The sequence below is a fragment of the Anolis carolinensis genome, chromosome 3, assembly GCF_035594765.1.
Source record: "Anolis carolinensis isolate JA03-04 chromosome 3, rAnoCar3.1.pri, whole genome shotgun sequence".
Lineage (NCBI taxonomy): Eukaryota > Metazoa > Chordata > Lepidosauria > Squamata > Dactyloidae > Anolis > Anolis carolinensis.
Window position 1 is genome coordinate 81,873,778 of NC_085843.1, and position 144,179 is coordinate 82,017,956.

General features: G+C 39.7%; 3 protein-coding genes across 8 annotated transcripts; 1 reads left to right on the forward strand and 2 right to left on the reverse strand.

Moving 5' to 3' along the window:
- Nucleotides 1–20,831: 20,831 nt before the first annotated feature.
- Nucleotides 20,832–83,779, reverse strand: LOC100566358 (cystathionine beta-synthase-like protein). 4 transcript variants are annotated; one of them, XM_008107460.3, is made up of 18 exons: nucleotides 83,627–83,752; nucleotides 54,624–54,802; nucleotides 52,378–52,610; nucleotides 51,776–51,882; nucleotides 50,498–50,632; nucleotides 48,986–49,065; nucleotides 48,465–48,599; nucleotides 47,128–47,197; nucleotides 43,463–43,554; nucleotides 40,829–40,954; nucleotides 38,505–38,589; nucleotides 35,986–36,091; nucleotides 34,706–34,783; nucleotides 33,080–33,214; nucleotides 31,664–31,772; nucleotides 28,262–28,346; nucleotides 24,045–24,104; nucleotides 20,832–23,189 (listed from the first exon to the last, which is right to left on the reverse strand). In XM_008107460.3, exons 3-18 carry the CDS (start codon nucleotides 52,602–52,604, stop codon nucleotides 23,080–23,082), a joined length of 1,740 nt encoding a protein of 579 aa, XP_008105667.1. In that variant the 5' UTR covers nucleotides 52,605–52,610; nucleotides 54,624–54,802; nucleotides 83,627–83,752; the 3' UTR covers nucleotides 20,832–23,079. The 4 variants fall into 4 exon arrangements, with proteins under 4 accessions (XP_008105667.1, XP_008105666.1, XP_008105668.1 ...); XM_008107459.3 differs by lacking the exon at nucleotides 54,624–54,802 and having other exon boundaries at nucleotides 83,627–83,779; XM_008107461.3 differs by lacking the exons at nucleotides 54,624–54,802; nucleotides 83,627–83,752 and adding an exon at nucleotides 61,658–61,764.
- Nucleotides 83,780–88,289: 4,510 nt separating this feature from the next.
- On the reverse strand, nucleotides 88,290–106,175 carry u2af1 (U2 small nuclear RNA auxiliary factor 1). 3 transcript variants are annotated; one of them, XM_003218978.4, is made up of 8 exons: nucleotides 106,016–106,175; nucleotides 100,800–100,887; nucleotides 97,520–97,586; nucleotides 94,942–94,991; nucleotides 93,948–94,046; nucleotides 92,975–93,108; nucleotides 92,415–92,507; nucleotides 88,290–89,310 (listed from the first exon to the last, which is right to left on the reverse strand). In XM_003218978.4, exons 1-8 carry the CDS (start codon nucleotides 106,057–106,059, stop codon nucleotides 89,157–89,159), a joined length of 729 nt encoding a protein of 242 aa, XP_003219026.1. In that variant the 5' UTR covers nucleotides 106,060–106,175; the 3' UTR covers nucleotides 88,290–89,156. The 3 variants fall into 3 exon arrangements, with proteins under 3 accessions (XP_003219026.1, XP_003219027.1, XP_062831229.1); XM_003218979.4 differs by lacking the exon at nucleotides 97,520–97,586 and adding an exon at nucleotides 98,312–98,378; XM_062975159.1 differs by lacking the exons at nucleotides 100,800–100,887; nucleotides 106,016–106,175 and adding an exon at nucleotides 98,312–98,368.
- Nucleotides 106,176–106,338: 163 nt separating this feature from the next.
- cryaa (crystallin alpha A) lies at nucleotides 106,339–134,885 on the forward strand. Its single transcript, XM_003218974.4, has 4 exons — nucleotides 106,339–106,556; nucleotides 129,663–129,882; nucleotides 131,581–131,703; nucleotides 133,857–134,885. Exons 1-4 carry the CDS (start codon nucleotides 106,348–106,350, stop codon nucleotides 134,061–134,063), a joined length of 759 nt encoding a protein of 252 aa, XP_003219022.2. The 5' UTR covers nucleotides 106,339–106,347; the 3' UTR covers nucleotides 134,064–134,885.
- Nucleotides 134,886–144,179: the final 9,294 nt, after the last annotated feature.

Here is a 144,179-nt window from a genome sequence, read left to right on the forward strand (position 1 = left end):
GCCATATAATCCTGATTATCAAAGAAGATAATCCACATTATTTGCTTTTATATTAGTCTACACTTCTATACACTCCAGTTCAAGGCATATAATTTGAATTTTACATGGCAGTGTCGAAGAAGCCTCAGTCTCTGAGGAAGACAATGGAAAATCTCTATTCAACAATTCTTGCCAGGGCAACTCTGTGATAGGGTTGCCATATATTGGAAATGATTTGAAGCCACACAAGATAGATATAATGGTACAAATGCTGCTTTGCAATGGAAAATGTTTTCTAAGGCTCCTAGCAATTATGGCAGATGGAAGGGGAAAGAAAGAGGAGTTTGGATCATTGCTGGAAAAGGAACATTTTTCACTTTCATTGCTTGTGTGCTTGTAACTAAGGAAAAGGTAGAGACAAGGGTGTATGCATGCTACACAAGGTGGCCAGATGCATGTGGGGCAGGGGAGACAGGATTTTGAATAGTTATGGAGAAGAGGACATTTTAGCAGCTTGCATGATAAGCTAGACATCCTGAAATTCTCTCTTCCAATCAACAACTAAGGCCTCTTCCACACAGCTGAATAAAATCCCACATTTTCTGCTTTGAAACTGAAATATATGACAGCGTGGACTCAGATAACCCAGTTCAAAGCAGATATTGTGGGATTTTTCTGCCTTGATATTCTGGATTATATGGCTGTGTGGAAGGATCCTAAGAGTGAAGAAGTCCCATCTACCTTTTCCATACAGCCCCTAAGTCTATGCATTGTATGCAGGGTTTTATTCTTATTTCAAATTTTGTATTGTGTGTGTGTGTGTGTGTGTGTGTGTGTTTTTAATTTTGCAAATCTACCATTTGGGCAACATGTGATGGGACAGTTATCTAATTTTGATTCAGGCCAGCAATCTCATAGCAAATTCATCTACTATCTGAGTTGATTACCTTTTGACATATGGCTGCCATGTGGTTAATGATTGTATTCTTGTGAGGAACACAAAGTTAAACATATGGCAGGATATCTGTTTAGGAGAGAGTGACTGGGAGGTCTGCCTACCAAGGCAGAAAACCTTGGTGCTTAGCTCTTAAAATCCTTTGAATGCCCAAGTACCACCTTACTTGTTTATTTATTATTATTATTGTGGTGGTAAGTTAGGATTATCTCTTCTTTATAGCAACTTCTCAGCTTTAGTAGCAAAGTAGAAGACAAGAGCAAAAAATATGTTTTCTGTGCTATTCTCTGTGTTCACCTTCAGGTACTCATCATCATCATCTTGATGGATCATTTGGCAACCTTATATTAAAAAGCTGTAGAGATTATTTATTTAATAATTTTTTAAAAAATGTATACCCCGCCTTTCCCCACATAACAACAACAACAACAACAACAACTTTATTTTTGTACCCTGCCCATCTCCCCAAAGGGTTTCGGGGCAGCATACATAAGGATGAGCCCAATCAACATAGTTAAAATATAAACATACTAAGTACATAGACAATAGCATAAAACAGAATAAAACAACAACATTATAACAAAATATAAAGGCAACCATCGAACCAACCAATGAACCTGAAATAACAGCCAGTTCCTGGGCACGGGTGGGCGGACTTGTACAAGTCAATTTTGAGGATAGACGGGCCCAAAGTGGCTTACAGTAGATAAAAACATGCATAATAAAAGTTAAAACATATAAGACCAAATATTAGTAGTAACAACCCCTAAATACATTACATAGTCCAGGTTCTTCCTCAACTTTGTGAGTCCTGAGTTCAGTCAAAGGCTTCCTTTAAAAGGTTTTAAGGCTCCTCCTTAAACTTAACTCCAACAGTGGGCACTGCTCTAATTTCCCCAGGGAGAGCAATCCAAAGGAGGGGAGCCATTCCCAGAAAGGATGCTTCTCTGGAAATCTTTAATCTGAGCAAATCATGGAAGTTAGTCAAAACCAGCCTTTCACCACTAGATCTGAGAGTTCTCACTGGCAGGTATCGTGGGATCCACTGTTGCAAGTAGTCTAGGCCGATGTCATGAAAGGCAAAACCAGCACCTTGAATCAGGCCTAGAAACTAATTGGCAGCCAGTGAATCTGCTCCAGGAGCGAAGTAGTTTGTTCTCTTACATCCACTCCCATTAGCAGTCTGGCTGCAGATCTTTGAACAAATTGAAGTTTCCAAACCATTTTCAAAGCCAGCCCCATGCAGAGTGTAGTCCAGGTGGGATATAACCAAAGCGTGTACCACTGTAGCCAAGTCAGATTTTTCCAGGAACGGTCTCAATTGGCACATCAGTTTTAGTTGTGCAAAGGCAATCCAGGTGACCTCAGTCACCTGGGCTTCCAGGTTTAAGGAGGAATCCAGAATCAACCCCAAACTGTGGGCTGGGCTTTCAAGGGGCGTATACCCCATTCAGTTCAGATTGTAACCCTATTCCCGGATCCATATTATGTGAAACCAATAGTACGTTCATCCTATCTGGATTGAGTTTCAATTTGTTCACCCTCATCCAGCCCATTACTGCCTCCAGGCACTGGTTCAGGTACAGCACGGCTTCCTTGGCTTTATCAGGTGGAAACGAGTAGTAGAGTTGGGCATCATCTGTGTACAGGTGATACAAAACCCCCAAATTCCAGATGATCTGTTCCAGTGGTTTCATTGAGATGTTAAATAACATTGGAGAAAGTGATGAGCCCTGCGAGACCCCACAACCCAATGGCCATAGGGTCGAGCAGGACTTCCTCAACATCACCTTCTGACTATGATCCGAAAGAAAGGACCAGAACCACTGCAGAGCAGTGCCCCTCAGCCCCATCTCTTCGAGTCGCTCCAGAAGGATACTATGATGGATGGTACTGAAAGCCACTGAGAGGTCCAGGCGAACCAGATAGGTCACACTCCCTCTAGGACTCTAAGATCATCCAACAAGGTGACTAAAGCCGTTTCTGTACCATCCCCTGGCCTGAAGTCAGATTAAAATGGGTCTAGAAAATCAGCTTCATCCAGGAACCCTTGAAGTTGTTTGGCCACCACCTATTCCAAATTTTTGCTGATTTATGGCAAATTGGACACCAGTTTATAGTACTCAAGCATGGTTGGATTAAGGGAGTGCGTCCTATTCTGTGACTGGGGCCCGAAATCAATTGGGACAGCCCCATGGTTGTCATGGAGACTATGAAGTCCTGAGTTACCTGAAAGAGTGGATGTTGAAGTCTACTAGAATAAGCAGTCTGGGACTCCAACACCACCCCCAAGATCAATTTCAACAGCTCAGGTAGGGAGGTTGTTAGTCAACGAGGTGGCTGGTACACCAAAAAGATCTCTACTCTGTCCCAGCCTCCCACTCTGAGATAGACACATTCGAACCCCTCCAACTGGGGTAGGGGGATCCTGGTCGGGAGATGTTATTCCAACAGATCACCACAACCCCTCCTCTCTGCACCCCTCTCTTTTCCTGCTGCTGGGCCACAAAATCTGGAGGACAGAGCTGGGAGAGATTTGCCCCCCATTCTCATCCAGCTAAGTCTCAGCAATACAAGCCAGATCGATTTGGTCATCCACGATCAGATCTTGTTGACTGCCAGCTTCCTGGAAACCAATCTGGCGTTCACCAGCAACGAATGAAAGTTTGAGGGCAGGCTGGTAGGAAACTCCAGATTATGTGAGAGAGTGGGTCCGAGGGGTCTAATAACTGTAATGTCTCTGGCCTTCCTGGCCAATCTTATATTCATTGTTATAGATCCCCCTTCCTTGAATGGTGGGAATAAGGGTGATGGGAACATGCCTGGCACAGTCAGTCCTGCTGCCTGAGATGGGTGCCAGTGTCCTCCATTAAGTCACCTATTTGTAACAAAAAAAGGAGTTATTAATATCTCCATAAAATAATTCTGGGGACAGCATATCCCACGGTGATTTCTCTGCGTCCATCTGCAATGGCAGGAGATTTTGAAGGGTGTAAAGTCTCAGTTCTAACACACCCACAGAAGCTATTCAAATTACCCTCAAGGTCTTTGTCTGTATAACAGTACACATAGTTTTATAAGGTTATATAACTCTTATCTTTTTGCTATAGACCAAGTCCACATCGTAAAATAAAATATTCCACACCTAATGACTTGGGAGGAGGAAAGAAGATTATGTAGAAAAGAAATCAGTAGGTATTGCAATTGACAACATTGTTCCTTGCAGTGTTGGGTGGGTTCACAGCTGCCATTGGTATTGCAGGTGTCAGAAAACAAATTTTTGCCGACTTCCATGCATTCAGAGCAGAGGCAGAAATCATATGGCCCTCCAAATGTTGCAGAAATGCAACTATGAATAGGTTTAGCTGCCGTAGCAGAGGGAGAGGAACGCTGCACAATAACTGGAGTCATAGCGTAGGACAGAATGGTCAGTGAGTTGATTGCTGTCTGTTCTTGGGTTAGAGCCTGGAAGTAGCATATTACAGGTTGAGCATCCCTTATCTGGAATTCCAAAATCAAAATGCTCCAAAATTCAAAATTGTCTCAATGTTGCTTTTTGATGATTTAATGTATAGATTGTTTCATGCATAAAATTATTGAAAATGTTCTATAAAATTACCGTTGGATTATATCTATAAGATATATGATGTATATGGAACATGAATTTCATATTTAAACTCGTGTCCTGTCTCCAAGATATCACATTTTGTATGTATATGCAATGTAGGTATTCCAAAAACCAAAGGATTTAAAACTCCAAAACGCTTCTGGATGCTCAACCTGTATAAGTAAGAATTAATTAATATGGATATATATATATATATATATATACAGTAGAGTCTCACTTATCCAAGCTAAACGGGCTGACAGAAGCTTGGATAAGCGAATATCTTGGATAATAAGGAGGGATTAAGGAAAAGCCTATTAAACATCAAATTAGGTTATGATTTTACAAATTAAGCACCAAAACATCATGTTATACAACTAATTTGACAGAAAAAGTAGTTCAATATGCAGTAATGCTGTGTTGTAATTACTGTATTTACGAATTTAGCACCAAAATATCATGATATATTGAAAACATTGACTACAAAAATGGCTTGGATTATCTACAAAATTATTTCTGAGGGTTATTTATGAAAGTCATGCTGTGGACTGAAGTCCTCTATTTATCTACTAAACAAGTAGAGCAGAGAACATGCTGTGCTCAGCTTAGATATATTGTTCCATCTACATGAGGTGCAGTGAAAGAGGGCACACCGGTTTCTATGTGCTTCTTAGATGAACAACAAAAAGGACCATCTAGCCAAGTCTGCATTTTATTGATTTTCTTTTTCTTCTTCTTTCTTTTAAAACAGTCCAATTTAATCAATGAATGAATGAATGATGATGATGATGATGATGTGTGTGTGTGTGTGTGTGTGTGTATATATATATATAATCACGTTTATTTATACCCCACTTTTTCTCTCTACAAAGGAGACTTTATAACACCAGCATTGCAGCTGGACTTTCACTTGTGGTGATGGTCAACACTATAAGCATCCTTCTCCCTTCTCCCTATGATTCTCCTGTCCCTACATATTGATGAATAATACTCACAAATAGCTCCCAACCTCACATTTCCATCACACATATTAGTGTGATGTGTCCCTTCTGCTTCTATGCTGACAGTAAAGTTGCATCAGCAGGCGGGATTCTCCTTCATTTCCCCTTGCCCTTCCCAAGTGGTACATTTTCCTTTCCTATTTTATAACTATATTTGCCTTCTTTTACTTTTCAAAGTTGGAATTGTAATATGGCTCTAAGAATAAAAATACATTTTAAAGGAACAGTTGGTACTGTTGGATAGTGAGGTTATGATGGTACGTGTAGGTACAATCATGAGGCTATGAATTGCCAAATTGATGCACTTCCGCAATTCAAGAGATGTCATACTGAAGATATGAAGATATACTGAAGATATGAAGGTGTGTGTTTTATGAATGTCCGGTGTAAGTTAATAATTTTTAACTGTTTTATAGTGCATTGTACAATTTTTATATATGTGTTTTATTGTAAGCTGTCCTGAGTCCCCTGTTGGGTGAGAAGGGTGGGATATAAATATTGTAATAAATAAATAGATAAATAGATAAATAAATAAATAAATGTATCTGCTGTCAACAGAATAGGAAGTTCATGTCATAAAGTCCATAGATATATGTAATGGATTCAATGTGTCTACTCTAGTCAGGACTAAAAGATAATTTAGGTGAATGAGTAAGCTGTAGGCTTGCTCAAATAATTCAATTTCCCCGTTACTCGTTACTAATTCGTTACTTTTGTAACTTGTGAAGCAATATACGACCTTGATTGTCCACACGTCTGGATATCGCGGTTTCGAACCGCGACAGGCCGTTTTTCTTATTTCGCCGTTTTTTTTCGTTGGGAAAAAAAGGTTTTGCAAATCACCCAAACTTGTTTAAGTGCACTGGGGCAACCTAGCGTGTTCTTTCCACCTTGTGGCCAATCAGAGAGCACGTTTAACCCAGGGGAGGGGCTGGTAGTACGTCCTGAATGAAAAGAGCGTGCACGGGCGCCTCGTGGCTCATTTCGGGATCTGCAGAGAGAGGGTGGGTTGGGAGTGAGATTCCACAGGCAGGCAAGATTGCTGCGTCACAGCTTCCTTGGCTGAGCTAGAGCTACAGATTAGAAGACCAGGAGAAAAGGTTGGGTGGGTGAGGTGGGGTGGGAAAGTGTTGGGTGTTTCAGAATTTTTTTTCCCAAAGGGCCTGTGGCTTGGCGTTTGCCACCAGCCCTGCAATTTTTCTGCTGCGCCATATTGCCTGCTGCTGCGGGCGGGGTGGGCTTTCGTTTTTATTAGGAAACTTCTCTTTTTTTCAACGCTAGTGAGATTCCAGGCACTGCAGGCAGGCAAGATTGCTGCGTCACAGCTTCCTTGGCTGAGCTACAGATTATAAGACCGGGAGAAAAGGGTGGGTGGGTGAGGTGGGGTGGGAAACTGTTGGGTGTTTCTGCAGGGTGTTTTTCCAAAGGGCCTGTGGCCTTTTTCCCCCCACAAGCTTGGCGTTTGCCATTTGCCCACCAGCCCTGCAATTTTTCTGCTGCGCCGCGATATTGCCTGCTGGTGCGGGCGGGGTGGGCTTTTGTTTTTATTAGGAAACTTCTCTTTTTTTCAACGCTAGTAGCAAAGTCTGGCCAAAGGGTTGCACATCCCATTATCCTGCGTTGCATCCCACCTCCTTTGGGAAAAAAGGGAGCCTGTTTTTGCTTCCTGCTGCTGTGCTGCTGCTCTATAGGCCTTGCGGTCAGTGCCAGGGCAGCCACTCCAACAGTGATTCCATAGCGCAAAGTCTGGCCAAAGGGTTGCACATCCCATTATCCTGCGTTGCATCCCACCTCCTTTGGGAAAAAAGGGAGCCTGTTTTTGCTTCCTGCTGCTGTGCTGCTGCTCTATAGGCCTTGCGGTCAGTGCCAGGGCAGCCACTCCAACAGTGATTCCATAGCGCAAAGTCTGGCCAAAGGGTTGCACATCCCATTATCCTGCGTTGCATCCCACCTCCTTTGGGAAAAAGGGAGCCTGTTTTTGCTTCCTGCTGCTGTGCTGCTGCTCTATAGGCCTTGCGGTCAGTGCCAGGGCAGCCACTCCAACAGTGATTCCATAGCGCAAAGTCTGGCCAAAGGGTTGCACATCCCATTATCCTGCGTTGCATCCCACCTCCTTTGGGAAAAAAGGGAGCCTGTTTTTGCTTCCTGCTGCTGTGCTGCTGCTCTATAGGCCTTGCGGTCAGTGCCAGGGCAGCCACTCCAACAGTGATTCCATAGCGCAAAGTCTGGCCAAAGGGTTGCACATCCCATTATCCTGCGTTGCATCCCACCTCCTTTGGGAAAAAAGGGAGCCTGATTTTGGTTCCCCCTCTTTCCTTTCTTCTCAGCTGCTCAAGTAGGGCTTGCTGCAAATATCTTTCTCCTATATTAACCCTATCAAGGTCTGGAAAATACAGGTATCCCCTTTTTAACTTATAACAACAAGAACAACTGTAATAGAAGGGTTTGCGGCAGTTCGACCCAGAACACATTGCCAATCAAGAAACAACACATCTTTCCCCCCAGTAACACAATACCTTCCTCCCTTCTGTAACCTCAAAACACTCCCGTTATCATGAAGCGTTCAGCTGAACGCGGGTCTGGTGGAGCAAGTCCTGCTAGTGGTCAAGCAACAGCCCGGACACTGTGGGGGGCCAAAAAAGTTAGGGTGGGTCCCATCCGTCTGGAACACGGAACGATGGGTGTGGGTGGACTTGATGAAGAAGCTGGCTGTTCGACTGCTGAAAGTTCACAGCCCTCCACCCGGAGCCAGTTGTCGGTTGGAGCTGAGACAAGTGGACGATCAATGGAACATGCAGGTGTTGCCGTCCTGGAACTACAGGTGGTGGATAGTGAGGATCTTGATAACCCCACCCCTCCACCCGCTACTGACAGTGAGGAGGAGGTAGAGGAGGTAGTACCATCAAATCATAGACTTTCTCATGCTGCTGAAAGGGTGCCCACGACTCCTATCTCCCTGGGCGTTGGCACAGTGGCTGTGGGGAGGCCAAGGTCATATATTTGGGACCATTTCCATGTCCACACTCAGCGTGCCACTTTGGCAGTTTGTAGACACTGTGGGGCAAATATCAGCAGAGGCAGAGACCTGAGACATCTTGCGACCTCGGGGTTGAGCTCTCACATGAAGCGACACCATCCCTCGATATCGGTAGGAGGGGGAGCTGCAAGCCCTTGCAGTGGCAGCATTAGCACACAAAGTTCTCCTGGTGTAGATGGTGGAAGGCAGACACAGTCCACCTTTGAGGATTGGGGCATGCCTTTAGCCAGGAAGAGAACGGGGGAAACATTACTGTAAAGAAGTGTATGATTTTATTTTGTTTATAGATGACATGTGTATTTGATTTTGTTTATACAGCCAGGTTTGGCTAAGTTTAAAATGGTGAGTATTTCAGTTGACCATATGTATGGGGGGAAGGTAGCCATCTTAGAATGCTAGAACAGGTTACCATAGCAACAGGGGCGGAGCCAACCGCCGCTTGGAAAGGAAAAGGGGAATGTTTTAAAACCCAGCAGTCAGTGATTTCCATCCACAGCAAAGGAACTGATTCTCAGGTAGAGAATCAGGGTGACTCAAAAGAATTTGAGTCAGGCCTAAAATAAAAAGATTTATTTTAGGAGTCTGTGATTTTCCAGTCACAGTGGTGGATCTGATTCTTGTGTGGAGAATCAGACTGGCTTAAATAGAAAGATTTGAGTCAGATTTAGGTTAGACCAGACTAGGCAAGTTAGGTGATTTGTCTAGGGTCAGTTGTAGAGTCTGTGGATTAGAGAACATTAATCCCAGGGGATCCAGTAGGATCAGGGTTTAGTGTAATCCAGAGAAAGAAGTATTTTTGAAAGTTTAACTACCTTATAACCATTTGTAACCATTAAGCGAAGTGCCTTTAGCAAGTTATATGAAACCATCAAGCTCTGTACTTGCAATAAACTTGTTTTGATTTTATTCAAATCAAGCCTCTGTCATACTCTCATATTAAGTTAAGTAACATCAACACCTGAAGTGGAACAAATAGAGAAAGCTTATAAGAACCAGTACCATCTGCCTGACGTCTCCATTGGTGGCAGCAAAGAAGAAGATAATCAAACAAATAATTAATTAATATCATCTCTTATAAAACATCTTTATTAAGTGGTGGTATCTGTGTGTGTGCGCGTGTGGGATCAAAAGGGTTCCATCCCGGCCTCACATTCCTGTCAGACACCTCACCTCTGTACAATATTGGTGGCAAAGCTGAGGGATTCTAAAAGGGATTCCATTCCCTGTCACCTCAGCTCCTTACATAAATTGGTGGCAGCGGTGGGATTCAAAGGGGATTCCATCCTCTGCCACATCAGTTCTCTACAATTACCCACACCCAGCAGATAACCCAAAGTGTTGGAGAGATGATGGCCCTTGATCACCATCCCTTCCGCCTGGTTGAACAAGAAGGCTTCGTCCGCCTTATGAAACGCCTGTGCCCCCGCTACAAAATCCCCTCCCGTCACACCTTTTCCAGAAAAGTTATTCCCGGATTGTACGAGGGCTGCAAGGAACGCATTATCCAGATGTTGCGGAGCGCCATGGGAGGACACATCCATTTTACCTCTGATATTTGGTCAAGCTTGGGAGGAGGCCATTCCTACCTCTCTCTCACGGCACATTGGTGGGAGAAGGAAGGCAGTATGGATACATCCCATCGTTGGGCACTCCTCGCTTTGGAGGTAGTTGATCGTGATCACAAGGCAGAGACCATCTGCAGCTATCTGGGAAACATGATGGGGGAGTGGATGCGGTGCAGGCCGGAAGAAATGAGGAGGGGCTTCATGGTGACTGACGCTGGTAAAAATATGATCAAAGCGGTTGAAAGTGCAGGGTTTTTGAATGTCACCTGCATGGCCCACTTGCTTCACAATACCCTCAAGGAAGGTTTAAAGAGCCCGGAAGAGCAGCCGGCCAGCACCGCAAACATCGCCCTGCTGATCGAGCGCTGTAGAAAGATCGCGGGCTACTTCCACAGGAGCATCAAGGCAGCCCGGCAGCTGAGAGACAGGCAGAGCCTTGAAGGCCTCCCGCAGCACAAGCTGCTCGAGGACGTCTCTACCCGGTGGAATTCAACCTATAAGATGCTCGAACGCATGGTCGAGCAGCAGAAGGCGGTACACGGCATCTCCCTTACATTGGTTGCGCCTGTTAGCAAGCTTGTTCCAACCAAGCAAGAGTGGGACACCATCTCCCAGCTGGTAGACGTCCTAAAGCCATTCAAACATGCCACAGAGACCCTTTCGGAATCAAAAGCCCTTCTTAGCCAGGGAGTGCCCATGGTCTTGGGGCTAAGGAGGCACCTAGAAAGGCTTGGGGCCGGTCGAACACTGGACTCCCTGGCTGGACCGCTGACACCGCCGGTCCAGGAGGTGGTGAGGAGGTTGTCCTTTGCTGTACGGAAACGCCTAGAGCCACTTCTTTCCAGCAAGGTCCATATGCTGGCGGCCTTGTGTGATCCACGGCTAAAGTACAACGTCTGCCCAAAAGACTTTACCGTATGGAAGGCCCAACTAGTTAACCTTGTGAGGGAGGTCTTTGCTGCAAGGGTGGGGGAAACGGGCACAGTGGCCCCTCTACCGGAAATGCCTGCCACCCCCAGTACTAGCGCTAGTGGCGAGAGTGATAGTCCCGGGGAGCCGGCAGGGGGTTGCCGTAGGGTTACGGATCTCCAGCCGCGACCAGGAAACGCTTTCTTTGCAGAGACGGTGGCCATACTAGCCTGCTCGGAAGATTCCTCTTTGCTGGCTTCTGCGCAAAAGGTAGACTCGGTCAAATGCTCGGTCAACAGGTACTTTGAGGAGCCTCCTGAGATAATTTCTTGTGATCCATTGGCCTATTGGGCTTCACGTGATCACATGTGGCCGGATCTGTCGCACGTAGCCCACCAGTTTCTCAGCTGTCCGCCCACCAGCGTGCAGAGCGAAAGAGTCTTCAGCCTAGCGGGAGATGTAGTCACGCCCCACTGCAACTTGCTGGACCCTCAAACAGTTGAGAAACTGGTCTTCCTGAAGGCCAACCTTCCCGTGTTGAATTTTCCCGATTTGGATTTTGACACCGACGCCTCCTAGAACAACAGTTCTCCTCCTTTAAGCAGCTCTGCTTCTGATTAACTTTGGCTATTTCTGTTGGGGGGGGGGGGGGGTTGCCCCTTTGGCCTATGTTGTTCAACAACTCTCTCCTCTATCCTACTATGCTTTCCTTCCTCTCATCCCTTCTGTTCTCGTCTTTATCATCACACACCGTTGCCCACTTTCGTTTTTGGGTAAATCAATCTCTAGGGGCCGTTCCCTGAGGTTCCTATAGGTTTTGTCTCCCGTTATAATGATTCTGGATGGGAAGAAGGATATTCTGGGGGAACTTAGTCCATAAAAGCCAAGGTAGGAAATGCATCTGCTTTGGGTTCAGAACGAATTAAATTCAAATCTCTACCTTTTTTTTGGCAAAAAATATTTCGGGAATGAGCCAGGACTGTAAGGTCTTCTCCAGATCCTCGCAGTTCCTGTACAGAAAGAACATTGTTATAATCGATGTGGATCCTTCGGTAAGACATATTTGGTGAAGGAATACGGCATAGTCTCACTTTACAGAGATAACGGTCCATCAGAACCTTTGTGGCTGTGTCTTGCCGCATTAAGTAGTACACCTCGGCCTTGGCCACCACTTTTCTAAATTTTTCTCTTTCACTGTCCCATCGCCTTGAGCGGGTGTGGTCGACGCTGTGGCCGCGGGACGGCCGCCTTAGGGTCCCCTTGCCCTCTGGCCGCGCACGTGGACGGTGCCGTTTTCCCGTCAGGGCGTGTGCCTTTGCGGCTGCTAGTGACCTGTGGGTGCAGGTTCTGTGGCGTGTGAACTGCTTTTTGCTGGTTTGTTGGTAGTACGATAGAAGAGGGTGGAATCACACCGCAGAAAGCGGGACACCTCGGCCTTGGCCACCATTTCTCAAAATGGTTGTCTAGTGTCCCATCACCTTGAAAGGCTGTGTACTCGACGCTGTGGCCGCGGGACGGCCGCCTTAGGGTCCCCTCGCCCTCTGGCCGCGCACGCGGACGGTGCCGTTTGCCCGTCAGGGCGTGTGCCTTTGCGGCTGCTATTGATGTGTGGGCGCAGGTTCTGTGGCGTGGGAACTTCAGTTTGCTGGCTTGTTGGCAGGACGATAGAAGAGGGTGGAATCACACCGCAGAAAGCGGGACACCTCGGCCTTGGCCACTTCTCTAAATTGTCTTCTTTCACTGTCCCATCGCCTTGAAAGGCTGTGGTCTACGCTGTGGCTGCGGGACGACCGCCTTATGGTCCCCTCGCCCTCTGGCCGCGCATGCGGACGGTGCCGTTTGCCCGTCAGGGCGTGTGCCTTTGCGGCTGCTATTGATGTGTGGGCGCAGGTTCTGTGGCGTGGGAACTTCAGTTTGCTGGCTTGTTGGCAGGACGATAGAAGAGGGTGGAATCACACCACAGAAAGCGGGACACCTCGGCCTTGGCCACTTCTCTAAATTGTCTTTTTTCACTGTCCCATCGCCTTGAGCGGGTGTGGTAGACAGTATGTGATGCTAATCTTCCGCAGACTCATAAGTAGAGAAACAAACCACTCAGAAACTCTGTATTGCTATTAAAAACAATGAGTTATGTCTTCATGGTTTGTTTTGTCTCAACATTTGTGCTTTGTTTAAGTTCTTTGGTTTCATTTCTACTCCATAAAGACAATATCTTTCATTATTTTACTTCCTCAACTTTACTGAAACTGTATACCAACAGAAGTCATTTCCCTCTTTCCAGCTCATCTGCTAGAGAACTTTAATAACACCAGACACACACAAGTCTTCCCTCTAGTTCAACTCCATAGAAACATGAGCCTAACATCAGAGCCTTAAAACCTTCCTCTTCCAAAAATCCTTCGAGGACTGTGTGGTGGATCGTTGCCTATTGAAGAATTGGTTGCCAGGCCAAGAGTATTTCGCACTTTATTGATTTTTAACTGTCGAACTACCTCATCTCTGTGGAAGTATTCTGCCCTCGGACCAGAGCCGTGTTTTTACACCACTGTTTTTTAAGCAGGTAATGCTGTATGCTGACTGTGACAGCTGTTTTATTTTATGTGTTATTGATGCAACATTTTCTTATATATATTTTTTTTGGTTTTATTTCTGCCATTGTATTGTTGACAGGCATGCCCCATGGAAGCCGCTCAGAGTCCCTCCGGGAAGATGGGGCGGGGAATAAAAATAAAGATCTTACTGTTGTTATTATTATTATAATCATTATTGATGTGATGGTGGCCACGACTACCCTGCGGACTGCCAGCTTGCTTGTGTCCATCCGGTAGGGGTGCGGCCAAGGCCGCTGACGGTTTGCTGTCAGGGAGTGTGCCTTTGTGGCGGCTAGAGACTTTGGGGCTCTGGTCTGGTTGACACAGAAGTCTGGTTAGGAAACATGGTGGAATGGAGCCCACCCGGGGGATCTCAACAAGTTTTTCATCGTTTGATGCGAGTGTGGTCCCCAGGCAACTGGAAGGCTTGGATCTTGTTTGTGATCTGCCAGGGTAATGTGACAAACACCGTGGTATGAGAGAGACAATCAAGAAGGAAATTCCTGCTTCTTGGCAGAAATGGGCAGTGCAGGGTGAGATCTCATGGGTGGTGGGGTGTGGGCGTGGGGCCGGCCAACGGTGGCCGGCCCCCCTGGTCAGAGGGGCTTGGGCCCACATTTCACTAGCAGACGTGAAGAAAACACGCCCTTCCCCTTGGGTGGTGGGGTGTTGGCATGGGTAGAGGCTAAGGTCGCTAAAGCAGAAAACTTTGTGGGAGGGCCGGGCCGATCTCTCAGGGATGCAACTGTGGCCGGCTCAGGGTGGGGTCTTTGCTGCCTGCGGCTTTTTTCTTTCTTTTCTTTTTGCTGCCTCTCGGCCTACGTGGTCGAGTTTCCCACGATGCACCGCATCTCTCTTCTCTCGCAGCTGTCCTTCCGCACACGTTTGAGCTATTTTGCCCAGATCCTTCCTTTGGAGCGGGGTCCTCTGTTTTTTTCTCTCTCTTTCTCTCTAGGGGATGCATGCCGGCCAACTGTGGCCGGCTCAGGGTGGGGTCTTTGCTGCCTGCGGCTTTTTTCTTTCTTTTCTTTTTGCTGCCTCTCGGCCTACGTGGTCGAGTTTCCCACGATGCATCGCATCTCTCTTCTCTCGCAACTGTCCCTCCGCACATTTTTGGGCAATTTTGCCCAGATCCTTCCTTTGGGGTGGGGTCCTCTGTTTTTCTCTCTCTCTCTCTCTCTAGGGGATGCATGCCGGCCAACTGTGGCCGGCTCAGGGTGTGGTCTTTGCTGCCTGCGGCTTTTTTCTTTCTTTTCTTTTTACTGCCTCTCGGCCTACGTGGTCGAGTTTCCCACGATGCACCGCATCTCTCTTCTCTCGCAGCTGTCCCTCCACACATTTTTGGGCAATTTTGCCCAGATCCTTCCTTTGGGGCGGGGTCCTCTTTTTTTCTCTCTCTCTCTCTCTCTAGGGGATGCATGCCGGCCAACTGTGGCCGGCGCAGGGTGGGGTCTTTGCTGCTGAGATAGACATTGGGGTTCGGATCCCCACGGGGATTTTTTTCTTTCTGCTTTTTTCTCCATCTTGGCCATTGCGGTTCGGATCACCACGTTGATTTTTTCTTTCTTTTTGCTCCAATTTTTCCCACTCCCCCTGCCAGTGCTTTTAATGGATCCAAACCCTCATGTGTATCTCTGCAGCTAAGCCCCCGCCCTACTGCTTTAGGGAAAGGGTCAGGGGTGTGGGATCCATGCCCCCATGTCTATTTCCGCAGTTTAAGCCCATGCCCTGCTGCTTTGGGGAAAGGGGCGGGGGTGGGAGCCGGCCCACGGTGGCCGGCTCCCCAGGGGAGTGGGATCCAAGCCCCCATTTTGCCATCAGGCGATAAATCAAACCAACGTCGCACAAATCTTACATTTCTTGGGAGGGGGAGGGGCTTAACCACTGTGGTATAATGGCCTCCAATATGGATGCCTGGGGAAAGTCATTGCGCATTGTGGCAGGCAGCACAATGTGTCTCTTGGCCAATGGCCCCCAATGCCCTAACATTTTGACAGATTTACGGGCACTGAAACAATGTTACACAAGTAGAAGAAGGACTTTCACAGTGAAGGAACCCCTATTGAACAGGAAATAACAATTCAAAAGCAGGAACAGATTTTTTGCAATTGGTAAATACAGTTTTTTTATATGAACTATGAAATTGCGCTATAAATCTTAGGAAAGGGCAAACGCTCTGCAATTTAGCGAGCAAGCAGGGTGGATTGTGTTCTCCCACTGTACCAAATTTGATCAGTATAGCTGAAAAAATGAGTGCAGGAGAGCCCCCTAACTCCCCCCCCTCTTGGGCTGTTTTTGGGCCACTGACATGTGCATTAATTAACGAATTAATTTAGAAAATAATGAATTTTCATTAATTTCAAATTTTTGGGGGGGCGAAATTCGGAAATGACTTCAGAAACGAAACGCTACCCCCCTCTACTTTTGAAACGAGTTTAGAATCAATTTTTTCGTGGATCGCTCAAGCCTAGTAAGCTGTTGTTTCACTGAGATGGAAACTGCAATGTAGTTAGCAACCTATTTTCTAGAGAATTTAGGTAACTGAGTGAGCTTTGTTTCCATCTCAGTGAAACAACAACTCACTCATTAGCCTAAATTCTCTAGAAAACTGGTTGCTAGCTACATTGCAGTTTGATCATGAACTGCTTACCCCTGGAGATACAGCAGGAGAGAAATGAGCCGAAAGAAACTCAGGATGGACCCACATCTCTAAAATAATTCATCCTTGCCTCAATCCAAGTCAGGACACGTCATATTCCTCAAAATGAAAACACTTACTTTAAATGCCTGAGGTATATAATGTGATTTTTAAAGAAAAGGAACACTTTTTACTTTGTAGATTATATGAAAAAAAGGTTGTTGTTTTTTTTGCTAATCCCAAACAAGGATTGGGGTGCAGTTGAGTGATGATAATGGCTGGAGGTTGTAATCCTCTTCAGGTAAGCATAGTACCACAATTTTTAATGTTCAGTGTATGTATGCAGATATTCAAATATCCAAAGGTCTGACATTCTCTGCTCATCAGGTATGAATTATATTTGTTTTCATTTTTCCATATAATATGTATTGCAAATATATGAGGAATGGGGAAGAGTACAAGAGTGGATATAGAACATGGGTATTTTAAACATCTTTCACCTTCGTCTTCTTCCAGTATTATCTAATACAAAAAAGGTTTCTATGATAGATATTAAAAAGAAAAGAGAAAAAATAGCATTTCTTTTCTAATATAAAGCAGAATGATAGAAAAGTGGCTGTACAGTGTTTTGAAACAAAGGAGATAGAAAACTTGAGAAATGGAAAATAGAAAGCCCTAACTAATGCTTCTTACCCTGTCTCTGTTGCCTTCTTCATAATTAAAAAATCTATTATTTTTGTCATAAAATTTCTTATCTCTGGTAGATTAACTTTCCAGGATCCCTTGGATATCATTGAGAGTCCTGTTGTTCTTGTCAGTAACTTCTCTATTTTTCCTTTTCTGGTTATACTACTGTACTACTAATTTTCCCTTGATACTATAGAAAACCCATTTTGTTCATTTTCTATTCTTCTTTTAAATAGTTAATAAAAGGCTGCCATTCTTTTTAAAATTTGGAAGGATCTGGTGATTGTATAGGCCCAGTCAGTTTGTCCATTTCTGACAGATACATCAGTTTTGAAATCCATAAATTTCGAGTGGGAATTTCTTCTTGTTTCTATTAATAGTAAATAATGAAAAGCTCTTCCCTTGTTTGCTGGATTTAGTCCATTTGTTTTTAAGGAAAGTATCTTAAGGCTCATCTTTTTTGAGATAGTAGATGATCATCCAATTCTTCTTCATCATGTAGAGTGGCCTGTTCCTGTTGTTGAATGTCTTTCTTGCCTAGGGTCTATTGAGGTTGCCATCTCTTTTTGACTTCTTGGATGTTCTCTTTCTTCTTGGTCTTCTGATCTCTTTTCTGAATCTAGGTTTCATTTTTGAATTTTTCATTAAAAACCTGGGCCTTTGTGACTGATGTTAACCTTTGTCCTTCTGGTTTTTTTCATCTGAATCTAGTTTTTCTTCTTAAATTTATCTGTCAGGAAAAAGTAATCTCTTATTTTCTTTATTGTCTGAGATGGAAATTCTCTTAATACTGTGATCCTAGTATTTCCTATTTCAATTGGATATTTGCCGTAAGCTTGCAAAACTTCATTTCATTCGTTCTTTCTTGTAAACAACACAATTACATTTCTTGGAAGTTTCCTTATTACATGTTGAAATTAGATCCTAGAGGTCATTTTGATTTGAGTTGATTTGCTTTGGTCTACCAAGGATTTCAGCCACAAGTTCTATTATTGCCATATCAAGTTCCTGTACAGATTCCAGTATTCCTCTCAACCTAAATGGGTATTCTCTTTGTGAAGATTCTAATCTTTGGAGTTGGGTTGAATCTCTCAAAATCCATTTGCATCTTCTTTTGTGCTTCTTCAATTACGGTATCTTTATTTTCTGTTTTAGCTGTTTCAAAATACCACTCATTGTGTCTGCCATCTGTTGCATGTCTTTCTTCATCACATGTTCACCCTTATGTAATCTTCACCCTGTATAATTCTCTTGTCAGTCCTTATCTCACATTTTTCATTTCATCTATAATGATTCTTAACTTGGTCAAGATTTCCCTCATTAGACCTTCTTCTTGTGGAAGAGTTCCTCCCCTGAAAGCTTCTTTCTGGTCTTTCTGATCTTTGAATCTTGGTCTTGTTGACATTGCAGTCATTTCTGTAGTCAAGCTGTCTTTTAAAAAACAAAACGGATATATAATTTGTTAAGATTTGTTGTAGTCCCTCCTTCAGCCACTTTCACTTTTAGTATGCTGTTGCTTACAGCCCTTTCAGTTGTTTCTGTTTTCGGTATTTCAAGCTCTATGATTTTCTCTATAGTTTTATTTCTATGGTTCATCTCTATGGTTCATCCTTATGGTTGTTTTCTTACACCCTGTTTGGAATTAGTCCAGCGATTCCATGCAGTCCCAGAATGTTATGGCATACGAATTCTTAGATATGTTAAAACAATTTTAATTCCCACTGTTTATAGCATAATCTTTAACAAATTAATTCATTTTCACCCTTTGTAGTTGCCCTCACTAGATAGTTTCATCAGGCATATTTAGAAAAATTTTGAAGAATGGTTGAACTAATTGGATTTTTAAAGTCCTTTTTTATATCTCTACAATTTCCAATGGATGAAAAAATAATAGAGTTTACCTCTCAGAATTGGTTATTTTATCCCATACATTGTCAGAGTTTCTAAAGCCAACTTTATTGTCCTTGTTAAATTGTTCCTTTATTTATGCATACTTGTGTCCAACAATGGGGGCGTGGCTGGCAATGCAGCATTTTGGCGACGATGTGCAGCTGCAAGAAGGGGTGACCGGTTGGTTGAGGACGCAAGCGGCAGAGTTTTGTGGGGAAGGAGTTGCAAAGCTTATTCATCGCTATGATAAGTGCCTAGATTTGAATGGTGACTATGTTGAGAAGTAGTATTTGGGTGTGGTTTCAACTGCATTTGGTAAATGTTTTCTCCTATACTTTGTTCATTTTTAATTCCAAAACGTAATCTACTTTCTGGATAACCCTCGTATATAATATTTTAAGAAGAGAATCAAAGCTGCTTCTGTCCACATCTGTTTGCATAACATTGTTGCTGGGATACGCAATGTCTGCCCTCCTTTCTCCTTCTTTTTCACTGGCAGATGTGAAATTCTTTGAGTATTGAGGTGTTTGTGTCTCTTTTTTCTTTATAAAAAAGTATTTCTCAACACTAAATAGTTGATAAACCCCCAAGGACATTCCAGTGCTCAGCCAGCTCACTGAGACACTGCTCACAGCTCCATTCTCATCACTGGAAGTCATGAGTTACATTTATTGAACTAAATTTGGATTTAATCCCAGGTCCTAGTAAAGTCATCTTGAATCAGGTTGCACTTCTAAACTCCTTCAGTGCAAATAAATTAATGGGATATTTGAATATTGATAAGGTCTGAAATTCCCTGCTTGCTGGTTTCTGTGTTACATTTTATTATTGTTGTATTAAATGTTATTAAATAAAGTTATCCCTTCCTATTTGTGGGCAGTTACGGGCACAGGGACTAGTGCCCTACACCATTTTAACAGGGACTTAGATAATACTGAGAAGTCAGGCTTAAGTCAGTGGTCAAATTTTTGGTTGCTAGGAGGAAATCAGATTGGAGGGATGAACATGTCAGAAATTCTCCTTTGTACCAAGGTGACTTCAGGGAAGAGGAACTGTGAGGTTTTCAAGACCAATTTAAGCTTTGATTATTGGGGTCAAACTAGGGCAGGATGCTGTGTACTGGAGCTGAGATATTGCCCTTGTGTTGGTTCAGCCTGAGTGAAAGAATGTGGCAATACACAAGCAATAAAAATGAATAAGAAAAGGTCCAGTATAAATTGACCCTTCTCAACCTTTGATTCTCCAAATGTTTTGGACTTCCAGCTCTTATATCTCTGACTACTGTATTGTATTTTACTATGTTATTTAATTATTTTAACTGTTTTATTCTTATTTTATTGTATTATGATGTACTGGTAGTGATCCTACCAGTTGTGTAAGCCGCCCTGAGTCCCCTCGGGGAGAAGGGCGGGGTAGAAATATTGGAAATAAATACTGGTCATGCTGGCTGGGGTTTCTGGAAGTTGACATGATACCCAACTGAAGGGCCAAAGAAAATCAGTACCATAGTTCCCTTTCTAGTGGATGCATTTAATATCCAGCCAATTTCAGCTGCATTCTTGCAAGCACCTTTATGATCAGGCACACACACGTCTGCCAAGGAATGAAAAATATACAAAACCTGGACACATAAGTCCATATGTAGAAGCAGCATGAAAACAACCAAAACAAAGACTCATACAAATAATTTGATTCCCTTTTGGACTTCATGTTTCATGGATGTTGTTTTCTGGATATTTGTGAACCTTCAGACTCCCAACTCCTTGGTGTCCAAGATCCTAGCTCCAGATTGAAAACTACTCCTATGATGTGATTAAGTGCAGTGATTGCAGCTAATTACCTGGAGATTATGGAAAGCAATGCTGTCCGCATCTCCACCTATCTTCTTCCAACAAGGCTTCATTTTGAGGGCCTGTACATCTTCATTCAAACATACTTTCAAAATAATCAAAATAAAACAAAAACGGACAAGTTGTCCAGTTTGTCAGAAATAGCGTTTTATTTAGCTCTTCATACAGAATTTGAAATAACGATGACACAAGAATAGAGCTATTAGGTTTCCTTTCCACAATCCTGGAGAGCCTGAAGTACCAATGCTCAGAACAAGATCCCTGGGGCTAAATTTGTCCGCTACAAAAGGAACAAACCTGATATAACATCAAGATGGTATCTAGTGGTAGATCTCATACATTTTAAAATCATAATTGTATCCTGTTTAATGAGCTTCTATACAATTAACTGTGGCAAGGAAGGACATCTGACCTTAGTGGGAAGGTCTAGAAAAAAATTGGGAAAAAAACAGTTTTCTCTCTCTCATTTTTCCAAAGCCATTTTCTCTGGAAAAACTGAAAAGTGTGTGGAATATGTTATTTTCCAATGATAAATACTATATCTATGATATAGTATTCAAACTATATAACATGAAGACCCTAAGATTTCTGAGACTTTTTGTTTCTATACACTTTTTTTTCAATTTTTCCAGAGAAAAATGCTTTGGAAAAAACCAGAAAAAAACCTGTTTTCCCCATTTTTTAGGGGGTTTTCTAGGCCTTTCCATCTCTACTTCTGACACAGAATGCAAGTAGTGCAGACATTGAAATAAGTGATATCAGTAACATGATTCTTAAAAGCTTCCAGTAGAAGTTGCATGAAGCCATAGAAGAAAAATAACATTAATTCAGATTGGCAGATTAACTTGTGTAAATAAAGAGTTAAATTGCTTGGCATTTTCACTATCTCCCCTTAAGTCTAAAGAAATGTATAACCAAATATTTTTAAAGAAACGTTTTAGCCATTCATCCATGTCAAAATATAGTGAGTTGATAATTATGGAGAGTGCTTAAAGAATATAGACATATAAACATCTGAATTAAAAATCATAATTAACTCTTTAAAGATTTGCATTACAATTCAGGAAATATGATTTGGTCTTCACAGAACAAAATATACAGACATTCTTCTGCTAGTTATCATTCATTTCTTTATTTAGATACATGTATATAAGAAGAAAAATCTTATGCCAAACAAAAACTGTTAAATCTTTCAGGTGCCAAAGGACTTGTTGCTGCTGCAACAAAATGAACCCTTTCAGAATACAAATATAATTCTAGAAAATTCTGCTATCCAAATTAGCCCACAATAGGTTAATACAAATCCAAGTTCTTTACATTATATTTAACAGTGCATATAATACAAAGCAAAGGAAAAAATAGTGTTGATTAATGATGATGCAAGTCTGATATCCAATGTGTAGAAAATACAGAGTGCACAATTTTGATACAAAGTAAGTGAAGGGAGGAGATCTTGGGTGAACCAGCTTGCTGATTTACTGGTGAAAACTCTTCCGTTTCCCTGTTTAACACAAATTCTGTCGTTGTCTCTCTATTTCTTCATAATTTGGTTAAAATGATGAGGAAGTCTATTAAACTCATGTTAAGTCAGCTAGAAGAACAGCCACTCAGTATTTTGGAGTTTGGAAAAACCAAATACACATCCATTGGACAGATAAGACATTTGTCCCTGCAACGACTTTACTTAGATTCTCAAGGAGACAGAATATATTTGGAGCCCACTTCATTACTCCACATGTACAGTAGCTTTATAGTTTTGTCAGAAAAACATGAAGAGTGCCTTCTCATAAAAGTCATGTTAGGACACAAATATATTTTCATATATCCGTAATACAAAACATATCCAGTAGGTATGACATTTGTGAACTTAGAAGATGAATGAGATATTTAAGACCATCTCTCTTCCATAGCTGTTAACAACAATGAAATGTAATACAGAGTTGGATGAGCTTCCAAGTGGGCTGCCCATATAACAGTAGGACCAGTGGCTTAGAAAAGTCCCCATAAGGATACTATTACCTTCCTTGATGACCTGGTCACGCCAGCCATTAAATGAACATTTCTCCACCTACTCAGCTGTGTGAAAATGGCAACCTATTACTGAATATCAACAATCTTGAGCACTACCATGAAGTTAAGTGCCTTAAATGTTAGGGTGTCCATCGCATCCTGGAATTTAGATCTGTGGAGACTCGTCGGCAACAAATATTTCCTGCTGATGACTTTTGGTTTATATGTTTAGACCAAAACAAAAATGTTCAGGTTGTTATAATAAAAAAGGAAGTACCGGGGGGGGGGGGGCAGGGGGATGACACTTTAAAATACAGTGAAAACCCACTTTAAAAACTGCCACTAAAAGTATTCTTGAAGTTAGATTGCCCTTTTCTGCTGTTCTCGGGCAGTCACGAAATTAAGCAAGTCAATTGCTGTGACAACACCAAACACCATTTGCCTTTTACTGGATTCACCATTGCTGTGATCTAAAGAACAGAAGAAAATGCAAAAGACATTATTTTTTAATTCAAATATGTTCTATCTTCACAGCACAACTTAAAGTAAATTACTACTAAGAGCCAGCATGGTATAGTTGCTTCAGCACCAATCAATGATCGAGGATCAGGGTTTGAATTCCTGCTCAGCCATAGAAACTCACTGGATGGCTTTGGAAAAGCCATACTCTCCCAGGGCCCTTCCACACAGTCATATAACCCAGAATATCAAGGTAGATAATACACAATATCTGTTTTGAACTGTGTTATCTGAGTCCACATAACTATATGAACTAGCCATATAACCTAGTTTAAAGCAGATAATGTGAGATTTTATACAGCTGTGTGAAAGTAGCCCCAGCTTCAGAAGAAAGCAAAGGAAAACTCTGTGATCAAATCTTGACATGGAAGCCTAATGACAGGCCCACCTTATGGTTGTACGAATTGGAAATCACTTGAAAGCATACACCAACAACAGGTTACTAACTACAGAACATATCTAACTATATATAGACCAAATTAGTGAGAGATAAGAGAGGATTTATTCATTGGCATCTGGAGAGTCAGTCCCAGTTGTATATATATATATATTTTCTAAGTTCTGAAACAAAACATAAGGTCTCAAAGCAGATCAAAGTGAACATTGTTTTGTTCTAGAAGTTGGAATCGTTGGTGCAGTTTGCACTCTTGACAAGTAATGAAAGATAGAGAATCTGCCAGATCCTATGGGCCTTCTGATTGATCACATTGTTTTAATCTTAACCTATGCGACTCTGCACAACTAGTAGTAACAAAGATTGGGCTGGGCATCCGAAGAACGATTTGCCCAAACACTACTTCACTTGCCTTGTAAAAAAAGTGTTGTTTTAGGTGTTGAGGCACCAGTCTTAGCTTGCTCCACAGCAGCTAAATATTGGATTGAAAGATAAAAGCACCTTAAAGAGAGGTAGTGGTCAGAAACAATTTTGGACAAGGAAGTCATACTAGACAAATGTTTTGGAGCCTCAGATATTGTGACATTGTTCTAGAAGCAGGCTTTCAGTTCCCAAATATTGAATATTTGCTTTTTATTCACTGTTTTAAAAAATAAATAAAAAAATGGGGTTTAAGGGTCCCCAATGCTCCCTGCTCCTACTTAGATGGCTACCATCTGCTATGTTTTTCCCCTACCTGGAGACACATTAACCACGTCTGGGGCTGTTTTAGGCCTGAGGGAGGTCTTTTTCCAACAGGAAGTGATCTGAAGGATTCTGTCCTGTTGGGGGGAAAAGCACTCCGGACCTACAACAACTCAGTCCTCATAAATATAGCAGAACTGTCAGCCAAGCCCTCTGAGGCTTTTATAACAATTATTTTTGGGAAAACTTACTTAAAATATTTCTTTCAAACCCCTCTTTTTTTGTGGAAATATATATTTTACTGAAACCAACTGCCCTTTTGAGTGGTGCTGGGGTGATCTCAAAAAACAGCCTTGGGGTTTGAATGCTTCACTTTTGCACCCCTGTTTTCAAAGATCTGCCTGAAGAACAAGGGGTTTAAAAACCAAGGATAAGATCCAAACATTCCCTTCCTTTGATGGAAAAAATCACCCTGTTGAGAGAAAGTTCTTTCTACTGAAGGAAGGGAACCTTTGGATCCACCACAAAGAAAGACATGCACGAGAAGGTTAAATAAACAATGATCATTCTCAGAGACATAAGGAGACAGCCAGGTCTGGAAATAGGTGGAATGTTATCTGTATCAGCACACAGAGGATGTTTATTCATTTATCTTTAAATGTTCAGGTTAGCCTTCTGCCCCAAAGCAGCTAACAAATAACCCCAAGGATAAAACTGAAGAGGGGTTCATTTTATGTCTTTAAAGTGACAGTAGACCCTCAGGTTTTTATTTTAAAAATTGTAAACAAAGCATCACCCCCATTCAAAATTAGAAATCAACAGGCTATGAGTCAATGCTGCTGAAAGCCAAAGAAATTGTTAACAAAACTTTAACTAAATAAAAAAGCTTATCCTATTCTTAAATAAGCATAAGTGAGAAGCAATGGAAAATTCTGAAAATCCAGACATACAATCTAGGATTCTATATGGAACTACCGTTGGTTCTCCACATTTCAGGTTTAACGGTTGTGGACTTGGTTATTCCACAAAAAAAAAAAAAATCAAATCCACAAAATTGGATTTGATTGGATTTGTATGGAATTTTTAGGTCTTTCAGTGTGGCCCTATGCTCAACTTCTGCTGGATGTCACGCTGGAGGTCTCAGAGCAGTGGTCCCCAGGTGTTTTGGCCTAAAACTCCCAGAAATTACAGCCGGTATACCAGTTGTTAGGATTTCTGGGAGTTGAAGGCTAAAGCATCTCGGGAACCACAGGTTGAGAACCACTGTCCTAGGACCTCCAGCGTGACATCCAGCAAAATTTGAGCATAGAGCCACACTGAAAAAGCTAAACATTACATACAAATCCACTGTCCTAAAGTTTCCTAGTGAGCTATTCTCTCAGGCAAAAAATTGGGATTTTTTTATCCACAGTTTTTCCACTTTTGCAGGGGTCCTGCCCCCCTAACCCCTAAGGAAAGAGGGGGTGTTATTATGTATTTCAGTGCTGAAAGTCTAGGAATTTTTACTTGAGAGAGAGTGGGTGCATAATGTGTTTTTGTACAAGGCACAGTCTTTTAAGAATTAGAAGTCCTAGACTTGTTTTGATAGTGGTGGCATTTTCAATGCATTTGGAAAAATCAACACAAGACAAAGGGGTGGAAGAAACAGCAATAAGTAAGCAGAAATATTGATCCCAAAGAGAGTGAATGAGCCCCACTGCTACTGATATAGGTTCCATTTTATATATTATCTCTTTAAGTCAGAGGTATAACTACAAATGATGGAGCCCCCAGATGGCGTAGTGGGCTAAGTGACTTGAAGGTTGGGTTGCTGACCTGAAAGTTGCCAGGTTCGAATCCCACCTGGGGAGAGTGCGGATGAGCTCCCTCTATCAGCTCCAGCTCCATGCGGGGACATGAGAGAAGCCTCCCACAAGGATGGTAAAAACATCAAAACATCCGGGCGTCCCCTGGGCAACGTCCTTGCAGACGGCCAATTCTCTCACTCCAGAAGCAACTTCAGTTGCTCCTGACACGAAAATAAATAAATAACTACAAATGGAGGAATGAAGACATTTTCTCATATTAGAATTCTACTCCCTTAATTATTTTTTTTCATCTCCCAAATTACTACTATTATAGAGAATAAAACAATGTAAATTGTTCACACATAGAATTCCTATATTTTCTGTGTTCACATTGCTTTGTTAATTCTGGCGATCCCTTTTCTTTGGAAACCTCAACTATCGTATATACTCGAGTATAAGCCGACCCGAATATAAGCCAAGGCACCTAATTTTACCACAAGAAACTGGGATAATTTATTGACTCGAGTATAAGCTGAGGGTGGAAAATACAGCAGCTACGGGTAAATTTCAAAATTAAAATAGATACCAATAAAATTACATTAATCGAGGCATCAGTAGGTTAAATGTTTTTAAATATTTACCATATTTCAAAGAAAAACAATAAACTAGCTCTATAAGTGGAAAAGTAGGGTCAACAAAAACAATATGGTATCAACAAAAACTTTATAACAACAACAACACCTTCTCATTTGTATCCCACCCTATCTCCACATGGGGACTCAGGCCAGTGGCCAACATAGTAACAGGCAAACATTTAATGCTTATGTAAACAATGCAGAGCTAGATATAGATCTATTATTATATATACTAATATCACATATGCATTTCCCCCTGAAACGTTTGCAAATCCCCTCTGTGTTTGTGTGTGTGTGCATTTCCCTTGCAATATTTGCAAACCCTATATATCTATATTCATATCTATCTAGACATCTCTCTTTATATAGATAATTATATCTATATAGGATTTGCAGAGACTTGCAAACATGTGAGGGGAAAATGCATATATATATAAATGTATATATGGATACAGATATACAGGTACATGGATCTATATGTATATAGGATTTGCAAAGACCTGCAAACATATGAGGGGAAAATTCATATATAAAATTAATGTATATAGATAGATACATACAGATATATAGGTATATAGGGATTGCAAAGGTTTGCAGGGGTTAATGCCTACATATCTGTAGGAGAGTTTGACAAATATTTCAGGGGGAAATACTTTTATAAGATTAATGAATATATATTTTTCTTCTTCCTGACTTGCAAGGGCTTCTTTCCCTTTTCAAAACATTCCAATGGTTAAGAGGGAGGGAGGCTTTGGAAAATAAAACACACTGATAAGGGAAGAGAGAAATATATCATATATTGCAATCAATGGCCTCCAGGCTCCGCTGCCGGCCTGACCTTGACCCCATTATAAGCCGGGGGAGGCTTTTTTAGCTAAAAAAAAAAGGCTGAAAACTCAGCTTATCTTTGAGTAAATACAGTATATATATTTGATCACTCTATTGAAATTTTAAGTTACTGCAATACTAGAAACGTAGTAACTGAGGAGAAAAATTCATTGCGTGGGACACATTTTAATTTGTGGGGTGGAAATCTTCTCATTCCCCCTCCCCTTAAGTATCTCCCTGCTTAACCCTATATACTTTGATTTCCCCCCCTAGAATGTCAAGACTTATACATAAGTCTTTGACATTTTAGGAAAAAAATCAAACCAAGAAACCTGGGATGCTGGCCCCCTGAGCTGGCATTGGTACGTATCTCTTTCTATTGAACGATTCTCAACCTATCCATGAGTCATATCAAAATCCATAATTTTGATCCCAAAACTTGTTGCTGACTTATCCATGACATTGACTTACCATATATTTAGGTGCATATGACAAGTCCATTCCATTATTAAGAAAAATCTTGAGACAGTCAACAGTGGAAGTTGATAGTAATCAAATGTGGCACTAATCACATAATTCTTTAATTGAAAGGTGCCTTAAGAGTGTTTGATAGAAAAGCAATTCACACAGATATGTGTAAATAATAGGTTCAAAGTGAACAGGTAGGAAATGGTGCAGAGAACTCTTCTACTCACATTGAATCTGCTCATGAACCACCAGAGCAAAGTGGTCTATTTCCAAAATATGAGACAGCTTTCCCAAGTTGTCCTGCAGACGGATCTGGAAAGAGAACATTTTCAGAGTTTTTTTAAAAAATAGACTATTTTTAAAATGTTTAAACAGATAAACATCCCAATTTTCACCTCACCTGGTACTTTGATAATTGTTCTTTTAAAAAATTATTTGAATTATAATAATGATCACTATATTTTGTATGGACCTTCTCCTATGAAATTGCTGTGTTTTAATGAAAACTAGAAATGAAGGAAGAAGAAAAAAGACTATATTGCTCTTCCACCAAAATTTAGCAATAAGTCTGGAATACTGGTTGGATGTACCTTATCTGCAGATTTATTTTGCAGCAGTGACGCAATGGGTTAAACCCTTGTGCCACTGAACTGCTGACCTGAAGGTTGGCAGTTCGAATCCGTGAGACGGGGTGAGCTCCCATCTATCAGCCTAGCTCCTGTCAACCTAGCAGTTCAAAAATCTGCAAATGTGAGTAGATAAATAGGTACCACTTCAGCACGAAAAGGCAAAGAGACACACCAAGCAATCCTGCCGGTCACATGACCAGGAGGTGACAACGCAGGCTCCTCAGCTTGCAAATGAAGTAAAAGCACCTCCCCAGAGCCAGAGTTGAGCACCGCCTCCAGAAGCCGGAAATGAAAGAAGCTTTTGCCTTGTTTGTGTTTGTATGTCTAATTGTATTTGACTGTAAAGACAATGACTGTTTGCCTATGTAAATGCTGTAATCCACTCTGAGTCCCCTAGGGGAGAAGGACGGAATATAAATAAAATGTATTGTTGTTGTTGTTAGTATTCTGCTTTGTGTGCACAACTGGGGGGTCATATCAGTGAAAATTGTTCCTTTATCTGCCATAGATCTCTACCAATGTTCATGTGAATGGATGAACTATAAAGACACTGTTATCATTGAAGTCAACTGACTAAAAGTTTGGATGTCATATAAGGGATGAAGACTATATGGCCCTCCAAGGTATTAATCAAACAGCAAATCCATCATCCTTTACCATTGGCTAGGCTTACTAGTGTTCACTGGCTATTCCCTGTGATGTTATCAAAAAAAAAAGGAAGAAAGAAAAAGGAAGAACCCAAAACCACATACAAATGTGCAGAATAGTTTTGAACTTTATGAAGAAAACAAGTTTCCTTAAAAGAAAAATGAAACAAGATAAACCCTTGCACATTATGCTTTTACATCAGCCAAATCATCCCAAATGTAGACAGCTCAGCCATCCATCGAATTATAATATTTTTAAATAAAAGAAGACTTTTTTTGGTAAAGATAAAACCATTTCCGGGATTTATAAAATGGTTAGGCGACATCACAGAAGTAAGTGAAACAAGTGGAGGGCATAGTGGGCTTGAATGTCAAATTTCATACAGCTGTTTGGGATGGGGAAAACCAAGTTCTGGGCAGAAATATATGCTGGGATTAAATGTTTCCATAGCAAGGCAAGAGCCAACTGGAATACTGGACTAGAACTCTGGGAGATGAAGGCGCAACTATGGAAATCTTCCTATTAAAGAAGAAAGTTTTAAGACCAAATTACGGGATGGGAGATTTTATGTATTTTAAATATGTTTTTAATGGTTTTAACTATTTGTTTTTAAATAGTGTTTTGGTTTAATTCTATTTTACTGTTCATAGTCTTTAGGTTTTTATATTGTATATTGCATTGTTTTAGCACTGTTTGTCACTCTGAGTCTCTGTTAAGAGAAAAAGCATCATACAAATATAATAATAATAATAATAATAATAATAATAATAATAATAATAATAACAAAGCTGAGTCACACTCTCTCAGCCTTATTGGAAGACCATGGTAAATCTCTTCTAAACAAATATTGTCAAGAAAGCCCTATGTCAATGATTCTTAACCTGTGGGTCCCCAGATGTTTTGGCCTTCAACTCCCAAAAATCTTAACAGCTGGTAAACTGGCTGGGATTTCTGGGAATTGTCGGCCAAAACACCTGGGGAACCACAGGTTGATAACCACTGCCCTGAGTGATAGGGTTGCTACAAATAAGAGCCAATGTGAAGGCACATAACAGTAAGAACACAGCAGCTGCACTGTTCTATAAATGCAGTATTTTATTTTGTCCTTATTATTTCCTAACAAGCAACCCAGGTGCATTGATATACATGTCCAGGTTGATGTGGCCCAGCTACATCGTAAGCAGGACCATGGATTTAGCCACAAGAACAAATACACTCCACTTAACTCATTTTTTCCCAGTAGATTTTAAAGCCTATCTACATAACACAGAAACCAACCTTCTGCCCTTCATTTAACAGTTCCAACCAAGTGAGTTTACTCCAATGCAAAAATGGCAGTTTGATTGTAAAAGCATCTTGTATTGAGTGGGAAAAGAAGGATTCCCTTCAGTGTAACTCCTTTCTCTTAGTAGGGAAATGTTGGTAGATAGGTTGTCTTTAATTTAGGATCAGCCATCAACAACATTCCCTATACAGACACCAGCCATTGCAAGCTAAAGAGATGCGATATTGCTGAATTACACACCATTTTGAAGGATGATTCATTTGGCAGCTAGGGGAGAAAAACAAGTGATTTACTGTGTTCAAAAATCGTATTTTCTCAAGGAAGAGAAGGCTGAGAGGAGACATGATGGCCATGTATAAATATGTGAGGGAAAGTCACAGGGAGGAGGGAGCAAGCTTGTTTTCTGGTGGTCTGGCGACTAGAAGGTGGAACAATGACTTCAAATTACAGGAAAGGAGATTCCACCTGAACATTAGGAAGAACTTCCTCACTGTGAGAACTGTTTGGCAGTGCAACTCTCTGCCCCGGAGTGTGGTGGAGGCCCCTTCTTTGGAGGCTTTTAAGCAGAGGCTGGATGGCCATCTGTCAGGGGTCCTTTGAATGCAATTTTCTTGCTTTTTGGCAGGGGGTTGGACTGGATGGCCCACGAGGTTTCTTCCAAATTTATGATTCTATGTATGGGTCTAAGTTCAATTGTTGTCCCAATGGAATAGACACATTAAGTTAACTATTGAATGGCACATCAATAAATCCCATTGGTTAATGTGTCATTCCATTTTGGATTTTGGCCACAAAAGGATGCAGGCATTTACACTGCGCTCACACAATGTTAAAAATTAAGTGCCCTCCCGTTACTGCTGCAGATCTAAGAGTTGCAAAACAAACCTTTGTGGCAAGATCAACATACTGTCTAAATTTCGAATTGTACTAAATTGATGGTGAAGTGGCATTTCCTGAAGTGGCATCAGGCAATATAGTCAAACAGCCTCCCTGTCTTGGAAATCTTGATGGATTTCTTAAATGATATAGTGGGGTGGGAAAGAAGAGATACTAGAAGATGCAGGTACCTTTTTGAATTGCTTGTAGATTACTTTACTGACTTGGTCTGATGGCTGTACTTTGCCCGCAAGCACTGAAGAAAGCATGTTGCCAAGAGTAACCATTCCCAAAATCACTCTGAAAAGAAAACCCAAGCACAGCAGGTCAGATGGACTTTCTACAGAATGAGTTCCATGTCCTTACTTTCTGTTAAGTTTAATGCCTTAAACTAGTATTTTCAGATTCCCCTTCTAATTTGAATCCACTGTTTTTTTTTTATATAAAAGGGTATTTAATTGCAAATGACACATCAGATGTTGCGTATAATACCATTACTTTTATTATTTTCTAGAGGGAAATTTAGAACTGCAGATCTGGTAGGGGAGAAATTGGGTATTCAACCATTTTCCTGACTACAAAGTACCCCATTCCAAATCTCTGCTTGTCCAAAAAATTCCACTTGGGTATGGGAAATAGTTATCATAATCACAATTATCATAATCTAATACTTAATGAACCAGTAGAAATATATTTTTACAGCATTCACAGTGATCTGCTTTATTATCTTGCAAAAAATGTGCTTTTTGGACTTAGGCTACCTGGGTAGCCCCTACTAGCATGTGTGTGCGCATTAACCTTTAAGAACATGCTGAAATTAGTTGAGAGTTCAAAGATGGCATTTCCTTTTTTCCAATCTGGATAAATGTCATTAGATGATTTGAGCTTTTCTTAAATTGGCATGCAGATGATCAGAAAGTAAACTTCATTTAGCAAACCACCAGACTGCACTCTGGGTGCGGACACATTGCCTGAATTGCAGTTTGTCCTCATCTGACCAGCCAATAATGCTGGCCAATCCACTGGCCTATTTCCTACCTGGCTGTCTTAAGACCTGAGATACATTTTGGGCTCAGTTAATTCTTTTATAGACCATTTCAAAGTAATGACCGCAGCCCTCAAAAGGCAATAAAACCAATTTTGAAGGCAGATTTTGAAATCCAACAACTGCTACCACACCCGTTCCTGTTAAACTCAAGGAAGTGAACAAAGGATCAAAAAAAGAAAGGAAGGAATGAGAATGTGGGATGTTTTTCTGATCAGGTGCCTCCTGAGTCATTCAAGCAAGTTTAGGACATTTTTGTACAAGGAGTTTAATCTGTTAGGAAGGTATAAGCCAAGAGTCAGAGTCAGCTTCCTTATGATCCATATTATAATCCTGACATTCAGTTATGGATGATTTCAATGTTTTATTACAGTAGGCCACTTTCATGGGGGTTAGGGATGTAGGACTTCCGTGAAAGTGGGGAAAACACAAATTTAAAAAATCTCTTTTTTAACCTGCAAGAACACCTCACTAGGAATTTCAAGGTTCTCCAGCACAGGGAACCACTCCTCTAGAAAATTAAGGATATAAAGGGGAAGGGGGACACAAAATCTGCACGTACCCTGATTCATCAACAACTGGTACCTGGTCGAAACCCTTCTCTTTGAGTATTTCAATTGTTTTTTCACAAGTGACACTTGGTAGTACTGTCAGAGGGGCAGAGAGGGTAAGTTCCTGAACTTTCAAGTGCCACCACCTAGGAAAAAAACAAATAAACACCATCATTCCTCATACACATGATTTTATGACACATCACACACATAATTTTATAGCAAGCAATTCAAGCATTGAATTAAAATACTTTTTTTCCATACTTTGTGTATCTTTCACAGAAAGGCTGGTGGGGCCACTTATTGTGTGCAAATAAAATATATGGCAGAATTACTGGGGCTAAATAAGGCAACAAGGTCTTGCACATGAAAAGGAAAACAGTACTGTACTTACTCAAATCTAACGCTCACCTATTTTGGCTAAATTACCTTGCCAAAATTAGGGGGCACATCAGATTTGTGTAATATGGTAATCTTAGTGCTGAGCCAAAGTAAAAGGGGAAGTTGCTTCGGGAGCACCCGGAGCTCCATTTTGAGGGACATCCTCTCTAATTTAATTGTCATGGCTCAATGCTATGCAATGCTGGGATTTGTAGTTTGGCATGAGGCATCAGCATTCTTTGGCAGGGAAGGCTCAAGGCCTTGTAAAACTACAGACCCCATGACTCCATAGCATTGACACAAGGCAGTTAAAGTGGATTCATTCTACAGCATAGATGCACCCCAACGTTTTCTTTGCTATTACTGAAGGCTTTAGTGTTCTAATACTTTTGTTTTTTAAAGAAGGAATTCTAAGCAGGCAGCAACTGTAACAGCCAAATTACAAAGAGTGCACCTTTTGCTGCTGCACATTACATTCAGCAGCAAGTACTCTTTTTGATTTCAGGGTTTTCAAAATTGAGGTGTGCATTGAATTCAATGGCACATTAGACTCAAGTAAATACAGGTATTTTACTAAAACACGTCTATACAAGAACTGATTAGCAGCCACCACTAGTTGTGTTCAGTGGGGTGGGCACTACCGCCTAAGAGTGGTATTTTACTATGTGATGCATCTTGGGAGAAATAAAAGCATAAGAATTCATATCAAAATGTCCAAAACAAAGGCCAATACAGTAATTAAAACATCCATAGACAAAAGAGTTAGTCACCAACAGTAACAACTAGGTAAATTGAGACATATGCTTTCATTGGCCTGAGTCAACTTTATCAGATACATGAAGTGGTATCCTCAGTCAGCAGGTATATGCAAACAAGACTATGAATCTGGAGACCAGGGTTTGAATTTCTGCTCAACCGCAAGAACCCATTGGAAGTCATACCATCTCGGCTTCCGAAGAAAGCAATGCCCAATCTTATCAAAAAAATCCTGTGATAAGTTTGTTGTAAATCAGAAAAAACTGAAGGCACACAACATTCAACATACAATTTTTGGAGGTAGGGAAGACCTCATCTTAATTAAAGTGGTAACTATTTCCACATAAGAAATATTAATTTTCAGCATTATCTTCTCACATGTCAGGTCCAATGAAACCAAACTAGAATATGGTATAAACCCTCTTGCAATTTAGGGATTATTTTAGGATGTGACTTCACAAGTGCATCCGATTTATCGTGACAGATTATTATCATCTCACCAAGGTTTGTTGATGATGTCATTCTCTTCTGTCATGAACCCTTTTTGGGTCATCCATTTGTCATTCAAAAACTTGGACCTGGAAATGACCACAATACTAGATTAGTCACAAGCATCAATTTAGGTTAAACCTGCCTAAAAAGTAAACAAGTTATAAAAAAATGATGTGGAAAGAAATTTCACAGCTTACATTTATGGTAAAAAGTCATCATTATAAACATCAGGCTGTCACACATGCTTGCAAAAGTTCATCTAAGGAAATCAAACACAACCCATAGGTGAAGTCAGATGGTTTACTGCCACCGTCCTAGTGGGGCAAATGTGACTGGGTAAGAGTGGGCAGGCTCTGGAGGTCAAATACAAATACCAGCCACGGATATCCTACAAAGGTTGCCTCCAGTCCTGTCTAAAAGAAAACCAGAACTTCACTTCCGTTTTTTCACACACACACACCACTCTAGATGCACAAAAGAAGGCAGAGGAAGCCACAGGATTTCCTCCTTTTGCCTTCAGTATTTAAAAGTAGAAGTGGAAAGGAAACCTGGAAAGATGAGGATAGAATTACAAGGATAATCAGAAATAATCATCACAGACTCAGTGGGAGCAGGATGAAAAGGCAACCTAAAACAGCAAGCAAGAAGTGCAATCTCCAGTTTGTTTATTTTTGTACCTAGAACTGGAGCTTTAATATCACACAAGGACAATAACAAAAATTAAAACCAACCACAAAATTCAGAAGAGTTCTTGAAGAGGATTGTGTGTTTTTTACAACAGAGGTGTGCAGTTGATAGAACTTATCAACTTTTAAAAGCACTAAACCAGATATCTTCAGATCTCTATGAAACTAAATATCATAGGAAAGACTGCCAATTGAGCCTTCAGGAACAAACTTCCAATTCATGCGATCATCAGGAAGGTCATTTCTGTTATGTCAATCAACCCCATCTCCACGAAACAGGAGAGGGCCCATCCATCAGATCTTAAGATGCAGAAAGACTGCCTTGGAAGGTGACAGTTTCTAAAACTGCTGGAAAATGTGGATCCAGAGACCCCACTATATTACAGGTGACAATAAAAACTACACTACAGATATTCTCATCATGATAATAGGTTTCAGTATCTGCAGTGCTTTTCATGTATCACAGTAATGGTAATGGAGGTGCTTAGCTATGAAAGTCCACTCAGATGGCCTCAGGATTAGAGTTAAGCAGATGGGTCCAGTTATGTAGGCAGAGATTATCTTGCTCAGGAGAGCTGTCACAGCAGAAAATAATCACTTACATGTAGTTTCTGACAGAGTCAGGGAGGATGACAACACACCGCTGACCTTCTTTCAGTTGTTGGGCAGCCTTCACAGCCACAGACATTGCACTGCCAGAGCTGCCACCTGTCAAAAGGAGAGAAAAATTATCAAAATGCAGGTGTGAAAGGAGAAAAGGAATATGATGACCCAAATGATAAAACATCTGGAAAGCAAAGCTGTATGTGGAATGGATATATTTAGTTTGGAGATGATTGGGAGGGGACAAGATAGTCATATTTAAATATTTGAAAAATTATCATATTGAGGAGGGGGTAGGCTTGATTTTCTGCTGCTCTGGAGACTAGGACATGGAGCAAAGGAGTCAAACTGCAGGAAAAGATATTCTGTTTAAAAATTAGAAAGAACACCCTGATGGTAAAGGCTATTCTGCAGTGGAATATGCTGCCTTGGATCCAGTCAGGAGTGCTTTGATTGTGTGTTCCTGCATAGCTGGGGGTTGGACTGGATGGGCCTTGGAATCTCTTCCAACTTTATGATTTTATGATAAGAGAAAAACCTTGATGTAAAATTCTCTTAATTATCTAAATTCTACTTGACAGACTATGTGACGTAAGGCCAAGTTACCATCCTGATAACTAACTACAAGCAATGTCTTCAGAAGAACTCAAAATGCCAAATATTCTGAAATGGAAGCATGTACAAATGTAAAAAAAGGTAACAAGCAAATTCCTTGAGAGTAATGTTTCCAATGTAGATCTTTCCTGTTTTTTTTTTTTCAAGATTCCTATTTTTATACATATGTAGCACTAAGATTTGCATATGTAACATTTGGAAATATAAGCAAGAGTAATGTTAGGAAGACCAAAATAAACAGTCAATGTAATGATTTTCTAACTTTTTTCTGGTATGCAAAGTATGACATTCTATCAAGGTTTAATACACAGCAGCAAAGGGTTGGTCTTTTTAACTAAAGGCAAGTACTGTGTGCTGGCTGATGTGTGCACTCAAAACTGTAACATTCTCAACTGGCTGTTTACAACCAGAATCCATGGCAGATGTTGCAAATAAACATGCTTGTTTATGAATGAATGTGTTCATATGTGAGTAAATGACCTCTGTGCTGAAGAATACAGAAGAAAAGAAAGGCCTATTTTCAAAATGAAGAACTGCAATGCATGATAATATGGTACTTCTACATTTGAAGCAGAGGAAAGCTGGACATTTGACCCCTCTTAGGCCCCTTCCACACAGCTGAATAAAATCCCACATTTTCTGCTTTGAACTGGACTATGTGGCAATGTGGACTCAGATAACCCAGTTCAAAGCAGATATTGTGGGATTTACTGCCTTGATATTCTGGGATATAGGGCTGTGTGGAAGGGTCCTGAGATGGACAAAGGAGGGATCCCCTAAGATAAGGTGTTTGAGGAGTCTCACTTCTCAAATCCTAGAAAGAATGTTATTTTTACATTAAAGGAATTTCCATTAGAAAGGAGTAGTTTGTTTATGTTACTAGACAGAACATCTGTCTAAATATGGACATCTACAAGAACTGGACAATGCTAAGCTATAAGAGATCAATTCAGTATCAAGGGATCACTTAAGGTGCCAAGGACTGGGTGATGAAAGACCACTTAGTACCAAGGGATTACCTAAAGTACCAAGGAAAGATCTGTTGCCAAGTGATAAGAAAACTGGAAAATGATGACATGACGAGAGATAAGGTAGTGTCATCATAATGTCCTTGTCAAGCAATAATCTAATTAATTGATATTGAAAGCAGACAAAGAAATGCCTATGTAAAGACTCTGGAAGAAAAGGGTATAAAAACCTGACTTTCAAAGGGGTCTTTGTAGTGCATCTGGGTACTCAACGTCCTACAAAGCTTTGATCACTCCTTGAGAGGATTCCTTTTGTGAGTATGGTGTGTGAATGTGGATATATGAATGCCTTTTGGTACCAAGAACCTATGTAATCTTGAGTATGTGTAATCAATTTATTCAATGATATATCAATAAATATTGCATGCATAGTGTGATACTTAGAATCTGGTATCCTTGCGTATCATTCAGATCTATAGTCTTGGTCATGGAATCGGTAGTCACTTCTTTCTCCGGATCAAATGATAAGAACCTGTTTTGTTACACAGACACCAGTACAGGGAGCTTCATTAGATTTGCCTTCTGAATGAAATGGCATTGCCTTCTAAAGTCTAAACTGGTTTCAAGAGGCAGGCTCATACATTACTGTTGACTACTTCCTCTCATGGTGTCATGGTATAAGTAGGGTAATATGTATTTCACAGGTGTTACTCATGGGAACTATTTCAGTCCCAAAGGCATATATTGGAGAGCTGCAACTTCTGACTGGAGTGAAATTCACAGCTCCAAGTTCTCAGTCCTCTTATAGACAATCCATTGCATGACACACGCCAACCCCAATATCGTATCTTTTTCTACTTTTCCCTCTTCACCATAATTGTCCAATTATCCACTTCAGAAACCAACTTTAAACATAACCTTCAGAGTGCACTTACCACATAACAATCCTTCATCTCTGATTAACATGCGTGCAAAGGCAAATGTTTCCTCATCATTGCATTTATACCATTTATCCACCAGCTAAAGGAAAGAAAGGGGAAGAACTGTATTAAAGCTCTCTCTCCACTTTGATATTGCAGTAACACCGAGAAGGCCAACAAACAAGGAGAGCTATGGATCCAAGTGTCAGGAACATGAGAAGTTGCCCTATAGTGAGACAGATATTGGCTGATTGAGCCCAGCCAGCATTGTCTAATTTAGTTGGCAGAAAGTACTCCCCTGGGGATTCTAGTAGGAAATACTCTCCCTGGAGATCTCTTGGGTTTGCTGGTGGTATTCTATCCGAAGGTTAACTGGGTCGGACCCTGCCTCATCTCCAAAATGGAATCCTCAGGAGTGTTCAAGGTGGTATTATGGTAAATTCAGGGAAGGACACTTACCTGTAGTTTAGATGTCTCTGCCAGTGACTTTCCTGCTCTCTTTATTACTTGGTTTCATTAAGCTGAGGGCTGGCACACTAATGCATTCACAGACCACCCTATTTGTATAAAAATGTGTTGTGGGCCCAGAAGCGGATTTTTGGGTCCCATGTCTATAACCATAATATAGCCAGCTGAGAAAAGTTGGAAAGGTTGCACCTTCTATTTCTATTTTACATACATCTTCTCTTCTAATTTTCATTTGTTTTGTGCTAACCAAATCACTTTCATTATGTCTAGTTTAAATAATTTTTCATCAAGAGTATGGCATAGCAAGTCCCCTTTCCATTTTCTCTTCTGTCTATTGACCTCACATAATCTTTCTCCTGCTGCAACCTAGCAGCTCAGCTTTCCTTTGTTTTAGGAAACCTATAGTGTTCCTTCCTCGTCACTGGATGGCTTCCTTGTCCACCTCCAGATATTTCTGACCTAGAATCGGCTCAACAGGCATGCTCAGGGTTATGACAGCTGGCCTTCCACATTGGGGGTTTAACTTTGAATCTGATTATTGGTTGATTTGAATACCATGTTCTAAGAATCTCTAAGCCCCCCAGCATGAGTTTGCTGGAAGTTAACTATATAATCATGCTGGAGGACCTAGAGATTCCTGTTCTCTCAAATAGAAAAATGTGCAGTTTTCCCACTTTCATAGGGGTCTTGTGCCCAAGTCCCAGCGAGTGTGGAAGGGCCACTGTACACTGAAGCTATGGCAGAGCACAATGGAGGAATGTTCTACTCAGATTTCTTTCCATTTTTGGAATACTGAGCACCCAGTTTGAGACAGAAGTAAGGAAACATTATCCAGTCTTTGCTATCTAAGCCCTTTTTTGAAACAAGAACACTCCATTCTGTAGCAGACAGGTAGATTGGCTTTGAATTCAAAGTCTTGAAGCTACTGTGCCTCTTATGACTACAAATGCTACCCACTACTGCGTTCTCTGACCCTGTTATGAACACTGGCTCCACCTTCAGCCAGACACCCTGCCTTCTGATATTACACCAATGGACATGAGCTGCCGCTGTTGTCTAACCATTAGACAGAGTGCAAACGAGGTGGATCTGACTGAAACTGACAATATCAGAACAGTTCGTATGTATTGCACTACACACTTGCAAATGTGAGAAAATTATTTTGTTAGTAAAATAATAGCTTTGTTTCCAAACATTTAAATAGTCATAAAAAGGGGCCAGACAGTTAAGAACATCTAGGAACCCGAATAAAACATGTAGGTCAACACTGTCAGGAAGAAATTAGATCAAGAATTAGATTTAGATTTTGCCAAGTGTGCAAAAATGTCTGTCACAAATTTAAGAATAGACAGAAGAGATTCGACAGCAGTCAGAATTTAACACAAAATTAAAGACCGATATCTTCTGGCATGATTATTCAGTCAATTTTAAACTATGAATTTTAAAGTGATATTTGATTGGTATGAATGATTTTAATGTACTTCAATCTTATGTCTTTGAATATATGTGTCTTTAATAATGTTATGTTTTTAATCTATTTATTTTAACTACATTGTACCCCACTTCAAGCCTTGAGGAGAGGTGATTAAGAAATAATAATAATAATAATAATAATAATAATAATAATAATAATAATAATACAATAAAAACAACAACAACTATTACTATTACTACTTTTGTGGACACTCCCATGAGGTGTGCATAAGAATGACAGGGAAAAAATGCAAGGTGCACAAGTAAGTGGAATGATTATATCTTGGCAAAAATAGTTTCTTGACCTACAACTCCCAGAATTCTACTCATGCTGGTTGGGAGATTCTGGAAGCTGCAATTCAACAAGCAGCATCACTGAGCTCTGGAAGTTGACTTACTGATCTGTCCAGAACTGTAGGTATAAAATCATATCCAATCCCTTCGACTTCATAACCAGTTTTGTCTGTTGCATTCAGCCCTTCAGGTTCTGCAAGGATGGATCCTTCAGGATCAACACCTATAACCTGCAAAACAGTTGAAGCAGCAGTTTGGTTTTTCAAATATATCTATTAAAACTGCAGTGTTCAATTCACAATACCATGTTGAAGCAATGGCAGAAATGTTTCCCCATGCATTTACACTATGGAAAATGCCCAAGTTTAAAACCATGGATGCTTTTAAAGACCGTGGGAAAACCTCACTGTTCCTGCATTCATTTCATTTGGCTTAGTAGAAGGCTGGAGGTCAAGATATTTCTCTGGATCACATTCAGATACTGGATCTCATATACTGGACATATATTCTGTGATCAATATTTTAAAAAGCAGCCACCCCACTATCAAGAGATGTAGGGACAATATTATGTTACATATCTCTTGACAAACATCTTCCTATCATCACGTTGTAAGGGACAGGGATCAATACATTTTTTAAAACGTGTTTTTAAAACTTCAACTAGTTTGCTAACTATGGCATTTCTGGACAGGGATAACTTAACCACAGTTGTTCATGCAATGACCACTTCCTGATTATTGTTGCTGTGTGCCTTCAAGTCATTTCTGACTTACAGTGATCAAAAGGTGAATCTATCATGGGATTGGCTTGCTAAATGTGTTCAGAGAGATTTTGCATTGTCTTCTTCTGAGGCTGAAAGAATGATTTGCCCAAAATATATGTCCACAGGAAAGAGGGGAATCAGTATTTTACATTGCAGTTTCCTCTCAATATTTTAAAACCCCCAAAGTGTTTTGGAGAAATTGTTGTGAAGAGAAAAAAATTGTAGGTTTTTCACACAACCCCCTCATGTTTCCTGAACAGAAAAATCATTCATTGTGGCTTAAGAGGCTATTCCAGAATATTTGGGTCTTGCTCCCTGATTTTGCCTTATCAGAAGTGAAGCACAGAACAAGATCTCGGCATGTAAGGAGAGGTTTTTTTTTTCTGGGAAAGACATTCCATGAGGAATGCCATTCAGCAGCTGGAAGGGATAAGGGCAAAATAATAGCAGTTGCAATGCTGAATAGAAGTGTGGAACATTCTATTTTGTACATCAACACTGCTGTAAGCATTTTTCTTTGTGTGTAATTAATGAATCGCACATCCATGTAGCAGTTTCTTAGAGGCCTATTCAATTATTCATATGGACGCAGTAGTCATGAAGGAGATGACTGGCTATAGTTCCTCTCCTCAAGGCAGCAGTGCCTTTGTCATAATCATGATAATAAATGTATGTTACTTCTGCTGCCACATATACCTTATTCAGTCATAATATAAGTGTACTTTAACAACACACAAGGGGAGTGTACTGTAGTAACACAGAAGGGCAGTTAGCCTTATGCCCTCTGTCTTGAGTTTTGTCACTCTCAGGCATATAGAAGATGGCCATCTGAAGTGGAGCCCCTCCACCATCTGTGAAGGATATCTATGCAAACTGGAACCATGATGGAGACATGGTGGATACGAGGAATGGGGCCAGCATTCTTTTCTCCTGGTGTGTTCATACAACACTTCCACCATTATTGAATAATGGTGTAGATACATTATATTGATCCCATGCAAATGTGGAACTCTATATAGGAAAATTGGTACTATGAGTTTGTGGTAGAACTTAATCTGAAATAAAAGGAATGTTACAGTTAAAAATAATGTTCTCGGGTTTACAGTAATAAGCTAAACAGTGACTAATTGATAAGCTAAGTGATAACAGTGATAAGCTAAACGGTGGCGCAATGGGTTAAACCCTTGTGCTGCTGAACTGCTGACCTGAAGGTTGGCAGTTTGAATCCACGAGACAGGGTGCGCTCCCGCTGTCAGCCCTAGCTCCTGTCAACCTAGCAGTTCGAAAAAATGCAAATGTGAGTAAATCAATAGGTACAGTAGAGTCTCACTTATCCAAGACTCGCTTATCCAAGGTTCTGGATTATCCAATGCATTTTTGTAGTCAATGTTTTCAATATATCGTGATATTTTGGTGCTAAATTCGTAAATACAGTAATTACAACATAACATTACTGCGCAGTGAACTACTTTATCTGTCAAATTTGTTGTATAGCTTGATGTTTTGGTGCTTAATTTGTAAAATCATAACCTAATTTGATGTTTAATAGGCTTTTCCTTAATCCCTCCTTATTATCCAAGATATTCGCTTATCCAAGGTTCTGTTGGCCCGTTTAGCTTGGATAAGTGAGACTCTACTGTACCACTTTGGTGGGAAGATAATAAGGCGCCCATGCAGCCATGCAGGCAAACACAACCAGTAGGTGCCTATGGGCAACAGACTCCTCGGCTTGGAAATGGAACAAGAGCACCTGCCCATGGCCAGAGTTGAGCACTGCCTCCAGAAAGCCAGAGATGAAAGGGGAAGCCTTCACCTTTTTCTGTGTATTTCTATGACATTGTCATTCAACTGTATTGAAGGCATTGAATATTTGCCTATCTGTGTATCCGCTCTGAGTCCCCTTGGGTGATAGAACTGAATATAAATTGTTATTATTATTATTATTATTATTAAGGTGCCCCAGTTTGATACTCACTTTACATCCTGGGCATTTCTCCTTTAGTTTTCGGGCAATGCCAGTGATGGTGCCTCCTGTGCCAGCTCCAGCTACAACCATGTCTATATTACCTATTGAACAGGCAGAAACAGTTGAAGTGGGTTACAAGAAATGTAAATGAAATTAGTTCTTTAATTTATGAGAAAGCAGGGCATGAAGAAGCTATTTAATTTATAAGAAAGCCCTATATCTAAATTAATGATAAAAACTATTTGCTGTGGTTTTATTTAAAACCAGTTAAAGAAGAATGACCATATAAAATTAAATTATGATACAAATGTTTTCATGCCAGTAGTCTAAGCCTTTGTCATCAGCTCTTCTCCATGTGATAAGATTCAGTGTCTCACTATGAGGAATAACCTACATATGCATTTAACTTTTTATTACTTGCTATAAAACCTGCCCCTAGAACATTTCATGGGTATTATAAGATTCCATATATATATTGATTTAAATATAAGAAATTCATAATGTCTGTACATCTCCCAAGGCATTTTACCTCACTTACGGCAACTGCATTCATTAGATAAGGTTTTAGTACCTTTTACAATGGCACACAAAACTCAATATTAGCATTTCCTTCCATTTCCACAACAGGAGAAGCTTTAATAGCAAAAATTCTCCCTTCTTCACTACTATTCAAGGCAAAATAAATAAATAAAAGAGCTTGAATGGTGGCCTTTTATTCAAGGCTGAAATGTGTTATTTAAATTACAACTTCATGTAAATTATTTTTCAGATAATACTCCTAGCAATTTAAATGTGCATTTTAGATGCTGGTCACTATCTTTTACCAAGAACTAATATAAGGGTTATTTATTTAACATGGCATTTGTAGAAGATACGCTTAACACAACTTACACTTCCTCTAGGCCAATGGTTCTCAACCTGTGGGTCCCCAGATGTTTTGGCCTTCAACTCCCAGAAATCCTAACAGCTGGTAAACTGGCTGGGATTTCTGGGAGTTGTTCACCAAAACGCTTGGAGACCCACTGGTTGACCCCCAAACTAAGACCCGCAGGCCGGATGCGGCCCTCTAAAGGCATTTACCCGGCCCCTGTCCAAAACCTTAGACTTAAGGTTGACCTAAGTCTCTCTGGTCTTTGGAGGTCTCTTTGCTTACCTATGGTCCTATAAGACCATCTAGATGGCCTTTGAGGGTCCCTTTCCTTATCTATGGTCTTCTGATGGCCATTTAGATGTCCTTTGAGGGTCTCTTTCCTTACTTATGGTCTTATGAGACCATCTAGATGGTCTTTGGAGGTCTCTTTGCTTATCTATAATCTTATGAGGTCGTCTAGATCAGGGCTCCCCAAACTATGACCCTCCAAGGTCATTGATCTGGCTCCTGTCCTAAACTTTAGACTTAGGGTTCACCTAAGTCTGACATGACTTGAAGGCACACAACAACAATCCTAATTTTGGACTATTTCATCATATTCCGGGCCCCAACAGTCTGAGTGACTGTGAATCGGCCCTCCACTTAAAAAGTTTGAGGACCCCTGGACTAGAACATAGGAGTATGTAGCCTTTAGGTCTAATTTTGGATTTCCTTAAGTCTAGAACTTGCTGTGTGAGAGCACCCTCTCCTGGCTGCAAAGCAGCAAGTCGAAACACAGCAGGTTAATTAGTGAGCTCATTACTTCCTCATGACATTAGATGAAGCCCAAATTAGTTACACATTACAAGGAATGTGAGGTTGCCACTCATCCATGTCTCTGACCTAGTGCTCTTAAAATACCTAAAGGAGAGAGGTGTGTGACATCAACTTTTCTTTGGTTGCTCTTTATATGAAACTACTGAATGAGATGTCATCATATCACATGTGCAAACATGGCTAAAGGAATATGGGGAAATATACAGCTTGCATTCCTTGTAAAGTGTAACTAATGTGTAACATGTGTTTCCTCCTCATTTGGCCTTGGGATTATAGCCAAATGGTTTAGAAACAGAGCTGGGTTCTCATTCTGTGACTTCAAAAGTGCTGATGCCAGTGAGTTTATTAACTAAAAATATCCAGCATGCCCTGTCTTGAGACTCTGGGGGAAATAGCAAAACAATAACAGGGCTGTGGCGCAGGCTGGAAAGCAAGCCAGCTGCAACAAATCAATAAATGACCAAGAGGTCATGAGTTCGAGGCCAGCCCGGTGCCTGCGTCTTGTCTCTGTCTCTGTTCTGTGTCATGGCATTGAATGTTTGCCTCTATGTGTGCAATGTGATCTGCCCTGAGTCCCCTTCGGGGTGAGAAGGGCGGAATATAAATGCTGTAAATAAATAAATAACTAGAACACTACATATGTATATATGTTGTCAAAGGCCTTCATGGCCAGAATCACTGGGTTGCTGTGAGTTTTCTGGGCTGTATGGTCATGTTTCAGAAACATTCTCTCCTGATGTTTCGCCCACATCTATGGCGGGCATCCTCAGAGGTTGAGAGACCTCAACCTCTGAGGATGCCTGCCATAGATGTAGGTAAAACATCAGGAAAAAATGCTTCTAGAACATGGCCATACAGCCTGGAAAACTCACAGCAGCCTATGTATATATGGTTAGAGAAAAGAACTTTTTAGAAGTAGAGGTCGGATTCTGAGTCCTTCCTCAGCTACAACGTTGCCTTAGTAGTAATGGGTAGGTTCACAGTCCTGCTTTATTGTATTTTATCATCAAAAGGACTTTATACATCAACCACAACCTCTTGATTTTCAGGTTTTTCCTATTATGAATGTTCCTTAAAAGCACCTCCACAACACTTCCACAGAGTACTGTCAAAGTAGGTATTTTCCAAATTTCTCTGATGATGTATACATAGAACACAGCTGACAGGTTTCAATGTATTAACAGACCTTCAGTCTATCCAGACACACAAAAATATGGAGAATGCAAGGCAGGAACGGTATGAAATCCCTTGTACATTGAAAAGTTCTATGAAACATTATGTTCTAACAAAATGGAATTATACCTTCCTCACAGTTCAGACATGAAAACAAAAATGCAGATGAAAAGATATCACAGTTCTTCTGAAACATATTCACAGGCAGCAAAAATATATCCTGAGGGTTGTGGGGTCATAAGTAAAATTGCCCTTCACACACATGTTCCCTTTACAAGCCCTAGCCTTTGATCTTTTGCTTTGTGTTTGACTCTGTGTGAAAATTATTCCAAAGCAAATGTGTAGTAAAGATCACCTCTCTTATAAGAAACTATCTCTAAAAAACCTCAGAGGTTAGAAAAGGCAGGACTATTGGTCAAGACAGGTATGTGGGACATAAGTTTTCCTTTCTTCCATCTTAGGACAGAGAGAACAATGGATATTTGAAAGGTGGGCAACAACTACCAAATCAAGGCAACATGGCACCTGGAAGCCACTTGCGTTCCCTCCCAAAAATCACTGCTGAATGCAACAGTGCAACACCCAAGAATTGTCATGCAATGGCAAAATACCCACTTGTTTCACTTCAAACAAAATGGACTTCAAAGTAAAATGGCCTAGCTTAGAATTGTGGCTTTTGTCACTAGCCTGTAGCTTGTAGATAGAAACCTTTGGTTCCCGTCTCCTCTCTCTGTTTAAGGTATTGCAAAGAATCCCCCAATTCTGGAAGAATACTTGATGAAGAACAGAGATGATGCTTGCAGGCTGGACATACCTTCGCACTGCTGTAGGATCTCCTCTGCTGTTGTGTCATAGTGGGCCAGAGGATTACTGGCATTGCGATACTGCATTAAAAAAGGAAGAACACAATAGATCCACAAAAAAAGTTTAAGAATAACACTAATGCAGAGATATACATGGAGGTTCATGTTATTTACAAAAAGTCTGAAAGTGACTTTTTTGGTTGATGTTGTTGATCCATAGAGGCCTCTTCTCATTACAATCTGCTCATAATGGCAAGTACAACAGAAAGGGACTTGTCAGAATTGAGTATCTGGAATGAGTCTCCATTCATAGTTCATTAGGCCTTTTCTTTTTTCCTCAGGGATGTTTTGGAGACCCACTTGTTGTCTATGGCTCTCTTTTGAAGTTTGGCATTTATTGTTTTATCAGATTTTTACAGTTTGTATTTTACATATATGTGTTGCTTTGGGTGGGATCAACCCATATAAGCAGCCTAAGAATAACTGTAAATATACAAATACGTTTGACTGGGGTTCTACTTGCTTTTCCCTTCTCTAGTCTGTAGTATTTTAGCACATTTTATTTCCATTAATGCTGGTTAAATTATGAACGATGTTGTCACAGATGATTTATCAAATGTTAATTTACCAATAATAGATTCAAAGAAACTATGAAGATTTCAGCATTACTCAGCTTCATTAGAAGGATGTTTCAAATTTGTTTGCCTTTCCTATATCACAGAGATTACTTACATATCAATATATACTGTACTCCTCTTTAGTAGCAACTGATGCAAGTCCTATTAGCTTGCTGAAACTGGCTGAACCAAAGATTTTGATGGCAAAAAATCTCTGATATAAGGCCGAGGAAGAACTTAAATTCAGTTGAAATCAGCAGGGATGTTAGTCACAATATTAAACTGAATTAGAGTTGGACCCAGGGATTTAGCTTCTTCATATACAGCGCAAGTACAAGTGTGTGTGTATCATGAAGGTTCAAAAAATGGTTATGTTATTTAAAGTACTATTTTATTTTTACTGCCAGATAGCGAAAACGGCACTAGTGGCATGTTAAGTCACATGTCCCAAAAAAAAACATGGCTGCTTGCCTTTAGGCACTTAATGCTTCCATGTTGTTAGATATAGGGGAGAGGGTACCTTTTTTTGTTCAATCTAAGGAAATATAATGGTTATCTTTCGGCTCTTCATTAAATGATTATTCAAATGGAAGTTCAACCAGTCAGGTCACCCTGGGGAAGTAACTAAATACTCAGTTTCTTATGTGTCAATAAATCTACTGCAGAGGAGACTACCTCACTGGGAACTTGATGCACCCATCTTTAATGCTCCCCCGTGGCTGATACTTTACCTGATCCAGAATGTGAGAGTTGGGGATTTCATTTTTCAGTCTCCATGCCACCCCGACATGAGATTCTGGAGAGTCAAACCTAGCATTAGTTGGCGTCCTCACAATTTCAGCTCCCAGAGCACGCAGGACATCCACCTAATTTAAAAAACGGGAAAGCATTTTTACTTAGTGAAATGTGTTGCAATGTCTGCCCCAAGTGAGAAATGAAAACTTAACAACAGGAGTTCAAACTGTATACTTCAGAATTAATAATCGGCTATTTCAGTCATACTTAGTAAACTGACACCACAACAGTATTAACCTCAAATGTTGGGGTAATGTTAGCTTAAATACTTGTCCTCATTATACAAGGTACTACTTTACTGCCATAGCTAGTTTTATATATATATAAAACTAGCTGTGGCAGTAAAGTAGTAGTAAATATATAGCCAACTGCAATGCTGGCTTTAAAGTCCTTCTGCAAAGCAGTAATGAAATTAAGTGTTGATCTTAAAACATCCGAAATGATAAGTGGCTCTGACCTTCTCCATGCTCATTTTTTCTGGCATCACAATTATACAGCGGTAGCCTTTCACTGCAGCTGCCAGGGCCAGTCCAATCCCTGGAACCAAGACAGATATGTCATGAAAAGAAACCATACTCGTTTCATATTTCAGGATTCTTGATCCATACGAATATACGAAACTGCCATGAGAAGACTAAAGCTATTTGTTCATCTAGCTCAGCCTTGTTTACATCATCCCCTCTTCAACTCTGTGTACTTCTGATTTGTTACAATCCCATAACCAGCTCTAATGGAATTGTAGGAGTGGCAGCCTTATATATTTGGAGGGCATTAAATCGGAAAAACTGATGGGCAACAGTTTAGGAACCTCTTCAATGTCCCCTGTTTCTGTCTCCATACCACTTTTTAATTTTTAAGGAACTAAAAGCACTCTTCCTCCTATTGGACATAACCTATTGGAAAATAACTGCACCCAGTTTCTGGGCACATATCCATTTGGCAAATGTGAATCTCTATGAATATGTGGAGACCACCTTTTGAAAACCACTACCCAAGAAACGCATCACCTTGTTAGAAGTCAACTCTTTGAATAAGTGATATTCATAAGCATTCATGTAATGGCACACAAGTAACTCAGCTGTTAAACTGAAGAACCATGTCTTTAAACTGCCAAGGATAAAGAGATGCCATTACAAAAATATATCGGGTTAGCAGAGGATGGTTGTTTCTTTGAAGTTGAAATTGCCCAAAAGATATATATTCCCTTGAAACCTCTTATGCATTCAGAGATAAAAAAACAAACCAAAGTCTTCTTTGAAAAATAACATATCTTGTTTACTCATAAAACATCTTGTATTAATTCATTATACAGGCACATTTCTTATTAAAGTTCAGTTACAGATAAGATGTAGCTTCTCTCTGTGTTGAGTACACAGGAAATCGTTCTTAATCCATAGTCCATAGTCTTTAATTATACTTGTACTCACTGAAGTCCATGAGTCATACTTTTATATTGAAGCCCAAACAGCAATATGCATCCACCTCCATTGAGGTCTGATGCAAAAGTGAATACAAAATGTAGTCATAAGTCTGAACATGCTCAATACAATCACTGGCAAATCAACATATACATAAAATATAGGATAGCAAATATATATATAACAAATAAATAGTGTAGCCTTGGGAGGTTGCTATTTCCACACTCCCATGGATCTAGGGTCAGTTTCCATTTCAATTCATGGTTTGCTTGTTTGTTTTGAAAAACATCTATTTTGGACCATATATATATATTCTTTATGTGTGCACTCTTTATGTCTGAAGTGCATCCCACTCAATTGATCCAACTGACACTTCATTATCGCACCAAGAGTTAGGAACATACTTAATCTTTTCATACCTGTCACTGTATTTTTATTTTGAAAACGGGGGAAGGGAAGAAAATACTACATCCTGGTCCTTTGCCTACCCTCCCTGTAGACACCATTATCCAGATTTTCATTACTACTGTTTCAGCCTGAGATGTCAATACCTGTATTTCCTGAAGTTGGTTCAATAATAGTATCTCCAGGTTTCAGAATACCATCTCTTTCAGCATCTTCAACCATACGTAGGCTAATTCGATCCTTCACACTACCTCCAGCATTGAAAAACTCACATTTTGCCACTGGAAATCATAAACAACACATTAAACTGGGATTTTCAACTGAATCCAAAAGCAAAATCAATACCCCTACCATACCAAAAAGCTAGTGATTGGATGAGAATGAACATCACATTTTAGTGAAGGATTTCGTGAACATAATTAAAACTAGTCATCATCCAATAAAAGGGACGTCTGATCGGTTTAACATCATCCCAAGATGATAAAATTAAAGAGGTGGTGCAAAAAGTATAATCTGGGCTGTATGCAGTTTCGCAGAACCATTTTTGTGGCTCCTTCAGATCACAATGGGCCCAGAGTATCCATATGGGTTCAGTTTCATATAGGAAAAAAACATGCATGATCTTGCCCCATATGATTATATGGCTTCAGCCTGTCTGTGTTCATGGATATGGTATACGATGGTCCATGGACAGTGGAAATATTGAAGCCAGAGCCCACGGATCTGGAGGGGCTCATTGTACAATTTTTAAAATTAGGTCCAGGAAAGGCTTCCCCCCCTTTTTTTTCCTTTTTACAAACAAAGCTTCCAGATTGCCCCTTGTTAGGAAAAAGGCCACTCTTGGGCCTAAAACACAATGAAATTGCCCCATGCCCCCAGAGGGATTTTAATGCCGTTGGAAGCCCAAAAAAGAGGGTCTGCAGCCACCTAATATTTCCCATCAATGCATCACCCTCACTCCCAAAAGTTGCCCATCTGAACTAAAGGCTTTCAGTATATCTATTCTGGGTCATTACAATGCTATCCTTTTTAGGTAGCTTTAACATTAAGCACTGAAGAGAGGGCATGTTTTGTTTCCTAACCTGAGTTTTTGTTTCCTGAAAAATCTTGACAAATCACTTTTCTAGAAAAGGTCATCTTCCAACAGCCAGAGAACCCAAAGGGTTTTTTTTTTTGTACCTTTCTTTCTCTCTGATTCAGAATTGCTTTGGCCTTTTAACCAATGCCGATCAGTTCCTCCCTACTGTACATAATTGGGCATATGGACAGTAACTAAGCAGATGGCCACAGATAACAGAAGCAGTAAAAGTAAACACCATCAACATCTGAATAGAAGAGGTTTTCCTTGAGCATGATCTGAACGGCACAAGTAGCACTCGTGCTACAGCCCACCACCAGCTCCGTGTGTCTTCTACAATACTCACAAAGTTCACATTTAAGATTAAACTGCTTTCCAATCTTGTTGATTCGCACCAATGGAGTGTCGCCGATTTTCTTCAGGATGTTTGGCATAATATGTGGAGTTTTTGTTCTAAACCAGAAAGATGCAGAAACATGTAATAGAAATGGGGAACAGTCCTTAACCCCACATCAATACATCAGCATCTAAAACATGGCTTTAAATAAATAAATAAATAAATAAATAAATAAATAAATAAAATGACTAAATGTGATCATAGAATTGAAAGAGGCCATAAGGACCATCCAGTCCAACCCAATGCCATAAAGGAATGATGTTTTAGATTAACATATATTGGATCCCGTTATCAAACATGGACAAAATGACAATAAATACATTTACATGGAAAGAGATTTCAAAGCAATATGTGATTCTTACAAGAAAATGTGTTTAGGGCAGGCTTTTTTTCTTGAGTGAAGAATATAACCTTTATTCCTCAACCTGCATCTCAAGGTATCATTACACTGGGATGTGACTGGAGTAATTCCATTCCTCACTCTTAAAATCCGCAGAAAAAAAATCCAAGTACAGCTACATGTGGTAGAGTACTACTGAAAGCCCACTTACAACGTGACATGGTGATGTGGTGATTCAGCAGATTTTCCCAGCTCCCAGCTGCATTTGCTTGGGACATCGGGCCTGATCCACTTCCTTTCCTTCTCCATGTTGTTACATGAGTCTTTGTCAAGGGTGCTGCTGGATTCCTTTGCCAGTCCTCCATTGGGGATGCAGCTGGCTGAGATGTGAGGGCAAGAGAGAGCATTCATTTCAGCCTCTGCAGGAAGTGATGGCATAGTGACCTGAAGAGAGAGAAAAGGATAATGTAATTGTGATTCAGCATTTGCAAAAGGCATCATTGGGCAATCCTTCAGTCACTTGTTGTTAAATGCAATCTGGCACGTCAATATTATCGATCTCAAATAAAGAAGAACATTTATGTGTACCTTGCTACTACTAAGTGACTCAACATCTTCAAAGCTGAGCAAACATAGGTAAAATCAAATCCTATAATTGGCAGAATACTGTACTGTAATTTACTTTTGGAAATTAAAAATCCTACCAGCTAATGTGAAAATGCAAAGTGCTTTTATTTTGATTATTCATCTTCATCGCACTGGGCTATGCTAAACAAAGTTTGATATTCTGTAATACACAAAGCTGTCTAAGGGCGCAGCCACACTGCAGGATTAATGCAGTTTTACACCACTTCAACTGTCATGACTCAGTGCTTTGGAATCCTGTCGTTTGGCAAGTCACCAGCACTCTTCGACAATGAAAGATAAAGACCTTGTGAAATCACAACTCCCAGTATTCTACAGTATTGAATCATGCCAGTTAAGTGGTGTCAAACTGCATTAATTCTACAGTGTAGATGAACTTCATGTTTGCTTTGCTCCTCACGTTTTTAAGAGTGATTTCATCTTTAATGTCCTGAGACTTAGAATAAGGAGAAATAGAACAAGAAGATACAACTGGAATGGAAGAATGGAATTAATGAGTCTCACAGGTACAAGAGGAATTTATTAAATAGTAAAATCCTATGAAATTCATGGGGTGGTTTTAAGTAGACGTTTTTTTCATGTCAGGAGCAACTTAAGAAATTGCAAATCGCTTCTGGTGTGAGAATTGGCTGTCTGCAAGGACATTGCCCAGGGGACACCCGGATGTTTTACCATCCTGTGGGAGGCTTCTCTCATGTCCCCACATGAGAAGCTGGAGCTGACAGATGGGAGCTCATCCCACTACCCAGATTTGAACAGCCGACCTTTTGGTCAGCCGTCCTGCCAGCACAAGGGTTTAACCAAAAAAAAAGTAGACAAGTGACTTAAAGGTGCATAAACACACCCACTAATCTATGTGTATTCATTCATATTCCAGGAGTGTTTCTATATGGATCCTTCCACTCTGTATCCCATTATTCTCACTGAAACAGAGAATGTTAGGAGAAGGGAGAATGACACCATCATTTTTCATATTTGATCATCAGATGTTTTCCCTCTTCTGCTTCTTGTTTTGTTTTTACAAAATCATCCAAATGGAAGAGCCCACACTTTTAGTTGAAAGGCTGGGAGTCATCTTACACAAAATCAACATCTCTATGCTTCCCTCACTTTATTGTGCTTCTTGAGAATAAGGGGGAAATGCTAGTATCTTAAATTTTCTGGCACATGTAGAGACTTTTGCATTTTAAAAAGGTACCACAACCACCATCAACACACCCTTTCAAAGGTTAATATGGGGCAAATTAATCTTGTTGCTTGACCAGGAACATAATTCAGGGGGAAAAACTCTCTAATAATTACACTGTGTAAAGGATCTGTATCTTCATGACTAGGAGGAAGAATGTGAGCCTATTTGCTCTGGGGCAGTAAGTGAAAACCAAAAAGTTACTGTCAGTTTGGATTATTCATCCTGTAAATCAAATTTGAGCTTTGGCTTCTTGAATGAATGACATTTCCTCACACAAAGTAAGGCTGCTTTGGACTGGAAATGTTACTAATTTAAAGTGAAATATCTCAACCAGTGACGGCATATTAATTCTGAAAATTATAATCCCAAATGTGATATTTCCAGAGTCTTGTTATGACTAAGCCTTAGAAGTTCTCTATGGTGCCATGTAGAAGTCTTTTCTTCGGCAATTAACTGAATATCAAGAGCACTAATGTTTCCAAGGTTTAACAATGGTCTCATAAGTCTTTTGTGGACAAATCATGTTACCTACATCTCAGTGAATAAAGGTTTAACTCCAAATTAATTAATCTGGAAGTCATATTCACATCTGAGTGTGGACTAAAATTCTAACTGCACCCTACCTTCTTCAATGTGAAGTATTCTTTTGCAAGAAAACAGCTATTTCTGGACTCTCCAGACTGGTCTAATGAAGTATGAGTTCTTTCAGTATAGCTCTATGGTTTTGCAGCTTGTTGCCATATCCATGTCCATTCATACCATTCTTTCTGGCACTTGTTTGTAGTTCTAGGGACGTAGTTTGCTGAGATGAAACAATGATTTTAAGGTCAAATTTTCTTCTACTTCCATTTTATTATTATAGTATTTTAATATAAAAGTTCCATTTATTGGCACTTTCTTCACTGAAATTGCACATTTTTGTTTTAAAGGAGGGAAAGAAAAGAATTTGTGTTTGTTCTGATATGTCTTTGAATTGAAAGGAATTCTACTTGAGGGTAGAAATAAAATGTTATCATAAAATATTAATAAATAACAGAGACATTGTTTGAATATTTTTTTTATAAAAAACGGAGAACTATAATAACAAAAATTGCTACTTCCCCAGACATTTGACACATCTGAAGGAGAGCTCAAACTGTATGTTGGCTTTTTCTCTAAGGTGTCAACACACATATTATTTTCAAAAGATTCAACCAGGAAAATAATAAACACAAGATCTTTGTGTAGCAAGGAAGCAAGCAGCAATAAAGTTCGCAAGACTGGAAAATCAGGAACTAGTAGAGTCTAGAGGAGTCACAGCATCAGGAAATGCTGCCCGTGAATATTCATAAAGCACCAAGAAATACCCTCTTTAGCAAGAACCTGACCAGAATCTTCCGGTGTTGGGGTGTTTGCATCACATTTGACCCCTAGCAATGACAAGAGAGCACCTTCCTCTTTGCTGATGTGGAAGCAACTAAAGAAGAAATTCAGATAGGTTATTGTTTGCCAAAAGATCCTGGTAGCCAGGAGAACAGACCATGTTCTAGAGACTAGGATCAGGAGAAATGTTACTGCCTCCAAATTTCATATACAAGTTGATGAAACAGCAGTTACTAGTCCTGTGGGTACAGAGTTTGTACTGCACTCGTAACACATACATACAGAAAATTAGAATCATTTCTTTCTAGACCAGGGTTCTGATCTTTGAGAAATTTCAATTTAAACAACTGCACCAGATGAATTTTTACTCTTAATGCATCTGGCATGGAGTCTTTGGGACTTGACGAAGCATCTGGCAGCCACATAAAAATATATTCATGTAAATATTTTATACTAGCTGTGCCCGGCCACGCGTTGCTGTGGCGAAGTATGGTGGTATGGGAGATAAAGTATTGAGGAATTGGTGGTAGTTAATGTAAAGGGTAAAGATTTTCCCCTGACATTAAGTTCAGTCGTGTCTGACTTTGGGGGTTGATGCTCATCTCCATTTCTAAGTCGAAGAGCTGGCGTTGTCCGTAAACTCCTCCAAGGTCATGTGGCCGGCATGACTGCATGGAGTGCCGTTACCTTCCCGCTGGAGCAGTACCTATTCATCTACTCCCATTTGCATGTTTTCGAACTTCTGGATTGGCAGAAGCTGGGGCTAACAGTGGGGGCTCTCTCCGCTCCCCCAATTCAGACCTGTGGCCTTTCAGTCCAGAAGTTCTGCAGCTCAGCGCTTTAACATGCTGCTCAATCAGGGGATATTATTTCCTAAAGGTTGTGAATATACAATATTTCTGGCCCTGAGAAAACAGAGGATTTGCCAGACTTTGATGATGGGAATACTTTGTTGGGAGGTGTTAGCTGGCCCTGATTGTTTCCTGTGTGGAATTCCCCTGTTTTCAGAGTGTTGTTCTTTATTTAGTGTTCTGATCTTAGAGATTGTATAGTTCTGTTTTATTATACCACATTAATTTTTATATATTCTGATTTTAGTGTTTTTGAATACTTGGAACCAGATTATATTCATTTTCATGGTTGACCGCAACACAACAACAACAATTATAATAGTAATGATAGTAATAATAATGACTTTGGTAATAAACAGTGCTTCACTCCCTTCTCAGCTTCCTTTCTGGAAGAATCCTTTCTTGGGAGGTGTTAGCTGGCCCTGATTGTTTCCTTTGTGGAATTTCCAATTACCCTGCTTTCAGAGTGTTGTTCTTTATTTACAGTCCTGGTTTTAGAGATTATATTGTTCTGCATTATTCTATCCCAGTAATTATTTCATATTAAAGTAGAATCTCACTTATCCAACATTCGCTTATACAATGTTCTGGATTATCCAACGCAGCCTGCCTTTTCATAATCATTGTTTTTGTAGTCAGTGTTTTATATTCATTGTGATATTTTAGTGGTAAATTTGTAAATACAGTACAGTAGAGTCTCACTTATCCAACATAAACGGGCTGGCAGAACCTTGGATAAGCGAATATGTTGGATAATAAGGAGGGTTTAAGGAAATGCCTATTAAACATCAAATTAGGTTATGATTTTACAAATTAAGCACCAAAACATGTTCGACAACAAATTTGGCAGAAAAAGTAGTTCAATACGCAAGTAATGCTATGTAATAATTACTGTATTTATGAATTTAGCACCAAAATATCACGATATATTGAAAACATTGACTAAAAAAATGCGTTGGATAATCCAGAACGTTGGATAAGCGAGGCTCTACTGTAATTACTACATAGCATTACTGAGCATGGAACTACTTTTTCTGTCAAATTTGTTGTATAATATGATGTTTTGGTGCTTAATTTGTATAACGATTACCTAATTTGATGTTTAATTGGCTTTTCCTGAATCCCTTCTTATTATCCAACATATTCACTTATCCTGCCGGCCTGTTTATGTTGGATAAGTGAGACTCTACTGTATATTGATAATCTTATATTATCTGCTTAGAACTGGATTGTATGAGGCCCCTTCTTCACAGCTGTACAAAATGCACACTGAAGTGGATTATATGGTAGTGTGGAGTCAAGATAATCCAGTGCAAAGCAGATAATATAAGATTATAAATGGGTTATATAGCTGTGTGGAAGGGCCTTGAGTCTACACTGCCATATAATCCAGTGCAAATTAGATAATCTGTGGAAGAAGCCTAAGTGAGGCCTAAATCTGCCTGTCCCCTAACTGAACCCTGGCTGTCCCTTGGCTGAATTGGTTGCTAGGAGACCAAGTGGGCGGAGATTAGCCCTCTAAACTGGCAGCAATTGGATAAAAACAATTATTGCTCTCCTTCTAATTAGGACTTTATTTTTTTTTCTTTTTGTTGTATCAATCTAGAGGCGTGGATGATGGGTTGTGTTGTCAAATTTCGAGGTTGGAGGGCCTGTAGTTTTGTTGTTTTGTGGGTCGCCGTGATGCCATCACTCTCTCATATATATATATATATATATATATATATATATATATATATATATATTTCATTCATGTAAAAGATTGTGTGCTGGCAAAAAATCTGGCTGTTTCTTTGTGTACCTACATAAATTAAAGTATCCTGCTAGGTACTGCCATTCTGTAAAAGGCAAAAAACTTTAGAGGCAACCTAGGATTTTTTGCATGTGTACTAAATTATGTTCGAAACCTTTCACCAATCATTGATAAAAGGGGCCTATGGAAAAGAATGGCTTTGACTAGTCTGAATTTTTAAATGTGGCAAAGGGATTGTCAAAGCAGAGTGATTAAAAAGATTTTTTTTCTTGCATGTAAGTTGCCATAATTATGAGAAGCAGGTTAGTGAGGAATGAATGTAACCAAAAATAATATATGCTTGTTGTGTTCTCTGCATCACCATTAGAGGTTTGTGCATCTGTTTGTGGACATTGTAGTTTGTAAAGCCTGCATTTATGAAGGGTTGCTAAACCAACAGAAGAGGTAATCCAATGCACCAGATATGTGCCAGTGTAACATATTTGTGTTCCGATCCTTAACCAAGAGAAGTGCCAACAGCACAACAGCTGAAGAAACCAAAACCAAAATAGCAGTGTCAAGACACTCCTCCTCTAGTGTCTCTGGAAACTCCATTGCCACTCACCAATCACAGCACTGCATACTGACAACACCCCCATATTGTCAATATACATGCCTTGACAGCGTGGCAACACACAGCCCTACACACCCTCACACAGCCCTGTCACACACCCTCCACATACTATGCAGAACATAAGCCACACACAGAGAGAGAAAGGCTTGCACAGAGCACCCAACTGAAAGGTAACATCCTGCAATTCTCTGTACACGCTTATTTGAAGAGGACTTTCAATCTTGCTAGTCAAATAGCACCTGCCAGCAGGCACACATGATGTGAAGGTGGGGAAGAAGCAGTAATCTACATGGATGAATGGAAACATTCACAAGGACTTGATTAGACAAGAACTGAGCCCAGCTGGGAAAACATAAGTAATGGTGCTCACAAGGCCAAAGGTTTCTTTTAGTTCAGCTGTGAACAATAACCTTCAGTGGAAAAATGTTGAAGCTAGGCTCTGAGCTTGAAAATGTTACTTCTGGGGACAACGACTTCCAGTATTTCCCAACCAACATTTTTTTTTTTGTAAAATTCTGCTTAGCTTTCAGACCAAGAATAGGGAATATGTGAGATTCCAGACACTGCTAAGTAAAACATCACTCATCCCATCCCATAAACTATGCAGGACAAGGTGACCGCAAACTGTAGTTCACATTACCGTGAGGACCGTATCCGGCACTATCCCTGCTGTGGACTCTCCAAAATAACATTAGGATCAGATGACAAGACGACCAATAATGGATACTTTGTTTCTTTTCCAGTGGCTAATTATGTTCTCCCCACAGCACTTTCTCTGCTTCCCTACCACAGGAGGGTTCCATCCCTTTAGTAACTTAAATTAAGAGGATGTGGAACCATAGTTTAATAGAATAGCTCAAGCATAACTTGCAACGGGCTCTAGGTTCAAGGAAGATGTTAGGAGGCAAGTCATGAAACCATGTGCCAAAGAGCGAAACCTACAAAGCATTCTATTACACCTAGCTTATTAATACATGAACTGGTTATTTGTTTTGAAAGTAAAACTTTAATGGAGTTTTGATCTGAAATCTGTCACATCATGTATTTAGCCTTGTTTACACCATGCCAGTTAAAAATTGTAGTATAGAAGTAATTTTCCCAAGATCTGCCAAATAGTTATATGATAATTATCCTCATGAAGGCAAGGGCTCCACAACAAGCCCTCTTATAATCCTTTCCCTGTTTTACTCTCCCTGTCAGCCAGTAATTAATTCTGTGTTGTGTCTTTTCGCCTATTGTGTGTATTTTATTATTGGTTTTTGTTTTTGTCCTTTGATGTTTCATATTTTATCATTGCTTGTATTTTGATTTTGCTGTAAGCCGCCCCGAGTCCACGTCGGGGGAGATGGAGGCGGGATATAAATAAACATATTATTATTATTATTATTATTATTATTATTAATTTAAAAACACCAACATGGACAAAACAGCAAAAGTATTTACAAACAAAAGATTTTTTTTTCTTTCAAGTGGCTACTTTGTGTTCTGTGGTAGTACATATTCCACAAACTAGGACTAGGAATATGAGATTACAGTATAAGTTCCTTATGACTGAATAAATCTGAGGCCATCCATTACTCTAAGACAATTTTTTCTTTACAATCTCCTGGATGTCAAGATAAGCGTCAACTTCAGGATTATACTGAGTCGATGCTACTGTCACGTAGCAGAAGTATACTTGGCTTTAAATTACCTTTGACTGTCTGTAGTATTAAACCCTGTATTGATTGATCCCTGAAATGTCTAAAGGACTGGCAATCCTACACTACAGTTTTGCATCCAAGGCTATTGTAGGAGATAATACCCTGAGGTCATTTATTTACTTTCTGACAAGATAACTGAGTCAACCTTTCATTTGATTTGGCTAGGCTAGTAGTCCTGCTGGTATGCTGTTTGTCTGCTGTTATCTTGGATAAAAACACCATCACCCACATGACTTTAAAGATTATTTGTTAGCCATCAAGAGAGGACAAACTGAAATTGGCACACAGGTCTAGTCTGAGGGAAATAATATGTCCCACGCTCTTCGCTATTCAGAGTGTAATCTTGACAGCCATTGAATGGTATCAGGAGAATGCTCCTCCAACAACACATTTAAAATAAGTTGATGTCTTCTAGTTTTCTTCACCTTCCAGTTTTTACAACCATATATAGAAAACAGAGCTACTATGGTGATTCTAAATATTCTCGCACAACTGGGAAATCCCAGAAATCCCCAGCCTGAACCAGTGGAGAAAGTTCTAATGAGATTGAGATGAAGAGGAAAGTCAAATATTTTGTTTGTCCAGGGTCTTTGTGTCTTTTTCAAAAGAGAAACTGTTTTATGTCACTGGGTTGCTGTGAGTTTTCTGGGCTACAGTGTTCCCTCACTTATTGTGGGGGTTAGGTTCCAGGACCACCCGCAATAAGTGAAAATCCGCAAAGTACGGACACTATATTTATTTTAATATTTATACATTATTTTAGTAGTTATACACTATTTTAAGTCTTTATCAACCAATCGTGTGTTAATAAATCGCCTCCTTCTCCTCCCGTTGCCGCTTGGGCTCCTTTTCTCTCCCTTTGGCTTCTGCTTCCTCTCTTTAGGCTGTAAATTGTAATTTTTTATGATTTATAATAGTCTTTTAGAGTTTATTGAAAAACCGTGAAACAGTGAATCCGCGAAAAGTGAACCACCAAGTAGTGAGGGAACACTGTATATGGTCATGTTCCAGAAGCATTCTCTTCTGACGTTTCACCCACATCTATGCCAGGCATCCTCAGAGGTGAGGTCTGTTGAAAACTAGGCAAATGTTTATACATATCTGTGGAATGTTCAGGTTGGGAGAAAGAAATCTTATCTGCCTGAGGCAAGTGTGAATGTTGCAATTGGCTAGTTTGATTAGCATTGTGTAGCAGCTTCAAAGCCTGGCCGATTTCTGCCTGGGGAGTCTTTTGTTGGGAGGTGTTGGGGGCCAGTTAGGCTGAGAGTGGATGAACAAAAATAAACAAATACTACAAATGCTAAACAAACAAATGTTACAGATGCCATGCCATCTGCAAAGGGATAGGAGACATATGAGAGAAATAGCTACTCACCGAGGCACATCTGGCTAGCTGCTGCTACAGGGCTGAAATGAAACTGCATTCCTTCAGATGTTTCCACCTGAACTATCTATATGCTCTACAGTTTATACTGTAGAGTATGATGTCAGCCTTTCCTAACACTGTGGTGGTTCCTTTTCTCATAAAAAGTTGATTTGCCCAAAGCCTCAATGACCTTTGCAGTTGATTAAAAGCAGCTGCATGAAGCTCCATCTAAGGTACAGAAAACAGGCTTTGTTCTTAGTTACTGGTCAGCTATTGCTATAATCACAGTTCGAAATTGTATTTTGGAAGCTTGACCTCTATAACCAGGAAAGACTGCACCCTCTGCCAAGCCTGTCAGTCTAAGACTGCAATGCATGATGCAGTTTGAATCCTTCTCTTCATCCTAGTTCTATATTGTTTTATTTCTAAAAGCATTTTCTATATACCTAAGCTTGATTCTAGGTTACATAATACACACAACACACTAACAGAGTCATATTTGCCTCTACCATCATGTTTTTAGAGAACTGAAGAAGAGATAGTCTTTCAGGAGCTGAGATAAATCTAAATGGCAATAGTTTGTTAAAGAAAAAGCAGAGTCTCCATACTGGGCGCAGCTTCGTTTTTGCTTTGTGTTCCAACTTTCTTTTGGCCAAGGTTTAAAGAACTCGTGGGTTGCCAGTTTTTACCTCCAGCAAAGGGTGAAAAGTCAAACTTCAGCTTGTATCCAAGCAAGTCTAAATGTACTCTGTGCTAGATATATTGTCGAGCTATGACATCCCCTCCGAAAAATTTATGAACTTCAATAAGACTTCAAACAAGAGATATTTTTATTTTTAAAACATTTTCTGCTCTTTCAATGTTTTGCAATGTCAAAGCCACTAGAGGCTCTGAAAGGACCGAGCAGCAACAATACACTGAATTATATTAAAGCTAAACCCTTTAATAAATGTATAAAAAATGTATTTCTTGTGTAACTTGTATTGCTTGTATATTGTAACAATTTCTGTACGTATAAACTTGTATCAAATATATCCTAAAGGCAGCTGCTTCCCCAGTGCCCCCTAGGAACGGAGATTCCTGTACAATTAAAGTAAGGTCCCTCCAGTGATCTCCCAAGTCAGAAAATATCAGATCCTTCTATGTATGTAGGTATGTATGTGACTAAGATGAGCTTAGGATGTTTACCTGGAGACTTGTCATTCTTATGGAAGAGAAGGCTAAACAGATATAAATACATTCGTCTTCTGAACAGGCAGCAAAGCCCTTGGTTATTTGGTACTGTCATCGTTTGTCTTTTGAGTCTTACACCTTTGTCTCCATGGAACTGGACATTTAAGTCAATCAAGGAATCATCTGCATACCCATGTCATCACCCTCTTCTGTTTCGTACCCTCCACGTGGGCATCTTTGCAACAGACCGGACCTTTAAACTGACCAATGATCAGTTCTTCTTCCTGCCACAGAAATCCCCTCCTCCTGTCAGTGACATCAGAAAAATCTCTGGCCAATCTCTGCGTAGATCTAGCCAGCCCGGTTTCTTAGCCAATTAGGAGAAAGCGCAGGAAGTCTGAATAGCTGTCAAAACTGTACAAAATGTCTTGTATTTTTCTATGGAGCTATGTTTGTCCATTTTGAGCATTGGCTGGTACTTACATCCCTTTTGGACACACTGTAATAAACCTCTGAAGTTTGCTTTCAGCCCAAATTACTTTTTCCCTGTCCTAGCTGATCTGGTTTAGTCGAAAGTCATTGGGCATAGCTGGGCATAACCGGGGTCCTAGCTGAAATCTCATCAAATAGATCAGCCCCATTGTCAAAGCAGCATGGAAGGTGTAAACCTGTCTTCAAGCAAAACATTCAGAAAAAAACAGGTCTAGTACTAGCATACCTGGGCATGTGCAAAGGCCTACAAGCCCTACCAGGGTCCCCTCTAGCCATACAGAATTCGTTCCCTAAAATAGTTCTTTAAAGTTCATGGTGTTTCTGTGCTGGTGCTGCAGTAGATCAACAGTGTCTGCCTAACCTGCATTGGATGCCAGTGCCACCACCTGTGAAAGCCTGCTCACATGCAATAACCAGTTTCTTCCATCTGCATGCCAGTAAGCTCACTTAGCAATGGTTTTGTAATTGTCTGGGAGCTGAAAATTCACTCAGCTTTTTTTCAAATACAACCCTACCAGCTTGAAGGAAAAAAGGGCAAGGCAAGGGATCCATGTGGCATTGGATATTTGTGTGGAAGCTAGCCAGCACAAGGGGACACCTCAAAAGCAATCTTCCAAGAACCCTCAAATGTCTGGAGTTAGACCAAATAAAGTTTAGAGCACAACAGGGGCTACTGTCATGGGGATGGGTTGCACCTCACAGAAGTAGAACTGAATGCTTTTACTCAGAGACTGGCAAACCTGATCAGGCGGACTTTAAACTAGGTTGTGTGGGGACGGTGACATTTTCCTTGGGAACAATAGTTTATCAAGGCCTGGAGTGAACAGACAAAAGCTAAAGAAAGGTTTGGACAAACACAACAAGTACCAAGCAGTGAGAGGAGAATGATCTCAAATAGACAGCTAAGGAGAATGTCTCATTGGCTTAAATGTCTCTACACTAATGCCCAGAGCATGGGAAATAAACAAGATGAGCTGGAACTCTTAGCATGACAATACAGTTATGATGTAATAGGCATAACTGAATCCTGGTGGGATGAGTCCTATAACTTCCATTTATTCTTGTTGAAATTCATTTTATTACTCTCTGCCCAGCTTTCTAATCTGTTAAGGTCATATTGAATTTTGATCCTGTCTTCTGGAGTATTAGCTATCCCTCCTAATTTGGTCTATTTTTCTGAAATAGGTTATACTTCTCCATTGCTACATTCCAGATACTACACTTGGGCAGAAAAAAATGAAATGCAAAGATGCAGAATAGGTGATGCATGGCTCAACAACAGTTCATGTGAAAAAGATCTTGGAGCATTTATGGGCAACATGTTGAACATGAGCTACCAGTGTAAAAAGGCCAATGGGATTTTGGGCTGCATCAAAATAAGTATAGTGTCTAGATCGAGGGAAGTTGTGGCGACTCTCTATTCTGCTTTGGTTGAACCTCACCGGGAATGCTGTGTCCAATTCTGGGCACCACAATTTAAAGGAGACATTGACAAGCTGGAAGGTGTCCAGAGAAGAGCAAATAAAATGATCAAAGTTTTGGAGACGATGTCCTGTGAGAAGTGTCTTAAAGAGCTGGGGATGTTTAGTCTGCAGAAAAGAAAGTTGAGAGGAGATATGATAGCCATGTATAAATATGTGAAAGGGTGTTCATAAGGAAGAGGAAGCAGGCTTGTTTTCTGCTGTCCTGAAAACTAGGACTCGAAGCAATGAGTTCAAATTACAGGAAAGGAGATCCCACCTGAACATTAGGATGAACTTCCTGAGTGTAAGAGCTATTCAACAGTGGCGTGTGGTAGAAGCTCCTTCCTTGGAAGTTTTTAAACAGAGGCTGGAGGCCATCTGTCAGGGGTACTTTGATAGTGCTTTTCCTGCATGGCAGGGAGTTGAACTAGATGGCCCATGTGGTCTCTTCCAAATCTATTATTCTATAAATTCTACGAAATACGTCACATCACTTTGTTCAACAGCACTGTGTTGATTCATTTGGACGTAAACTTTACATCTCCTCCACTGCTGTAAAATAATCCCAGGTTGTGTTACAACATAATCTGCTTCATCATGAAGCTATAAAAATTAATACTAATTGAACAGTATACTAAAAATCCCATTTGTATTTCCCTTCACTATCTCATTCTAATACACAGGAAAACTGCCTATTACATGGATGAGAACTGTGTCATTGGATTGCAACCCCTAGCATGCTTCACCATTGGCTTGACTTCCTGGGATTTGCAGACCAACATTATTTGGAGGCTGCCTAATGTTCACCTGATGCCAAAAAATGAATGCCGGAACCATCCAAACTGTAAAGGAAGAGTATTCTTCAGCCGGTGTGCCCCACTAATAAAGCTCTGTCATGACCGGGGGAAGACTTTCTTACAATATCTCATTCAAGGATGAGATGATAAATCAATTGTCACAGACTTTCTTTCCATTACTTTACTATTAAAACATTCAAAGGGAGTGTTAATCCTAGTAGACCACTTGCCTATTTGGTCAAAGAGAGACAGGATCATAGGCTATGATATCTTTACTCTTTTGGTCACTTAACCACAATGAACCACATGATTTAAGCATAAAGCACTCCTGCCATCATGCAACTTGCAAGCAGCCATATTTTTTACACGAGTATGGCATTTGATTTAATTTCTGAGGTTGGTGAAACCCTCAGCAGGTTCTGAGAGCAGAAAAATTCATCCTAAATCTCTGGGATGTTCCAAAGAGTCACTATCTGAAAAAAGTCTGGAACAAAACCGACAATCTCCTATGTGGGGCTATTGTAAAAAACTTCTAAACCCTGTGTGGTGGACAACCTGTTCATCATGGAAGATAATATCAGATATTTCTACTGTACTGTGTGTTCCAACTTCTGTGCCATCACAAGGTCAAGAAAGGAAATGGAAACAGATTTTCTTGATTATAAGCAGATTAGTAACATTCTCCATTTAAATAAAACAATCACCGAATATGGATCACAGTACATTTTGTCCGGAGTTTGTTATAGCCTCTGCAGTACATTGTTTTCTCTTTCTGGGCAATGAAAAAGGTACAAGGTTTCAATGACTACTCTGGTCTTCTTTGTCTTTTGTCTTTTCAGTCGGTCCCATTCTTTATCAAAATATACAAAGTGAGAAGTGCAACAAAATGATGAAATGCAGAATAATCTTATCCAGGCATCTAAACAGTGAGGTACACGCTTCTGCAGGATACTCCGCTTGACCATACCTCAGTATTTCTTTGCTCCTCACAGCAGACCACCCACCATTTTGCAATCATTCAGTATGTTCAGCACCCCCCCCCCCCCCCCAAGGATCTTTCGCACAGGGTTGGATGTTCCTTCTTGCACTTTTCGTTTCTACTTTGGCGAAACTTAGGGTCCCCCATGACTATTAATATTTTTTTTCTTGTGCATTTTGTATGAGTGGACGATAAACAGTGATCTCCAATTGACACAGGCTGGAAATGTGAAGAACTTGCATGCATATGTGTCATTAAGAGTTGGGATATTATCACAGAGGACATTGTGGCCAAAAGCTTTAAAACAACTATCATTTTTAATACACTGGATGAATTAGAAGGGAAAACTATCTTCCATGAGCAGTGCTAAGGACAGTGCATCAGATAACACCAGCAATGCCAGTGGTGCAGTCTTTGGTCAAGAAGTTTAAAACGTTTTAGGATTTAGATTTGTTTCTTGGACATACTTGCATATGTTCTCAAGTTGTTTTCAACATCATTTTATTACAATATTATTTTGGAAAAGAAAAATGGCAGGGGGTGTCCCTGCATAATAATTGCACTTCCCCTTTTTCCAAAAAGGGGTGAATGTACGACTACGGTATATTATTAATATGTATATCTTTGCATAAATGTGACTCATACTACAGCTTTGCTGCCCTAATTAGCTGGAACTATTGTGGAAGCATGCATTTTCAGTTCCCAACTTCTGCTTTTTATGTCACAAAAGTAAAGTTGTGACCTACTGCTTGCCAAACCATACAGCTGTCCTGTGAAGATACTTATTCTAGCCATCCCACACGTAAGTCACTTTGTTTTTATCAGTTGAAAAAAAGGAAAACAAGTAAGACATAGATGTCAAAAGTTGTTTGAAGCTGAGCAGAGGCACTTAAATAAGATCCCATTGGATGTAGAGAATATTAGCATGGATTACCCACTGTAACATTCTTCCCAAACAAGCCTAATACAATCAGGGAATAGGAAAAAAAAAAACAGAACAAGTCAGAAGCACTAAAAGGAATGGAATCATGTGTTTTGTCAGAACACAACTATACAATTCAGAAAAATATTCTAAGAACTTTAAAAATTCAGCAGAGATATTTCTAAGACACTAAGGTATCTACTAGGCATGGGCGAATTTATCGGAATTGTCTTAAATCAGAATAAAATCATATATATTCCGATTTGTGAACGCGGTTCCAACGTGGGTTAGCGCTTCGGATACGCGTGATTTTGAAGCGTTTGAGTCCATTCTTGTAATGGGCTCGTTATTTGTTCGGAAATAAAGTAATGCATTTTTGCATTGGTTTTCAGGGAGGTGCAGCTTAGCCTGAGCTTGCTTCCCTGACCAATTGCTGTGCATGTTAATGTAAGGGGAGGGGTTTGGACGTCCTCCCCTCCCTGAAAAGTGGCTTGAAGTGCCTGTGCAAGCCACGAGGCTACATTCTGGGCTGGGAGGTTGGCTTTGCAAATGCTGTGGGTGCTGGGTGGACTCTTTATCTTTTGCTGCCTGTGACTAAGATTGCTTGCCTGCCCTGGCAGTGGCCTCTTGTTGTTGTGGGGCAGGGCAGGCATTGAAAGAAGAACTTTGAAGAAAAGGGTGGGAAAGGGGATACTTTTTTCTTTTAAAATTGTAAAATAAAGAAGGAGAAGTAAAGTGACATTTTATTTTTTGTGAAAAAAGGTGGGGGTTGGGAGGGCGAAACTAGTGATGCGTTTTATTTTAAATTTAAACATTAAGCAAGCAGCTAAAAGAAGCTCTATTTTTTGTATAAAAATGGGGGTGGTATCTTGTTGTTACTAGAGGAAAGGGCTTATTTTTGTGTGTTTGTTGGCCTTGGCTCCTCAAGGTACTCCAAGGCCAAGTTACTCTGTTTCTCTTGCTTTATGTGTGCTGGTTTGTTTGATTGCAACTCCCATCCCTCTGAGAAGCCAAATTAGCCAGGTGCTTTTAAGTCTGGGGCACCCTCCAAAGTTACTCTAGGTTCAAACAAATCTCTTGCCTCTCTTTGCTTTGTGTGTGTTGGTTTGTTTGGCCTCCTCAAATCCCCGCGTGGGACTCATTTCCAGAAATCCTCTCTGCTGGAGTGGATTCCCTAAGTCTGGGGACCCCAGCCACGGCTGAATCCTTCTTTAGGTTCAAGCCCTCAGGATTCAAATCACAAACTCTCAGCCCCCAAAAGCCCCGTGAAACGGGAAATAAGACTTTCAAGCCAGGAACAGATTCCCTTATTCTGAGGCCAATGGACATCTGTCGGGAGTGGTTTGATGGTGTGCTATGATTTCTGTTCCTGGTTGATAACTGTCACTTCCTGATAGGTTCTGTCACAAAAATATGGCAAAACTTTATTACACTGCTAGAGCTTTGTCTTTGTGCAAGGGACATGGTGCTATGATAGCACATTATGGTTTGCTGGGACACTGTCCACCAATTTCACAGAGTTTCAGCCACAAAAACAAAGTTTTTGAAGTAGAACAAGGATTTTCAAAGTAAAGACAATCCAATGAAACAGGAAATAAGACTTTCAAACCAGGAACAGATTTCTGCAATTATTAAAAAATGTTTTTTATAAAAGCTATGAAAATTCGCCAAAAATCAGAGGATAAGGGAAACGTTCTGAAATTTGGTGAGCTAGCAGTGGTAAATATGTTCTACCATTGTACCAAATTTGATCAGGATAGCTCAAAAAATGAGGGTGGAAGAGTCCTCTAAATTTTCCCCCAGTGCTGTTTTTTTGCTGTTGCGCATGTGCGTCCATAATTAACGAAGTAATTACGAATATTCTGAATTTTTGTAGTTTTGAATTTTTTGCTTCAAAATTTGGAAATTACTTTAGAAATGAAGCGCTAGCACCCCCTACTTTCGAAGTGAGTTTAGAACCATTTTTTTCATGGATCACACATGCCTAGTATCTACAGGTTAATAAAATAAAAAACCATGAAAATAGTCATAATGTATAAATGACTCTTCTTTACCCCAAATCAATCACTTTCCACATTAAAAGTTTGCAACTCAATCAAAACATAAATAGAAATAATAATAACAACAGCAACAGCCTAATTATTGTATTAGGCCAACATGAATTTTGGAGCAACAGCTCTCATAATCCCAATCTCAGCTCCTCTTCCTTTATTCAGCATCAATCCCTGAAAACTACTACAACCTAGTTACCTCTCCTCTACTAGAAAGTAGAAACAGCTCTAAGGATGCATTAAAACCAAAGCAGAAAGGAGATTGAAGTGGGCCAAGAAAAAAGATAGGTAGCCCATGGAGGATAACTCCAGGAAGTCACTGCTCATCCTTACCTGGATGTGGGAAGCCTCCTTAAAATGCCTTGGAAAGAGTGTGTGGCATAGTGCAGGCCTGGGAGAGAAAGCGCACATGCCTGCTGCAGCACCTCTTCTCCTCTAGAGTAGGAAACAGCTTTAAGAACTTTCCTCCTTTAAATGCCTTCGAAAGGGTGCATGTGTAGCATGCAGGCCTGGGAGAGAAAGAGTACATGCATACCTGCAGCACCTCTCCTCCTCTACAGTAGAAACAGCTTAAATGCCCAAAATGATGTGAAGGGGAGCCTGGGAAGTCCCCCTTCCCCACAATGGGCCAGATAGAAAACAAATCTTTCAGCTCCCCAGAGTGAAAACAGATTTCTGCCCTCCTGAATTTGGGAGGATCCCAAAAAAATGGATCGGGGCCCCACCGAAACAGATTGCGGTTTACCCGGATTGCACAAGCCTATTGGAAAGATATGTTGCTCATAACCTAAATCTGCACGACAATAATGTTTTGGTGTACTTGGGTTCCCTAAAGCACACTTGGGTGAGTTAAGTAGGGTGTTTCTTAAGGCATGTGTTACATTGACGCCAGTAGAGTGATAATTTGATAGCTGAGCTTCACACTATAAATTCAACTTTTACTATTTGGTTCTCAATTACTGCATGGTGTGCCAAGATTATGCAACACCCACTTGTAGGAAAGCAGAGAGAGCAGGCGCAGTCAGCATACTGAGATATAAAAGTAGTAGTTGTGATGCTTGTTATGATATATATAGCTCTAAGGCTCTAAAAGCTGCACTCCCCTTGTACCATGGATCTTTCCAAACAAAATCTGTCATATCTGTTTCCCAAGGCTCATCAGTTATATTAATAAGCCTAGGACTACATCCAGAACATGGCTGGTTTTACAATATCTGTTGTAGTGGAACTACATTGAAATTGAACTTTAATGCAAGAATGAGAGATGTGAGGATCTTTGAGAAAAGAAAATGAACAAGATAAATTATTTGAGTTGGATTCAAACTTAGTAATTCCAGGCGTAGAACACTAAAATCAATGGGACTTGCATTAGAAGAATCAAGGTGGAAAAGGTTATTAGACTAGGATTTTGGAGATTCAAGTCAAATCCCCACTCATACTCGAAGTTCTAGCCTCCACTGATCTTGGGTCAGTCACTGTCTCGCAGTCTAATTTAGCACAAAAAGTTATTGAAGAGGTTAGGAAGAATACATCCATGTACAAGTTAGAACTCAATGAAAAAAAGGCAGTCTATAATGAAAGAAAGACTTGAATACATAAACATAGGTTTAATATTTAATATGAATAAAATAATACTTTATTTTGCAGTAGTTCAGTGATTTGGGTGCCACATTTTAAGAAGAACGCTAACTTATGACTCCTTCTATACTGCCATATGAAATCCAGATTATCTGGTTTGAACTCAATCCAGTTCAAAGCAGATAACGGCAGTGTAGACTCATATAATCCAGTTCAAAGCAGACAATGTGAATTATCTGATTGATAATCTGGATCATATGGCAGTGTAGAAGAGGCCTCAGAGGCACACAATGAATATGGTAACTCATATTGAAAACAAGTTCAATAAAATACAGCTGGAAGAAATGGGTAGCTCATGGTGGAGAAGAGAAGACTGATAAGTGGTATAGTTCTCTTCAAATACATGGAAGCCTGCCACAGAGAAGAAGGCAAAGATTTGCTATCTGGTGCCTCAGAAGGATATTTCATGAATTTAACTCAGAAGAGGTAGATTTTGTTTAAACATCTGGAAAAACTGCTCGTTAGAAAGAGCAAGCCGACAGTGGAATCAATTAACTGCAGACTCTAATTCACTTGTGATTTTCAAGTAGAAATGAGATAACAGCAAGACTTTTACATGCAGTTTCATCTTCATGCATAATCTTAGGGAGAATATCTTAAAGATGGCATCTTTCTAAAAAATCTCTAGGTTCTCCAATGCAATTCAACAGTAAGCTGGGACTGGAAGTTAGGCAGTTCAGTGGTGTTTGGTCATAATTACACTTGAGTCCTGGCTATATAACCTCCCAGGAGGCATATAAACTGTGAGAGAGACTGTAGCTTCATTTCCTTCACCACCAAGCAGCAGCGAAAAAACGACGAATGAAAATAGTGGGGAGGATGGGTGGGGATGTGCGAATTTCACAGATGATCACTCGAAGAAACAGTTACAGGTAAGCAACACTTCTTCATGGTCTCTATGAAAATCGCACAAATGGTAGAATAGCTAGCTACTTACTGCGGTAGGCGGGCATCATGCCACCGAGGAAAAAAGAACTGCTCTGCCAAATGCTGTATCCTTCCTTGAAGTAGGGAGGAGGGCTTGCTCACAGAACAATGCCCTTTTAAGCATTTCTCTCACCTTCTCCATGTCCCTGTGGTAAATGAAAGGCACACGGGGCAGGACACCATCACATGGGTTTTCCCCAAGCACAAAAAGCACATAGTGTGTCCACCTGCATTTGGGAGCCTCCCCCCACAAGAAGCACATTTCTTAATAGAAGACATAACTGGCCTTAGTCAGGATGCAGTCCGAGTCAAGTAGGGCAGTAGAAGAAGTCATTGTCACAAAACAGTCCAGGGTTTGTAACCAAAAAGCAGTGTCAAAGTTATAAGGGTAATCCAAAAGTGTAGTTAAGCACAGTCCAATTTCAAATACTTTGAAACTAGTCAGTTGTAAGATAGATTCCTTAGGCTGCTGCTCTGGCGGCATTGAAAAAAACTGAGGCTATAGCTTCTCCCACAACCTATATGCCTCCTGGGGAGGGTGGGGCTATAACCAGGACTCAAAAGCTGTCTAAAAGATTCCGAGCTACTGTGCAGGCACAAAAAGAACCATATGTGCGATTTTCATGGAGACCACAAAGAAGAAAGGTTATATCCAGAGAGTTTCTTGCTCTCCTAATTTTCTTATGTTTAGGAATTTTTAAATTCTGTAGAATTTACAAACACATGATATCCTCACTTCAACGCTGAAATGATTTCCTCACTGAACTTCACAAGAGGTCATTTTTGTAAACTTTAGAATTCTATTGTACTCACTACTTCTTCTGGGAAATGGAATTCTTTGAAAGGCTGTCTCTGCTGTATTTATTGATTTCATTGTAACGTAAATTTAGTACGTCATGGAAATAATCACCAGCTCTGAGGTTTTTCATTTCAAAAGACAAAGCCGTCTTAGTGTTGACTCATGGGTGTAACTCTGTCCAGGTATTTGATAAAAGATACTTTTAAATCCTTAAGACAATATTCAGCTCTGTTATTTTTTACTTGATAGGAGTGTCCTGGAGATATTTTCACAGAAGCTTCTCCAAGGGAAGATATTGCTGGACTGCAATTCTTGCATCTTCAGCCATGGGGAATGCTAGGATCTGCAATTCAGCAAGTTCTGGAAGACTGCATGGCTTCCATCCCTGTACTACAGGAAATAGCACCAGTTGCTACAAAAATCATAGGTATTCTCCTAATCTGCTATAAGATACTTTTACTTTCTATCTTCATTTGTTTGAATATGAACTAATGCTCTAAGCAGGGCATCTTTGATTAACATACATTTGTGGTGTCATGTAGGGCGAACAGATTGCTACTTATCCAGTTTGCTATTTACTGCCAGTGGTGAAGAGAGGTTGCTTGACATAAGATACCTTCTCATCTATTCCAACTATCATCATCATGTCCTTGGATAAAACACCGGAGGAGGTAGAACTGGGAGAGATCTAAGGGTCATCTTGTACAATCCCTTGCCAGGGAAGAAAACTCACAACGAGACCATCCCTCATTCTCCAAACTATATGTAAGAACTACTGAGAGCACACCAGCCTCTGAGGAAGTCTACTCCACTTTAATTAAATGTTCTTACTTTAACAGTAAACCCTTTGAAACAAACAATGCCTGGCAGAGGCATGCCACAGAATTGAGCTGGAGGACCCAAAGGACACTTTTTTAGGCACCGCTAGGTCCTCTGCTTTGATACCTAGAGAAGTAAATGAAAGCACAGATACCAGTTCCACGGAAACAGGGGTTTTACTGTACTTTATAAAAAATCTTGAAAAGTACTTGAAGACTTCACATTTAGGACTTTGACAAGATCCCCATGATCTTCTTGCAAACAAACTAGTCAAATGTGAGCTAGAAAATACTACTATGGATTTGTAACTGGTTAAGTGACTGAACCCAAAGGGTGCTCGCCAATGGTTCCACTTCATCTTGGAAAGTAGTGACTAGTGAATGCTACAGGGTTGGGTCCTGGGCCCAGTGCTGTTCAACATTTTTATTAATGACTTAAATTTAGAGAACATGCTTATCAAGTTAGCTGCTTCTTCTTCATTCACACTGCCATTTCCGACTCTTTGTGACCTCAAGTTTGCAGATGACACCAAACTGGAAGGAAATAGCTAATACTCCAGAGGATAGGAACAGAATTCAAAAGGACCTCAACAGATTAAATAGCTGGGACAAAACTAAGAAAATGAATTTCAACAAGAACAAATGTAAGATACTTCACTTAGGCAGAAAGAAATGAAATGTACAGATACAGGATGGGTGACACCTAGCTCGACAAAAGTCCATGTGAAAAGGATCTTGGAGTCTTAGTGGACAATAAGTTGAACATGAGCAAACAATGTGATGCAGCAGCTAAAAGGACCAATGATATTTTGGGCTGCATAAAAAGGAGTGTCTAGATCAAGTGAGGTCATGGTGCCACTCTATTGTGCTCACCATATCTGGAATACAATATCCAATTCTGGACACTACAATTTAAAAGAGATATTAACAAACTGTAAGGCATCCAGAGGAGGGCAACTAAAATGATCAAAGGTCTGGAGACAATGCCCTGGGAGGAGAGTCTTAAAGAGTGAGGCATGTTTAGCTTGCAGAAGAGAAGGTTGAGGGGAGAAATGATAGCAATGTATAAATATGTGAAAGGATGCCATAAGGATGAGGGAACAGCTTTTCTGCTACCCTGGAAACTAGGACTTGGAGTAATGGGTTCAAATTACAGGAAAGCAAGTTTCACCAGAACATTAGAAAGAACTTTCTGACAGTAAGAGCTATTCAGCAGTGGAACTCTTTGCCTTGGATCTGAGACGCAAGGAAATAAAAAATGAACATGAGGGGAAATCAAAATGGAGTACATTGTAAAATATAATCATCATAGAATTCGGTTATTTATATTCATTCATAAAAAATTGGAATGTTTATGCCTTTTTGTCCTCAGAAGCCCACCTCCCCTAATTAGAAGACAGATAAGACAGTAAGAGTTGTTTGGCACTGAAATATGCAGCCTCAAAGTGTGGTGGAGTCCCCCTTTCTAGAGTTTTTTAAGCAGAGGATTCACAGCCATCTGTCAGGGATGCTTTGGTTGGGCTTTTTCTGCTTGGCAAGGGATTGGATGGGATGGCCCTTGGGGTTTCTTCCAACTCTATGATTCTATGAAATGCTCAAGATGGTTCTATGAGGAAATCCCAGATGATGTGCAAATTGTAGATGAGATTATAATCTGGTGAAAGTTGGAGTTGATTTGTCTAGAAGGCAAAAACAAGTTACAACTGGTGGACCATGTCAAAATGAAAATTGCTCAGTCACCTGCCAAGAACATTCTGGGGTGGAGATTTCAAGTATATGGTGCCAGAAAGATAATACAATTACAGTAGAGTCTCACTTATCCAAGCCTCGCTTATCCAAGCCTCTGGATAATCCAAGCCATTTTTGTAGTCAATGTTTTCAATATATCATGATTTTTTAGTGCTAAATTCATAAATACAGTAATTACTACATAGCATTACTGCATATTGAACTACTTTTTCTGTCAAATTAGTTGTATAACATGATGTTTTGGTGCTTAATTTGTAAAATCATAACCTAATTTGATGTTTAATAGGCTTTTCCTTAATCCCTCCTTATTATCCAAGATATTCGCTTATCCAAGCTTCTGCCGGCCCGTTTAGCTTGGATAACTGAGACTCTACTGTACTCCAATGTCATATTTCTATGTTCTCACCCTTTACATATGAAGATTGGCAACACATTTAATGTCCCAGATCTCAAGGTATAGTTATATTAGTGCACTTGGGGGCAATTCCATTCCTCAATCTGATCCCCAGAGCCAATGCAAAAATACAGAAGACGGTGGGACTTTGAGTTCTTGGCTATGATTGTATGCCGATCACAAACATGTAGTTCCCGACACAGTACTTTCATGTGATTACAAATCAGGGCTTTTTCATTTCTATTTTAGGAAAATTCAGGACATATATGTACATGTATATATGTGTCCTCCCATCCAGAAGGGAGCCCCCAGTAAGTGGAAGTCCTGAATGCCGCCCTAAAGGAGTAAGTGAATCATAGTAAAGGCAAAGGTTTTCCAATGACATTAAGTCTAGTTGTGTCCGACTCTGGTAAGTGGTGCTCATCTCTATTTCTAAGCCGAAGAGCCGGCGTTGTCCGTAGCCGGCATGACTGCATGGCGCACCATTACCTTCTTGCCGGAGCAGTACCTATTTGTCTACTCACATTTGCATGCTTTCGAACTGCTAGGTTGGCAGAAGCTGGGGCTAACAGCAGGAGCTCACCCGCTCCCCAGATTTGAACTGGTCAGCAAGTTCAGTATGATTCAGCAAGTGAATCATACTCATCATACTTTCTAGTCCTCCACAAATGTGAATCTGGTGACCCACCAAATGAACGGCTTTGATTTATCCGTGGGTGGGATTTTTTTTTAAAATCAATATACAGTTCTCTCCACATTTGCAGTTTTGATTTTTTGAGTATTTGATTATTCACGAACATGGTTAAACATATGAACTCTAGGAATATCTAGGCCCTCCAGTGTGATTCTATGGCCAACTTCCTTCAGTCATGTCAGAAGACCTAGAGATTTATAGAGATAACACACCTTTCTAGGAATCTCTGTCTTCCAGTACAGATCTATGGTCAAGCTTCCAGCAGATTTTTTTTTTGAAATAATTTTTATTGAAAAAAAATCAAGTGAGGGGGGAAGGGGTAAAAAGGTAAAGGGAGAAAAAAAGGAGGGGAGAAAGAAAAAGGGGGGAAAAGTGAATAGATTAAAATGGGGAGAAGAAGAAAAGAGAAAAGAAGAAAAAATAGAGCTTCCAGCAGATATTGACCACTGAGTCTTGCTGGAAGATCTAAAAATTCCTAGAGACATGTTCTTTCAAGGATATTTTTTTATTTGCGGTTTTTCACTTTCATGGGGGCCCTGAGGAAATATGGAGGGATGATTGTTTTCTCTGCAGAACAATTAATAAGAGCTTTAAAGTTTCAATCAATGAATCAAACAAACAATTAGAGTATTTATATCAGTTGTTCAAAAGCTCTGATCTTTGGGCATACCAATATTGTTCTCAAACATGCAAATTTAACACAATGTTGATCAAACTTTGAAAAAACTACATAAATACCTGGAACACTTTCAAAGATGCAAGAAGGAGAATTAGATTTATCAGTTATTAATAGCCTAAACATTTAGTGAATAACAGAAAGCAGGAAGAGATTTCAATGAACAAACTAGAACAAGTTGTCCCAAGTTTAACTTAAAAATTATCTGACTTATCAGATGTTAATTATCCAAATGAAACAGTATGCAACACTACTTTTACAACCTCCAGTTAGAATCTTATGTATAAATTGTTATCTTTATAACTTGAAAGACAACTATTATAACAACCATACTTTTCACATGCTACTACTTAATGGCAGACTGACGACTCTACATTCTTACCCTAGAACCAAAGCATGGCACTTGCAACTTCTTTGAAGGGTGGGAGAATCACTGCCTAAACCTTTCAGAAAGATATTCAAACTGAGACTTCTTCCATCACTGCATCCATTTATTTGTGTAATTAAACCCTCATATTTGATAAATTATGTTCAAAACAGAAGTCTCTTAAAGAGATATAGTAATTAAGCATGTGCCAGCAACCTCATGCAATGATACTATGGAATCTCTATTACCTCTTCTATTCATGCTGGGATTTGTTTTATAATCGTGCTAGAATCAAAGGGTTTAGAAACCCACACGTATTACTTTCCCATCCACCCACCTCACCTTTTCTTTCTTAGCTCCCTCTATCATTATCACATTCCTAGGATAGATAGGTAAATGCTGCAGAATAGTCCATTATACTTGAGTTTTATGTTGGGTGAAAACAGAGATTGCACAGACATGCTCAGAAGTTTCACATGCACAGCCAAACCTTTAATTTCATCCCTTTTTCATCAAGTTAATACTTGATATTGTATTCTTATTTATGAGAGCCAGTATGGTGTACTAGTTTGAGTGTTGGATTAGGGCTCCAAGAGAGTAAGGTTCATTCCCCCACTCAGCCATGGAAATCCATGGGGAGATCTTGGGCAAGTCACACTCTCTCACCCAACGAGGAAGGCAATAGACAACGTCCTCCAAATAAATCTTAACATTAGAATCCAATGTTAGGGTCATCATGAGGCAGGAGCAACTTGAAGGCACACAAAAATAAACCCACCTACGTAATTATATGTGTACCCTTCTTGTCACGTCACTACATCAACAATAGACATCATAAACCCTACTCTTTCTTTATATTCACACTTTCAGTCTTGGGAGAGGGAGAAATGTTACCCTGAATGGAGTAATAACAGGTTATGTAAGCATACTATTCAGAGCCTGAGAAAAGGTTATGCTTTTGTGTTACAACTTCCAGCAAGTTGTGGTCCAAAGAAGTAATTTTTTCATGCTGTGATCCAAAGCAGTAATTGCAGAAGTAATTGTTGTATGATGTGACAATGTGCACTTTATTTGAAGATTACTTTAGTCCTCCCCCGCCTCCATGGACTATCACTATTATTGATATAAATGAAACATTCAAGATTATTGACATTTTATATATTTACACTTATTAAAAACAATTTAATTTTAACAGTGATAAAAATAAAGTCTAAGTGTTGTAAGGGGCCCCTGGTGGTGGCGCAGTGTATTAAAGCACTGAGCTGCTGAACTTGCAGAACTTGCAGACCGAAAGGTCCCAGGTTCAAATCCCGGGAGCGGAATGAGCGCCCGCTGTTAGCCCCAGCTCCTGCCAACCTAGCAGTTCGAAAACATGCAAATGTGAGTAGATAAATAGGTACTGCTCTAGCGGGAAGGTAATGGCGCTCCATGCAGTCATGCTGACCACATGACCTTGGAGGTGTCTATGGACAATGCCAGCTCTTCGGCTTAGAAATGGAGATGAGCACCAACCGCCTGAGTTGATCATGACTGGACTTAATGTCAGGGGAAAACCTTTACCTATGTATTGTAAACTTTGGTTTTCCAGATGTTTTGTACTTAAGCTCTCAGAAGTTCTGACTATTGGCCAGACTGGCAGGAACGCCTGTGAATTGAAGTCCAGAGCAGCAAGATAGTCTGACAACACAACTCTTCCAAGTTCAGATACCTTGAATGAGGAATCCTGATTGCGGGAACAGAAACCCAATTCACCTGCAAAGTCCACTTATCTTAATGAAAACCTATGTGACTGAAATACGGCTATATTTGCCATTCCTAAGAGATCATCCCTTTTGCAGGAAATGCATATTCAAAGATGGGGAAGGAACTATATACAATCTAATGGCAAGTGTAAACACCATTCTACAAATATGATGTAAATATGAAGCAGGACCTAATAAATAATGCTTTATGTCAAAATATTCTGGTTTATGAGAAGAGTTGATAACCATTAACTGATGAGTTGTTGCTGCAGTATTTCTACAGTATTTTTTTAAAAAGCTTCCCTTCTGCACAAATATTTGCTTACAAAGCCCACGCAATAAGTACATAATGGAAACTTGTTTCTGAGAAAGCGCACACAAAATTGATCTGCAAATCAACCAGTTCAGAATGCCTGTTATTCTTTTTCTCTGCAATGCCTCATAAATGTGCCTGCATTCTCACTGTATATTTATCTATCCCCAAAAGCTCAGAATTGGGATATGCAATATTAAATATTGCTGTTTTACCAGGAGTAACGTTTGGAGCCGCCAGTGGTGCAATAAGTTAAACCCTTGTGCTGGCAGGACTGCTGACCGAAAGGTTGGCAGTTGGAATCCGTGGAGCGAGGTGAGCTCCTGTCTGTCAGCTCCAGCTTCCCATGCAGGGACATGAGAGAAGCTTCCTATAGGATGGTAAAACATCAGGGCGTCCCTTGGGTAATGTCCTTGCAGATGGCCAATTTTCTCACACCAGAAGCGACTTGCAGTTTCTCAAGTCGCTCTGACACGAGAAAAAAAAAAAGGTAAAAAGGGGGCACCAGCAACAAAACGTAATAAGGTTTATCCCAACCCAGACCATTGCTTTTCAAGACTAATAGGGGTTGGAGGATGGAAAAGAACCGCTGTGTGAATTGCACCTCCTTTAAGAAAAAGGAAACCACAGGAATTTCTGGAATTTTGCCAGACTGGAACTATACCCAGCATCTTTTTGACCTCTGATCTGAACCCTTTTGGAAAGGCTCTCTTGCTATTTTATCTGCCGAAGTCATATGTAATTGGAGCCTTGACAAATTTCCCAAGGCAGATCATCTTTGCAATGTTCAAGCTACAGAAGGAAGCATTTCTGAGATTTTGTTCACAAATAATAGCTTTTCCTATATTCTTATGTTGACAGAAATTCATTAGCCACATTTATGAATTTTAGTGATTTCTGAATTCGCCTTTCCCTTTTCCTATGAAAAACCTATGGAGGCTGAAACATAAGAATATAGGAAAGGCTATTTTTTTAAAAAGATAACTCCCCAGAATATTCCAGCCATTATCACTTGCATGAACATTTATAAAAGTGAAAAACAGAGGGAGAAAGTTATTTTCAAATGAAATGCATATTCCAGAACAGTATATGTTACATTTTGGACCACCATTCGTAGTGTATATTTTGGTTAGTAGACTCTGGAAGTTATGGCCTAAATTAGTTTTCTGTATTGTGAATGTATATTTTATTTAAAAATGACTTATTTAAAGACCTTTTTGTGACCTTCTGTTAATAATGGTTATGTATCCTATTTCAGACTAATGGCATTTTAACTTGTGAGGACTGAACTGGAGGCTAACTTCGCATTTAAAATGCTGTCGCCTACATTTTACAGCAAGTTAATAATATTTGCGATTTGTACATTGTTTAAACGGCTCCTGTGCAGTTTTTAGTTTAACTTTTTAGTTTAAATAGTCCTAATGGGAGTCTGGTAGTTGATTCCTATGCAGTCCCATTTGCTTTAGTCTTACATTTATCTAGTTATCAACTCCCAAAATTCCTAACATCTTCAGGCTCCTTCCTTTCCCCCCTCAGCCCCTTAAATAGCTGAGGGGGAAAAAGAAAGAGCCTGAGGAGGGCCCAAGCTTGCCCATGCCTGATCTATAGTATACTGGAGCCCCCAGTATACTATAACCCTTGTGCTGGCAGTACTTATGACTTGAAGGATGGGTTGCTGACCTAAAGGTTGCTGGTTCGAATCTAACCCAGGGAGAGTGCGGGTGAGCTCCCTCTATCAGCTCCAGCTCCACATGGGGACATGGGAGAAACCTCCCACAAGGATGGTAAAAACATCAAAACATCTTAGCGTTCCCTAGGCAACGTCCTTGTAGACAGCCATCTCTCTCACACCAGAAGCGACTTGCAATTTCTCAAGTCGTGCCTGACACATACAAAAAATCTATAGTATAGAATTAATGCAGTTTGACATTGCCTTAGCTGCCATGGCTTGATGCTATGTAGTCATGAAAGTTGTGATTTGGTGAGGCGCCAGCACTTTTTGGCAGAGAAGGCTAAAAACTTTGTAAAACTACAAATCCCAGGATTCTATAGCATTGAGCCATGGCTGTTAAAGTGGTGTCAATCAGCATTATTTTTCCAGTGCAGATGAATCTATCTTCTCTAGCCCAGACTCATGACAATGGAAACTCCTAAGTAGAACAAAAGAGCAAAGAGACTTAAAACACATGCTCTGGAATTGTTATTATTATGGAAAAGGGGCTTTCTATTGGGTTGCTGTGAGTTTTTTGGGCTGTACGGCCATGTTCCAGAAGCATTTCCTTCTGATGTATTGCCCACATCTATGGCAGGCATCCTCAGAAGTTGTGAGGTATATTAGAAACTAGGCAAGTGAGGTTTATTGTATATATCTGTGGAAGGTTGACAGTGGGAGAAATAACTCTTGTCTGTTGGAGGCAAGTGTGAACGTAGCAATTAATCACTTTGATTAGCCTTGCAGCTTCAAAGTCTGGTTGATTCCTGCCTAGGGGAAACCTTTGGCGGGAGGTGATTAGCTGGCCCTGATTGTTTCATGTCTGGAATTCCCCTGTTTCCAGGGTGTTGTTCTTTATTTACTGTCCTGATTTTAAAGTTTTTTTTAATATTGGTAGCCAGATTTTATTCATTTTCATGGTTTCCTTCTTTTTGTTAAAATGGCATTGAAATCCACAAGCATGTGGACAATTCCAGCGGAAAAGAGGAAACCATGAAAATGAATAAAATCTGGCTACCAGTATTAAAAAACTCTAAAATCAGGACAGTAAATAAAGAACAACATTCAGAAGACAGGAGAATTCCAGACATGAAATAATCAGGGCCAGCTAACACCTCCAAACAAAGGACTCCCCCAGGCAGGAAACAGCCAAGCTTTGAAGCTGCAAGCCTTTTCAATGCTAATCAAGGTGATTAATTGCAACATTCACACTTGCCTTCAACAGGCAAGAGTTCTTTCTCCCACCCTGGACCTTTCACAGATATATAAACCTCACTTGACTAGTTTCCAACAAACCTCACAGCCTCTGCCATAGATGTAGATGAAACGTCAGGAGAGAATGCTTCTGGAACATGGCCATACAGCCTGGAAAACTCACAGATACCCAGTGATTCCGGCCATGAAACTTTGTAAAACTAAAAACTTTGTAAAACTAGAAATCCCAGAATTCTATAGCATTGGGCCATGGTTGTTAAAGAGGTGTCAACCTGCATTATTTTTCTCCAGTGCAGACGGATCCATCTTCTCTAGCCCAAGCAGATGACCATAGAAACTCACAAGTAGAACAAAAGAGCAAAAGACATGCTCTGGAATTATTATTATTATTATTATTATTATTGATAAAGAAGGAACTTTCTGTTGTTTCAACTACTCTGAATAAGAAAACCAGGCACAAAGGAAAATGTTGATGGGAAACTTCAGCCTTTCCTCCATTCCTTCAGAACAGGATTTTCTCCTGTTTAGATGAGATGGCAAGTCAACGAAGGCTTGAAAATAAGGAAGATGGTACATGGGGGAAAAAAAAGGGAATCATGACTTCATGAGGAAGCATCTTTTCTACCACACATTAAGAGGAAAATGCCTGTTTGCATTTCACCTGCAGCCCAGCATGATGCAATCCGTAGCTGAGCCAGAAGAGACAAATACATGGCAGTTAAAATAGTGTCTAACTGGATTAATTCTACAGTATAGACCAGGCATGGGGAAACTTGGGCCTTCCCTCCAGGGGTTTTGGACTCCAACTCCCACCATTCCTCACAGCCTCAGGCCCTTTCCTTTTCCCCTCAGCCGCTTAAGCGGCTGAGGAGGAAAAGGAAAGGGCCTGAGGCTGTGAGGAATGGTGGGAGTTGGAGTCCAAAACCCCAAGTTTCCCCATGCCTGGTACAGATACATTCCTCCAGGGCCTTGTGTAGAAAGAGAGCCGGTTCTTCTCGCATCCCATCCCCACCCTGGCCTTTCTAAATGACCAAAGAAATGGCTCTTCCATTACTTACTTTGCAAAGTTGTTTGGGCGGGAAAAAAGGTAAATAGACAGATGGATGGATGACGCCTCTGAAACCAACTGCCTTCTCCCGGCTGGGTGCTCAGCGCATGTGAATAGATTCTCTCCTCTGCTGTATCTTTTGGGAGGAGAGCCGGCGCCGATTGGCTGAGGCGAGGGCGTGGGGCGGACAGAGGAGCCAATCAGAGGGCGGTGTGTGTCAGTCCTGCCGCTGCCTCCACAAAGGGCCCCCCGCGTTCTCCTGTTGTGTGTTGTGGAGCAGGAAGCTCCCTAGAGTTGCTGCTCTTTGGTCTGCACATTCAGCTGCGTTTTGAAGAGTGGCAACAGATACATTGCCCTTGGGAGGCTACAGAGAAACCCAGGGGTTCATCTACACCAGGCATGGGCAAACCTCGGCCTTCCAGGTGTTTAGGACTTCAACTCCCATTATTACTAACAGCCAATTTATTTATTTCTGCATTTATATCCCGCCTTTCTCACCCTGAAGGGTGGGCTGAAGTTTGCCCATGCCTGATCTAGACTATAGAATTAAGTTTAACATCATGTACACACCCATTCTAAAGCCTTTGACTGTGTGGATCATAATAAATTGTGGCAAGTTGTGGGTGATATGGAGATACCAAGTCACCTTGTCTGTCTCCTGAGGAATCTGTATAACGACCAAGTAGCAACAGTCAGAACAGACCACGGAACAACAGACTGGTTCAAGATTGGGAAAGGAGTACGGCAGGGCTGTATACTATCACCCTACCTATTCAACTTGTATACAGAACACATCGTGCGACATGCGGGGCTGGATGAATCCAAGGCTGGAGTTAAAGTTTCTGGAACAAACATTAACAACCTTAGATATGCAGATGACACCACTCTGACGGCTGAAAGCGAGGAGAAGCTGAGGAGATTTTTAACCAAGGTGAAAGAAGAAAGTGCAAAAGCTGGGTTGCAGTTAAACATCAAGAAAGCCAAGATTATGGCAATCAGACTGATGGATAACTGGCAAATAAAGGGAGAAAACGTAGAGGCAATGAAAGCCTTTGTATTTTTAGGCACAAAGATGACTGTAGACGCAGACCGCAGCCAGGAAATCAGAAGATGTTTACTTCTTGGGAGGAGAGCCATGACCAATCTTGATAAAACAGTGAAGGGTAGAGACATCACACTGGCAACGAAGGTCCGCATAGTTAAAGCAATGGCATTCCCTGTAGTAACCTATGGATGTGAGAGATGGACCATAAGGAAGGCTGAGCGAAGGAAGATAGATGCTTTTGAACTGTGGTGTTGGAGGAAAATTCTGAGTGGCTTGGATTGCAAGAAGATCCAACCAGTCTATACTCCAGGAAAAAATGCCCGACTGCTCACTGGAAGGAAGGATATTAGAGGCAAAGATGAAGTACTTTGGACACATCATGAGAAAACAAGAAAGCTTGGAGAAGAGAATGATGCAGGGGAAAATGGAAGGAAAGAGGAAGAAGGGCCAACCAAGGGCAGGATGGATGGATGGAATCCTTAAAGGGACTGGCTTGACCTTGAAGGAGCTGGTCACGGCCAACAGGGAACTTTGGCGTGGGCTGGTCCATGAGATCACGAAGAGTCGGAAGCGACTCAATGAATAAATGCCACCACACCCATGGCTCAATGCTATGGAATCAATGGAGCTGTAGTTTGACAAGGTCTTTAGCTTTCTCTGCAAAAAGGGGCTAGTGCTTCACCAAAATAAAACTTATAGAATTCTATAGCATTGAGCTATGGCAGTAAAAGTGGTGTCAAACTACATTAATTCTAGTGTATATGCACCATATTAATGATTAAAGCCATATACCCTGTTTGTTCTAAATAAAATATAATACAAAGCATGGTGTTGTCGTTTATTTTAATGAGTCAGTTTAACTTGTCTCTTTTACAGACATGAAATTTCGAAGGGAAAAATGGGCTAACTAAACAATAGAAAGGAACAGGGATAGGGATAGTGATGCATCCACATTATTGAACTACAATCTCCAGAATTCCTAGACATTGGTTGAGGCTGTTGAGAGCTGCATCTTAACAATACCAGGGCTGTCAAGTCCCACTCCTGAAACAAGGAGCTAAATCCAGATGTAATCCATGGTGGGTTAGTGCTAAGAATTATTATATCTGGAGCCAATTCCTTGCTTCAGGAGTGAGAGTTGTGCAGCCCTTTGGGTATTGTTAAGCTGCAACTCTCAACAGGAATGCTGCAAATTGCAGTGGAAAGTCAGCATGTTTAAGAACAATTGGAAGAGATTTATTAGCAGTAGGAAGTTACATTTCAAAAATATTGCAATGAATGGCCATGACACTTTTGTGAGTGTATAAGTAACACTTTAATGGATTGCTGTGAGTTTTCCGGGCTGTATGGCCATGTTCCAGAAACATTCCTTCCTGACATTTCGCCTGCATCTATGGCAGCCATCCTCCGAGGTTGTGAAGTATGTTGGAAACCAGTTAAGTGAGGTTTATTTATCTGTGGAATGTTCAGGGTGAGAGAAAGAACTTTGTCTGTTTGAGGCAGGTGTTAATGTTTCAACTGGCCACCTTGATTAGCATTGAATAGCCTTTCAATTTCAAGGTGTGGCTACTTACTGCCTGGGGGAATCCTTTGATGGGAGGTGTTAGCTGGCCCAGATTGATTCATGTCTGGAATTCCCATTTTCTGAGTAGTGTTCTTTATTTACTATCCTGATTTTAGAGCTTTTTAATACTGTTAGCCAGATTTTGTTCTGGCTACCAGAACAATACTGGTAACCAGCATGGTTGATATAGTAGTCTGAATGGTGGACCATGACTCTGGAGATCAAAGTTTGAATTACCACTCACCCGTATAAATCCGCTGGGAAGGCAAAGGCAACCCCCCTTTGAACAAATCTTGCCATGAAAACCCCTTGAAAAAATTGCCGTAAGATCATCATACGTTTAAAATAACTGGATGTATGCAACAACAAAATCCATCCACTTACCTGAAGAGAGCCAGTATGGTGTAGTTGTTAGAGTTAGGTTAGAATTTGGGAGCGCCAGGTTCAAATCCTTACTGAGTCACTAAATTCCCTTAATGACCTTAAGATGGTTTCCTACCTGTGCCTACATCACAGATGTTACAATGAGAAAGTGAAAAATAGGAGTTGTGTGCACCACCTTGAGCTCACCGAAAGAAATGCAAGATGTTTATGGAACTACTGTAATATATACAAAAATTTTGAAAAACATCTAGTACTTGAAGAAACTATGCACTCAGGGACATACACTTCTTTCTTAAACATATCACTTCATTAGGAGGTTGCAAAAATACTGCAAGGAGAAAATGAACCTAATTTCAGTTTACCGGGCATAATGCATCTGATAAGTTGTTTTTTCTCTCCTCAGATGCCCACATGATCCTCAGAAATATTGCTTGATCCTCAGTATTAAATTGAAATCATGGGTTAATTGGACCTCTGAAGCTATGTTACATAAGGAACTCAGCAAACCAAGATCCTGAGGCCACATTTAAGAGATTCAGATGCTTTTTCCCTATACTGCACAAAGAACGTTCGGAACATAGCTAACTCCCTTGTATTGCCTATTATCCTTACTGACAATGGTTCAGAGTAGTATTGTCTTAGTTGGAAAGGCCATAAAGTATACATTAACACTTATGTTTTACTATTGAGCTGAGCTCTTTTGTCTTTCACTTCATTAAGAGATCTGAATCTCCAAAGTTCTATAAAATACACCAATGATATTTCAGTTAAAGCTCAGGACTTCATATCTTTGCTCATACATTTAGCTGCCGAGTACACCTGAACTGATTAGGATTGAAATATCCTTTAAATAACATTTTCAACTCCATTATTAATATATTAAGATATCACTAAGACTGAAACTCAACTACAGTAGAGTCTCAGTTATCCAAGCTAAACGGGCCGGCAGAAGCTTGGATAAGCGAATATCTTGGATAATAAGGAGGGATTAAGGAAAAGCCTATTAAACATCAAATTAGGTTATGATTTTACAAATTAAGCACCAAAGCATCGTGTTATACAACAAATTTGACAGAAAAAGTAGTTCAATACGCAGCAATGTTATGTTGTAATTACTGTATTGACAAATTTAGCACCAAAGTATCACGATATATTGAAAACATTGACTACAAAAATGGCTTGGATAATCCAGAAGCTTGGATAAGCGAGGCTTGGATAAGTGAGACTCTACTGTATTAGTAAAAACTACTTCCTAGTTTTAGCCATCTATCACTATTCTTAGGTTTCCAGACTTTTTGAATGCTTCTTTCTCTCCCATGCAATAATCTAGGTAACAGGAGCCTCCAGTGGCACAATGGGTTAAACCTTTGTGCTGGCAGGACTGCTGATCAAAAGGTCAGTAGTTCGAATCAGGGGAGCTCCCATCTATCAGCTCCAGCTTCCCATGCAGGGACATGAAAGAAGCTTTCCACAGGATGGTAAAACATGCGGGCGTCCCCTGGCCAACGTCCTTGTGGACAGCCAATTCTCTTACACCAGAAACGACTTGCAGTTTCTGAAGTTGCTCCAGACACGAAAAAAATTCTAGATAACATCTAGCAATCCAAAGTGTATGTGAAATCACTACCATGTTTTCTTATTTTCATGGGCAGTTGTTAGTGGAACAGATGCTGACAAACATGAGTTTTAAATTATTGTTTATTTTAATAAAAGGTCAGTAAATCAATCTATTGAAGGCTGATAAAGTCATAAAATAAAAACAGCCAAAGGTTTGAATTTTAAGTGCACTAGCAATTCTTGTGGACCTATTTGCAAAGGTGAAATAAGAGTCTTTGTTGAACCACAGCTAGATTAGTCCCACTTTTAATCCATCAACAATTTAGAGTCAATATCCACCTTTAAAATTTCTAGCTAGCTTGTTATGATGGCACCCACACAATTGTAATAAGGCATTTGTCAAAACGAAGTAAGAAAAAATATGGGGACTACCTTGTGAATTTTGATACAGCTGGGAGTAGCAACTACTCAGGAGCACTTAGAAAATAGGCTTTAAATTTTAAGTCAAAAATTGGATTTATTGTAAATGCCACATTCACAGAGCACAGACTTCTTAGTAACATACAGATATATGCGACTAAGCATTTTGACTGAGTAAAGAAATCCTCCTTGCACAGCTTTTTAAGGCTGTGCCTAAGCTAACCTAAATAAGCAGACAGCATAACGGAAGAGGGAAACTTAAACATGTAACTCCTAAAGCATTATTTAATGTATATAATATATAATATTTTAATATTATATACATTAATAATTTCAGTCATACCTAAATGTAAAAACCTGCTCATCTGTAATACATTGTAATTATTACCTCAGTCATTCAGTCAGGGAAATTAAAATACCTTTTCCATAAGAAATCAGTTACGCAAAGAAAACTGTATCACTACAAATTTTTATTCAGAAGCCCATCTTTTTTAAAAAAATTGTCATTATGAACTTGTTTGGTCAATCAACTACAACACTTTCTAACAGACAAGATAGAAATGCCATGGCTCAGAATCTCCCAGATCTTTCACGATCTCTTGACCGCCTTCTATCGCGCTCTCGGCCACCGCCTCCTCCTCCTCCTCCTCCTCCTCCGCCGCCTCCACGGCCACGATCTCTGGATCTAGAGCGACGCTCACGGGATCTTGACCTGGATCTATGCCTGTTAGAAATCCAAAACGAATGCACTAAAAGCTGCTTTCTCATACACATTGTAATGAGTCAGTAAACTACAAGACACATTGTACAAGTATAAAGCATTTAAAAAACCGAATGGGAAAAAAAATCAGATTTTTGTGCTCCTCTTAGTGTGCATTTACACTGTGAAATTAATAGTTAGGAATAACTTTAACTACCCTGGCTCAATGCTATGGCATCCAGGAAGTTGTAGTTTGGTGAGAAACCAGCACTCTTTGGCAGAGAAGGCTAATGACTTTGTAAAACTACTGTTTCCATGATTCCATAGCATTAAGTCATGACAGTTAAAGTGGTGTCAAACTACATTACAGTGGTGGCTCTTAACCTTTGGGTCCCCAGATGTTTTGGCCTTCAACTCCCAGAAATACAAACAGCTGGTAAGCCAGGTGGGATTTCTGGGAGTTATAGGCCAAAACACCTGGGGACCCACAGGTTGAGAACCATTGATCTACAGCGTAGATGTGCTCTTAATCAGTAAATATCACAGCACTTGCCCCACAAATAATTCCCTCTTTTCCATCCTTTGAATATGACCACAATGTTAAAAAATACTCCTTTCTGTTTACGTTACAGTAGGACAGTGTCATTAATCTGACTATATTTAACCATAAATACCAATATGACTAGATACACTAAACTGATGGGAATTTGGCAAGTCAACATTCGGTTCCACTGATGCCAAGTATTTATTTTAGCAGGAACTAACCAGGCACATGATATATACAGTGCAAACCTATGCATTCCTGTGTGTCAGCACACAGACGTACCTTCAAGCAGTCTGTCAACGAAGAAGTAAATTCTGACTTAGATGGAACATATTCTCAGGAAAAATAGGATTACATCATTGGTAAATGTTTAAGGCGATAAAGGCCCTCTATTAGCAGAAACATCTCTCAGTCATCAGCAAGCAGGTTTAGGCTTGTCTTTGCATGTTGGCATCACTAAGTTGCACTCCTGTCCTCTTCAGCACAACCATCTCACAGTTATGCTACTTCTAACCCAACATACACAGACCAAGTGCATAATGCACTTCTAGGCCTAACCATCTATCCAGATCCCGCAATGGATAGGTTGGGCGGCATTAACTGTGGTGACGTTAATGCTGGGCCCCATCTTTTACCTTAATAGGTTGTGTGCTTTTCGTAAATACTTTGTGCACCATTGCCAGGCCTACATAAGACATTATATTCAGGAGTTCTAGGGCCCTTCCAGATCGGCATTATATCCCAGGATCTGATCCCAGGTTTCCGCTTTAAACTGGATTATATGAGTCTGCACTGCCAGATAATCTGGGATAAACACAAAACCTAGGGTCAGATCCTGGGATATAGGACCTGTCTGGAAGAGCTCCTAGTTTCAAATTGTCTAGGAGGTGGGAATGTCCCTTTCAGTCCTACCTCATGGGTATGGAAGGTCTGCAAAGGAGCTATAATTATGTTTGTCTGAACATATTTGTAAAAGCCAATACATTTGCCTTATCAGACCACTGCCTTATCTGGGCTCCCCCTGCATGGATTATTTTATAACAGGTGGGTGAAGTGTGGTCCATAAGCTACATATCATCCCACAGAGAGTTAAAAAAACATTTTCAATCATAGCAAAATAATCTGAGAACTATTTTTGTTTTAAATGGAATTGAAGAATGAGATTAAGAAGACTAATAGCTTTAATCTAATCACATTTTTGGTAAGAAAACTGATAATTTCACAATTTATTTCTTTTTATGTTTAAGCATGGAGTATTTATTACTTACAACTGGGCAAAAAAACCTCACAAGCACGCCAAAACAAAATCACAAATGCCTGTAAAGCAGGCAACATTAGCACGTGCAACATAAAGCCAAATAAATCTGTAATGAGCTGTGCAATAATGTCTTATACAAAGAGAAACTAGTACTGGATATGACTTTGGCACAAAGATGAAAACAGGGTTTTCATAACCACTGGAAACACTCTCAGTGCAGTATATGAACAGTGTAAGACATCTTAATAATTAGTGTTCTGGTACTGTTGCTTGGTTTCTATCACAATTAAATCACAACATTTAAATAGTCTGCATGAATGTGACCTTATGTCCCATTATCATCACTAAGTATAATTCTAAGGAGGCACAACATCAGCAATTAAATAAATACATTACTATTGCCAAAACTCTGAATGTTTGAACTATTGAAAAGCTATGTGGTAGAAAAAACTCAGCAGAAAATTGTTTTATAACAAATTTCAACAAGAATACTGAAGCAAATGTTTTTTAAGGTTTTTATAATGTGTTTTAATAATGTTATTAATGGATCTGTTTATATTGTTTTGTTTTTATGATTGCACTTTGGGCATTAAATTTTGCCAATTTTTGTAAGCCGCCCTGAGTCCCCTCGGGTGAGAAGGGCGGGGTATAAATGTTGTAAATAAATAAATAAATAAATAAATGCTTTATGATTTGAAACAACCAGCCTTTGGGCTGCTGTTACTGCATCCATTATCAAATTATCAAAATAATTTAATAGCTAGTTCCATTGTTCATTGGTTTTGAACTTCATAAGATATGATAAATCAGTAAAGTTCAGCATCTAGCTCAGTGGTAGGTAAAATGTTAACCAGGCTCTAATAAATCTGAGTCGGTTGCAGCAGATTAGCAGTGCTTTCTGACTCAATTATCTAACACTATAAGTAATAAGGAAAAATGCTTTCCTGTTAGGAACTGAGACTAGTAATATGGAAATGAGGGGAGGAAAGTTTAGGAGCAGATTGCTATCTGAAATGACTTGTATGTTCGTGCTTCTGGTACTGATCAGCTATGGATATGCTCAAATTAAGGCATAAGATATGCCTTAATTCTGAGGAAGCTTCTGTCCACTTAAGACCCATTTTGCACCTGGTTATGACTGGGGTATCCAGGGATTTTAGTAAAACAAACAATAGCATATCCCACAATTCTGAGGTCTACTCATCCCCAAACTGGATTATTCCTAGGTTCTCCTTGTCTGGAAAATCATATGGCACCCCCACCCCCCCCAAAAAAAAAACAAACAAAAAAAAAACACCCAAACTTTCACAGAACATAAACACTTACTTCTTACGACGGCGGCCATACAGCTCACGTCTCAATTCTCGAGAAATGGGTTTCAAATGCATGAAGTTACAGAAACCTCCTCGGGTGCACTCACTAAGGAGAAAGGGGAATTCAGCAGATTAAGATTAAAGAAGTAATAATAATAATAATAATAATAATACCTTATTTATACCCCACCACCATCTCCCCATGGGGACTCGGGGAGGCTCACAATGTTACAAAAGTAACAGCGCAAATACATTAACAATATACACAGTTTAAAACACAAGATGATGATAAAATAGAAGTTAAAACAAAGGTTTATACAACAGTAATAATATCAAACAACCACCAATGCAATTCAGTCAACTTCAAAGGTGGTGGTGGTGGTGGTGGGGGACTATAGCAGCAATATCAGATAAAATCATTAGATTAAAATACCCCGATGAAAGGAACCCAATAACATTCAGAATAGAATTATGAAGTATGACACTTGGTGTCAAAAATATGTATTATCACATAAAAAGATTTCTAAGCCGTCTCAAAAAACAAAACAAAAGCATAGAAAAAATGTTAATTACCCCATTTCATACTGGCGGCAACACGCTTCTCTGAAATCTGTCACAGGGGAGAGCTCAGCATGAATTGGCTGCCCATTAAACCATCGATTGTTTAGGTCAATCACAGCCTTTTCTGCATCTTCTTCACGTCGAAACTGAAAATGTTTATAAAAATCAAGCACATATTTAATATAAACAAATATAAGATCAAGGAAAGAGACATTATTGCTCTAGGATACTCTTAAGAGATATGGTATCATAATTTAACAGCATTAATCCACTGATCATTAAGTGTATCTATAGAGTATTAAGTGCTTTCCTCTTGAAAGAGCTTTATCAAAATTCATCACATGATTCTTCTAAGATATTGGAAAAATTTGTGCATATGTTCACAGCAATTAGGGATTACATTGGCCAGTTTTTGCAACACAAAATCAATTTTCTTTTCTAGTGAGAGATAAATGGATTTGGTAATTACACAGGTTTCCATTGGAAAATATAAAAATATGGCAAAAGATGGCCAATTGATGAATAAAAAAAAGGTTAAGCCTGAATCAGCACTGGCATCCCAGTTATTGCTGGCCTTCAGAAGATCTAGTTAATGGTAAGGAATTATGAAAACTATAATCCAAAAATATTTGTAGATAGCCACAGCTACTGGCTCATGTTCAGCAACAACTTCCACAGCAAGAGTGTTAGTGAAGTACACCACCCATAGAAAAGTATTTCATAAAATGCTTTATCACATTTCCGACCAACAGCTCCAGTAGCTCTAATACGCACCAATGCCTGTTACATAATTTTTTTTGGGAATTCATAATTCAATCCTTTCAGACTGGGCCTTATGCAAAGATAGTTCTAAACATATATGGGAATTAGCCACTAGAAATTGTGTTTGCCACGTTTTCAGACATTAAACTCTAAATTAGGTTTAAAGGCCAGTGGATCCAGAGACTGCATTTTGGTGGGCAAATAGGCTGGTTTTTAGCCTTACCTTTACATATACGTTTCCAACTAGATGATCTCCAAGGTTGTCACAGACATTCATCTCTTCTACTTCACCATATTTTTCTTCCATTTCTGTGAAGACTTCCTGAATACCCCCCACCCAAAAACCCGAAATGTTAATCTGATCCAAAGTGGAAGTATCAGCAAGCTGAACACATTTTTGTTGTCCCCAGTTTTGGGATATTCTATCTATCTATCTATCTATCTATCTATCTATCTATCTATCTATCTATCTATCTGGCAATAGCTTTAATAATCCAAAGTGAAACTTCACTTCTCAAACTGAAATAAAAAACCAAACCCACTGAATTGGGCCTAGACTGACTTCATCACAAAGAATTCCTTTTGAAATCTATGGCATTTTTCTTACATATGTTGATGTGAGATAGGGTCAATTGATCAGAACTCAATCTAGCCTGTTATGTTTTTCTGTAATATTTGTTAAGAATCTTTATTAGATGGTCTGATGTGAATCAGAGGCACCAAACCACATGTAAGCTAAGAAAATGTGGACTGAAATGTGTGGAAGCTCATGAGAGAATAAACCAGCTAGTCTCAAAGCTGCTTGATTTATGGTTATCTCTAAAAGTTAATAGAAAAGTGTTTTCACTGAAAGTGCTAGTGACTTTAGGGTGACATAAAGCATTCTGGAAAAAAACATAAATATTGAGTATTGTTAAAACTCTCCTGATAGCACATCATATTTCTATTATCACTGAAGGGTCTAACTGGTATGAAAACACAGTAGATTGTAATACCTTCTTATTGCTGAAAAATCTTTCAGTTATATTCTTTAGATATTTGACTCAAGTTTTTTTCAAACAAGCATATGGAACCACATATCTCCACTTATGGTAGAATGATGTGGTTTACATTTGGCCTCCTTTTTACCCGTAAGAATGTTTAGAACTTAACACTTCAGCAGTCATCTCTTGATGCACACACCAACACAAACTTTTCAAAGCATTAGTTTAACATACCTCAAAGAATTCATCATAATGTTCTTGCATTTCAACATCGCTCACAGCACCTGGAAATATCAAGTCATACTAATTAGAATCCATCTTCTAACAATTTAATGGACTTTGAGCACATTATAAAATATTTTTAGAGAAATGTCAGGCGTTTACTGCAGTAAAAATATGAAACACATTGCTAGTCATTATGAGTAGATCATAAGCAGTTCTGTAAGTCCTTTAAGGGAAAAAAACCCACAGCAATCACTTAAAGTTTTAATCTCTAACCCAATGGCATCCTTCCATTGAGAAGCTGGCTTAATCTATGGAAACTGAAATTGTGGAACACAACCTGTGAGTTCCAAATATTTTGAGTTTTAATGCAGCATGTTTTCATTACCAACTTTTGGAGAATGATTACTAGGATTCAAATTAAGGAGGGAACAGAAGAGTGTGTTACAGGAAAGATAGCCTAAGATTTTGTTTCCTGCTCACAATCAACTGAACGTATTCAACACATTATTAAGACAACATGTTTTTCATTCTTTCAGTTAGTGCAACTAGGTTTACTAATTATGAGAGACAGATAGATTCATTTTTTCTCCAAAAGTCAATTTAGTATTTCACATTCTTCAGAACAGTTAGAACAAGTCATGCTATATTACCATGTCCTCAAGATAGTATTTACAGACTACTAGTTTACTACTATTTAAAAGCAGGTGATATGGTCATAAAATCACTGTATGTGGGCAGAAATGGATGTTTCTGCACAATTTTAGTATACATTGAGAAGAATTTAAACTACATTTGTTTGCATTATCTGATCCTAAATGGTCCTAATGAACAACGTAACTTTAAAGCATAAAACAAATATATATATATATATATATATATATATATATATATATATATATATATATATTACAAACAGAATCTCAACAATTGGAAAACCCATGAAATTTTTAGAAAAACAATTTCCAATACCCTTCAATGACAAGAAATGGCAGAGATCAGCTACGCTCTCTACATTTAAATTAAAGGGACACAGATGAAATGAGATAAGAAATGTTGACAGATAGATAATGGCCAAAATCCAATGGGGTGATTCTACTGGCAGAACTGTTTCTTTCAGCAGAATTGGACAGTGGGTGGCCTATTTTCTACTGCAGCCTCCCCTAAATACGAAAGTCCTGCTCTCTAGACCAGCCTGTTGAGTACCAAGATGGTGCAGTGTAAAATTATCAGGTACACTGGTGTTGCAGCATAAGCATGACATTGGATTTAGGCCAATATATCCACAGCGTTTTAGTCCTGCTGTAAAATGCATTGAGCTCTACAAATGCATCAAACTATTCCAAACAATCTGACAAAATATAGTAGAGCTTAATAATTATCTACTTCTAAGAGCAAAATTGTTGTACATTAAACATACTTTTAAAATATACTTTGGTTTTTCAGAAGGTATCAATTGCTACCATATGTCGCTTTGCTAAATTTGATATAATTATTTCCCTGCAAAAAATAATACTAAACAAACTGACGTTAGTGATGGTGTTCTGCTAGGCTAAATGAGTACACCATCAGACAACTATTACTAGACACAGCTGACATTTCTGTATGACAGTGATGGGGAGTAGAATAGTTAAACAATGCATATATTTGCTTGCCAGTTTATAGCAAACCATGCAATATATAAAGCAGCAAAAAGCTGTGATCATAAGCATAATTACCCAATTAACAGAAGATATTGAAGATTTATTATTTTAAGAGAGGCTTGTTGCTGTAATTATGCTTGTTCAGCTAATAGATTCTGGACAAAGAAGATTAACATCTCCACAGCAAACCATGCAATATTAAACATGAATTCATTATCAAATTGGTGGAAATTTTAACACGTGCCTAGGAATGTACATATCACTGCATAATTATCTAACAGTGATAGTGTAAATAATATTATAAACAGCAGACTGCACTTAACTATAAATTCCCTAAGAATTGCATTGTTTAACTGCATCATCAGTAAATCTCAAATGAGCTTGTTTACCCTTTAAAGTAACTCACATCTACTGATATACAGTAGACAATAAGACATCCACATTTCATTACTACACAAGTGTTAACGAACTAGTTCAAGACAATCTCCACACTTTCCCATAAATGACTATCAGTTCAGAATGTCAGTTTTTAAAGCAAGGAAGGAATTTTAAGTGCACCTATGCAAAGAGATCAAATTAAAGTGATTTAAACTTCTACAAACAAATGGAAAGGCATTTGAGTTAAATTTATATGCTGTTGACCTCATTGCTAGATTAAAAGCAACGTGAACACCAATGGCTCAAGGATGAGAGAGACCAATGGCTCAAGGATGCTTTGAAAAAGTGTTCCTAAAAAAAAAAACATAAAATGGGCAGACAGCCAAAGTTTCTGAGGAAACATAATTGGGGTGGGGGCATGGGGTATGAGAAGGAGCAAAAATTTGTCAGGCAAATTTAATTGTGGTCAATTTTTTCCATTAAACTAAAAATGGTAGACCAGCTTCAGTTGACACTGAGCTCTGACAATCAAGCCCAGGGAACCAGTGAAGGAACTTGTATGAACTTACAGCGCAAACCGTCAGCAGACTGGGAAGAGTTTTGAGGGTTACGGTAAATGTTCAAGAGGGCAATGGTCTGAAATACAAAACGCAACAACTTTATATTACGGAAAATAAGTTTAACAAGAAACTGGTTTCCTTGTGGTGATCACTTTTAGTTGAGTCTCAGTGCTGAAAGAGAGGATGTTATTTTCTCCCATGAGGGAAATCTGCAATTGAACTTGTGACTCATTGAACCATCTAACAGTAAAAAATAGAGATCTCACAACACTTATTATTGCATTTATTTAAAATGCAACAACTAGTATTTGATCATCAAAGATCTCGAACCTGAATCCATAAAAATATGGAAGTACAGAAAGGTTAAAAATTGTCAGGAACTAGATTCCACTAAAACAATAATAAGGCTGTCATGAAATCTCTATTGCCTAAGACTGTTAACATTGAATAAAACCCAAGCTTTACTTACCGTACATAGCAGACCACCATGATTTCAGATAAAAAACAAGATATTTGATAAATGCCTAATGCTTAATCTTCCTAGCATAAAAACCAATATCCATGTTCTAACTGAAAAAGTTCTGAACCAAAAAAATTCAAATCAGGCTACCTTTATTAATCGTTGTTTTTGCACATAGGCATTTAACAAACTCTTGGCTAGTAGTGTAAGAGTTCCGTCACTTGTCCTGTTTGCAACAGCTTTATGTCAGCAGCTCAGAAGCCAACATGATTTTTTCATATTTAGGAATGGGCTCTTTAACACCATTCTTTTAAAAAAATTTCTCCAACTGTGGGACTTACAGTGTGAGCCGTCAGCCGTCTGTGCACTGTTTTGGGGATTACGATAGATGTTTTGAATCAAGATGGTCTGCGGGGAAAAAAAATAAAAAGGGGAATTCTACTGGCTGCTGTGCATATAATAGACAATTGCAAAGAGACAACCTTTTGTGAACAGCTAAATATAGAATGTATCCAAATTGTATGTTATTATTTTGTTTTTGCAATATGTCTTTGAAATATCACCCAAACATTCATATGAAGACAGCAATGAATTTCACCAAGAAGTTGCTCTATCAGCTTATTACCTAGGGAAATACGGTTAGCCTAAGTTTTAAAAAAGGAAACAGCAAAACATGTGTTCCAATGTTATCAGATTTGAAACCCCGTAAAGTACAAAGAGCCATAAAAATGCTACATGGCACCACAACATGGGAGTGTCAATGTATTAAAAGGTCACTTTCACTGGGAATATCTTTTCTCTTATTAAGCATTTTCTTGGTGGAATTTCTGTTTCAATAATACGCCTTTCTAAATGTTCACTTTTTGCAGATCTTTAAAGAAAATATCCTTTCGGCCTTTGTGCTTTCTACTTGAAGAATTGCCCAGGCAGACTTGAAACCTTACATTTGTACCGCTCTTCTTAATATCAAGTTGTCTGAAAAAACAAATCATGTTTTAAGTTAGTAATCTAACATCTCAATGTTTAATGTCCATATTAGTGTAAATAGCTCATGTTACTTAATTAAAATGTTAGTTTGTTTGAGCTGTCATTCAAACTGAATGTAATCCACTGCATTCAAAATGTTTTCAGAGCTTCTTTCTTTTTGAAACTAAAATCAGTTGGTTTCTAGCCACAATAACAGATACAGTATCAACTTACTGTTATCTAGGCTATTTCATATTAACAATGCTCTTACTATCAACATTCTAAATAAAGCAAACTACTGTATTGAAAATTTGGTACAGAAGAATCCAGAATAAAGTTACTTCATATTTCCAGACTTTCAGTGGAACGAGGACTTTTTTCCCTTCACTCTTTGATTGCAGCCCTCTGCAAAGCCAATTAAAAAATTATCATGGCTTCCAATTATGAAGAGATCCAGATTATGGAACAATCACTATGGCCCAGGAAATGTATACCATTTGATTCTGATATAGCTTGTTAACTAAACTATTTTCAAAGTATTATTTTAGATTTCTATAGATATTAATGAATTGGAAAGGATTGTTATCATTGTTAAAATGTATGACCAGCTGCTTGTAGTGACTTCTACAAAAGCTGGAAGATCCAAATTAATATCTCTAAAATATAACATGTCCTGAATTTTCCTTTGCAATAAATTTATAATTCTGTTACTCAAAACTACTAACATGAATACCAAAACTCTAAATCACACACTGAAAATTAGTACAGGTTGAGCATCTGATATCTAGAATTCCAAAATCCACTATTGTCCGTAAGAGTGGGTGAGATAGTGACGGCTTTCTGACAGTTTAATGTATACAACCATTGTTTATGCACAACATTATTAAAACACTGTATAAAAAAGATTTCAGACTATGTGTATAAGATGTATGAAACATAAATAAATCCCATGTTTTGACTTGACTTGGGCCCCATCTCTATGATGTCTCATAATATACATATATTGAAGTATGGGTATTCCAAAAAAACAACACACAATTCAAAACATTTCTCGTATCAAGTATCTCGTATCAAGATAAGATATATTCAACCTGTACTAATAATGTAATCAAGAATGTAGTGCAAATTATAAAAATGTTGACTGCAGTATGTATCATCTGCATTAGTATCATCTAATGTTTAAAAACTTCTGCTCTAAAAGGGAACAATGTAATTTGGTTAAGTATTTGATTATTATAATTTTAGTATCCAGAAATGAACAGGCAGGATGCAGAAAAGCCTGTATTTTAAACAATGAATTTAATATTTAACAGTCTGATACAAAATATGCTATAACACGCTAACTTGAACCACATCGAGCTTAAGTAGGAATGTCTTTAACTACTGTAAGAATGTTAAAATTTATTTAAATGCTATAAATGTGATTTAGCAGATATTAAACAGTGCCTAATGAGCGTCACACATGCTAGTTTTAACAGGTACAAAGTCACCAGGATGACACATTTTCAAATGCCAGCTTTTGCTGGTATGTAGGAATTTGCATTTCTGCTACTTCACTGAACTGTTTTACCAGGTAAAAGTTCAAACAAATTTGGGTCATAAAAGGCTGCCTATTTGTTTTAAAAAATTGTGCCAAATATCATCCTGAAGGTTACAACTGGCTGATCTCTAACATTAGGAATCTAATGGAACCATTTCCTGTAACCAATGAAGAAATTAAAAGGGGTTTGTTCGGAGGGGGGGGGAACAAGAAGGCGACTCAAAGGCATGTCTATACATATAGACGTATAACTATGAAGCTCTGAAATTCATAGCTGTGCTGTAAGATTTATCTAAAAGTTTGACAAAGAGAAAAACACAAACCTGACTAAATGTTGGCTTATTGTGCAACCGAGAACAACGATCTCCATGACGGCATGCCCCAATTTTGAAATAAAAAGAACAGTTCACTCTGAAAAAAAGAGAATGCAAAATATAATCTATCTATATAAATACCAACAGAGGGAATAATACAGTAAACAAGGATCATATACAAAATACTTGGCTACAAGAGTAGAGTTAAACAAATTAATTGGAAACATGACTGGTGTGAAAAGTGAGACACATTCTATTCACAGTTGGGCACATTCTGTGCTTTCTACTTTTATCACATATTCATCAAATACATGGCTTTTCACTTTCTAGTCAAGAACAATATGTTCTTAAAAATAGCTAATTTCCACAAAGAGAGCCCTGAAATCAAAATTAAATACTGTTTGCATTTTACAAACATTTGCTAGAGGTATGGAAGCATTTAATAAACTGAAATATTTACCTCACAAAATGTATATTTCAAGTTAAGAAAATATGATACTTCAACATTCTTTCAATTCTGTGCATATTGAATAGTCATTTAGAAAGTATTATTTAATACTATAGTGTTCCCTCACATCGCGGGGGTTACGTTACAGGACCACCCGCGAAAAGTGAAAATGCGCGAAGTAGGGACTTTGTGTTGTTTACAATCTTACTCTGCAAGTAGCGTCATTGTGCCGCTGCCTTGTGAGGCGAAAATGAAGCTGCTTCCGCCTCCTTTTCTCTCCCTTCAGTTTCTCTTTCCTTCCTTAGGCTTCTCCTTAGGAAGGAAGGAGAAAGAGGAAGGAAGGAAAAATCGTAATTTTTTATGGTTTATTATATTCTTTAGTGTTTATTGAAAACCCGTGAAACAGCGAATCCGTGAAAAGCAAACCGTGAAGTAGTGAGGGAACACTGTATTTGCAAAACATTTTACACCCACAAAAGTAAAGTAAAGTCTCACTTTTCCAACGTTCTGGATTATCCAACACATTTTTGTAGTCAATGTTTTCAATGCATTGTGATATTTTGGTGCTAAATTCGTAAATACAGTAATTACTACACAGCATTAATGTGTAATGAGCTACTTTTTCTGTCAAATTTGTTGTATAACATGATGTTTTGGTGCTTAATTTGTAAAATCATAACCTATTTTGATGTTTAATAAGCTTTTTCTTAATCTTTCCTTATTATCCAACATATTTGCTTATCCAACGTTCTGCCGGCCCGTTTAGTGAGAATCTACTGTATTTGAAAGAGTTATAAGTAAATCTATCAAAAGTTTGTATATACGAGGGCTATCCAGAAAGTAGAAAACGGTCACCATAACCTTCCTTGCAAGCATTTGCAAAAGCGGCAAAGTTTGGTGGGGAAGGACTTTCCAAACTCTTTTATCGCTATGAGAAGTGCCTAGATTTCAATGGGCACTATGTTGAGAAGTGGTATTTGCATCTGGCTTTCAACTGCATATGGTAAATGTTTTCTCCTATACTTTGTTCATTTTTAATTCCAAAACGTAATCTACTTTCTGGATAGCCCTCATACATTTGTTATACAGTCTGAGTGCGTATCCCTTTTCTGAAATGCTTGGGACCAGAAATGTTTGGGGTTTTAGATTTTAGAATATTTGCATACATATAATTCATTATCTTTGAGATAGAACCCAAGTCTAAAAACGAAATACATTTATATTTCATATACACCTTCTACACAGACTCCAAAGGTAATATTACATAAAATATGTATATTATTTTTGCTCATGAAACAAAATTTGTGTACATTGAAACACGGGAAAGCAAAGGTGCCCCTAACTCAGCCCACTATGTGGACATTTTTAGATTATTTTGAAATTCCGGTTAAGGGATGCTGAACCTGTACAAAGGAGTTCTGTATTTTTTTCATGTATACTTGAATGCTTCCACGCTTCTATTGTTTGAGAAAAAAAGTACTCAATGCCTTTATTTGTTGGGTGGAATAGTTTGAGGTCCATGCTAATTCCCCAAACCCTAATAGCAAATGTATTTGCACCACAGCCTGTGAGCCCAATCTCAATGCAATAATGAAAAATATAGATGAAAACTGGAATGGATCCTGGCATGTGTGATTTTTTAAGAATTGTTATGTATTAATTATATGATTTTAAAGTATGTGTTGTTTATGTTGATGTGTTCAAGGCATTGAATTGTGCCTTTCCTGTCAGCTGCCATGAGTCCCCTTCAGGGTAAGAAGGGCACAATATAAATACATTGATTAAATAATACACGTGTTATCGAATCCCGCCCCCCTCCACAAGAAAGTGAAGACATGGCTTTTTGACCAAGCCTTCGGAAACCTGATGCAGTAATAGACATGAAAGACATAGGATTGAGTAATGGAATGGCCCGGGCTTTGCTCTTGGATCATGTGATGTTAATGGTTTAACTGTTTATTGTAATTAAATGTGTATTTTACATGATTTGCTTGTATTTTAAACGGCATTGAATTGTTGCCACATTGTAAAGCTGCGCTTCGGGGTGAGAAGGGCGGGGTAAAAGTATAGCAAATAAATAAATAAATAAATTTAATGGCTGGAATCACTGGGATGCTGCGAGTTCTCCGGGCTGTATGGCCATGTTCCAGTAGCATTCTCTCCTAATGTTTCATCCACATCTATGGCAGCTATCCCCAGAGGTTGTAAATAAAGAACACAGGTGGCACAGTGTGTTAAAGCGGAATGAGCGCCCGCTGTTAGCCCCAGCTCCTGCCAACCTAGTTCGAAAACATGCCAATGTGAGTAGATCAATAGATACCGCTCTGGCGGGAAGGTAACAGCACTCCATGCAGTCATGCCGGCCACATGACCTTGGAGGTGTCTACGGACAACGCTGGCTCTTCGGCTTAGAAATGGAGATGAGAACCAACCCCCAGAGTCGGTCACGACTGGACTTAACGTCAGGGGAAACCTTTACCTTTACTCAGAAGACAGGGGGATTCCAGACATAAAACGATCAGGGCCAGCTAACACCTCTCAACAAAGAATTCACCCAGACAGGAAAAATCCAGACTTTGAAACTGCAGGGCCATTCAATGATAATCAAGCTGGCCAATTGTACCATTCACACCTTCCTCAGGCAGACTAGAGTTCTTTCTCCCACCCTGGACTTTCCACAAATATATAAACTCCACTTGCATAGTTTTCCAACAGACCTCACAACCTCTGAGGATGCCTGCCATAGATGTGGGCAAAACGTCAGGAGGGAATGCTTCTGGAATCATAGAATCATAGAGTTGGAAGAGACCTCCAACTCCCTGCCAAAAAGGAAATCACATTCAAAGTACCCCCAACAGATGGCCATCCAGCCTCTGCTTAAAGCCTCCAAAGGAGCCTCCACCACACTCTAGGGCAGAGTTCCACTGCTGAACAGCTCCCACAGTGAGGAAGTGTTTCCTCATGTTCAGATGGAATCTCCTTTCCTGTAGTTTGAAGCCACTGTTCTGTGTCCTAGCCTCTGGGGCAGAAGAAAACAAGCTTGCTCCCTCCTCCCTATGGCTTCCCCTTACATAGTTATACATGGTCTTCATCATGTCTCCTCTCAGCCCTCTCTTCTGCAGGCTAAATATGTCCAGCTCTTTCAGCCACTCTTCATAAGGCTTGTTCTCCAGAGCCTTGATCATTTGAGTCGCCCTCCTGTGGAAACATTCCAGCTTGTCAACATCTCCCTTAAACTGCACTGCCCAGAATTGGACAGTTTGACACCAGGGGTGGTCTGACCAAGGTAGAATAGAGGGGTAGCATGACTTCCCTGGATCTAGACACTATACTCCTATTTATACAGGCCAAAATCCCATTGGCGTTTTTAGCTGCCACATTACATTGTTGGCTCATGTTTAACTTGTACGTGAGGACTTCAATATCTTTTTCAAACATACTGCTGTGAGCCAGGTATCCTACATTCTGTATCTTTGCATTTCATTTTTTTTCCTGCCTAGGTGGAGTATCTTACATTTGTTCCTGTTGAACTTCATTTTGTTAGTTCCGGCCCATCTCTCTAATCCGTTAAGATCATTTTGAACATGGCCATGCTTGCATGCTATTTATTTTATGAATATTGTTTTACTGTTATTGTTTTAATTATATATGCTGTCGTATTGCTTTATCTGTCGATGGGGCTTGGTCTCCATGTGAACCATTCTGAGTCCCCTTGGGGAGATGGAAGCAGGATACAAAGTTTTATTATTAGAAATTATTTTACAGCCTGGAAAACTCACAGCAACCCAATAAATACACACACAAGGCCCTAGATCAGCTTCTGAAACCCATTTTGAAACACTCACTTAGGCCTGACAGGAATCTGATAGGCTCAGGGTGGGATTTTTACTGATGAATTCTCGAAGAGTATATTTAAACTGATTGGATCATCCTGTTATGACAGAGCGCTGGGTGGCATAATGGGTTAAAGCCTTGTAACCTGAAGGTTGGGTTGCTGACCTGAAGGCTGCCAGGTTCGAATCCCACCCGGGGAGAGCGCGGATGAGCTCCCTCTATCAGCTCCAGCTCCATGCGGGCACATGAGAGAAGCCTCCCACAAGGATGGTAAAAACATCAAAAACATCCGGGCGTCCCCTGGGCAACGTCCTTGCAGACGGCCAATTCTCTCACACCAGAAGACTCAGGTTGCTCCTGACACGAAAAAAAAAATCCTGTTATAATAATTTACCAATAGAGCTGCTTCTTTCCCTCTCCTCTCCCCCCTCCCCCGGTCTAGTCTCCTCATTATTATGGCTCATGAAGAGAAACAAGGCCTGAAAAGAGAAAGAGCGCAAATATCGCCAAGTGATTCCCTTTCTCTCTGCCTCTCGTGGGCGCGCGCTCCCACTACAGGATGGGCTGGGGGTGGGGAAACGGCGCCTGGTAGCCGGAAAAGACGGCCTCGCGCTCGCCAACCAGCCGTCGCGCGCTTCCCTTCCAGGCTTTGGGGGAGGGGAGCAGAGAGAGAGAGAGCGCGTGCAGCCTGCTCCAATCAGAAGGGCCGCCCCCGGCTCGCGCAGGATTGAGAGAGACAGCAACAACGGAAGAAGAGGGGAGAGGAACGTTTCGCGCGCTTGTAGCGCGCACGCGCAAAAGGGCCCTCAAAGCCCGAGATGGAGAAAGGAAGGAATAGGGGCGCCTCGTGGGGAACCGCGAAACTTCCATCTGAGTGGCTCCACCCCAGGAATTAGCTGCCGTTCGTGCGAGCCCAGCTTGAGGGGACGGGGACCCCACTCACTTGTCTTTCTCGGTCCCGAAGATGGAGGCCAGATACTCCGCCATTTCTCGCCGCCCGCCCTGCCCGGCCGCCCGCCGGACCCCCTCGGCTCTCTCCTAACACGTCATCCGCGAGCGACGGAAAACGCCCGCCACGCCTCCCAAATCTCTGGAAGGCTGGGCCAATCGGCGCAGAAAGGAGGCGAAGAATCGGAGTGAGGTCCTTCGCGCACGCGCCTGGTTCGGTTGACGATGAGGCGCATGCGTGGAGTGGCTGCTTCTTTCCATGCGTCTTCGCCCACTGCATTGCCTCTTCCATTTTGTCTGCGGGTTCTTTCAGGTCGCCTGCCGCTTATGGCGACCCCCACGAACCTTATAGTCGCCCCGAATCCCAGTTTGGGAGGAAGGCGGGGTATAACTGCAATAATCAATCTGGCTATCAGTATTAAAAAAAACTCTAAAATCAGGACAGTAACTAAAGAACAACACTCTGAAAGCAGGGGACTTCCAGACAGGAAACAATCAGGGCCAGCTAATGACCTCCCAACAAAGGATTCCCCCAGGTAGGAAGCAGCCAGGCCTTGAAGCTGCAAGGCCATTAAATGCTATTCAAGGTGGCCGGTTGCCACATTCATACTTGCCTCAAACAGACAAGATTTCTTCCACCCTAAACATTCCATAGATAATAATAATAATACAGTAGAGTCTCACTTATCCAACATAAACGGGCCGGCAGAACACTGGATAAGCGAAAATGTTAAGATAATGAGGGATTAAGGAACAGCCTATTAAACATCAAATTACATTATGATTTTACAAATTAAGCACCAAAACATGTTTTACAACAAATCGACTGGAAAAGCAGTTCAGTACACGGTAATGTTATGTAGTAATTACTGTATTTATGAATTTAGCACCAAAACATCGCAATGTATTGAAAACATTGACCATAAAAACATTGGCTACTAACAAATTGACTACAAATAAAGATAGACTTGCATAAAATGAACTTGCAGTAACATTGTCAGAATTAAATCCGTATAAAGTTCAGTCCTTGCTGCATAGAGAAACAGCTGTGGATCCGGGCGGGAGGCAGACTGCGTTGGATAATCCAGAAGGTTGGATAAGAGAGACTACTGTAACTTTATTTTTGTACCCCTCCTCCATCTCCCCGAAGGGACTCGGGGTACCTTACATATGACACAAGGTACCTAAAACAACATATAAAATAAGCACACAATACAATACAAAATAAAACCACTAGTATATAAAACAACAATTTGAACGCAGAACAGTGCTAATAACCTATAGTGCCATCTGTCGTAAAAACATGACCAACTGTAAACAAGAAGAAAAGAAATGGATAGTGCAAGGACCAAGGGAATGGGATAAAAGTGCTGTGCTGTATCATAATTGCAGACCATTGGGCTAGACATTCTCAAAGGCTTGTCTAAACATCCGTCTTCAATTCCCTCCGGAAGGAGGACAGGTGGGGGAATGCCTAATCTCCCTGGGGAGAGCATCCCAAAGCTGGGGGGCAACTCCCTCGTCCCCAGCAACTGTGCTTGTGATGGTGGTAGGGCCACAAGAAGGGCCTCCCTGGCAGATCTTAATGCTTGTGCAGGTACATAGGAGGGGATGCAGTCACGAATATAGGAAGGGACCGAACTATTCAGGGCTTTATAGGTCAGTACCTGCACTTTGAATTGGGACCAGAAACCTATCGGCAGCCAGTAGAGCTGTTCTAATTGGGGCTCCGTCCGCTCCATATAGTTAGCAACCTGGCTGCTGACCTTTGCACCAGTTGTAGTTTCTGGGCCATCTTCAAAGGCAGTCCCAAGTAGAGATATGTAAAACCCCACTTGCCTAGTTTTCAACAGACCTCACAACCTCTGCAGATGCCTGCCATAGATCTGGGCAAAACGTCAGGAGAATACTTCTGGAACATAGCCATACAGCCCGGAAAATTCACAGCAACCCAATAATCAAATACATTATAGAATTTTCTTCAGCAAACAATACTCTAGTGGTTTTTGCCAGTTCCTTCCTGTTTTTGTGCTATCAAAGTGCTAACTAGGATTGACCTTAACTTCCAAGATCAGATGGGATCTGTTGCCTTTAGGACATATTTTTCCATACATCCTGTAGGTAGTCTGCATGGGTTTTGCTAATAGTATTTTCAATGCCTCCCTGTTTTGTCTTGTTGTCTATATTAGGGGGAAAAAACAGTTGCCACTGTATTTTATTCCTTTACTAGCTTGAGTACCCAGTGTTGCCAGGGTTATTTGAAAAAAAAAATCATTTTTAATTGTACAAAATGCATAAGGTTGTGAGTGTACTACAACTCACATCATGCCAGATTAACCCCCTGAAACTCTATCAATACAGTTTGTCATGTTGGGCAAATGTGCTCTAGATGCATCATCGGTGGGGTTCAGTATGCTTCAGCTGCAGGATGAATGATAATTTCCACCATGTTGGGTCAGTCCCGTCAAATCCCCCCAGTATGTTCAGTTGGTCATGGGATTCTGTCTGTCAAGTTAGGTCCAGTTCTTTCACCGGTGGAGCTCAGAGTGCTCTTTGATTGGAGGTGAACTATAAATCCCAGTATCTACAATTAACAAATGTCAAGGCCAATTCCACCCCAAATCCACCAGTATTTAAATTTGGGCATATTGGATATCTGCCAAATTTGGTACAGATCCATGGTTGTTTGCGTTCACAGTGCTCTCTGGATTTAGGTGAACTATAATTCCTATAAATCAAGGTGAATTTTCCACAAAGCTCTCCTGCAATTTTTGTTGGTCATGGGGGTTGTGTGTGCTAATTTAGGTCCAGGGCCATCATTGGTGGGGTCCAGAATGCTCTTTGATTGCAGGTGAACTATAAATCCCAGTACCTACAACTGCTATAAATGAAGGCAAATTCCCCCCAAACCTCTGCAGTATTTTTCTTTGGTCATGGGGGTTTTGTGTGCCAAATGTGGTCCAGGTCCATTGTCAGTGGGGGTCACAGTGCTGTGTCTTGGTGCAGGCTAAACTACAGTCAGTCCCCAAACCGCTCCAGTATATTCAGTTGCTGCTCAGTTCTGCTCTGTTTGTTATGCAGCCCGAGTTGAAAAGAGTAGAAAAGGATTAAGGGAGAGTCAGTGGGCAGGATCGTGCAAATTCCACACCAATAGGGAGAGTAAGAAACACTAGGGTGTTTGTGGTGGAGGAAACACGTAAAATCTAGGATGAAATTGTCCCCGAGTGAAAGCATTCCTTGGGTAGTGGGCCATAGTGTTTGGGGAGGACATTGGCAGGGTTTGGACTACATGCTCATGGTGCTCGCTATAACCTGAAATGTCCGTGGAGAGAGTGCTTTTGGTGGCTCCTCAGCACATAGCTGTTTGTGGAAGTGGAAGCCTGTCTGTGGAAGTGGGCACCCCAGCCACATACACACATACATCTTTTCACTTTTATTATGTGTATAGATGGATGGATGGATAGATATATAGATAGATAATGTGTAAAGCTAGATAGATTGGAAAAGAAAGCAATTAGTTTGGTTCTTAACACAAAAGCCGAGTCCTTATTCCAGTGAACTTTAAAATCATGAGTGCCCAGTTACTTAATCAAATGGTTCAAGGTTGTTAACATGTACTTGGTTTTGAAATGGAGTAGGATTGCCATTTAATTTAAAGGCAGCCCTGTGACTAAGCTTGAGCATGAAAGGAGAAGCCAGAACAGGAAAATAATTTACCAGCTGAGGCCCAGGGTGGGACTTTCCAGCAGCCCTGTAAGACAAACCCTGTAAGACAAACAATGTCTCAAAATTGTGTATCATGGGATTTGGCCTTGTTTAGAAAGTAGTAGAAATGATACATGTGAAAAGATTGGATTCAGATCAGTATATTTAAATATGGTACCTTGCTTAATTTGGCATTTAATTATTTCGGTTCAATTCAAGAGGCAATTAAAGACTTGAGTAGCAATTAGTATCCCATTTACGTGCATATTGGAATTCTTTGACAAAAGTAATTAACAAAGTTCTACACTAATAGTGTATCTCTTAGGTTTCATATCAAGACTGATCCTCAGACAAATGGGGGGATTTTTTATAGTGGCAATGTAAAAAAACAACAACAGAAAGACGAGAAAAGAAAATCTATGTTCTTGTCTTTTCCTGCCATGCCAAATCATAATCAGTCCTGGTTTCTCAAAATTCATTTCCCTTTTTAAAAAACCCAGACCTCCAGCAGCAAGGTTGATCACCAGGCATGTTCTTGATTGTCATCCTTCGTTGTATGCTGGCACTGGTGACAGTAAACCCTTCTGTTAATTTTCCTTATTTACTCTCTTTAAACGAGCTGAGTCTTTCAACCAGCAATTCGATCCTGCAGTGAAGAAGGCAAATGCTATTTTAACCTACATTAATAGAAACATAGTTTCCAAGTCAAGGGAAGTAATAGTCTCACTATGTTCTGCACTGGTTGGACCCTATCTGGAGTATAGTGGGTCCTTGGTATCCACTGGGACTTATTTCCTGGAACCTTGTGGATACCACAGGGGGGGAGGGAGGGGAGAAATATTGATAGACACAAGTGGGAGACAAATGTGTAATTGGCAATGTTAAGAGAATAGCATTCTGTTTGTATTATGAAATGGTTACTGAATTTGATATTCTACCTGTGTTTACAATATTTTTTTAAAAAAATCCATTGTAAAATAATACCAGAGCAGTACACAGAAATCTGTTATTGATGTAATTCATGGATGTAAAATCCATGGATAAGGAGGGCCAGCTGGGCATGTTCAGCTTTGTCAAGGGAGTACTGAGGATTGGTGATCTCTTTTCTCAAAACAGGCTGCAGCAGAGATTAAGATCAGGTCTAATGCTCTGAGAGTAGATTTCAGTTGAATGTTGAAAGGAACTTCTCTGCAGTAAGAATTGCATAAAGAAGTGGGGTGTCCTTGTTTGAATGTTTTGAGGGGGGGAATACTGGAAAGCTACCTGCTGCCTGCTGAGAGTGGTTTAGCTGGGGATCTAACATTGAGGACTCAGTGGTCCCCTTCCAATTGTATGATTCTATTATTTTGTGGCTATAATCAGAAGAGTTTGAAACAGGGGGTTGGACTAGATGGCCCATGAGGTCTTTTCCAACTCTATTCTATGATTCTATGATTCATTGGGAGAAAAACACTCCTAAGGCAATTAAGTCTTTGAATAAAGCATAAAACATGATCATGCCCCTATCTACTCAGACATAAATCTTGTTAAGTTCAGTGGAGCTTAAACAAATGTGTATAAGATTTTAGCATTAAAGAGACAGTGCTGCTTTGGGATGGGATGGAAAATGAACTGGTATAACATAAATGATAGAATGTCATGTTCCATCTGCATGATTACAACTCCCTCAAGTGGTAAAAAGAAGAAATGCCTTTCAAAAAGTTGGTTTGGAAAGAATGGAGTTAATTCAAAAGAGTGGAGAAATCTTATATTTTGGCTTGTTCTTTAATTGAATGTGAATTTTAGTTTAGCTATAATATTCTTATAGTTCATTTTTGAAAACCTTCCCAGATCACTCCTGAAGATCAGATTTCTCAAACTTCTCTTTCTCAAACCACTAACCCATTCAACATTTGCCTCCAGTATCTTGCTCAGTTGTTTCTCCACCTCTGGTTCCTGTTTTTCATGTTCTGCATCTCAATCCTCATTTTTCTCAGATTTTGGACATTTTCATAGACACCATTCCATCTGAGTGAGGACCTTAGTAGAACTGGTTGTTGTTTTAACTGTATATTATTATCTTATCAGTGTAGTAAGTCTTTTGATTGGAGCTCATACAGCTTTGATACCTCACCAGTTGATTTCTTCTGTATTAAGATTCCAAATTTGTGATCCAACATATCTAAAATGTGCAATATATCTTGTAATTTATCCAGTTTGCTGTTTGAAATTTCCAAGACATTGTTTAAGAGTTCAAATTGTCTAATTATTTCTTTTTTCCATTTTTCATCTCTGTTTCCGCCTGCTGTCATCCGTTTATTTTATCCTTCTCTTGGTAAAGTTTAGAGTCTTTTAACGTATTAGATGTTGTATTTATATATTAGATGGTGTGTGTGTTGCGTGTGTGTATGTGTATATATATATATTCTATTGCTGGCTGTTGAAATATTCTGGAATAATTCCATTAGCATTCTCTGAAAAACCTGCAAATCTCTTGGGAAGACAGGCAAACAAATGTCAGTGTGCTGAAAGAAGCAAAAACCACCAGCATTGAAGCGATCATCCTCCATCATCAACTTCGCTGGACTGGCCACATTGTCCAAATGCCCAATCACCATCTCCTGGTGGACAGTTGCCTACGGATCCACTGCCAAGACCCTACACTTGGAAGGCAATCAGACTCAGACACGAGTTATCACTGATGATTCAAAATGATGATCTGTGAACCAATACTGGTTCCTGAGTCACTGATTGCCAGTTCCTAGTGAGTTTTCCAGAAAAAGAAAAATCAGCTAGCACAAATATAGTTCCAGTCCCTAACACATTGTGATAAAATAATTACCGGTCCATCCTATCACTGGTTTAGATCAATGCTATAGGTATTATTTTTTAATTGATGTTTTTGGTCCGTGTGAGCTATGATTCTTCCTAAAAAGCCTGCAGTGCTCTGAAATAGGTTTAGTGAAGTTCCCTTATGTCAGCAGGGTGAGCAGATACAATCTTCCAGATGTTATCGAAGTGCTGTCCACATCAGCCTGCATCAGTATAGCCAATGGTGAGGAATCACACAATTTACAGATCCACTATCCACCCTGATCTATGGAACTATGATTTTATTACTCCTATTATACAGAAGATCTCTGGCAGAAGTGATGAACATTCCTTTAAATATCTAATAGAGGATAAGGAATCATGGATCACTTTAATAGTGGCTACATTTTGTGCTGCAGTTATAAAATTAAGGAGTTAGATTGCAGATGATTTTAGTGGATAAGATTTTAACCTACACATTTAATATCTACATTCAAGCGTCATTTGTAAACCATGCTTCAGACTTGAGATGTTTTAGGCTTGTGGATATGCTTTAAATTTGAAGCTGATTACGATGGTTGTATATCTTGGACTTCCTGCTTTTAATTTTTGAACTTCGGGTTTTATTGTTTTAAAAATCTCTGATGTTAATGTTTTCATGTTTCAAACCCCCGGTTTGAGATCGTAATAAAATTCCTTCCTTCATTCATAGAATCGTTCCTGATGTAATACAGAGGAACTACCTTGAGAAGGTTAACTTGGGTTATTGTGGGTTTTTTCCTTTTGTACATTGCTTTTTTAAATATGATAACATGGAGGATGATAGTGCTGTGAATGACTACATGTCTTTGTATTTTAAACCTTCATCCTTACACAGATATTTATGTGTTCTCAAGATTTTTATTCACAAAAATGGAAACAAGTGACATTTCATAAGTTTAGCACCATTTGAACAGTATTTTAGCTAACAGCATGTACCTATATAAATGTATCAGGTACCACAATGAATGCCTTAATTTATGACTATAGTGCAACAGTTGGGGGATGCTGTTCAGCAGTGCTTTGGCAATGAAAGGGATTCTAGTACAGAATCTACTCCTTTCTTTGTTTGCAATCCACATGTGAGCCTGGTATATTGCAAGAGGGAAAAATGGCAGCAAGACTCCCCTCATCCACTTCTGTTAAACTGGATTTAGAAATGGCACTTTAGTTGCGGTGGAAGTGGGTAATATTAAAGAGAGCTCTTAGAGATAAAACATTATTCTCAGTAATGTGGGGAAGTTTTCTTAAGTCTTCACTCCCCCCAATGCAAAGCATGTCTTCTTCCAAGGGAAGCAATTGGGTTTTGATCCACATCAAACTATGAATATGTGGTGCACTGTGCATCATGCTAGAAGACTTTCTCCCATATGTGTATGGCAATGATAATGTGTATCCAAATGTTGAAATGTAGACCCATACATGGAAGCTGCCAGTCCAACACTGGACTTTGTTTTCGGGGTTGAAAAAACATGATTTCTTGGGGTAGGAAAAAATGAACATGGATCAGATTCTTGTGGGGAAAACATGTATGTGCTACAAAGCACCAAGCCTCTTTTTCCTAGTTGTTAGGGCAGTAGCACATCTACTCATGCAATGATTATTTGAAGCAATACTTGGTTTTCTCACACATACTGTCTTCTCAAAGCCAAGGCAGAAACAACAAACGCTTTGAGGCATGATACATTGCACATGAATTAGTCTGCCAACAATGACAAGAGGAAGGCTTGTTTTCTTCTCCTAACACATTGCTTTCCTAAGCAGCCATCTTCACTAGAATGCCAGTGCTGGGAATTTTTCTAGGCTTTGTTATCTGACTAGAAGTGGTATAAGGCTGTACATGGTGAAGACCCTATTAAGGGGGCTGAGTTATTGAGAAAGTGTTTTGACACAGAGGATGTAAAAGCCATTATTGTCTTGCTCATGCTGAATATTAGTTTTGTAGGAAAGGCAGACATGTTTAGCTATCATTCCCCTTTGGTGGCGTAGCTTTTGCATTGCCAGACATCAGCACTTGTGCAATGTAGCTGAAAGACAAAGGAAAATTCTGATTAGTCATAGTTCAGTTCCCACCTACCCCTGCATCCTTGTTAGTCTGAACACTGTCAAGATGTATCCACATTTTGTTCCTTTTAGTACAACAGAACTGATAATGTAACTTGTTTCTTGCACTGAATTTCCTGCAAACAATTTCAATTGTACCCAGGGAACCAGTAAGGGACCTAGTTATGTTTATCTGGTCCTAATTTAATTTAGTGCAGTTTATAGTTCTGAAATGCCAGTTGATTATGATAGTGTACTCTTTCTTCAGATTCCATGGTACTGTATAAAAATAATGGGCAAGTGGCCTGGAAAATCCATATACTTGCTGTGAACACTGAGTGTCTTAGAGTCCATCCAGACAGGGCCCGTAATGCAGCAGCTCCCATGGTTTTACAGAGACATCCAAATGATGTCTCCGGTAAAACCAAGTTAATTCAGGACAAAGCAGGAAAACCCTGCTTTGCCCCAAATGAATTAGGTACTGTAGAGGGGTTAGAGTGTCTGGGTGTTCTCCCGGAAGTTTCCGGGGAGGGCATTGAGACACCCACCACCGAAAGCGCAGGCTTTGCGTCCTGGTGGGACAGAAAGCCGCCCCAACCTGGACTTCTTCTCTGTGTGGAACTGGCCTTAATGAGCATTAAAGGGGTCTAAATTTGAAGTGCTGTTAATGATTTTGTAGATTCCAAAACATTTGTGATATCTGTTGGCAATTAAAGGTATGGTTCTAGACTTACGATTCTTTTAACATCACAATTTAAGTTGATGGGACAGAATTGCAGCTGAGGCTATTCCTTGCATCGTTTTAAGCGCCTATTTGGAATATCTGAGTATTGTATTTGTATATTTTCTGGTACTATTCCTTTCCCTCTTATTGTTTGTTCCCATGCATTGCTTAGGACAAGAGTGTAGAACATGTGACCTTTCAGATGTTACACTACAACTCTAATTGTCTCAGACTATTGGTTATGTTGGGGTGAGCTGATAGAAAAAAATGAAACAGACAAAGCCAAGTAAATTATTTTGGCACATAAAGAAAATCTCACTACCTATCCTTGGTAGTAAACATATGCTTTTGTTAATTGCTATCAAGTCATGATTGATTTATGGCAACCTGTGAATGGGAAACCTCAGTCACCAACTGCTTTGCTCAAGTCCTGCAAACCCTGGGCTGTGGCCTCCTTAATTGAATCAATATACAGTAGAGTCTCACTTATCCATCATAAACGGGCTGGCAGAACGTTGGATAAGCGAATATGTTGGATAATAAGGAGGGGTTAAGGAAAAGCTTATTAAACATCAAATTAGGTTATGATTTTACAAATTAAGCACCAAAACATGTTATACAACAGGTTTGACAGAAAAAGTAGTTCAATACATAGTAATGCTATGTAGCAATTACTGTATTTACAAATTTAGCACCAAAATATCACGATGTATTGAAAACATTGACTACAAAAATGCGTTGGATAATCCAGAATGTTGGATAATCGAGTGTTGGATAAGTGAGACTCTACTGTATATGTAATGAAGTCTTTCTGGGTTTTTTTTCCTTTTCCTTCCGGTTTACTACGTACAATAATCTTTCCCATTGAGTTTCTAACTGGAAAGGCTTAACCGTTTGCTGCCCTTTCATGGCACTTTTAATTTGCTACCTGAGACATAACCCTATATTGCCTCATGGTAAGGCCAGCTCTAATAAGTCCTTGTATGAGAATTGCAACTCACTCTGATTTTGTTCTTACAATTAAAATGTACAGCCCTTTCTCCTACCTTATGTTAAAATTGAGAATGACACAGCGATGAAATATACAAATTAAGTGTAGACAAAAGCAAAGGCCAAGGTTTACATATCTTTCCACCATGGGAGATTTTGGGTTTTCAGAATTTCGCAGGAGAGAATAGCCCTTGTAGTTCATAATTCATGGGAAAAGAAGCTGGATGGATGTGGGGCATGTCGTGATTTCAGCTGAAGGCTGCACATTGTTTTTGCAGTGCTATGTACACATTGGAAAAATTGTCTGCATGTCAGTTTGTGGAGACAATAAAGGGGGAAAAAAATCATGTGAAGTCTGATTCTGTGTTTAAAAGCAGCCATGTCTATGCCCTTGCAACAACATTCACAGCAAATGATAGCTATTGCAGAGTTCTTTTCAAGGCAATATTCTTGAAGCTAGAAAGAGGAGGTGAAAAAATATAGCTTTTTAGAGGTTTTTGTTTTACATGTTGCCTTCTGCCCATCATTTGGCATTCCCTTTTGGAATTTTTGTCCTATCAGAACCATACAGGGAAATGTAGGCTTCAAATTTTGATCATTTATATACTTATATTTTCTGAAGAGCTGGAATCATATTTCTTGGTGCTTCATAGCTCAGACTCAAGATGTACTGCAGGAAAGGGGAAACTGGCCTGTTGGCTAGATTTGGTCTGTATCAACAAAATATTTGAAAAGGTTCCCACTAATTAAGAAACATGCCATTGGCAGAAATACAATATTGGCATTAATATGTAAGATCCAAATTCAAGTCTTTGTGCACTATCTCCCAGCACTTTACACCCAGCCCTATAGTCTGCATTTTGCACAAGTCCTTGCCCTTGACCTTGCCCTGCCCTCTCTTATCTGTTCATGCCCACCATAGTCCTGGTTACTGGTCATTTGGTGTTGTTTTTATTTATTTTTATAATGTTTTGTATACTCAGCTAGTTTTAATAGTTTTAATCTAATTGTTTTATGTTATTATGTTTTAACTATGCCTCTTGTAAACTTTCTTTATGCTGGGCTTGGTCCCCATGTAAGCCGTCCCTAGCTACTACTAGGTGACAGGTGGCATTATTCATCCTATTTCATGCCTCCACTGTTTGCTCTCTTTTTGTCCCATTCCTTTCCAAGCTACCTGATAACAATATCTGTTTTTTATTATTATACAAAAGTGCACATTTTAATCCACTGGCCTTACATTGGATTTGAATGTCACTGAATCCAAGAAAACCAAGCTTTCCACCATTCCTTGACAGCTAAAGCTTGCTCTCCAAAAGTTAACTGCATTGCTGGTTTGTGTGTGTGTGTGTGTGTGTGTGTGTGTGTGTGTGTTGGGGGAGGGCGTTGGCACAGTCTGGCTGAAGTTGACCACCTCTCAGTCTTTCCATGATTAGAAATGTCTGGCTATGATGAGCTTGACAGAAGAAGTGAGGGCTTATTTTTGGCTCTTCGTGTCTCATTACCTGATCACAGGAGCAGAGGTTCCTACTGATAATACTTACTGTGTGGATCTTGTTCTTGCTGTCCTTGGTGTATGAATGCCCATGGACTGAGATGCTGAGCATCTCATTCACCATGTGAATCCATTGATGAAGACATGGAGTGTATTGTGCTGCTGAAACTTGCTGAGCTTGGTTGAATATGTGCCAAGGATTAGCACCATGTACATTCACCATTGATTTGAAAACAATGATATTATACGCCCCAAGCACTGAGGGGATTTATTCAGTGTTCAGGACATGGGCTCTGAGGTGGAAAATTGGGATTGCTAGTAACTTTTTAAGCCCCTTTGGCTGCACCCAGGCAGACTGTTGACATTATATAAATTCTTTCGATAAAATAAATATCTGTCTTTGTATAAAGAAAGCTGCTGTTTAGCTTTTTTTAATGTACAGCCAGAATGAAAAAGCTGATCAAAACTAAGGCACAGGCACTGCGATAACAGAAACCCCAGTAGTTTCAAACATTAGAGGAGGAGGATGCAGAGAGATAAAATGTCAAAACAGAGCATATAGATATTCAGCATTGAAACATTTGGTATTACATATAGCAAGTAGCATACTCTGAGACGAAAGATAGAAAGAACAAATGGCAGGAGCAACCAGAAGCCTTCAAGTATTCCTAGATTACTTGCCATGCTAGCTAGGACAGAAGGAATCTAGTAACATCTGAGGAACAATAGATACCCCACCTAGAATGACAATATTCAGTAATATCTCAGTCAACATTACTGAACAAATCAATTTTGTTGTTGTTACAGCAAATACCTTATATTCCTGTGATGCAGCTCACAAGGAATCACATATGGACTAGTTCATACCTTGTACTTCACTAATTATATCATATCATGAGTGCACAGTGTTTGACAGAATTAAATAAGCAGGAAAACAGATTCTATCCCATAGAAAGTACAGTCTCAATGTTTGTCTTTTCCCCAAAGGACAACAGAAGGAATAAAAGGATTTACAACCTTCTGTCACAAGGACAGAGGCCCTTTGGCATTATTTTTTACTTCAGTTCTGACTTAAACATACACTACGTGGCTGAGGTTGATGAGATATCAGGGACCTTGAAGTTGCTCATCAAGAGTTGGCCCTGGACAATAGACTGAGCAGACACAAAGGTTACTTTGCCTTTTCCACAACAGTGAGGTATATTACAATTGCATTTCTATTTAAATTATAATAATTATTTCTAAATTTGCATCTCTATACATAAATTTGCACATGAATATCTGTCTTTTAATTGCACACGCCCACTTTCATTTGCTATGCTTGAACAATCACCCTTATTGCAATGTCGAGGCCCCGGTGGTACAATGGGTTAAGCCTTTGTGCCGTTAGGACTGCTGACCGAAAGGTCAGTGGTTCAGATCCAGGGAGTGGGGTGAGCTCCTGTCTGTCAGCTCCAGCTTCTCGTGGGGACATGAGAGAAGCCTCCCACAGGATGAGAAAACATCAGGCATCCCCTGGGCAACGTTCTTGCAGATGGCCAATTCTCTCACAACAGAAGCTACTTGTATTGTAGTTTCTCAAGTCACTCCTGACACACACAAACACAAATTTTGAACAAGATAATATCTCTTCACCTCTCAAAACCCACTTTGTAGGATTTGTGATGCTATTGAACAATTGAGTGATTTATTCTCTCTTTCAGGAGTGTGTAGGTATATATTTGAAACGATTTTATGGATCAGCCAATTGGTCTTATTAAAACAGACAACATACAGTATGCCTACGGCCATACCACCCTGAACACACCCAATCTCGTGTAGGGATGTGTGTGTGTATATATATATGGAATGGGCCAGCTGAACCATCACAAACAATTCAGTATGACCACCTAAAGGGCAGGGCTTTTGCGGATGGCCTAGTCAGAAAGCTGTACTTCCTATGAAGTATGGAACTTACAGGCTAAACACATCTGGAGAGTCACGGTTGTCCACACCTAAGATAGTGCATCTGCAAAAAAAGAGGAGGGGAAAGGTACCTTCTTCATGAACATCTTATACTGTATTAGGATCCAAGCCAATGGAAAGTTGATTGTTCCACAGTAGCATGGTGGGATGCAAGACAAGCAGTGGGATGCCCAAGTATACTGGCTGGGTGTGATAGTATCTGTAGTCTAATACATCTGGAGAGCAGCAAATTGGTAGTACCTATAAACAGTACGCACAGTTTTAAAAAATAATGCTAAAGAGGAATGTAACTGCAATGGAAAGCCCTTACACTTATTTTCTGTTTGCTCATAAATATTCCCCTCCCAAAGCATGTAACAATTAATGCTTAATTTTAGTGGGATACATTTTATCTTGCTGTATTTCTGTTTTATTGAGGCAGAGCTTAGAAATAAAGATCTATGAACAAACTCTAGCCATTGGTCTGATCTGCAGTTTTAACAAGATGTGTTGAACAAGCAGGGCTTCCTCAGCCCTTAACCGAATTCTAGTTTTGTATTGAACCAATTTTGAAAATCATGAAAAGGTATAAAATTGCTAATGATTTGATTTATTATCATTCTAATTTTATTGCCAGAGATGGTGAGAACATTTGTGAGTTTTTTGATAGGTACTCAAAAAATTTGATTGCCTTTAGGTTGTGTGTGAAAACTAGGGCTTGACTTTGGGCCAATGGCTAAGGTATATACATGCTTAGGAGGACAAATGTAACTGCTTAGAGAGTGATTGGTAATGAACAGTGGCAAACTAGAATTGATGCCATACTGTAGTCTCATCAACACCATGATCTCCACTGGTTCACAGTTTGCGGGCTTTACTGATAAGCCATCAGTGTACCTTCAGTGTACTATCAGATTCTGTCTACAAATCTAGGGCCTGTTGTATTGTCTGATAATGTAGCGTGTTCCAACCAGTGTTATTAGTTGCAATTATGCTTTTGCAATTGTATTACTAACAATTCTACCAAATATAACCGTTTGGACATCAGTGATTCATGGGCAGTTCAAGAATGTGCAAAATTACTGAGGAATTGTTAGATAATGTGGCACTATCAAGTGGTATCACGTTATCATCATTTGATTATCCTTACTGTTTTAACTACAGAACTCTTACTTCTAAACTGCATTATCTATTTCTTCAACAAAATTGTATATTGGGAAAACATGTATTTCCAAGTAAATGGATTCAGTGCCAAGGCTGCAAAACCAGTCTCTTTTGTTACTGTATTCATGACATAATTTCTTTAATTGCTGTGAAGTTAAAATGGCAATGTTTAGAAGAGATCTTTATGAAACGGAATCAACAGATAGGTGGGCCCATACAGATATTTGTTTGAATATATCAGGAACATAGAAGCAGTTGTAAAGAATAGAATAGTATTGGGGCAGGAAGGAGAGAAATGTTAGCTGTACTATACAACCCCTGTACCCACACTTTCATGTATCCATTTTGACAAAATATATCCTTTCTAAGCATTTTCTATGACCTCCAGCTTGACTGTTGTATTTTTGAGACAGATGACTTTATTTCAATAGAGTTTGCTATTATCCACATGAATTCTGGGAATGAATCCTTCATGGATATGCGGATTGTACTGTATACTGTAGCAGTCATCTAAAGTTAGGCAGAGGCATTAGAGGAACTGCGGGATCTAAGGTTACCTTGCTGCATTCCTGACAATGCTATTTGATTTTGGTCCATTTCCTACTTGGCATAAGGCAGCAAAATATCCTGAACATGCTATGTGAATAAAGTAGACAAATATCTGCATTATATTGCCGTGTAGATGGGGTCTCAGGCTGGATCCGCTTTTAAGGGGAGAGGGAATAATCTCAGGATGAAAGCACTGCCTTGAAAGTTTTTTTGTGCACGTATTGCTGATTTGTTAAACTTGGTTTTTTTTTAAATGAACTGTGGCTAATGCTTAATGTGTTATGCTGCCCCTTCTGACATAACCATTGTAGAATCTCCAAGTTCCACCCCAATGTTATAGCAAAGATTCAACTTTTTTCCCCTCAGATTTCAGCTGTGAAATTTCATGACCTGGAACAAAATTGGCAATACCACTAGCAAACAGAAAGAGCTGCCATAGCGACAGTACTTAATAGCTTAAACATAAACACGGGTGAATACAAAATATCATCATCATCATCATCATTATCATCATCATTTAATTACTTATTAATCGCCCGCCATCCAACATGCTGTAGGCGATTTACAAGATAAAATTGTAAAGGATAAAAACATACATACAAATATTGATAAAATTAACATAGATCAAAAGCTCTAGTAAAGAGCCAGGTCTTGAGTGCTAGGGTAAAAGGCCCTAACTCACGCATGGCTCTCATATAGGGCGGCAAGGCATTCTATAAGGCAGGGGCAGAAATAGAAAAAGTTCTGCATCTGGTCCTTTCCAAGTGCACTTCTCTAGGACCCGGTATATAAGTCGCGTTGGGATGGTCGTTGCGACCTCCGATGATGGGAGAAGGAGAGACGGTTCCTAAGGTATGATGGGCCCTGGCCGTAAAGAATTTTAAAGGTCAAAACTAGCATCTTATATAGACCACGGTAATCAGTTGGAAGCCAATGCAAATGCTGCAGGACTGGTGTTATGGGTGTTTCATGGGTGTTCTTGTGAGTAGCCTGGCTGCCGCATTCTGAACAATACGGAGCTTTTGGGTCATAGACATCAGAAGGCCAACATACAGGGCGTTGCAATAGTCCAGCCTAGACGTGACTGTGGCAATGATGACTGTTGCCAGAGCCTCATCAGATAGATAGGGTACCAATTGCCTCGCTTGTCGTAGATGGAAAAAGGCCTGTTTGCTGGCAGCAGCGACCTGAGCTTCCATTGTCAGCTGCGAATCCAAGATGACATCCAAGCTCTTAACGGTAGGTGAAGGAGATAGGGCAGTACCATCGAAGGTGGGTAGCAAATGGGTCAAATCAATCGAGCGGCCATGCCAGAGAATCTCAGTCTTCGCCGGGTTCACCTTCAGTCTACTAGCACGTAGCCAGTTTGACAGAGCCTCCAGGCATAGGGTGAAATTGTCTGGTATTGACATTGCTCCAGCCTCCAAGCGCAGAAGGAGTTGGGTGTCGTCCGCATATTGATAGCAGTCTAGGCCGAAACTCCAAGCCAAACTAGCAAGGGGTCTAACGTAGATGTTGAAGAGAAGAGGGGAGAGAATTGCACCTTGGGGTACCCCACATAGGAGGGGAGATCTTTCAGAGACTTGATCCATATACTTCACGCATTGGCTCCGGTTTCGGAGAAATGAGTTGAACCAATTGCAGGCCTGACAGAGAACTCCGGACATGGCAAGACGGTGAATCATTAGATCGTAGTCAATGGTGTCAAACGCTGCGGTAAGGTCGAGAAGTACCAGTAGCACTGATCCGCTGCTATCAGACTGGCGATGAAGTTCATCTGTAATGGCAACCAGGACTGTCTCTGTCCCATAGCCAGGGCGGAAACCTGATTGGAAAGGGTCCAGGCCAGCTGTATCATCCAAAATTGTTGCAGTTGTCCCAGTACAGCCCACTCTATCATCTTACCTAAGAATGGAAGGTTAGAGACAGGACAGTAATTAGCAAGGGTCATGGGATCCAAGCTAGGCTTCTTTAGCAAGAGACGAACCCTTGCCTCTTTTAGGTTGTCCGGGAAGACCCCCTGTTCAAGAGAGCCATTGATTATATTACTCAACGGATCAAGTAGACCTTCCAGGCAGCTCTTCACCAACCAAGAGGGGCACGGATCAAGGGAACAACAGGTGGTTGGTTTTGCAACAGCCAGGATTCTAGCGACATCTTCCCTCTCAAGCGGAGTAAATTGGTCAAAGATAGGCCCACTAAGCGGCCACAAAGTCTCGAGCTCTCTCAAGGTATCAACTGTAGGGGGCAGTTCCTGCCAAAGCACGGTGATTTTATTTAGTTATATAGTTATAGAAATATAGTTATTAAAATATCTGTTGATGTTCTTTTTTTGTTTTGTTTATCCTTCTTGACTGATAACTGTAACAAAATAACTATAAAATAAGTCAGAACTGACTTGATGTCAAACAACAACTATAACATAATGGGAACTAATGGGGTGGTTTCAGTTAATCAGTCTTCTCCAACTTACCAGTCTTTCAATGTGTTAAGACTATAACATTTTTTGTAGTCTTTTGTTTTGCCTCTTCTTCCTCTGTTAAATTTCTTTTGCACTGTACACACTGAGAGCACTGATGGCTGAAGCCTTGATAAGGAATCAAACAAACAGTAGATAGACCATAACTGAACAAGAATCAACTAGAACAAAATTCTCTTTAGTAAGGGCTGAGAATCCCACCTTGGAATATGAAACTCTTTTTGTACTAAATGAAGAAGGGACCAAAGATTGCATGTGATTAACTGAACAAGGATGCAAAGTCACAGGGCAGCTTTACTGATGGCCCTTTCACACCACACATATATAGTGTTATGATTCCTCTTTAATTGCCATGGATGAATCCCGGGATTTGTAGTCTGGTGAGCAAGTAGAACTCAGTGGAAGAGAATTCTAAATGTTTCTCCCTAAACCTCCCTAAAAGTCACATTAACAGGGTTTTGTAGTGAATTACGTAGCAAAAAGTATTTTGGTACGTCATTTAATACAAAACCATGTTAATGTGACTTTAAAAAAAACAACAACTAATTAAATCACTTTTTCTGTACCTCATTGCATTACACAGCCTTAAAAAATTAAAAGTCTTAATTTAAAAAATCTTTTCAGGATTGCTCCCCCAAGCATTTTACATAAAATATTGAAAGAAGACTAGCAAACAATTTTTTTTTACTACTTGGAAAAATGGCATTATCCATTGCTATTTCATTTTACAATAGGAATACATTACTGTCTAACTTTGCTACTTATGTTCCTTCCAAGTCCTGCATTATTGTGTTGCATCAAGGCACTTTTCCCAACTAGTTGACATCCAGGTATCTTAGACTACAGCAGCCATCATCCCAACCAACATGGCCAATATTTTAGTGTTAAAGTGGAAGTGAGAAAGAGAGGGATGCTTCTCTTACATCACAGCAGCTTGATAATTTTAGGTTGGGTGAAATCATCTTAGAGGGTCCCTCTCACTAAATGACTATTGGGTTTTACTTCAGCTGCATAGTGCACAAGTAATAATCTCCCCATGTTTTAAAAATGGTTTTATACTCTGTCTTCATGATTTTTTTTTAAAAAAGTGACAGTGTGCATTTTCATACTTTAGATGAAATGAAACCCGAACATCATCATGATTACAGAAATAAAATTGTGTTTGTTTTCTATTGCTGGACAAATTTACTCTAGGAGTAGTAAATTTACTACTATATTGCAGAAGAGATCTTTTATTTTTTTTTTAAAAAAAGATAACATGAACCCCTGTAACAATTTACACAACAAATTGTCCTTTGGCATGTCCATGTAAACCCAAATGCTGTTGATGCCACTTGGTCCCTTTTCAGATTTCTTTATGCCCACTCCCAGCCGACCCCACCCCCTCCTCCTCCTCCTCCTCGTGCCGGCGGTGTCCCTACCTTGCAATTGTCCACGCCAGTGAAGGTCTCTCTTGTTTTTCCTCGGGGCACGCCTCCCTCCTCGCCTGCCTGCCTCCGGCAGTGAGTCTAGGAGGAGGAGGTGGGGGTGCACACGCGTGCATGCGCACATGCGGGAGGGCATGCCCCTCCTAGCAGGAAGGGGGAAAAAGAAAAAAAAGACATGAAGCTGCTCAACTTGGTGGCGCCTCAACTGCGCCCCCAGAGCATGCGCCTTCGGCAACTGCCTAGTTCGCCTAATGGCTGAACCGCCCTTGGGTGTAGAGGTGGGTTAAGTATATACTAGACACTGACCTTACATACACTATTTGGAAGAGAGGAAGACAATAAGAGAAGCATATGTGTTCATGAATATCTCAAGTGCAAACAGATCTTTAAAGGGAATGAGATTGGATATTCTGGGGCTCAGAAAGAGCAAGATACTTATTATTTACATATAACATCAGAATGTGGTGGTGAAGATGCAGCCTGGATGGACAATACAGGTCTATTTTCAATGCTCCTTTCATCGTACAAGACTATCTTTTCAGTACCTATCTAGATGAACAAAATCCATGTTTTAAATTGTTTTTATGTCTCCAAAGTATACGGCTCTACTAACTTCATTTTAAAAATGTCCGAAAAATATTCACCCCAGTTTTAAAACTATATTGATACAAAATGCTGCTGTATTATTTTCTTCTTCACCGTCTACTGAACCAATGGGTGCATCTGTATTACTAAATGACTGCAGTTTGACACTAGGGTTCCATGTTATGCATCTATACTGCAGAATGAATGCAGTTTGGTGCTACTTTAACTGCCATAGCTTAATGCTAGAGAATCTTGGGATTTGTAGTTTGGTGAGGCATCAACACTCTTTGGCAGAGTATGCAAAAGGCTTTGCAAAATTGCAATTCCTATGATTCCATGGCATTGACACATAGCAGTTAAAGTGGTGTCAAATTACATTCATTCTACATCAGGGGTCCTCAAACTAAGGCCCGGGGGCCACATGTGGCCCATCGAAGCCATTTATCCGGCCCCTGCAGCGGTGACTCCCTCCACTGAGGAAGGCATGTGCAGCATGGGGAAAGAAGGAAAGGCACACGCCTTTCCCACCACCTCCCTTGACTGGTGCGCACCTTCCAAAGCTTTGCTTGTTTATAATGGTATTTTGATTATTATTTAATTAATTATTAAGGGGTGCTTTGCTAGTGCTTTTGGTGCACAAAGGCAGAAGGGGGCTGGACTAAATGGCCCAAGGGGTCTTTCCCAACCCTCTTTACTATTATTATTGACAGAAGGACACAGTATAACACAGCAAACAAGACATATACAGTAGAGTCTCACTTATCCAACACTCGCTTATGCAACGTTCTGGATTATCCAATGCATTTTTGTAGTCAATGTTTTCAATATATCATGATATTTTGGTGCTAAATTCGTAAATACAGTAATTACTACATAGCATTACTGCGTATTGAACTACTTTTTCTTTCAAATTTGTTGTATAACATGATGTTTTGGTGCTTAATTTGTAAAATCATAACATAATTTGATGTTTAATAGGCTTTTCCTTAATCCCTCTTTATTATCCAACATATTCGCTTATCCAACATTCTGCCGGCTCGTTTATGTTGGATAAGTGAGACTCTACTGTATATTATTTTACATAGTGGCCTATGCTCACGGTATTTGAGCAGGCGACGTGGTGGGAACACTCTGGGAATGAGGAGCCCCAATGTAGAAGGATGGGCAGGCCTCGCAGATTGATTAAATGGACATAATCCATATTAGTGTAATGCCTTTATTGGGCCAGCCAAGAGGGATGGGCACACTTTCGGATATGCAGGAGAGGAATTGCTCTTGCATCAGACAAGGATCCAGATCTTGACTTGTTTTCCCCTCATAGAATCATAGAATAAAGCTCTCAAAGGGAGGCAAGAGTCACTTTAGCCGTTTTCATTCTCGTGCAAGGCAGCCTTGGGAAACTTTAGGATTTTGGAATGGTTCTTTGCAGTTCGGGAGTTATTTGGTGCAAGAAGTAGCCCCTGGTTGTTCTGCACAAAAACACAGGACTTTTCTGTGTACAAAAGGAACACTTTCACTACAGAAAATTATTATTATTATTATTATTATTATTATTATTATTATTATTATTATTATTATTATTATGACACAGCAAACAAGATAGATATGCTGGATTTCGTATCACAAAATCACAAGTCGAACACTTCCCAAGCATTTAGAACTGTGTGATATATTATTATTATTATTGACGCAACGACATTGTATGATAGATATGCTGGATTTCATATCACAAAATCACAAGTCGAACACTTCCCAAGTGTTTAGGACTGTGTGATGTATTTTCAGATGATGCGTGCGGATCCCAGTAGGTTGGCCTTTTGCAGTTGGCAGATCATAATTTTGTCAATGTCTATTGTTTCCAAATGCCGGCTGAGGTCTTTTGGCACGGCACCCAATGTGCCGATCACCACTGGGACCACCTGTACTGGTTTCTGCCAGTCTTTGAAGTTCAATCTTGAGGTCCTGATAGCGGCTGAGTTTTTCCTGTTGTTTTTCATCAATGCGACTGTCACCTGTATAGCGACATCAATGATCCAAACCTTTTTCTTTTCCACAACTGTAAGGTCTGGTGTGTTGTGTTCCAGAACTTTGTCAGTCTGGATTCGGAAGTCCCACAGTATCTTTCCATGTTCATTTTCCATTACCTTTGCAGGTTTGTGATCCCACCAGTTCTTTACTGCTGGCAGGTGGTACTTGAGGCATAAGTTCCAATGAATCATTTGGGCCACATAGTTGTGCCTCTGTTTGTAGTCAGTCTGTGCGATTTTCTTACAGCAGCTGAGGATATGATCAATGGTTTCATCAGCTTCCTTGCACAGTCTGCATTTTGGGTCATCAGCTGATTTTTCAATTTTGGCCTTAATTGCATTTGTTCTGATGGCTTGCTCCTGGGCTGCAAGGATCAGGCCTTCTGTCTCCTTCTTCAGGGTCTTATTCATGAGCCATAGCTTTTCCTTTAATTTTGTCAAGGAACTTTCCATGCAATGTTTTGTTGTGCCAGCTGGCAGCTCTAGCTTGTAGTGCGGTTTTCTTGTACAGATTTTTTGTCTGCTGTGCTTTGAGGAGTTTCTGATTTTTGACTTCAATCAAAGCAGGTTCTTCACTTTGCTTTACATATTCTGCCAGGGCATGTTCTTCTTCTTTGACTGCTTGTTTTACTTGCAAGAGTCCTCTGCCACCTGATCTTCTAGGCAGATATAGTCGGTCAACATCACTGCGAGGGTGCAGTGAATGATGAATGGTCATGAGTTTTCTTGTTTTTCTGCCCAAATTGTCCAGTTCCACCTGTGTCCTGTTTATTATTATTATTATTATTATTATTATTATTATTATTATTATTATTATTATTATTAACAACATTGAGGTTGGGTGGCCATCTGTCAGGGGTGCCTTGCTTGTGCTTTTGGTGCACAAAGGTAGAAGGGGGTTGGACCAAATGGCCCAAGATGTCTCTTCCAACCCTCTTTATTTTATTTTTTTCATTATGATGATGATTATTATTAACATTGAGTCTGTATTTGTTCCCCCCTTTTTTTCACTTCAAAATAAGATATGTGCAGTGTGCATGAGAATTTTTTTAAAAAACTATAGTCCGGCCCTCCAACAGTCTGAGGGACAGTGAACTGGCCCCCTGTTTAAAAAGTTTGGGGGCTCCTGTTCTACAGTGTCAATGCACCCATCAGTATGAATGTATTTTCTTTCAGTTTGCTTTCAAACTATAGTAAAGCTTCAGCTAACCTCTGTTCTAGGCTTCAGGCATGTTTGCAGGTTAACCTCCCTTCCCCCTTAAAAAAAAAAGCAACAACTAGGGAAATTCAACTTAGATAAAGGTTTTAGAGCCCTGTCAGCTGCAATATCCTTTGGGATGTCTTTGCCTAAGTAAGGGCTGGTGTCCCTTGCAGCTGGACAGTGGCAACGGTCCCTGCTGTATATCCAGGGAGAATTCTGCAGAACCCAGCCAGCTGTTGTTCAGAGAGATCTGGCACTGATTCTAACCAGACTGTCATTCTCAGGTCAGCCCCTACAATTTCTGCTGACCAGATTGGCCTTCATCATGAGATCATGTCTTTCCAGAGAAATCCCACTAATGCCTTCATTCTGTGCACCTGGTATATATAGAGGGACGTTTCCCGCAAACGCCACTGTGCAGTCCAACAAAGACCTCACTGTCACCTCACAGTGACTGCACTGTCTCCTCTCCACCTCCAGGCTTGCAGCAGCAGCAGCAGCAAAGTCGACCATGGATATTACCATTCAGCACCCCTGGTTCAAACGTGCTCTTGGACCCTTTTTCCCAAGCCGTTTGTTTGACCAATATTTTGGAGAAGGTTTTTTCGAATATGAGTTCCTGCCTTTCTTTTCCTCGACCATCAGCCCATATTACAGGCAATCGTTCTTCCGCTCTTTTCTGGAGTCAGGTGTTTCTGAGGTAAGATTTCATGTTCTGGAATCAATTTAACCTCCTTTGGTTTGTAATTCAAAGAAACAATGAACCACTGGCTATGTTGTTGGCTTAATTGGTCCACTTGTCTTTAAAATGAACAAGGTAGATATATTATTTGCCAAAGAGAATGGTATCAAATAGATCTCACTATCACTTAACAGTACGAAAGTTCAGACATTCTGTAGTTATAGTGTTAGAAAGCAAAGCATGATCAGAATGGAGAATGTGAGTTACATGCTTAGATTAAAGCAAATCACCATATGAATTACACCTACATTGCATTTAGGTGGTTTCTCATTAATTTATAATTATAAATAAATTTAAACTAAAGTATTAACCATATTCTGACAGCTATAATAAATTCACTACTTAGTGGCAGAAAGAATAGCTGATAGATTATCTACAAAGAGGATTGTTTTTTTTTTTCTCAAGCCATGCGTTCTGATCAAGCAAATCTGATAGGTTACCTTGTTTTGTGATGTAGTCTGCAAACATGTTTAAGGTGTTATGTAGAAATATAATCTAATACAAACTTAGCAGGTGAAAAGCTATGGCAACATTTAAAAGTCATCACTTTAATTTAGGGTTCTTGCGGTTTCTATGCATATCTGTATTTATGTAGTCTTATAGATAAAGTGTGACAATATCTCCATGGTTCTAATTACACCTGGGGTTTCTGACCACAAACTATATGAAAACTGTAGTGAAGTGGTACATCACAACAATTCACTCAACATTATGCAGAGTGAATTAGAGTAGCCATGAAATGAATTGCAGACAGGTTTTTTTTTTGGCAAATTGGTATATAGGATCCTAAATGCACATCTATAAACATATCAATCTATACTATTTAAACGCATTTTAAGGCCACAATATTAATCTTTCAGCCGGTTTTGTTCCTCTGAAGTAAGAAAGTGAAATTAGCTTAGACCAACATGTTTTGGGAACTTCCAGATGGACAGTTCCTACCATTATCAGTCAAAAAAGGGGGTAGTTATTATGTTTTCCATCCTTAATGTAATGTAATTAATTACCTATTATCTTCTTTAAGGAAACAACAAGTAATTTCTAGCAATTTTCTTTCTGCTGTGAGAAAGAGGAAGGATTTTAGAATAACAAAATTTTGCACAAAATTCACATGTGATTGCTTTTTATTCAGAAATATTATTTTCTGTGCAGAAAATGATATTTTCAGTGTAAATCAACAACATACAAAGATTTTCATGTCTTATATAATTTTCTCAATAATACAGTAGAAAACTGGTTTTCCATCAGACTTTTCATATACTTTGAATATTCTTTCCATTCCTAGCTTTTAATGGCTTTGTGCTAGAAGGAGGAGTTAGATGCAGCAATGGGAAAACATGGGATAGCTACAATTGGAAGGCCACATCATATGGATATCTTGTAAAATTCCATCAGTGTAGCAGGGTTGTTGTCTTATCTGGAAACTCCCAATTGCTAGATGTGTTTGTTTTCAAAAACCATTCCTCTTCCAAACTGTAATTAATAACAAGCCCTTTTCTAATTTTATTAGATTCTAGAATGACCTTCAGCAGTTTTACCATTTCAAATAATTTTGTAAAGAATAAGGACAACTCTTTCTGTTCTTTAAATAATCACCTTGGTTTGCAAAATGTTGAATATTAATTGGAGAGGGCTTGTTTCTCATTTGAATTTCAGGTGAGATCTGACCGGGACAAGTATACAATCTATTTGGATGTAAAACACTTCTCCCCTGAAGATTTGAGTGTGAAGGTCATTGACGACTTTGTGGAAATTCATGGGAAGCACAATGAGAGACAGGTATGAATAAGGGACAATGAAAGTGAATTTTACTGAGATGATATTACCAGTTAAGAATATCAGTATATCCTATGCTAAGAAAGATCAAATGTGAGATTTGGTGATACTTTTCTGTTAATCAGCATATTAGTAATTAATGGAAAATCCAGGGAAATTGATGTCAGTTAAGGATCATAAGGCACTCCCAAATGCTAAATGCTGCAAAAGTGGGAAAAAGGTGCCTCAAAGGCTTTCATTTGCTGGAGATATAAGCAGAGGTGAGATGGGATACTATACTTACATCCTTTTTTTGGATTTGGCTTTGAGCAAGATGTTGGATTAGAGCAGTGGTTTCCAAACTTTGGTCCTCCCGATGATTTGGATTTCACCATGCAGAAATCATGACTGTTGACCAAGGTGACTAGGGCATCTGGGAGATGAAGCCCCAATCTCAGGATGGTCAAAGTTTGGGAATCACTAGAGCAGATAATCTTCAAGCTGCTCTCCAACTTTAATCATATAACGACATTTAATCAACTTTAACGACATTGGGAAAGTTTGAGCAATGATTTTTGAGCCGAAATTTTAAAAGTTAATAAGAACTACAGTTCCCTAGCCATACCAACCATGGATCAAAAAAACAAAACCAAAAACCAAAAACAAAAACCTTTTCCAAGCTCTGTTTTGAGATTAGAGACAATGCATTCTGAAGTTCTAAGAAAAGATCTGTAGCTTAATAAAGTTTGAAAATTGGATAGTCTATGGGATTCTCAATTATGTGTGCATCCTCAAGGCGCAGATCAGGACGCAAGCAGAGAACAAGGGATTAAAGAAACTACCCCTGCCAATGTCTCACTCCAGATCAGCAGCCCCACTCAACTTGTAAAAAATGAAAACCCACATCACATTAAAGGGCAAAACTACACATTTAGGTTCATGTGTAGTGTGTCCTCTATAATAGCAAAACTGGAGAATAATTTTAAGTGGTATACTTTATCAAAAGAGCCAAATGGAATAGCATCAATCAACTGTGAAGAATGAGATTTTAAGGACTGTCCATCACTAAGAATGAGAGGTAAATCGGAAAATATGATGCAATGACAATTTAGTTACAGGGGTTAACATGAGATTTATTAATTTTCTGACTTTCTGAATTTTCTGTATTGAGGAGCGAAACCACTAAATGACAACCAATATATGGTACATTTCTATGAGCACATTGATAAAATGAAGATCATATAGAAGAAAAGTTCTACTGCATATTTTTGTCTACTTCAGGATAACTTTTAAATAGGGCTGCATTTAAAATTTGTGATCCTACACCTATCCTTGAAAACTATACCATCCAGTTCAATATGACTGTGTATCACCTCTCATTCTGTTTTTTTAATGGCCAAATTTTATTATTTGTCATTTTATTACCCTTAAGAAAATCCAGGGAGATCAGGATTTATCTAGGACTGAGCTTTCTGTCTATTGGAGTGTGATGGAGTGGGCAAACTATAGCTCACAGACCATACTTGTATTTTCTTTGCTTTCAGTGGCCCCCTTACACCCCGCCTTGCCAATGTTTAAAAAGTAAACCCCCCCCCCCCTCCTGTAAGTCTCCAGAAGCAGCACTTTATGTAGGTCAGAAGAACACAAGCCTGTATATTTTCAGACTGCCCAAATCAAAAGCAGAGATACCCATCTGGTCACTTCTCATTTTGATTTCTTGTTTGTTTACCATGCATTTTTTCCAGTTTGGGGCCCATAGAGTACTGAAGGGAGAGTGAAGGCTTGCTTGCCTACCTGCTGGAACAGGTGAAAGTAAAAACTTGTGTCTGCATGCTGCAGTAGGACTTTTGAAAGTGTTTGCTGAAGCAAAATGGGGTGTTTATTGACAAGTGGGAATATGTTAAAAGAAGAGCAACCAAGGTGGTAGCCTCTGACAATAATTTACAGCAGCACTCTTCAAGAGTTTTCTCAACAGGATTTCTTTAGAAGAGAATTGCTATTGCATTTCTCAACGGCTGAGAGTATAACTAGCCTGAGGTCACACAGTGGATTTCCATGGGTGAATGGGGATTTAAGCCTTGGTCTCCCAGAACCCTAATCCAACACGCAAACCATTATACCACACTGACTCTTTGCAGACGCTTCAACGTCTCTTGTTCTCTTCCTTCTTTTCTCAGGATGACCATGGGTATATTTCCCGTGAATTCCACCGTCGGTACCGCTTCCCTTCCAATGTGGACCAATCGGCTTTTGCCTGCTCTCTCTCTGCTGACGGCATGCTGACCTTCTCTGCTCCCAGGGTCCAGTCCAATACAGACCCCAGCCATAGTGAGAGACCCATTCCTGTAACCCGTGAAGAGAAGCCCGCGGCTCCTTCTTCTTAGGCTGAACCTACTGCTGCTGAAGCATCCAGGCTGTCACCACTTGCAGGCCTCATTCACAAAGCCAGTACATAGATATCAGTGAATATCTAGGATTTCTCTCTCTCTCTCTCTTTTTTGGTTCTAATCTTTCTCTTGAATGGAATGAGAGCCTAGGCGAGCAGCTAGAGGAATTTGAAGCTTATCCCCCTCACGAACACACATATGTTGCAGTGCCACGTAAGACATGGTGCAGGGCTGATGTACTTGCTGAAATGATCCAGATGCTGTGCTAGGTTTGAGAACATCTGCCAAGACCAATCACAGGGCCAACCAGAAAGTGTTAGCTCTCAGTTGTTTAACTTGAGTTTGTTGCTACAAAAACAACAGGGCAGAATCCTTCTATCCTTAAATAATTAAGAGGCAGGAATGATCAAGAGCTAAAATGATCTGAGGTGGGTGGATTGGGGAGTGGGGAGAGGGCTTGGATGGCACTTTTAAATAATGTACCATGCATGCCTTTAAACAAAGCAAAAACAAAAAGCGTTTGGACTTTGTAACATTTCTTCTGCACAGCTGAGATTTTTTAAAAATAAGTATATCCATTTACATAACATCTGCTCTAGTGTTGTCTTCCCTTAGTGGCAATGGATGCAATGGCAAGCATGCTCATCATGGTGCTGTGGCTTCAAACCCCTCCAAAGCTCTTCCCAGGCCTGCGTGTATCACACCATCTTCCTTAATCTTGCTGTAAATCTAACATAGCTCCACCTGTTTTACTGATATCTGGCACACAATCTGAGAACTCAGTCAGTGGCAGTCAATAAAGAAACGTGAAACAAGCAACTTGTGTTCTGTTTGTTTATTTACCACCCCTTCTCATCTGAAATATTTGTTGCTGTTCACAAACCGAGAGAAAATGTATATATATCATACTAGCTGTGCCCGGCCACGCGTTGCTGTGGCGAAGTCTGGTGTTATGGGAAATAAAGTATTGAGGAATTGGTGGTAGTTAAGATAAAGGGTCAAGGTTTTCCCCTGACATTAAGTCCAGTCGTGTCCGACTCTGGAGGTTGGTGCTCATCTCCATTTCTAAGTCGAAGAGCCGGCGTTGTCCGTAGACTCCTCCAAGGTCATGTGGCCAGCATGACTGCATGGAGCGGCGTTACCTTCCCGCCGGAGCAGTACCTATTGATGCACTCACATTTGCATGTTTTTGAACTTCTGGGTTGGCAGAAGCTGGGGCTAACAGTGGGGGCTCTCTCCGCTCCCTCAATTCAAGCTTGCGGCCTTTCGGTCCAGAAGTTTGGCAGCTCAGCGCTTTAACACACTGCCCCATCAGGGGATATTATTTCCTAAAGGTTGTGAATATACAATATTTCTGATTTTTTTTTGTCTGATGGAGGCAAGTATGAATGCTGCAATTAGGAAAAATGATTAGGATGTAATGGCCTTGCAGCTGTAATAATAATAATAATAATAATAATAATAATAATAATAATAATAATAATAGTAATAATAATGACTTTGGTAATACCCAGTGCTTCACTCCCTTCTCAGCTTCCTTTCTGGAAGAATCCTTTCTTGGGAGGTGTTAGCTGGCCCTGATTGTTTCCTTGGTGGAATTTCGAATTTTCCTGCTTTCAGACTGTTGGTCTTTATTTACTGTCCTGGTTTTAGAGATTATATTGTTCTGCATTATTCTATCCCAGTAATTATTTCATATTAAAGTAGAATCTCACTTATCCAACATTCGCTTATACAATGTTCTGGATTATCCAACGCAGTCTGCCTTTTCATAAGCAATGTTTTTGTAGTCAGTGTTTTAAATTCATTGTGATATTTTAGTGGTAAATTTGTAAATACAGTACAGTAGAGTCTCACTTATCCAACATAAATGGGCCGGCAGAATGTTGGATAAGCGAATATGTTGGATAATAAGGAGGCATTAAGGAAAAGCCTATTAAACATCAAATTAGGTTATGATTTTACAAATGAAGCACCAAAACATCATGTTAGACAACAAATTTAGCAGAAAAAGTAGTTCAATACGCAGCAATGTTATGTTGTAATTACTGTATTTATGAATTTAGCACCAAAATATCACGATATATTGAAAACATTGACTACAAAAATGCGTTGGATAATCCAGAACATTGGATAAGCAAGTGTTGGATAAGTGAGACTCTACTGTAATTACAACATAGCATTACTGAGCATTGAACTACTTTTTCTGTCAAATTTGTTGTATAATATGATGTTTTGATGCTTAATTTGTATAACGATTACCTAATTTGATGTTTAATTGGCTTTTCCTAAATCCCTTCTTATTATCCAACATATTCACTTATCCTGCCAGCCTGTTTATGTTGGATAAGTGAGACTCTACTGCATATTGATAATCTTATATTATTTGCTTAGAACTTGATTATATGAGGCCCCTTCTTCACAGCTGTATAAAATGCACACTGAAGTGGATTATATGGTAGTGTGGACTCAAGATAATCCAGTGCAAAGCAGATAATATAAGATTATAATTGGTTACATAGCTGTGTGGAAGGGCCTTGAGTCTACACTGCCATATAATCCAGTGCAAATTAAATAATCTGTGGAAGAGACCTAAGTGAGGCCTAAATCTGCCTGTCCCCTAACTGAACCCTGGCTGTCCTTTGGCTGAATTGGTTGCTAGGAGACGAAGTGGGCAGAGATTAGCCCTCTAAAATGGCAGCAATTGGATAAAAACAATTATTGCTCTCCTTCTAATTAGGACTTTATTTTTCTTTTCTTTTTGTTGTATCTTACTGGAGCCGTGGATGATGGGTTGTGTTGTCAAATTTCGAGGTTGGGCGGCCTGTAGTTTTTTTGTTTTGTGGGTTGCCTTGATGCCATCACTCTTTTATATATATAGATTTGATTTGAGAATAGCTTACAAAACCCAAACCACCAAAATATTATTGTTTTTACTTTTTTTGCTTTGATAAGAATTAAATCACCCTGTCTTTTTGATGCATGATGAAAAAAGAAGGCACACATTGGCATGATATTTGCATGTCATTATTTATTTGCATAGATGCACATTTAGAAGTAATTACCCAATCCAACTCACTAAAGTGGGAGAAAACTATGACCAGATGACCTGTTTTGACTACTCAGTCTTCTCTTCTTCAAATAACATCTGTGAAGACTCCTGTTCTTCTTTTTCAACATATATTTTTTGGAAAAAGCTGCTGGTAAAAAATGTTGACAATATATTTTCTTTTCCCTGGTATGCCGCAATTCAGAAAGCTCAGTTAAGATTTTGAGGAAATATACTCTTGCCTTTATTCAGCATTCTTAGTTTGAATTTTAAAGGAACCTTGACATTTGGCATGAACAATAAAAGCAAAGACCCTAAAACAGAGTGTATAATAAATGTTGAAATTATTATGCCACAGTGTTATCTTTCAGGCATCTTTTTTTGCTGAACGAATAAAATATAATCCAAGCAAAAATCAGAATCAGATTTCTTTACATTGCAATTGGATACTTAAGAAAATGTTATGTTCCAGTCCCTTAAAAACATGATTTAAAAAGAATGTAAACAGATTAAATTCAGCTGCATTTTATTTCAATGTTGAAAGCACCACACTCTATGAATCACTCTTAAATAACTTTTAATAACTGCTTTTCTACATAAAAGGATGGGTATAAAAATATCTCACATTTGAAGGCACCCGTTATGAATATGCCATGGTACGGTAGGTCATGTGTTGTATGCATTATTGTTGGGGTGATGATGAATATTTAGATTGGCAGGAACATTTTCATCTCACAGAGAAGCACTACTTTTTTTCCAGTAACGAATGGGTTGGAGCTTTTGGGAAATGCTGGGGAATTCATGTTTGAGTTGCTTAGCATCTTTCAGGAAAGGCTCTATTGTTAGGCTGAATTTGGATGTCATAGAAAATGCTCTCAGGATAGCTATTGCAGCCTTTCCTGCCTGTTCTCCCATGGGATCCTGTGAAATCCCCCTGAACATTGCCTTGCCAGACATCCTTATAGGTAGGCCTTAGGAGACGATCACTGTAGGTTTCTGCTATATGTTGCCTGTCTCATCATTTTCTTCCAACCCACTAAAAAGCCACACTTTTGGGAAAGAGATTTGACCAAGTGTGTAGGGCTCTGTGGATGCTAAAGTCCCATTATATACAATTGTACAGTGAAATGATGGCCCTAATATAAAATGGCATACTCAAGGCATACTCGGGCTACGGCGCAGGCTGGAGAGCAGCTGCAATGAATCACTCTGACCAGGAGGTCATGAGTTCGAGGCCCGCTCGGAGCCTATGTTTGTTTGTCTTTGTTCTATGTTAAAAGGCATTGAATGTTTGCCTATATGTGTAATGTGATCTGCCCTGAGTCTCCTTCGGGGTGAGAAGGGCGGAATATAAATGCTGTAAATAAATAAATAAATAAATAAATAAATAAGGCATACTCAATGCTTCTGGAACATGGCTGTATGGCCATGTTCCAGAAGCATTCTCTCCTGACCTTTCACCCACATCTATGGCAGGCATCCTCAGAGGTTGTGAGGTATATTGGAAAACTAAGCAAGGGAGGTTTATATATCTGTGGAAGGTCCAGGGTGGGAAAAAGAATTATTGTCTGTTGGAGGCAAGTGTGAATGTTGTGATTAATCACGTTGATTAGCATTAATGGCCTTGCAAGCTTCATTCCTGCCTGGGGGAATCCTTTGTTCTGAGGTGTTAGCTGCCCCTGAGTGATTCATGTCTGGAATTCCTCGGTTTTCAGAGTGTTGTTCTTTATTTATTGTTCTGATTTTAGAGGTTTTTTTTAAATACTGGAAGCCAGATTTTGTTCATTTTCATGGTTTATTCCTTCCTGTTGACATTGTCCACATGCTTGTGGATTTCAATGGCTTCTCTGTGTAGTCTGACATGGTGGTTGTTAGAGTGGTCCAGCATTTCAGTGTTCTCAAATAGTATACTGTGTTGGTTCATCAAGTGCTCTGATATATTCGACAATATATAGTTAAAGCAGACTGAGGAGAAGCCATGTACTTATTTTGTAATATCGTGTTTCCCCAAAAATGACACACTTATATTTCTTTTTCCTCAAGAGGACACACTATGACTTACTTTCAGGGCTGTTTTATTTTTTTTTATTAAGTATGGTACAGCAATCTGCATTTATGGGATGATCTCTCCAGTCTCAGTAGCAAGCTGCTTGCTGAAGCTTTTCCCCTATCCCCTGGTGTTTGTGGGGAGTGAGAGAGACCCACAGACTGTTGCTGGTCAGTGCTGGGGAGCAGCAGCTTTACTAGTGTTTGTGGGGGATGAGAGAGACCCACAGACTGTTGCTAGTTGGTGCTGAGAGAGACTCACAGTGCTGAGTAAAATGGCAGCCGTAACGTTACTTCTTCCCCCCGAGGACACACAATACCTAAAGCAGAGTGTCCTGCTCCTCACTCGACTGAGTATTACTTTCTATGTCTCTTTCTATGCCTCAGCTTGCAGCACACACAGAATGACCGGGTCCTGACAGGGGAAGCCGACCTTGTATGCTGCATAGCCATGCCTATAACTATGTCTTATTTTCACGGTATGGCTAATATTGTGCAAATGCTTAGAAATCCTGCTATGGCTTATTTTATGGGTATGTCTTATTTTCGAGGAAATAGAGCATCTACAAGAGGCTTAAAGAAAAGGGAAAGAGCTTTTTAATAAGACTACTTGGGAAAAGACAAAAAAAGAGGATACCAGAGCCAGAAAAGCAAGATAAAGTTGTTATCATGTTGATATGAATATCACTGAATGTTTCGGGCATCACTGTATATCTATTGTCAGGAGACTGAGCAGGACAGTCTAGAAGTAAATTTTCATTTACTGTAAGAAAGCAAATAGGATGAATAAAAGCCAAATAACCAATATAAGAAAGGAAGAGTAAACGCATGGGGAGGGAACTGGATAAAACAGTCTTCGAGTCACATGTGCTTATATTTGTCGTGTACATCATCCCTGTAATTGAATGTTATATGCTGAATTTAGGGCTCAGAACAACTACCGATGACGGTTAAGGAGAAAAGTACAAAAAGGGGTTCCAGTCAAATATTAAGAAGAAAAAATAATGGCAGCAAAATATTTATATAACTTAAAAGTGTGCATTGAAAATATTGAAATATTGAAAATATTGAAGGAAAGCTAGAATAGGATTTAAACACTTAAAGGATGACATCAAGAGAGGGGGGATGGGTCTACTTGACCTCCAGCTATACTACGACGCTGCTGCCCTGAGTTGGGTCAAGGACTAGACCACCCTATCCAAAAGGAAAACACTAGCCTTAGAGGGACAGGATCTAAGGAATATAGAACATTGATTATGAAAAGGCAGACTGCGTTGGATAATCCAGAACATTGGATAAGCGAATGTTGGATAAGTGAGATTCTACTGTAATATGAAATAATTACTGTGATAGAATAATACAGAATAATATAATCTCTAAAACCAAGACAGTAAATAAAGAGCAACACTCTGAAAGCAGGGAAATTGGGAATTCCAGAAAGGAAACAATCAGGACCAGCTAACACCTCCCAAGAAAGGATTCTCCCAGAAAGGAAGCTGAGAAGGGAGTGAAGCAGTGTGTATTACCAAAGTCATTATTATTACTATCATTATTATTATTATTATTAAAATTATTTGGCTGTGAACCATGAAAATGAATACAATCTGGCTCCAAGTATTCAAAAACACTAAAATCACAATATATAAAAATTACTGTGGTATAATAAAACACAACAATACAATCTCTAAAATCAGAACACTAAATAAAGAACAACACTCTGAAAACATGGGAATTCCACACAGGAAACAATCAGGGCCAGCTAACACCTCCCAACAAAGTATTCCCATCACCAAAGTCTGGCAAATCCTCTATTTTCTGAGGGCCACAGACAGTAGAAGTACATAAAATATCGCAAAGAACTCCACTCTGAAAACAAGGGAATTCCAGACAATCAGAGCCAGCTAACACCTCCCAACAAAAAAATTCACTCAGGGAGGAAGCAGCCAGGCTTTAAAGCTGCAAGGCCATTACATGCTAATAATTTTGGCTAATTGCAGCATTCATACTTGCCTCCAACAGACAAAAAAAATCAGAAATATTGTATATTCACAAGCTTTAGGAAATAATATCCTCTGATGGCGCAGTGTGTTAAAGTGCTGAGCTGCCGAACTTCTGGACTGAAAGGTCACAGGTTTGAATTGGGGGAGCGGAGAGAGCCCCCACTGTTAGCCCCAGCTTCTGCCAACCCATAAGTTCAAAAACATACAAATGAGAGTAGATGAATAGATACTGCTCTGGTGGGAAGGTACCGGCGCTCCATGCAGTCATACCACATGAACAACGCCAGCTCTTTGGCTTAGAAATGGAGATGAGCACCAACCCCCAGAGTCAGACACGACTGGACTTAATATCAGGGGAAAACCTTTACCCTTTACCTTAACTACCACCAATTCCTCAATACTTTATTTCCCATACCACCATACTTCGCCACAGCAACACGTGGCCAGGCACAGCTAGTTTCTTTATATTATTATGAAAGCCAGACAGTGAAGAAAGCTGACAGGAAAGAAATCCACTAATTGAAATGGGGTGCTGGGAAAAGGTCTATAGATAGCAGGGTTACCGTTAAAAAGTCAGATGAATGGAGCTAAGAACAAATCAGCTCTGAACTCTCTCAACAAGTGAAAATCAACAAAATTGATGCTGCCATACTTTGGATATATTGTGAGACAACTAATTGGAGAAGACAGTAATATTTGGTGAAGTGGAAGACAGTAGGAAAAGAAAGAGATTACACTACACGTGCTTGCTTCAGTCATGGAAACCATAACTCTGAGTGTGCAAGACTTGGACAGAGCAGCTGTTAACCAAGATTCTTGGAAGTCATTCATTCAAATAAGATGAAGTCAAAGGCTGAAATTCTGGGACCCTTCTTCCATCCAATTGGATTGTAAAATAAAGCGGTCCCCCACAAGAGGTCAGGCTTTCCCATACTTCCTGCAAGTGGTTTTAAAACTGTGAAATGAGTTCTAAAGGTAATCAGAGCATTTTCTTGCCTATAGTATTTTTATTATTGAAACATTGTGCACTGGACTTCTAGACGTCACACATTTAATAAAAAATCTAATATTTAAACATAAAGCGATAATCATTAGACTAAATTTTGAGGATTGAAACTGTAGAACTTCCTGAAAATGCAACAATTGAAAATCTTTAAAATTTAAAATAAACTACAGTAGAGTCTCACTTATCCAAGCCTCACTTATCCAAGCTTCTGGATAATCCAAGCCATTTTTGTAGTCAATGTTTTCAATACATCGTGATATTTTGGTGCTAAATTTGAAAATACAGTAATTACTACATAGCATTACTGCGTATTGAACTACTTTTTCTGTCAAATTTGTTGTAAAACATGATGTTTTGGTGCTCAATTTGTAAAATCATAACCTAATTTGATGTTTAATAGGCTTTTCCTTAATCCCTCCTTATTATCCAAGATATTCGCTTATCCAAGCTTCTGCCGGCCCGTTTAGCTTGGATAAGTGAGACTCTACTGTACTTTAACATATTGCTGAAAGGAATAAAATATTGGCACCAAGCCCAGAAAGACCACATTATGGACACCGCTACAGCAAACCCATGTACAAGAATTATGAAAGAACAATTTTAAACATTGGAAGAGATTTATTAGTAGCGGGAAGTAGCATTTCAAAAATATTGCAATGAAAGGCCATGACACTTTTGTGAGTGTATAATAAATAACACTTTAATGGATTGTTGTGAGTTTTCTGGGCTGTATGGCCATGTTCCAGAAGCATTCATTCATAGATGCCTGCATCTATGGCAGGCATCCTCAGAGGTTGTGAGGTATATTGGAAACTATGTTAGTGAGGTTTATATATCTGTGGAACGCTCAAAGTGGGAAAAAGAACTCTTGTCTGTTTGATGCAGATGTGAACGTTTCAATTGGACACCTTGATTAGCATTGAATATTTTTTCAGCTTCAAGGTCTGGCTGCTTACTGCCGGGGGGAATCTTTTGTTGGGAGGTGTTGGCTGGCCCTGATTGATTCTTGTCTGGAATTCCTTGGTTTTTGAGTGTTGTTCTTCATTTACTATCCTGATTTTAGAGGGGTTTTTTTTAATGCTGGTAGCCACATTTTGTTGATTTTCATGGTTTCCTCCTTTCTGTTGAAATTGTCCACATGCTTGTGGATTTCAATGGCTTCTCTGTGTAGTCTGACATGGTGGTTGTTAGAGTGGTCCAGCATTTCTGTGATCTCAGATAATATGCTGTGTCCAGGTTGGTTCATCAGGTGCTCTGCTATGGCTGGCTTCTCTGGTTGAATCAGTCTGCAGTGCCTTTCATGTTCCTTGATTCGTGTTTGGGCAACGCTGCGACTGGTGGTCCCTATGTAGACTTGTCCAGAGCTGCATGGTCTACGGTAGACTCCTGCAGAGGTGAGAGGATCCCTCTTGTCCTTTGCTGATTGTAGCATTTGTTGGATTTTCTTAGTGGGTCTGTAGATGGTTTGTAATGCGTTTTAAAATGCACATTGACATTTTAATGTATTTTAGATACATTTTTAATGACTACTTTTATAGTATTTACCTGTCCGAATGCATCTCCCTCTATGAACCATTGCGGAGATTAAGATCATCTGGGGAGGCCCTGCTCTCGGTCCCACCATTGTCACAGGTGCGATTGGCGGGGGCGAGAGACAGGGCCTTCTCAGTGATTTCCCCCCGGCTATGGAACTTCCTCTCTGGTGAGATTAGATCAGCCCCTCCCTCCTGTCCTTCAAAAAGATGGTAAAAACTTGGCTGTGGGACCAAGCCTTTGGGGCAGTACAATAAGGCAACAATAGGAAACTTCACCCTATTGACCGGATTCGGTATGGCTGATCTGAGATGGTTTTTAAACAACTGGAGTTAATTGTTTTTAATTGTTTTTAGTATTACTGTATATTTATAGTTTATTTTATGTTTCAGCATTGAATGCTTGCTGTATATATGTTGTGTTCCGTCCTGAGTCACCTTCGGGGTGAGAAGGGTGGAATATAAATATTTTAAATAAAT

Excerpts from the sequence above, each read along its gene's own strand:
- LOC100566358 (XM_008107459.3), bottom strand. The coding sequence starts at position 52,604 with ATGCCATCACTTCCTGCAGAGGCTGAAATGAATGCTCTCTCTTGCCCT. Across the intron at positions 33,215-34,705 it reads GACATCATCAACAAACCTTG|GTGGTGGCACTTGAAAGTTC; the intron begins GTGAGATGATAA and ends TTTTTTTCCTAG. Across the intron at positions 28,347-31,663 it reads TCTACAAGCAATTCAAAAAG|ATCCGTCTGCAGGACAACTT; the intron begins GTACCTGCATCT and ends TTCTCTTTCCAG.
- u2af1 (XM_003218978.4), bottom strand. The coding sequence starts at position 106,059 with ATGGCGGAGTATCTGGCCTCCATCTTCGGGACCGAGAAAGACAA. Across the intron at positions 94,047-94,941 it reads ATTATGATGAATTCTTTGAG|GAAGTCTTCACAGAAATGGA; the intron begins GTATGTTAAACT and ends GGGGGTATTCAG. Across the intron at positions 92,508-92,974 it reads TGCCGCCAGTATGAAATGGG|TGAGTGCACCCGAGGAGGTT; the intron begins GTAATTAACATT and ends CTTTCTCCTTAG.
- cryaa (XM_003218974.4), top strand. The coding sequence starts at position 106,348 with ATGGCGACCCCCACGAACCTTATAGTCGCCCCGAATCCCAGTTTGGGA. Across the intron at positions 106,557-129,662 it reads CCAACAAAGGATTCCCCCAG|GCTTGCAGCAGCAGCAGCAG; the intron begins GTAGGAAGCAGC and ends CTCCACCTCCAG. Across the intron at positions 131,704-133,856 it reads GGAAGCACAATGAGAGACAG|GATGACCATGGGTATATTTC; the intron begins GTATGAATAAGG and ends TTCTTTTCTCAG.